The sequence below is a fragment of the Quercus lobata genome, chromosome 6 (assembly GCF_001633185.2).
Source record: "Quercus lobata isolate SW786 chromosome 6, ValleyOak3.0 Primary Assembly, whole genome shotgun sequence".
NCBI lineage: Eukaryota > Viridiplantae > Streptophyta > Magnoliopsida > Fagales > Fagaceae > Quercus > Quercus lobata.
This window is the reverse complement of record NC_044909.1, coordinates 6,639,612-6,783,790: the sequence shown is the minus strand read 5'-3', so window position 1 is coordinate 6,783,790 and position 144,179 is coordinate 6,639,612. Positions and strand designations below refer to the sequence as shown.

The following is a 144,179-nucleotide window of genomic DNA, read 5'->3' as shown; positions in this document are numbered from 1 at the left end:
GGATTTGACTTTGGCGGCCACATTGCTGAGGCTACATTTTCATGATTGTTTTTTTAGGGTAATTCATGCATGCCTTTCTATATATATATATATATATATATATATATATATATATATATATATATCATACTCTACTATTAACATTACACATGCATCTCTTCAATTTTTTCCTCCAATTATCACTATTCAATCCACTTAACGTAAACAAAAATGGAATATAATATTTTACAATATCACACTCACGACATATGGGTCCAACCCACCTATAAGACCCACACACTGTAAGTGTGACACTACTTGTGAATTTGTAACATTAGATATTGCCTCCCTTTAAACTATCAGCATTACATTTACTTTCAACTTTTTAATGTTTTGTTATTTGTGCAATGTTAGGAATACAACTTTTTTTAATAGTCTATTTCACAATTTAATAGAGTGATAAGCTATTATTGTTATAATATCACTTTTATATAGACTCATCACTAATATCATTTTTACTATGTACTAATTGTAACATACCCTCTCAAATTCTCAATTATTACTGTGAAAAAGGTTGTTGAAATTTTATGCCAATATCTGCTCTTTTATCACTTAATCCTCTTTTCCTGTCAAGAAATCATCACATGTGATGGACATGCGAACAATAATTTGTTTAAAAAAAAAAAAAAAAAGAAGAAAGTGATCTCGCAAATTTTCTTAATTAATTTTACAAAAGCCTATCGAATGTATATATATTTGACCTTGAAAGTCAAAATGTGTAGAATCCTTCCTATATATCACATTTATTTAAACCATGATACTTAATTTGATAGTATTTCTAAGCATATATGTCTTTTGAATTATATGTTAGGGTTGTGATGCCTCAGTATTGCTTGACTCTACGACACAAAATACAGCTAAAAAGGATGCACTTCCAAATCAAACCCTGCAAAAAAAAAGTATTCAACATGGTAGACGATATCAAAGCTGAAGTAGAGAAGAAATGCCTTGGAATTGTCTCATGTGCTGATATCGTGGCCTTAGCTGCTAGAGACTCAGTTTCATTCCAAGTAAGCAAGGAGAAAATTGGCCTTTGTCCCTTTCGCGCAAAAAATCTAGCATTTTACCCTCTTTCCCAAACTAATTAGAGAAATACTTCTGTTTTGAAACTCGATTTTCTCAAAATCGAGTTTCAGCGTCACTATAGGCTCCTTAAAACGCCACTATAAGTTAAAAAATAAAAATAAAAATAAAAAACTTGCATGGAACTTGAGTTCATGGAGCTCGAGTTCCAAAACGCCATTATAGATCCTTAAAACGTCACTATAGGGCTCCTAAAAACGCCACTATAGGGCTCCAAATTGTTTTTTTTTTTTTTTAATTTTCAGTTTTTTATAACTCGATTATCCAAAAATCAAGTTTTAAATTGAAACTCGATTTTTAGAAAATCGAGTTTCAAAACAGGAGCATTTTCCTAATTAGTTTGAGAAAGAGGACAAAATGCTAGATTTTTTTTAAAAAAAAGGGCAAAAGTTCATTTTCTCCAAGTAAGCTTTGGAAAATTATTTAGTAATCTGGATCAATATTTGGACACAGTTCCATTTTTATTTATGTACAGCGAAATTATTAAGCTTAATAATAATGTTCTATGGATATAATCACTGCAGTATAAGAGATCATTGAGGGAAGTGCCACTGGGAAGAAGAGATGGAACCATATCACATGCTTCGGAAGCCATTGCCAACGTCCCTCCACTAACTTCCAATTTTGGTCAACTCAAACAAAATTTTGCTACCAAAGGCCTCGACGTTCTCAATCTTGTAGTTTTATCAGGTAGAACATAGAAAGAAAGAAAGAAAAGTTTAAATTAAATATTTGATTATCAAACCTTTGTTTCAAATTGTCTTTATGCTTTAAAATATCTTATTTTAGTCCAAGGAGAGAACCAAGATTTTAAGCTAGGGACTGGAGTACAATAAAAAAACAAACAAACAAAAAACTTCAAATAAGCATCTATATAATATTAACAAACTATCAATCAAGATAAATACACATAATTATTATTTCTTAATACATTTAGATATAATCATTTATCAACAAAGACAAAAAACACAAAACACCATTATTTTTTAATATATTATAGTGCAATCATCTATAAAATCTTGATTTATAGATTTTACTAGTTTTCAATTTATAAATATATCTAATTTACAAATATTAGTTATAGCTGCATGAGTTAACAATATGGGCTAACGGGTTGGGCTGATAATCTTGGAGGGGAGAGGTCCAACTATAAAAATGAAAAGATTATACCTAAAAAAATAATATATATAGGTCAAGTGGGGCCCGGCCCCTATGCCCACCCCACCCCTAGGTCCATCCCTGCTTCAGTCCGTAATTACTTTCAAAATAGTTTTTCTTTTTTTTTCTTTTTTTTTTTATAAACTATTTTCAAAATAGTTTCAAAACTGTCTCTATTGTCATTTTAAATGGAAAATACTAATCGTCACAAGCAAAATTTATACCGCATCATCAAAGAGACTTCGATTTTATAAATTCTATGTAAGTATTTTTCATCCATCAAATTATAATAATAACTTAAAAGGCCTCAAGTTAATGTTGAAGATCAAATATGTTACTTTAGCCACACCCAAACAAAAAAAAAAAAAAAAAAAAAAAAAAGTAATAGAAAACTAGAACATCTATTTTTGTATAACTTTTATGAGATTCATATAGGTTTAATTTTTTAACATAAAAGTAGCCTAATTAAGTGCCATGTGTTTGAAAGAAATTTATGAGAATTTCAATCGACCTAAGCTCTAACAGAAAAACGATCATCTTCATTTAAATTGAATTCATTTATAATTTAAATTAAAAAAATTAAATATAAGTCTATAACATTATTTAAAATTTTGAATGACATAACAATCTATAAAATTTTAGGTTTAAGAAATAAATTCTAACTATAAAATGGACTCTCGCCTTTTCAAATGAAATATCATGTTCTGACGCTAACTTATTAAAGCCGAAATATTAAATAGAGTTACCAAGTTTCATTTAGCCCATCTACTCGGCTATCGACTATACCATTATTACTATAATCTTTTTTATTCTTCTTTTTTGTGCTTCTTTTTTTTTTCTTTTTTCTTTTTCCTCTCATCTTAATTTAGCCCAAAACTAAAAATTTATCTATTGTTAGGTGCACACACCATTGGAGTTTCTCATTGCCCTTCTCTAAATTCATCGTATGCCGATTACTTGAAAACCAAAAGCAAGAATCTCTCAGACAATACAACTACAGTACCAATGGACCCTACAATCTCTGAATTTTTTTATACCCGTTGCTACAAAATTTTGCTAGAAAATGAAGGTCTTTTTCAATCAGATGCTGCACTTCTAACTGACGATGGTTCTTTAGAAGAAGTCAAAAAATTGCTTTCCTTCGAGCATTTCTTAGAGAAGTTTGCTCACTCTATGAAGAAGATGGGAGAAATCCAAGTGCTTACAGGAACTGAGGGACAGAGAAAAAAAAGTGTAGGGTGGTGAACTGAATTCTTGAAAGTTGTTTGATTTAATAACGTGAGAATATGTGTTTTATTTATATGAAGGTTTCTGTTTTCATTTTATCAAATTGTGATGAAGAATTTGTGATCTATTTGAGCACAATGTGAGGCTATAGATTTGTGAGAATAATAATCAAGAGGCTCAATGTTTGTAAGTGTGATTTGAAAAATAAAATTTTTCTTATTCTTAAGAATATGTTCGAGAATATAATTTCGTTTTATAAATTTTTGCAAAAGTATTCAATAAAATTTATAATTCAAGTAATACGATGGCTACAAATATCATACAAACATCAAGTTATTTAAATTCCTCTTTCATGTAAAAGTAATGTCACTTTTACTTAGACTCACTGCTTTTTTACATCACTCACAATCAATCACATCAGATAGTTGTTATCAAGAAAAAAAATCACATAAGATAGTTGTGAAAATAGGTGTGGTTTCATGTAAAAGTAATGTCATTTTTACATGGACTCACTACTTTTTTACATCACTCACAATCAATCACATCAAATAATTGTTATAAAGAAAAAAAAAAATCATATCAGATAGTTATGAAAATAGGTGTGGTTTCATGTAAAAGTAATGTCACTTTTACATGGACTAACTGCTTTTTTACATCACTCACAATCAATCACATCAGATAGTTGTTATTAAAAAAAAAAAATCACATCAGATAGTTGTGAAAATAGGTGTGGAACAGGTTATGATCTTAAAATTTTGAGAAATACTACATCTACAAAATTTTCACAATAATTTTATAACAAATCCTAAATAGTAAATTACTACTGGTCTCAATTTGAACTCACCAACAAAATTACTAATTTATCCACCAGTAACTCCTAATAATAATTGGTCACGTAAAATTTTTTGTAAAAATATTATAAACATCATAGCATTTCTCTACAATTTTTCATCCCAAAAAAAAAAAAATTGTTTATTTTCCGACCCAACATTATCGGCACCCTTGTGAATGATTCGCTTCTCTATAACGGTAAAACTGCCCAAAAAATCAATAAATTCCTAAATTACCCTTCTCGTTTAGAGCGGTCTCTTTGAACTTTTTCAATTACCATGCATTAGTTTTCTTCTCTATTTCTAACAGTTCCGATGGGAAAGAAAAAGAAAAAAGACGAAGTACCCGATAAGGTTTCTTAAATTATATTTATCATAATATCACCCCTTTTTTTTTTTGGGAATTTCTATTAAGAATCAAAGTGACAGAATTACATTTTCTTAATTATTTTTCAATGTTTTAGGTTGTTGTTGTCGAATACAAAGTGTCAATGTATTGTAATGCATGTGAAAGAACCGTTGCCAAAGCCATCTCCAAATGTAAAGGTACTCTTTTCTTTAAAACCCATAATTTTTTTTTTTTTTTTGGGTTTTTTTGTTTATGGTATTATTTATTTGTGTGTTTGTTAATTTTATATTTTTGTAAGGGGTGGAGAAATTTACGACAGACATGAAGAAACACAGGGTTGTGGTGACAGGTCGGATTGATCCACAAAAGATTCTGAAGAAATTAAAGAAGAAAACAGGCAAGAAAGTAGAGATTATAGTTAAGAAGGAAGGTGCATCAAAAGAATCTAATGAGGGGGTTTCAAAACTTGATTCTAACCCACCAATTTTGTTTGATTGTTGCAAAGATGACGAATGGTTAATGATGTTTAGCGATGAGAACCCAAATGCATGTTCCATCATGTAGATTAGATATACACGTTTATTACAGGTGTATTGTTTTTTTTTTATATATATAGTATCACTTAATATACAATTTAAATATATTTTTTTATTCATTTTCTCATTAGAGTAATGTGAAAATAATGAACCAAAGATTTGATTTGTCTAGAATTTTTCCAGGATATGTCCTCTCTTTTTGCATTGCTTTCCACTTAATTTTGTTTTCTCTGTTGTGCACCCTATTCCATTTCTTTTTAGAATTATTCCATTAAAAAGGGTTATTTTTAATTAATGGCATTCCATGACTGTAATTATAAAAATAAAAAATAAAAAACAATATTCTGAAATTGTATATTAACTATTTTATTATTTTTTAAGGAGGGGATTTGATTCGAACCAAGTTCTCCTCCAATAAAAAATTAGGTTATACCATAGAATTAGGAAAAAATTCTATATGCTTAATTTATAAAGTAAATTATGCCACATGTTATATTAGACAAAATAGGCCATATGCAGTATGTGAGGTGGACAATAATTTTCTTTTTCTTTTTTAATAATTTAATAGTCATAGTGGAGTTTGAGATTTGAAAACTGAATATCTTAATTATAAACATAGAAAATATCAACCAGTTGAGTTACAAAGTTTTTAACAATCGATTCTCCAATCATACATTCCAATAGAAAATGCTAAAACAACTTCCAATTTTAAAGTACTTATAAATTGTAATACACAGAAAATTCACTATATTTGCAAGACACCAGGCATAATTTATAATTTTAAAAATAAATGGAAAGTTTTCATAAAATCACTCAAAAAAATTTCCTGTAGCATATTTAATTGAACTCTTTTTTTTTTTTTTTTTTTGGTGAGCATCTTGTCAAATCCGCATCAACACTTTACTGATGTCAAATGCTAAGTAAACCACAAATCATCGTTAGTCTTCTTTTGGTTATGGAAAAGTAAGGCAAGGAAAAGTCAATAATATCTTACTTAGGCTTTTTTCCAACCAAAAAAAATGAATAAAAACATAGCTCAAATCGTTAAGGTCACTTTACCAAAGAGTTCTTCCCATCCTCTATAATTTGAAAAAAATTAAGATAGACTAAGCTACAGCTAGCACTCAAGTAAGAGTTTCTTAAAAATTTTATCAAATTTCACCAAATAACTTAGCATATGCTCCACTTGGTAGTCACAAATCCAAAATTACAATTGAGAAGTTAACAAGTTAAACCTCATATTCAAGCAGCACAAGCAAAAACCCTAAGAAAAAAGCATAATTACAAAAAGAAATGCAAAGTCCCTAAAACATCAAAACTAGTCAAAGCTAATAGATCTATTTTGCAAAGAATCAATCAAATACCTTGAATCGGAGAGAGCCTCCTGAACCATTGAAAACAAAGCTAGGGTCTCTCTCTCTATTTGTTTAGATTTTCAGCTCCAACCAAACCATTTATACATTTTGGTTTGCTTGATTTAAAATTTATTATTTATTCTAATTATTTTGATTATATATTAAAATTTTATTTTCAATATAGTAAAAATTACACACCATACACCATGGTTACACCAAATGACTGATTTTATCTTTGTGTTACACATTATGATTTTTTTTTTTTTTTTTTTTATCATGTGACTTGTCAAAATTGTTTAATTTACTAATTATTAATATAATTTCTATTTATTTATATATAATATTTAGGATAAATTACATATTTGGTCTCTATCCTATATACCATATTTCAATTTGATCCCTAACTTTTTAATTGTATCAATTTAGTCTCTAACTTTTTAGTACCATGTCAATTTATTCACTGCCGTTATCTTTTAGATGAAAATTAACGACGTGACTAATGGCCAAAATAAAAAATTAGCTTTTGTTGACGTGACAATAAACTAAAATTTTATTTTGAGCGTTTGCTATGTCAACAATTTTCATTCAAAATATAACAGTAAAGACTAAATTGACACGACACTTAAATGGTATGGACCAAATTGTCACAATTAAAATGTTAGAGACCAAATTGAAATATAGTGTAAAGGATAAGAACCAAATATGTAGTTTACCTCAATTTTTAATTAAACTATGCATTACATTGGAAATTGCAACTTAGGACTTTACTTTTTTATTTTTTATTTTTGGAAATGTTAACGGATGCTTTAAGGGCATTTGTTAGTGAACAATTTTAGGAAAGTTTTTATGGAAAAAGAGAAAAAACAATTAATGTTTTGACATCTTACCTTTTTCTCAACAAAAAAATTTAATGTTTTGACAATTTTTTCAATTTTCCATAAAAATTGTATAAAAACTTTTATAAAAATGATTTATTAACAATTGTCCTAATAGCATCCATTAACATAACCATTTATTATATATATATATATATATATATATATATAATAGGGCTTAGGTGACTAATGCAGTTTTGTCACCATATGTCTTTGTTAACGAAATAAAGACATATTGTGAGGAAAGGTTTCGTCACCATAACCTACTTTTGTTGTAGGGACATAATTTTGGACTTGAAACTTCCCACATACTTTCCAATGGAGAGAGATGGAGAGAACCATATAGGCCAATCCATAACCATTTTTAATTTATCACTGCCTCATCTCCAAAATAAATTATTGCAGCCATGTAACGCTGCAATAATTTATTTTGGAGATGAGGCAGTGATAAATTAAAGGGCATATAATAAGAAGTAAATGAAATCACGTGATCACATTTCAAATTTGTCTGAAAATTCTGAAGAGTTTTCCACTTTGGAAATCGAGTTTCAGCCATCCTTATTGGTTTCTCTTTCTGTCACTCGAAAATCGAAATGGTGTTTCAACCGATATAAATTTGGGATTTTCGTATAAGACGCAATTGCTATGGATAAGGTTCAATCTCCAAAACATTGAGACTCAGTACTCACAAGAGGCCATACCTTTATTTTTTTTGGCTTAATGTGGTAGCAAATCAATTGCTCGTGTTTGCCAACAAGATCTTCTTGCAAAATAGTTTTGGATTTTTGCTCCTTTTCTATTGACAATGTCAGTACTACTGGTAGGAAGATTCTTCCACCTTATGAATTCCCTCAAGAAGCTAGAAAGTTTGATAGATAAAAGATGCTACCATTTGTCTCTTCTTCTTTTTTCATAATTATTGATGTACTAATACATTATAATTGGAATAACGTCAATTCACATGGGTCTAATCCTAAAACAATTTTTATTAGCATTAGACAATCACAAATTCAAAATATATCATAATTATCATGAAAAAAGAAAATCACAATTTATTATATCATTAATGTAAAAACGATTGTAAAGAATTTTGTGTCCTAACTCCTCCAAGACCCCAATTCTAGAATAAATTCGACTGTCTATCTCATAATTAAGGCTGATATGTGAGTCATGATGATAGATATATCATAATCAAGGCTAATATGATATATTAGCCTCTCTTTTTTTTTAATACCTTTATAATAGATTTGATCATGATACATCTATCATCAGGAAAATTATTAGGTACTCTCGGAGTACCATAAATGCGTTTTTCCCCTTTCACATGAATGGTGGGTCCTACCATAAATTTAATTAGTAGGACCCACCATTCATGTGAGAGGAGGGAGTATACATTTATGGTACTTCTGGAGTACACAATAATTTCTCCTATCATCTTCTCCCACTATTTTCATTTTTGTTTTTGTTTTTGTTTTTGATAAAATCATCTCCCACTCACTAATAAACACGTCGTTATTGGAATGGAAAAGGTCCGCTAATTATGTGACACCTTATTTTGTTGGCACTTAGGCTTAAAGATACATGACATGACAATTGACAATGGCCATTGTTTCAACTTTCAATTTCATGACCGTCCCTCCACTCTTTTGTTGCTAACTTGCGATATGTGTGTGTATGTGTCAATGAAAGGATATATCCATGCATGAATGAAATTTGATTTGCATCTAGCCAACCTATCTTGAAATGACCTTTCACTGTCTAAGCAATAAGCAAACACTATCCCTCTATGTCCATATTCATCTAATCCCACCAAAATAGATGGTGGGGTTGGGAGACTCCATATATTGTTGAGGATTACGAACCTTTCAAATCAAAAGTTCTTTTAAATTGAGAACACGTAGTTCCACAAATTTACCATACGTGGCAAATTTGTTAGGTGAATAAAAAATAGTTAATCGAGCAGTCTAATACATCAAAGTTATGACAAAAAAAAAAATGTAATTCTAAAAACTACTATTTAAATTTGGTCATATAAGTGTATGTTTCAATGTGATTTTTTGCTAAAAGCTTTTCTTTTTAATAAAAAAATAATAATCAAAATGTGTATTTATTTATTAGTTGAAAGTTGGTTAAAGGATAATTTTATGTCTACAAACAATGAAAGTTTAAAAATTGTATAATAAACAAATAAGCTAAAAACTTAAAAGAAAACGTTATTAACAAATAGACACTTATACAGGAATATCAAGCTTCCATCTATAAAAATAAATAAAATAAAAAGGCAACAACAACAACCAGCCCCATAAAGCAGTCTTCACATATGGGATCCACACATTTGTGAATCTCTCATGCTATGAGAAGATGGTCTTATGAAACCGCTCCATGAAACACCTCCTTGCAAGTAATGCATTATAAAGTTTCCATTGATCATATAGTACCTCTTTTTGTTGGTTAAGGATCCCAACTCTCCCAGAATCATGTGTAAGACTGTTGCCAATCTCTAAGCAGCAGAGGTATATGACAGTTGCAAAACACCCAACAGAACTAGTGCACAGAATGCACAAGCTCAAAGACTTAGCTAGCTGTTTGACAAAGATTTCAAATGATTTTTTTCATGTCTTGTTCTAGGTGAGAATTGTCTAGAGCCTATAAGAGAAAATATACGCCTGTTGTATTTGGTGAATACTTTTAAACTTTCTCTCTGTTTTCACTCTAAGCTCTGGCTCTAAATAGAAATTAACCAAATCTTATTAATGCAGTAAGAAAGAATACAAGAAAATAATACATCAACTATACTCTGTTGCATGTATTATGTATACAAGAGTAGAGCTCTGTAACAAACTAAGAAACTGAATCCTAACTAACTACCAATTGCACAGTAGAAATGGTTTACACTACAGTTATGGCTTGTTAGGTTCTAAAAGTTTAGAACAATTGATAAATCGTGAACACAAACTTGTCTAGATATAGATCCTAGAGTCTATAGATATTATTAGACAATTCTTAAGGTGATACAAGTCAAGATTCAAGAATATACAAATTGCAAAAAGAAGAGTTCAGAAAATGTCTGGTTCGACCAATCAAAATATGGGTCTGCAAAATTTTAAGTTTGGCCCAACAGCAGTTCAAGCCCAAAAAGGATTAGGGTTTCAAATCTATTTCTCCTAGTATATAAAGGAAATCCTAAGCACGTTTTTATGAGACTTTTCAAAGAGAGACGAGTGTATCTATTTTGTATCTAGGGTTTTGTACCCAAAAAGCTCTCTCATATCTTCTACTGGTGTTATTCATTAAAAAATCTCAAGATCAAGTATTGTAGAAGTTGTTGCCTTCTCTAGTCATCAAAGGTGCTGATGATCTAAACTTTCAACGGTGGTCTTGGAGTCAAAAACAGGAGAGTTTGTGTTGTTAAACCTTTAGAGTCTTAAAGTCACAAGTGTGGGTGTTTGTGTTGCAAAGGCCTAATAGATAAAGAGTCTGTGGATTCGGAGCTTACATGTGGTCATGTAAATAAGTTCTACATGTGATAGGAATAGGATGTTAGTGGTCTAAATCTTATTGTAAACTATGATTCTCTATAGTAGATTTGTTTTTTACCTTGAGGATAGTTAGGTTAAATCATTCCCAGGTTTTTTACCGATTTGGTTTTCCTGGATCATCATATCGTTGTGTTATTTACTTTTCCGCTACTTTGCATGATATGATTATTTTGTTTTAACCTAGATCTGAATAATAAACTTAAGTATTCATTTATTTAATTAATTATATTAAACAATCTAGTTTACAGAGATCTAAAAACCTAACATGGCTAATTACAGATAGAATTAAAGCTTGATTAACATGCGCACAGATCCCATTGGCTCAACTAATTAAGTTGATTACGGTTATCGTAGGATTGCTAAATCAAAATGACTTCGTGTTGGAACTTTGAGGCATCTGCCGCTCAGATGAGTCATTTGAATGTGAATGTATGGCAATGCAAATATTTGCAATCCACAATTATGAAGCAGTATTTATCAAAGACTTTACTCTTCCAAAATTGACATGACTTTTACCATAGAACACAGAACTAGATTGCCAAACATTTTGTACCTAATTAATTAATTGACCATGCAACAGGCTTCAATTAGCTATGTTTCACACCTTTGATGCTTTTCCAATTAGAGTACCCTGGTTGTTCATAACAAGCGGATGCTGTTATTTGATGTACTGGATTGGATAGGTCCAGTATAGGTTACATTTATAAGTTGACACTACTTTACAAAAAATGATAGAAGAACGTTACATTACAGCTTTAATTTGTACATTGTTGGAAGTGTAAAACCAGGACCTCTTTTAAAGTTTTCTTTTAAGACATGATCTCCAGTGCCTCTCTTGTTTGTCCAATTATATTGAACACTGTTGCTGCAATATGATATGGTGTAAGGCCCGCGTCAGTCAATTGATCAGCGGGTGATCCATGGTCAATGTACCGATCAGGCAGAACCAGAGGTCTCCACTGCAAAGGTGGCACAAAGTGAGTTATCATAAGCTGAGTTCACCACTAGTGTGTTCATAGAAATATCACACTTTAGTGTTTCAGTTCAATTTCTAAAATTGCCAAAATTCTGCAACAATATTTAGATTCATACCTTTACTTCACCATCAAGAAGGCCATCAAGGGCCAGGAACTGAGCAACATGAGACCCAAATCCCCCAATTGATCCTTCTTCGACTGTAATTAAGTACTCATGTGATTTTGCTAAGCTGCGAATAAGGGCACGATCCAATGGTTTGCAAAAGCGTGCATCTGCAACTGTGACTCTTAAGTCACGGGATTCCACTAAAGATGCTGCAGCCAAACAGCTCTGAACTGCTGTTCCATAGCCCAAAAGTGCCACTCTTTCACCCTCTATCAGTATCCTGCCTTTTCCAACCTGTAAGAAAATGACAATCCATTTCCAATTTGTTTAGAAGTACATTAAAATATTTCTTGACTATTGGGACAGATAGCAGACTCTCAGATGAAAGTTACCTCAAGGGGAATGCCTTTATTCCCAGGTGGTAGCTGAACACCAACCCCATTCCCTCTTGGGTATCGGAAACAACTGGGCCGGTCATCTATTGCAGCGGCAGTGGCAACCATGTGAAAGAGCTCTGCCTCGTCAGAAGGAGCCATAACCACCATGTTGGGGAGGCAGGCCATAAAGGTGACATCAAAAGCCCCACAATGTGTGGGACCATCTGCTCCAACCAGTCCAGCTCTGTCCATTGCAAATCTCACCGGCAATTTCTGCAAATCCACATCATGTACTACCTGTGTATGAACCAATATCAGTACTATAATTACCATTACAGAATATCATTTTAGAAAGTTCTCAATTGAACAATGATAAGGAGAAAGTTAGAGAACCATTCGGACTTGCCTGGTCATAAGCCCTTTGCATGAAAGATGAATAAATTGCACAGAAAGGTTTAACACCTTCACATGCCAGACCTGCAGCAAAAGTAACTGCATGTTGTTCTGCTATCCCAACATCAAAGCATCTTGTTGGGAAACGGCGTAGAAATTGATTCAAGCCTGTTCCACCTCCCATTGCAGCATGGATTGCAACAATATCTTTGTCAATTTCTGCTTCTGCAATCAAAGCCTCTGCAAAATATGTTGTGAAAGACTGTGTAGGTGCCTTGGTTTTGAATTGCTTTCCAGTTGCTGGATCAAATTTGGCCACTCCTGCAAAAGCAAGACCAAGTGTGTTCATCACTAAGCAAGAAAAAAGAAATATAACACACTCTTGTCTGACTATATACATCATATATCTTTTACAAAGCAAATTAAGGAGGACAATTTTTCTTTGCATAGAATTTCAAACAAACAACATTGTTTTAATAGTCTTTTTAGATCTAGTGAGACCTAATAGTGACAAGTTTGTGCACTCAAATGCTAAGAAGATCCCAAGTAAAGAGAAAAACTAAGAAAAATAAAACCAAAATATATCAATCCCATGTAAAGTCAAAATCCTCACCCAACCACCTTTTTCATTTTTCTTTTAAATCATTAAAAAAAAATTTAATGGTAATGGTCCTGTATTTACCATGATACTTGTCTGCTGCTTTCTCTGCATATGGGTATCCCCGGCCTTTCTCAGTAACAACATGGATCAGAACTGGACCCGTTGTTTTGGTACTTTTAACCTCTTTGAGAATGGAAATAAGATCATCTATGTTGTGACCATCAACAGGACCTATATAATAGAGTCCAAGCTCTTCAAAAAGGGTTGATCCGGAACCACTGATCATCCCACGGGCATATTCATCAACTTTAGCAGCCAGTTCATGCATGGGACCACCAATTTGTTTAGTAACTCCCTGTAACAATCTCAGTCAGAATAAAAGTAATCCCAGTTTCAATTTCTTTGTAATCACTCAAGTCCATTGTTTCATACCTTGGCAACCTCTCTTAGTTCTCTGAGAGGCCTGTTAGATTGCAACCTACTGAGAGCACTGCTTAAAGCTCCTACAGGTGGTATTGGCCCATCTAGAGTAGCAGTAGGTAAAGAAACCTGTTTATTGTCATTAAGAATAACAATCATGTCTGAGTCAAGGTACCCAGCGTTGTTCATGGCTTCATATGCTTGCCCTGCAGTCATGGCACCGTCACCTATAACAGCAACTACATTATTCCTCCTTCCTTTTAGATCCCTCCCCACAGCCATTCCTGTTTGCACAACAACATACCAAAGGTTAAAACCAAGAAGAGAATCAAACTTTATGCACTATGAATTTTAATTGTGATAGAGAGATCAGCCAGTCATTGATAATCAATCGATTGTATTTCCAAGGAACAGTTAGCATGTTATATCATGAAGAATCTGCATGATATACAACTTCTGAGTTATTTAAATCTATCAGCATCCCGCAAATAACCATATGAACAAATAATAGAGGAGGCCACTTTCTTTAACTTTGAAGAAACATAAATCTTTGGAAGATGGAGAATAAGTTAACCATGGAATTGTTGTCAAAATTGAATTATGTATCATCTTATGCTGTAAATGCAATTCTTAAAAGAGGTTTTAGTCTAACAATAAGATAAACAGCTGCATATACTGGAACATATTGAATTTAATGTGTCCTGAAACTGAAATTGAAGCATAACAGATAAGTACCCAGTCCAGCTGAGATGGTGGTAGAACTGTGACCAGTGCCAAAGCAATCATATTCACTCTCCGAGCGCTTTGTGAACCCTGCTAACCCATTTGTCTGCCTGATAGTGTGCATCTTACCTCTTCTCCCAGTCAAGATCTTGTGTGGGTAAGACTGCAAAATCAGTAAAAGTAACAATCAAATTAAGAACAATTGTCCTATTGATATTTTCTTTTTTGAGCTAGATTAAACAAGTTTGAACATTAAAGCTTTATCAAAGGAGAACTTAAGGAAGGTGAGATTGGAACCTGATGACCAACATCCCATAATATCCTATCTTGAGGGGCATTAAAGACATAATGGAGAGCGACAGTGAGCTCAACAACACCAAGGCTTGAGCCAAGGTGACCTCCAGTTTTAGAAACATTAAAGATAACATCAGACCGCAGTTCATCTGAGAGTTGCTTCAGCTCCTGTATCAAGGTTTTGAATGATGTTATTACTTATTTTTATAACTGTCATACAACCATGATAGGCTCCTCTTGAAATGAAATTGTAATAGCCATATATATGTTTGTAGTTTTGTACCTTCACAGATAGATTTTTCATGTGAATTGGATAGTTTATGGTATCCAATAACGGAGTTGGCGGCCTCTGTGAGTGATACTCATCTTTTTCTGAAAGTGATGCACAAATCCCACCTGGCCTTTTCCTGACCTGTATCTAATCAGAACAAAACACAACCATTTCTTTCAATAAGTTTATGCTTCTTTGGACATTTAAAATAGCAGAAATTTAAAAATCAAACCCAAAAAAGACACACACACACCCCTCCCCCACAAAACATAATTCAAGTTCAACAAAAGTTTAAAATGACAAGAAGATAATAATTAAAGATAATGACAAAATGAAAAAGACCCAGTTTTCCTTTGTCAGTTCAGCCACATGGGTATTCCTTCATACATGTAATAAGTGTGTTTGTTTGATAAACAAACAACAAATATATATGAACATAACTCAAACCTGATTGAGCTTGTGCTGAAATTGGCACTGTAGATCTGTTCCCAAGGTAAAGTGAGATGAAAATGAAGCAACTTTTTGAGGATCTGAAGCAGCTGCCCTGCTCACATGGGCAGGAAAAGAAAATGCACAAAGAGCCATTGCTAACTGCTAACCAAGTAACAACAGCAATAACGAAGTACACAGAAGAAAACCCAATGAACTTAAAGACTAATACTTTAGCTCAAAGCATGAAGAACCCAGAAAAGAAAACAAGATAAGCAAGGATTGGTGCTACTGTTTCCCCACTAATAAATGCTGGTTGTTAGTGGTGGTGGAGTTGAATAAATAAGAAAGAGAATGTGTTTTTATTAAGTGCTGAAGAAAGAGTGTGTGGTCTGAAAGTAGCGGAAGTGAAAGACACTGCTTCAGACACCGAATTCTGTTCTGCCAAATCCTAACTGGTATAAACTTTTGTAACTTTTGCTCCTATATATGGGAAAAATTGTAGGCCCAGCGCCATTTCAAGGACCCCTATGGCTGGCCAATTCTCATTGGACCACGTCACCAAAAATCACAAACAGATAGATTGAAAGATAGAAAGATGGGGCTGGGGCTGGGGGTGATTGTAAATAGCAATGTTTCCGAGACAATAATTTTTGTAATATTTTTATTCATAATTTTTAATGATTATTATTTTCATTCATAGTTTTTTTTTTTTTTGAGAATCAATTTTTTTTTATTCATAGTTAATATCACTTTTTAGCTATTATAAAAAAAATTTAAATTTTTTTTGTCTTTATATGTATATGTTTGAAAAATGATTATTTCTTTGTTTCCTTTTCATTTTTATTTTAAATTATTTAACTTTTAAATTTTAAAAAATAAACTAATTTTTTAACTTTTTGTTCCGGATAAACAAGTTATCAAAATAAACAATTCTTAAATATAGTATATGAAGTTTTTATTACTTTATTTTGATGAGACAGTCCACTCCTTTAACTAATGGTAGATTTGACTTGCATGTGTATTGTTATTAAAGTGCCTAACAGAGTGGACATTGGCATTGCACGAGAGTTTGTGCTTCTTCTTTTTTTAATACCATAGAATTTTTTTTTAGGGGAAACATAATTTATTTAATTAAGAAAAACTAGCGATGTCAGTTTGGACAATAGAAAGAAAAAATGGTGAAATATCCTCCATTCATACAACAAAATTCAAAATATATAAAACATGTCGAGTCAAGTTATGAGCAACCTTATTACCTTCTCTCTTTACATGAGAGTAATGTAAGTTAGTAATGATGATGCCAAAAATCGTTAGTGAGTCACACGGTCCTCACATACTCTAAACAGAACCTATGAAACAGAAACAAAGAAGACCTTAAAAAGAGTACCGATGTGATACCGGCCAAATACCCTCTGAAAGTTAAATTCAAGAGAATTTCTACAATTCTAGAGTGCCAGAACTGGGAAAATTACGCATCTCTTGATTTGTGAGGGTTTTTGGGTTTTTATAGTAGTGTAGAGCTGACTTTCGTTTTTTGGTGGAGAAAGCATTTCCTTGTAGAGAAAATTGTCATTAATACTCGTGTTTTACGAGATCCTTTCCTTGTAGATATTCCCCTGATTAGGGTTGGGCATAAAATACAAGATATTTCTATGTATAGACATTCGTGGGGACCAAGCCAGGTCACGCTGGGATCGTCAGTTTACTAGACCCGTCAGTCTTGTGGTCCGTTGTTGCTTTGCTTCCCGTGAATGCGAGGCAGACGAGCCTTGTCATCGTCCACCTAGTAGGTGTCGTCGGCCTATCAAAGGTCCCCCGTCACCTTAAAGCTAACGACCATAAAAATAAAATAAATAAATAAAACCCCGTCTACCTTGCATGTTGAAAACGTCCCCATTGGCTACCCCCTACTCAATGGCTCAATCGATTCCAGTTAACGGGTCATGAAGTATAATCATTAACTACAATTTTTTATATTATTATTTATCTTTTTGAAAGGGGTGTCATTAATTGTTCTTGAGCAGTGTTAGTACATATGTGAATCATGTTAGGAACATATGTCATTTAAAATTGGCTAATCCTATAACAAAACACATTTTACTTGTAATTGGGTAGATCTAGGATGTGTTTAATACTTCAAGAAACAAGAGTTCAAGTCCAAATGTTGAAACCATGCAAATCTATCCAAGAAGCAAGTGAAGAAGTGCTGGATTTTAAAACTCGGCAGCTAGCTCAACAGATAGCATCTATCGAAGTTTAAAAGGCTTGTTTAGCCCGATGCTCAACAGCTGCTCAATAGATAACCTATCTATTGAGATTTACGAAAATCAGTTTTTCAGCTTGATTTCACACTAATCCGTATATACATGTTTAGGCTTTCTTTTCTCACAACCCTAAACATATATAAGGATTATTTTAAAAGCCATCACAGCTGATGCAAGTGAGTATAACTTGATGCAAAGGTTTTTTACAGGCATATTGTGACCAGAGACATATGCCATAGTTCATCTTTCTCTTGATGAAGTTGCTGCATTTGTACGTCATAGGGTTTTGTAACCAAAGAGTTTCGTGATCATCATCGTGTTGATAAACTGAAGAACTTTGCAACCAGCGTCCTTCTCAAGTTGGTGGTTAGTCACGTACTTGGATTCGTGCATCAATTGGTTAGTCACATACTGGGAGCCATGCATTAAAAATGAGAGATTGTCACTACAGAACAAGTCCAATTGGGAATTAGGGTAAGAGTTCAACTGTAGGTTGGTATAAGGTACTGGGATTCCTTTACTTGTAACCGCTTGTTGTGATAATTGTGGATTCTCAGGAGTGGTGACCTTAAAATCACCTGGTGGGGTTTTGCCTTGGAGGTTTTCCCCATTCGTAAACAAATTACCATGTCAACTTTATTTTCCGCTACATATTAACTTAATTGGTGATTTGTTTGTGCTAACATGCGCATTGCATGTTAATGGAATTAATTAATTAACTTGGCTAATTAATTGATTATTTTATCACAATGGGCCAATACATTCTTGACCTATCAAGTAGCCTTTATTAAATGCTAGAAGACACGTGGCGTTAGTCGGTTGGCCTTGTTTCTAATCAAAAGCGTCGCTTCATATGTCGTGCTTCTTCGTCCTATAAATTGTCCTTTACCTCCTCCCATTTTTCCTTATTTCATCTTTGAAAGCCTTAAGAGAAGTAGAGTTGTCATACCGCCATCCAAGCTATCCGGCACTTGCTGCCCCTCGACCTTCGGAGGGATCATCGCTTTTGATCCGTCCATTTTTTCTTGTAAGTTCTCTTCACTTTTATTTATACTTTTGCAACCCGTCGCCTTTTATGTTTTGAGACTCGTCAAGATAGGTTCTTAGAAAAATATCTTTGTTTCTTGTAGGTGGATAGATGTCAGATAGGGAAGCGACGAGTGAACTATCATCATCAATCTGTGAAGGTGCAAGCTACGATAAGGTCTTTCCATCAGGGCACGAGCCTAAGGAAGATTTCCCTCGGTCCCTAGAAAGGGAGCCATCTACCCAATCCTTGAGTGATGAAAATGAGGAAGAGGATGAAGGAGACGTCGAGGGCAATGATTATGATGAGGGAGAAAGGAATGAAGAGGATGAGGACAATGAGGAGGACAATGTGGACGACGAGGGGACCTAATCTAAGGGAGGAGATTCAAAGGGTTAGGAGGACGATGGTGCCCGTCCCTTCATTCTTCCTTTGATATGGACAATTAATGACTTTTACTCGACAATGTCCAGCAAGGTGTTCAACACCCTTCGTGATCGTTACCAAATCCCCGAGAAAATCCCAATCTTTTTTCCTAGAAAGTTCGAACAGTGCTATTCTGGGAAGACTGCGAACATTGGCATGTATGATGCTATGTTTGCTGCAGGATTGAGACTGCCACTGATGAAATTACATCATCAGTTGGCCAACTACTTGGGCTTATCCATCAGCCAAAAAGCTCTTAATGCTTGGAGAATATTCATTGGAGTTAAAATAATTTTGGGTCAGCTTAATGGTGGGAACCGTCGTCTTACCCTCAACGAGTTCTTCAATTACTACAGACCCCAGCACATCTCCTTGTCCCAAGGAATCTATCACTTCCTAGCGAGGAAAACGTCGCTCAGGCTAGTGTCGAACATGCCTGATTCAAATAGAAATTGGAAGAATAGATATTTTTTTGTCCAAGGGACGGACTGGGTGTGCAAACGGGAGGAATGGGACAGTATGCCTCACGAGTTTGATAATACATGGGGTATTGTAAGGGATTCAGGTGTGACGTCATTCGCCTTTTTTTTTTTTATCCTTGCTTTATTTGTTTTGTTATGTGTTTAACATCGTCTATTTTTCCTCTTCTTTCAACTCAGGTCCGTCCGCAGATTACCGATGAGCAGAAGGCTTTCATTCATCATGTGCTAGAGATCCCTTTGAGCCAAAGGAAGTTGGAAAGACCTCGTCACTCTAAACACCCTCCAGGCCTATTGCAATGGTACTGAACCATCCCCTACAGTCCGCAGATTAAACGACTACTCCTGTCAACATAAGTTTTGATTTCCTTGCCCACTTCCTGTCGTCTGTCTTTTACTTTCTCTAACGTCTATTCTTTTTCTTAGCAAAGATGGAAGTAGGGAGGCAAAGGGCACTGGTGAGGCAATCTGCTACAGCATGCAAGCAGCGACAAAAGGAAAAGTCCTCGGCGTCTACCTCCAAGGTCGTCGCTAAGGGGACATTGAAACGAAAGAACAAAGGCAAAGATGACCATCCGCAAAAGAAGGGGGCAGGCACCCTCGTCGGTGACAAGCAGCTGAAATAGTCATCACCTCCCAAACATAGCCATGGGGTTGGCAAAGGGCTGATGATGGGGAAAGGTCTCGTCGCTTAGGGCGTCGTCCGCCGGCTGCTTACGCATAAGGAACATGCCGTCGAGATGGTTGATTCAATCATCAAAGAGACAGACTTGGACTCTTACGCTGATCAGACCACGGAGGACTTAGGGGCGTTAGGCCTCTTCGACTTGTCTAAGGTATGTTCCTCTCAAGCTATGTTTTTATGCGCTACTTGTCCATTCTTTTTCTAACAGATGTCTTGATTTAGGCATTGGTGTGTATGAGGGCGCTTCAAGACAAGTACGTTACCAGTGATGAGGTGATTCGTCGGTACCGAAAGCATCAGAAGATCAAGAATAAGGAACAAGACCAGTATAAGAAGGCCATCTGTATCCTCAACGAGGAGTTGACGGCTAAAACTGCTAAACTGAAGGAAGAGCCTCGTCTCTAAGAAGAAGCGGAGAAGGCGAAGGCAAGTTTGACAACGGGATTGATGACCCTCCGTGAACAGATGGATAAGGCCAAGGCCGACGCCGTGGCGGAATTCAGAGCTTCCCAACCCTTTATCGATGCTTGCAGTATCTACTATGGTGACGGATTTTACGACTGCTTATAGCAAGTTGGATCCGTCTACCCCAACCTTGACCTATCTAAGATCACCCTTGATGACGTGATACTGACGACTCTAAGGGGTGGTGATACCGTAAACGAAGAATCTAATAATTTCTCTCACACAGAGAATATCCCGTAAGTAATACTTAGGCTATTTCTAAGGACCGGGTACCCGTCGATATCCATGGTCGTCTACCTACCCCATAGGTAAGACTTAGAATATTTTGGGGTATGCATGGGCCATCCACCTAAGGAATTACATAACCCACTTATATGAACTTTAAGTTATCTCTTGGGATTTCCTTGTATCCGTCCACTTAAGGACTTGTATGCATTTCAAGGTATCCCTTGAGATGTATCCATCCACTTAAGGGCTAGTATATGTTTCTAAGGATGTGTCCATCCACTTAAGGACATATATATACTTCAAGGTATCCCTTGGGATTTCCTTGTATCCGTCCACTCAAGGACTTAGTCGTAGATACGTTTTTTGTAGAAATGTATGTATGCGCATGATATATCTGAATAACTCCTCTTATTATGGTAAACAGGTGCATAAGCCAAAAAAATGTTCTAAAAAAAATAAAAAGCCGCCCTTTAAGCTAAAAGTACTGTAGACAATAAAATAACTAGAATGAAATAAACTGGAAGTGAGGAGTGGTGGCATATATGCTACTGTCTACTGGTAATATTTCTCTAGGTGTTCGGTGTTCGGTGTTCCATGGATGATGCAACTTCTGACCGTTGAGTGTTTCTAGGTGGTAGGTGCCCTTCCTTTGCCATGAGGTGATTCTGTAGGGTCCTTCCCAGTTGGGTCCTAGCTTTCCTTGGGAGGGATCTTTTGTGGCGTTTGACACTTTCCTTAGGACAAAATCTCCAACCTGGAAGTCCTTGTGCCTAACTCTAGAGTTGTAGTGCTTGGTCATGAGGTTCTGTTATCGTGCTAACCTTTGTTCAGTTGTTGCTCTGACCTCGTTCACTAGGTCCAGTTGTAGGCGCATAGCCTTGTCATTCCTGCTCTCATCATGATTCTCCACTTTAAAGCTTGTGAGTCCGATCTCAGCAGGGATAACAGCCTTGCTCCTGTATGCTAGTCAGAAGGGTGTTTCTCTTATGGGTGTTTTGGCTTTCGTCCTATACGCCCCCAGTACACTTGGCAACTCATCTAGCCATATACCCTTTACCCCCTCAAGCTGAGTCTTGATGATTTTAAGCAAGGATCGGTTTATGACCTCAACTTATCCGTTGGCCTAAAGGTGAGTGGGTGAGAAGTAATGATTCTTGATTCCCCAATTGTGAGCAAAAATCCCTGAATGACTCGTTATTAAACTTCTTTCCGTTGTCCGAGACCAAGACGGTAGGGATTTCGTACCTGCAAATGATGTTTCTCCAGACAAAGCTTCGCACGTTTTTCTCTATGATGGTGGCCAGGGCTTTAGGTTCCACCCATTTTGTAAAGTAATCTATACCGCCCAGTAGGAACTTTAGTTGTCTTACTGCTATTGGGAATGGGCCCATGATGTCCAACCCCTATTGAGCAAAAGGCCACGGGGCCGTCATCTGAGTAAGCTCTTCTATTAGCTGCCTAATGATGTTGCTAAATCTTTGACACTTGTCGTAGGTTTTGGCATAAGTTTAGGCATCCTTCTATATGGTAGGCCAATAATATCCTGCTCAAATCAGCTTATGCACTAACGACCGTGATCCCAAATGGTTCCCGCAAATTCCTTCGTGAACTTCACTCATGACATAATCTACTTCCTCAGTGGTTAGGCATCTTAGGTATAGTCGGGAGAATCCTCTCTTATACAGGATGTTTTTTATTAGGACAAATCATGCCGCTTGGACCTTCAACTTCCTTGCGGCCTCTTTACCATCGGGTAGCATGCCGTCTCTCAAATATGAAACTATTGGTGTGGTCCAATTGTCTTCCGAGTCTATTTCCTGTACACCCATGCCATCTATCAAGGGCGAAATCTAAACAAAAGAAAGTACCTTACTTGAGATGAGCATGTGTTCTGCTAATGCGACCTTGGCAAGACGGTCTGCTTGCTTGTTCTCTTCCCTTGGGATTTAAACAAACTTGGCCTGAAGGTTGCCTACCTGCTTCCTTACTTGCTCCAGGTATTTCTTCATTCGTTCACCTTTGCATTCGTAGTCATCGTTCACCTACCTTATGATCACCTAAGAATCGCAACAAACAACCATACTTGTGGCTCTTGCTGCTATGGCGAGATCTAGTCCTGCCACTAAGGCTTCATACTCCACTTTATTGTTGGTCGTAGGGAAACCAAGATGAACCATGCACTCGATCTCGTCCCCTTCTAGAGAGTGGATCACTATTCCTGCTTCATCAGCCTACCTATTAGACGATCTGTCCATATGAATACACCATTGAGGAATTCCATGATGAAGTCAACAACCACCTGTCCCTTCACTGCAATGCGCGAGCAGTATTTAATGTCAAATTTGCTCAACTTGATTGCCCATAGCACCATCCGTCAAACAGCTTTAAGATTACTCTTTGCTCTCCGTAGGGGCTTGTCTGTCAGGACGACCATTGTATGGGCTTAGAAATAGGGCTTAAGTTTGCGAGCTGCGGTAATTAGGGCAAAGGCTAGATTCTCCATTAGGGGGTACCTTTCCTCTATGCCTCAGAGCTTTCGGTTAGTGTATTACACAGGCTTCTGCACTTTTTTCTCATCTTTGACCAAGGCTGCACTGATCGCAACTGAGGAGACGGGTAGGTAGAGAAATAGCTCCTCCCTAGGTTTGGAAGGACTTAGCAATAGCAGGGAAGAGAGGTATGCTTTTAGGTCCTCGAATACTTGTTGGCATTCGGCCGTCCACTCGAAGGACTTCTTCAATGTGTGGAAGAAAGGTAGGCATTTGTCTATTGCCCTTGACACGAACCTATTCAACACCGCTACTTTGCCGTTGAGACTTTGCACTTCTTTTACATTCCTAGGTGGTGCCATCTCCATTATGGTCCGGATCTTGTTTTGGTTGACTTTAATGCCTCTCTGAGACATCATGAACCTTAGGAATTTCCCAGCCGTTACCCCAAATGCGCACTTGCTTGGATTGAGCTTCATGTTATAGGAATAGAGGGTGTCGAAGGTCTCCTTGAGGTCCTCCAAATGATGATCTTCCCGTTGGCTTTTCACTAGCATGTCGCCTACGTAGACTTGGACATTCCTTCAATTTTTATTGTGCAAACATCTTGTTCATGAGCCTCTAATACGTTGCTCATGCGTTCTTGAGACTAAACGACATCACTTTATAACGCCTTGGCTGGTGATGAATGAAGTTTTCTCTTGGTCAGCCTTGTCCAGACTGATCTAGTTGTAACCAGAGAACGCATCCATGAAGCTCAATAACTGGTGTCTTGCCGTTGAATCCACCAGGATGTCAATCCATGGGAGTGGGTACGTGAAGTCTACACACATCCTTCACTTTCCGCTGGCCTTCTTAACCATCACCATGTTATCTAGCCAATCAGGATAGTATACTTTCCTTATGAACTCTGCATCCTGTAACTTGCGAACCTCTTCCGCTATAGCTTTGTCTCATTCTTAGGCAAACACCCTCTTTTTCTGATGGCCAAGGGAAAAAGAGGGTGATACGTTCAACCTATGAACCATAATTGAGGGGTCAATCTCGTGCATGTCTTCATGGCTCTAGGCAAAAACATCCTGGGTCTCTCTTAAGAAGGTCATAAGCACTTGGCAAATGGGTGGACTGGCGAGGGTGCTGATCCTAGTCGTCCGCTCAGGTCTGGAATGATCAAGAAGTATCTCCTCCAACCCCTCAACGGGCTTTGCAACTGTCCGCTGCTCCTCTATGCTAAGTGTCTGTAAGTGGTCGTCCATCTCCAACATCACTATGTAACACTCGCGTGCTGCCACTTGGTCTCCCAGTACCTTTCCTACACCGTACTCGGTGGGAACCTAATCATCAGGTGATAGATTGAAGTCACGACTTTCCACAAGTTGAGGGTAGGTTGGCTCAATATGGCGTTGTAAGCGAATGAGCAATCGACGACAAGGAAAGTCACATTCTTGGTGATCTATTAAGGTTAATCTCCGAACGTCACAGGTAGTGTAACTGCCCCTATGGGGTATACTTTTGTGCCTCCAAAACCAACAAGTGGTGCATTAGTCGGTACAAGCCGTTCTTTCCCGATTCTCATCTGTTGGAATGCCAGGTAAAAGAGAAAATCAGCAGAGCTTCCATTATCGACTAGGACCTAATGGGTGTTGTAGTCTCTCATTTGTATGCTAACAACGAGAGCGTCATCGCAGGGGTGGTGGAGACATTGGGCATCTTCCTCCGAAAACCCAACTATGGGGTTGTCCACCTAAGCCATCTTTGGGATGAACCCCGTCAATTGGACGCTCTAGACCATCCTAAGGTAGGTTTTTCGTGCCTTCCTGGATGAGCCAAATGTTGTGGTGCCCCCTACTATCATCCTTATGTCCCCCAAGGGGGGCCTGGGGCGCTCGTCATCCCTCTTACTAGCCTGCTCCTGTGGCAAGTTGCTATATGTTCTCTCTTTGCTGACGAACCGTTGTAACTTTCCCTGCCTAATGAGGGCCTCAATCTGTTGCTTTAAGTCATAGCATTCAGATGTGTCGTGACTGTGATCACGATGAAAACGGTAATACTTGTCTCTGGACCTCTTACTAGGGTCTCCCTTTAACTTGCCAAGCCACGTCAAGGTCGTATCGTCCTTGATCTGCATTAGGACCTGATTGATCGGGGTGGTTAACGGGATGAAATTCGTAAACCTTCCAGTGGGCGGTTTGGAGTGCCTATCCTCCCGTCAGTCTCTGGTTCTAGTCGTTTTTCGTCCTCTATCCTGCCAAGTATCTTCCTGCCTATCCCTCTTCTTGGGTTTTTCCTCTCGAGTCAGCAATGCGTCTTCTGCATTCATGTACTTAGTGGCTCAATAGAGTACATTTGACATGGTTTTTGGGTCGTTTTTGTATAAGAAAAGAAAAGAAAAAAAAAAACTTCCCTTTCAGCAAGCCTTTGGTAAAAGCAGTGACACGTATCTTGTCATCAGCTTCATCTATCGAAAGGGCTTCTTTGTTGAAGCGCATTATGTAGGATCTCATTGTCTCGTACTCCCATTGCTTGATGCTCATCAGGCAAACAGTGGACTCCTTATACCTCTGCCCCTCGATAAAGTGCGACACAAACTGCACACTTAACTCTTTGAAGGTACTAATGGAGTTGGGTGTCAATCTACTGAACCATACCCTTGCGAAACCTATCAACGTAGTTAGGAAAGCTCGGCATATAATCTTGTCCGGAACACCTTGTAAGTGCATGAGGGTTTTGAACGACTCCAATTGATCCAAGGGATCCTTAGGCCCGTCAGGCTTCTATTTGTGGCATACGGAACTTTGACAGAAGGGGGAACTTCTATTTGGTGGACCAGCTCGTTAAGGTCGTTTGGCACCCGTCCCTTGAGGGCGTTCATCATGAAGTTCATCCTCTCCTTCGTCATGCATCTCTGCAACCATTTGCAGTGGTGCCGTATCTGCGATAAACGGACGGCTGGTGTCTTGTCGCTCTTGTCTGCTTAGGGCATTACTGCCCTCTGGTCCTTCTCGGTCCCCTCTTTCAGCAGTGTGTTGAGGGCTGGTTCCCTTTTGATCTTCTCCTTGATTATTGGGCCCAGCGTTCCTCTGGCGCAGCTATTCTTCTAGGTCGTGGTTTTGCTTAGTGAGGCATTCCACAGCCACGGCTAGGGTCTGTACCTGCCTTTCGAGGGCAGTAATGCGTGGTTCCTCTCCTTGATTGTTGTTGGTTGCCATTGAGCGAGTGAGTACCATACAACTCTTTGTCTGAGAAGTGGTAATATGGCCACTATCGTTCTTTCCCATAGACAGTGCCAACTGATGATGCCAAAAATTGCTAGTGAGTCGCACAATCCTCACGTGCTCTAGATAGAACCTGTGAAACAGAAACGAAGAAGACCTTACAAAGAGTACAGGTGTGGTACCGACCAAATACCCTCCGAAGGTTAAATTCGACAGAATTTCTATAATTTTAGAGTGCCAGAGTTGGGAAAATTACGCATCCCTTGATTTGTGAGGGCTTTTGGGTTTTTATAGTAGTGTAAAGCTGACCTTCATTTCATGGTGGAGAAGGCATTTCCTTGTAGAGAAGATTGTCATTAATACTCGTGTTTTACGGGATCCTTTCCTTGTAGAGATTCCTTTGATTAATGTTGGGCATAGAATACAAGATATTTCCATGTATGGACATTCGCGGGGACCAAGCCAAGTCACATTGGGACTGTCGGTTTACTTGACCCGTCAGTCTTGTGGTCCGTCATTGCTTTGCTTCCCATGAATGTGAGGCAAACGAGCCTCATCGTCATCCACCTGGTAGGTGCCGTCGGCCTATCAAAGGTCCCCCGTCACCTTAAAGCTGACGACCATTAAAAAAAAAAAAAAAAAAAAAAAACCGTCTGCCTTGCATGTTGAAAACGTCCCCATCAAGTAAAAAAATCTAGCGCTAAAACGTACATTATCAGTAAGCAAACCATCAAAGGACAAAAACTTACAGTCATCAACCAAAGCTGTCATAAGACCACAATTAATTCCACCCTCAATTTTTCAATTATACAACATTTTAGTCCGTTTTACATGTAAAAAAAAAGGGAAAAAAATTAATTAAAAGCAATAGCAACAGAGTCTTCAATCACATTTAGCAAGACATGGTTTGTGCTCTTTAATGTAAATGGATGATGTTATCACTCACCAAGTAACAACAGCAATAACAAGTACACCGAAGAAAACCCAATGAACTTAATACTTTAGCTCAAAGCATAAAGAACCCGGAAAAGAAAACAAGATAAGCAAGGATTGGTGCTACTGTTTCACCACTAATAAGTTCTGGTTGATAGTGGTGGTGGAGTTGAATAAATAAGAAAGAGAATGTGTTTTCATTAAGTACTGAAGAAAGAGTGTGTGGTCTGAAAGTAGAGGAAGCAAAAGAGACTGCTTCAAACACCGAATTCTGGTGTGCCAAATCCTAACTCGTACAAACTTTTTTACTTTTGCTCCTATATATAGGAAAAATTGTAGGACCAGCGCCATTTCAAGGACCTCTATGGCTGGCCAATTCTCATTGGACCAAGTCACCAAAAATTCACAAACAGATAAATTGAAAGATATGAAAGGTTGGGGTGGGGGAGGAGAAATTATACTGTTCTTATGTAGCCCACATCACTTGTCTATCATTCCACTAAAAATCTTCTACTTGTTTAAAATTACTGAATTAGTAATTAATTTCTGTTTAAAAAAATTTTCTGACTCAACAATTTTAAACAAATAAAAGTCTTTCAGTGGAATAGTGAACTACGTCACTTATCCACAATAAGAACCTTATAATTTCTCGTAGGGGAGATTGTAAATAGCAATGTTTCCGAGACAATAATTTTTTATTATAGTTGAATTGACAAAATTTTAATGATTATTATTTTTATTTTAATACCACTTTTTAGCTATTATAAAAAAAAATGTAATTTTTTTTTTGTCTTTATATGTATATGTTTGAAAAATGATTATTTTTAGTCTCATATTACTTTCAGTTTCATTTTTATTTTAAATTATTTAACTTTTAAATTTTTAAAAATAAACTAATTTTATAATTTTTTGTTTCAAGTAAATAATTTATCAAAAATAAACAATTCTCGAATACAGTACATGTAGCTTGTGTTACTTTATTTTGATGAGATAGTCCACCCCTTCAGGGCCGGCTCAATAGGTGATGCAATTTATGCAATCACCTAAGATCCCCAAATAAAAGAAGATCCTCACTTGTAAAAAAAAATTATATATAATATATTTATCTATATATTTTAATTAAAAAAAATTTAAGCACTTTTATTGGTCAATAAAATGCATTAAAAAGACTTCATTGTATCCTAAAATGCAAAAAATTAAAAATTAAAAAAAAATAAAAATAGTCAAACTTCAGCTAACAAAATTAAATTTTAGGAGACAAATTTATTAACTCATTCTTGAAATATACTAAAATCAAAATTAATACCATACAAACTCACTAATAATACAACGTAATTATCTTAAAATATGCTAAAATAGAGATTATAAATTTCAAAAACAAAAGAAAAAATCTCTTATCTCTCTAACCCTCCATCTATATTCTTATCTTTCTTTTCTTCATCTTCATCTTCATCTTGATCCTTGATCTTTTTCCATAAACTTTTCCCCTCTCTGTCTTTCCGAAAATGAAGACTTAGAGTCATTTATTTATTTATTTAACTTAAATTATATATATTTTTAGTTTATTTTATTGATGGGAGTCCCACCATGGGACACATTTTTTTGCTAGCACCCTTTTCTACTTAGGACACGTTTTTTGCTTTAAAACTTAGCCATAAGATGATATTACAGGCCCGCCTGCTGGCCTGCTCACATGAGTGACATCTGCACTACATAGTTGCATAGTGCACAACTGTGCAGTGCAGCCCATACTCCATAGTTATTACTTAACACGGTTTCTCACTTTTTTTTTTTTTAATGAACACGATTTCTCACTTTATCTATTATTATAATTTTTTTTTTTTTTTGATGGGTATAGGGTGAAAGACCAGGGAGCCCATACCTATGTATATGTTGGGCCAAGGGCCCAGTTCGAGGAAGAACTCATCCTCGGCCAGGCAAGGCTGAGGACAAGGGGAACGTTCTGCCGCTGAGAATGACACTCCGGACCATTCTATGGAAGAGGATAAGTATTAAGAAATAACAGGACAAAGGAAGGCATGGAAATATCTAAGAGAAAGCTGCTACTGTTGCATTAAATGCTCTGCAACTAACTAAACCATACTTTTCAACCTTTACAACCACTCCCAAAGACTTTGGGGAGGGGCTAATGGGACAAGTATCAGCACTATCAATCTAAATCTACATGTGGACGGTGGAAATGAGAGGAAGATAGTATAAAATAGAGGAGAAAGGAAAAAAAAGGGGGGAACAAAATCTGAAGACCAGACTTGTAACAAAGTATTACCAACAACATTTAAGAATCAACCTCCTTGGGTAAAATCCGAGGACGTCTCTCCCTAGTAAACCTATGTTGTCTTTCTTTCTTTATCATCAAGACCTATAGGTCGATCATCTGATTCGCTAAGGTCCAAGTTTCCAACCCATTCTATACAAATTCATTGTATTGGGCTCATTAGACCAAGACTCCATACATTTTGGGTTTGGGCCCTAAATTGTGACCCTACAATTGGTGCCGTCTGTGGAAACCTGGTGTTTTAGCGAGTTGAACGCTCAATATACCGAGGCGATGCAGCGATATATTGACCATTAATGGAAGAGACCATTTTGGCCGTGGCGCATGCTACGCAGAGGATAGCTCCATACAGAACTATATTGGGGGCTTTTAATATCAAATATATACCTCATGCCTCCGTCAAGGGCGAGGTTCTCACGGACCTGGTGGTCGAGATCACTGAACCCTCGCCAGATGAAATGACAGAAGCACAGCACATAAATGCAAAATTAGTTGATCCGGTCTCGCTGCATAGGATCCTAGCTCCGTACGGAACTATATTAGGGGCTTTTAATATCAAATACATACCCCATGCCTCCGTCAAGGGCCAGGTTCTCACGGACCTGGTAACTGAGATCGTTGAACCCTCGCCAGATGAAATGACAGAAGCACAGCACATAAATGGAAAATTAGTTGACACGGTCTTGCTACGTGGGATCCTTTGTCCATAATGGTACATGTTGATGGCACTACAAATCAAAGTTGATTCGAAGTGGGGCTAGTTAGGCCATCTCTTTAAAATGCTTAAACAGAACCTAAAGCATGCCTGAGTTCTCGGACTAGATGTTTGGGGGAAATTAACACTAGGCCATCTCTTTAAAGTGCTTAAACAGAACCTAAGGCATGCCTGAGTCCTCAGACCAGATGCTTGGAGGAAATTAACACTAGGTCATCTCTTTAAAGTGCTTAAACAGAACCTAACGCATGCCTGAGGACCAGATGCTTGAGGGAAATTAACACTAGGCCATCTCTTTAAAGTGCTTAAACAGAAGTCCTCAGACTAGATGCTTGGGGGAAATTAACACTAGGTCATCTCTTTAAAGTGCTTAAACAGAACCTAATGCATGCCTGAGTCCTCGTATCAGATACTTGGGGGAAATTAACACTAGACCATCTCTTTAAAGTGCTTAAACAGAACCTAACGCATGCCTAAGTCCTCAGAGTAGATGCTTGGGAAAATTAACACTAGGCCATCTCTTTAAAGTGCTTAAACAGAATCTAAGGCATGCTAGAGTCCTCGGACCAAATGCTTGAGGGAAATTAATACTAGGCCATCTCTTTAAAGTGCTTAAACAGAACCTAACGCATGCCTGAGTCCTCAGACCAGATGCTTGGGGGAAATTAACACTGGGTCATCTCTTTAAAGTGCTTAAACAGAACCAAAGGCATGCCTGAGTCCTCGGACCAAACGTTTAGGGTAAATTAACGCTATGAAATCATCATAAATGTTGAATAGAACCTTAGTACACGATGGTCCCCTCGGATCACTTACTTTAAATTCCACATTTTTTTTATGGTTGCACTGTTTGCAAAATAGAGCACACGATTATTTTCCTGATTATTTCTACATAGTTAACTTATTTAAAGTTAGCGATCGGGTGCCACTGTCGGTTTTGATAAAGTCAGGGAAAAAAAATTTTGTTACCATCAACAGTATCAATTCTAAGTCCTATTTGAGGGAAAAATACCAACACACCCATTCATGAAATAATTATTGCAGAAAAGGAAAGATTCATAAAGTAAAAGTGCAGTCCTTTTTTTATTATTATTAAATAAAGGAAAAGTACATTATACAAAGTGGCTTAGGCAGGCTTGATTCAAAAGCTAGCTATAAAAGAGAAATCTCATAGGAATGGTAGATCCACAATCTTGTTCTAGCAGCAATCAAGCCAGTATGGATGGTACCGGCGATGAGAAAGAAGAAGAAGCGGAAACGCTTGATCCACAATCTTATTCTAGCAACAATCGAGCCAGTATGGATGGTACCGGCGATGAGAAAGAGGAAGAGGCGGAAACGCTTGATCGACCCCTCTTCTCCTAACTACAAGATGTTCTACTATCAAGGCTGAGAAACAGGAAACCTGTCTATCCTTGTCCTTGTTGATTCACCTGATCAACCTTGGGTCGTTTTCACATCTGTGCACATATGGTATATGTCGCCAGGTGAGACCCAGACTTTGTCACACCAAAAATCTGATGCAATCTACACCTGCTTTAGGTCTTGGCTGAAGGATGAGGGACTTCTTTCTTGCTCGATTGAAAGGAAGGAACGTCTTTGGCCTCTGCTTCCCTTGCCTTAACTGCGTCATCCTGGATCTTGGCGGCATCCTTGGTTTCTGAGGAGGGCTTGGTTTCCTTGCCCTCACCCTTATCCTTAACCACCTCATTCCCTAGACTTTGATCACCATCTTGGCGGGGTCCCTGGGAATGCCTAAAGGGTTAAGAACTTGATATTCCTGCAGAACTCAAGGATCTGTAAATGAGGAAGAACAATTCCCCCAAAGGTGTCTTATATAGAAGGCAAAATCTAGTGGAAATTAATTCGCCCGAATTTCAAAGAAAGAGTTACGAGCGAGATAAATCCCACTCAATTTCCAAAGAAATCCTCAACCGTTGGATCTACGTCACTTCGTAAAGACATTAATGAAGGCGCCGCCTCGTGTACCGAAAACGTCAAGAACGCGACTTGGATAGACTAAAAGATATCTTGCAATCAGAAGCGGTGTAAAATGGGCGCAAAGGGGCTACTATCACATCGAGATCCTTCTTTCCTCCCATGGAGAAGAAAAGGAGAATCCCGAGGGGCTATTGTGGGGGTGAAAGACCTGGGAGCCCATACCTATGTATATGTTGGGTCAAGGGCCTAGTCCGAGGAAGAACTCCTCCTCGGCCAGGCAAGGCCGAGGACAAGGGGAACGGTCTGCAGTTGAGAATGACACTCCGGACCATTCAATGGAAGAGGATAAGTATTAAGAAAGAACAGGACAAAAGAAGGCATGGAAATATCTAAGAGAAAGCTGCTACTATTGCATTAAATACTCTGCAACTAACTGAACCATGTTTTTCAGCCTTTACAACCATTCCCAAAGACTTTGGGGAGGGGCTGATGGGACAAATATCAGCGCTATCAATCTAAATCTACACGTGGACGGTGGAAATGAGAGGAAGATAGTATAAAATAGAGGAGAAAGGAAAAAGAAAAGGGGGAACAAAATCTGGAGACCAGACTTGTAACAAAGTATTACCAACAACATTTAAGAATCAACCTCCTCAAGTAAAATCTGAGGACGTCTCTCCCTAGTAAACCTATGTTGTCCTTTTTTTATCATCAAGACCTATTGGTCGATCATCTAATTCGCTAAGGTCCAAGTTTCTAACCCATTCTCTACAAATTCATTGTATTGGGCTCATTGAACCAAGACTCCATACATTTTGGGCTTGGACCCCAAATTGTGACCCTACAATGGGTATTATTATAAATTATTATACCAATTAATAATTTAATGTGTATCATTTCAACTTATTTGTATTATAGTATACTAATTTATTGAACCATGTATTAAATTAATTTTTATTTGTGCAGGTTTAAACTTTAAAGTGGTCACAGCTTTAGCAAAAATTACAATAACCAGGTTCTATTATTCTACTATGTCACAAGAAAGATTAAGTGGATTAGCTATATTATCAATTGAAAAAGAAATGTTAGAGAAACTTAAATACAAAAATTTAATTAGTAATTTTGTATCTTAAAGAGAAAAAAAAAATTAAATAAAAAATTAAATATATATATTATTTAATTAATATTTAAATATAAAATAGCCTCACGACAAATTTTCGCCTAAACCCAAAATTGTTAAGTCTGCCCTGCACCCCTTTAAATAATGGTAGATTTGACGTGCTTGTGTGTTATTATTAAAGTGCCTAACAAAGTGGACATTGGCATTGCGTGAGAGTTTGTGCTTGTTCTTTTTTTTTTTTTTTTCTTAGAGCAACATAATTCATTTAATTAAGAAAAATTGGCAATACCAACTTGGACAATAATAAGAAAAGGTGATGAAACGTCCTTTATTCATACAATAAAATTCAAAATACATAAAGCATGTCAAGTTAAGTTATAAACTCTGTCTTATTATCTTCTCTCTTTATATGAGAGTAACGTAATACAATAAAAAATCTAGCACTAAAATATACATCATCAATAAGCAAACCTTCGGAGGATAAAAACTTACCGTCATTGACCAAAGCTGTCACAAGACCACAATTAATTCTACCCTCAATTTTTCAATTATACAACATTCTAGTCCGTTTTACATGTAAAAAACAAAAAGGAAAAAAAAAATTAATTAAAAGCAATAGCAACAGAGTCTTCAATCACAGTTAGCAAGACATGGTTTGTGCTCTTTAATGTAAATGGATGATGTTACCACTCACCATTTATTTCAATAAAAAAATATTTTAAAAAATAAAATAAAGACTTATAATTCGATTTTCCAGGGACCTTTATGGCTGGCCAATTCTCATAGGACCACGTCACCAGAAATCACAAACGGATAGATTGATAAGAAATATAGATATGTAATATCAATATGACATGATAATATTACACTTTTTCTTTTTTCTTTTTTCTCTATTTCTCTTGGTGGAGAGAGAGAAAATGTCTATTTCTTCTTTTTTCTTTTTTTCTTTTTGTGTTCAATGTTAAAAATATGTTGCGGGTCGGAGTAAGGTTATTGACATAATAATTTTTGTAATATTTTTCAAAATAGTTGAACTTATGAGATTTTATTGGTTTTCACCTTAACACACTTCTCATACCACTTTTTAATTATTTATAACAATTTATCATCTTAACAGTCATTAACTTTTTTATAAAATTTTTTGTTTCTTAAACATATTGTGTGGCTTGTGTTACTTAATTTTATGATCCACCCATGTAAAAAGAAGAGACTAACAGTTTCATTTTTGTTTTTATTGGTTGGTTGGAATCAAGAGAGAAGGAATAGATTAGGCAGCAAATGGGTGTAAAAATGGAAAGGGGGGAGTGAGTGATGATATGGGTTCCTACTTTTATTTTTGGGTAAATTCCACAAACCTACCCTGAGGTTTGTGGAAATACAAATGAGGTCCACAACATTCTAAAACCTACCAATTTAGTCCTTAAAAGACAATTTTATCCCTACCCTTCAGTGATAATACCAATCTTCCTCATCTTGCTTCTCTCTCTCTCCGTTCCTCTCCCCTTCTCTCTTCTCTCTTCTTTCTCAGATCTCTCTCAAAACCCACCGCCCAACAAACCCATATCACCCACAGCCACTAGAAAAGTCACTGACCACCACACTCATACCATCTTCTCCGGCAATAATTTCGGCATCGTTGACCAGGAACGAAAGGCTACTCCGGCAAATCGAGCCGTACAGTCTCTCAGCGTCAAGAGGAACGATGTTCTGAATCAAAACATGCTGAAACTTATCCTCAAGCCGAGACATCGCATGCTGAATCGCCGAATAAGCTCGATCCATAATCTCCGAATCGGACCTCACCGAATAGAAAGAGAAGTTTTTTTTTTTTTTTTTTTTGTCTGAGCTGACATAAATAAATCTTACAATTTTATGGATGATTGTTCAGTAATTTTATCATGTGTATATGTATTGGTTTCTTGAAAAGTTAGTGGATGTTTCTGGGTTTGATTTAAAAATGGGTTCTTGGTGGTGAATGTTTTGTTTAAATGTGTTGATTTCTGTTGGTTTGTAGAGTAGGTTTCTGGGTTTGATTAAAAATGAGTTTTTGGTGGTGAATGGTTTGTGTAAATGTGTTGAATTTTGTTGGTTTTATAGGGTATGTTTCTGGGTTAGATTAGAGATGGGGTTTTGGTGTTGAATAATTTTGTGTTGGTTTTAACTATTGGAAAGGAGCCAAACAGTGATTTTTGAGAGAGAGATCTGAGAGATAGAGAAAGAGAAGAGAGAAGGGGAGAGGAACGGAGACAAATTAGAGAAAGAGAAAGAAAGTTAGGACAAAATTGTCTTTTAAGGACTAAATTGGTAGGTTTTAGAATGTCATGGACCTCATTGGTATTTCCACAAACCTCAGGGTAGGTTTGTGGAATTTACCCTTTATTTTTTTATGAAGATATGGGTTCGTACTTTGTTTTCACCTGGAAGGCATGCATTGGCTTTTGGTTTTAATGAACCTATTTATTAGAATATGTTTTCTTTTCTGTTTGTGCTGATTTATAAATACTAGATACAAAATACAAAATCGGTAAGACTTATGGAAAGTACTTAGGTACTGTTCATTAAGTTCCTTTTTTAAAATTTTGCTATGTAAATTTTTTTTCATGGGATGAAACCTTATTTTTTATTTAAGTATCCATATGACAGAATCTTAAAAGAAGAATCTAAGGAATTGGTACCTAAGTTTTGTCTATACAAAATATGTCCCTAAGTCTTCCAAATTAAGAGTTAAAATTTAGAGAAGTGTTACACAGTTACGTCTATAATATTTTCACAACAAATCTTAGGTGGTAAGTTCTTACTGGTTCTAATTTGAACCCATCATTTAAATTACTTTTTTGTCCATTAATAGCAACCAATAACAACTTACCATTTAGGATTTGTTATGAAAATGTTTTGAAAATATTATGAACAAAGCATTTCTCTAAGACTTAACCATAAGCTCTAATATTTGAGAGGTACTGTTTATGTTACCAATTTATTGCTCTTATTTTTTATTTATTTTTTTAATAATCTTTTCAATTGTTAGAATACATAAATTTTTCTAGCCTTTATATTTCTCTCTCATACATATATAACTAGTCATTTTTTATGCATATAACGTATGACTAAGAAAAATTTATAATCATCACCGCACACTCTTAGTGTAATAGTTGCTCCACAAGTATTAGTTCTTATGGGTAGGAGAGTAAGGGCCGAGGTTCAAGTCTCTAGAAAAGAACTCCATACATATTTACACTTGGAGTAGGCTAGAATGGATTTCTATCTCATATTAAAAAAAATTATAATCCCCAAATAAACATGTAAATAAAAAAATTAAAAAAAAAAAACATTGAACTATTAAATATATTTATACTTATATTTATTATATAATGACATATAGACCAATGAATATAAAAACATATCACTTCTTTTGTACTTCCTTTACTAACCAAACAAAAAATATTAAATCTATCAAATATATTCATAAGGGCATAAATATCAAAAACAATTACTTACCTTTCTTTTGTTTTGCATATCAAAGAAGTAAAAAATGATTTCTCTTTTGATTTTTTCTCTTTTTCTCTTTGCATCCAAAAACTTATTCCTCATTCAGGAATAAAGACTTCCTGAGTTGGATTTGAAATAAGATCACATTTAAGATTCTATATGTTTATCTTGTTATTTAAATTCTTTATACGTATTTAAAATTTTAACTGTACACATGAGAAAGGTTTTACTCTAAACCTTCTTTAATTTTTTTGTCACTAAAATAAAAATCCAACTAGCCTCTAAACACATGCTGCTCTTTCTTTATTTATATAAAATAATATATTTGTATTTTTATAGAAATAGTTCCACTCCATTAATTAATGTTAATTTGCTCTTCTAGTCTTCTCCCATCTTTGTCCATTGCTTGTCTTCAACTTTTATATTATTCTTATCCATGCCCTTAAGGCCTTAACATTGGTGTGGAAGTTGCTTGATGGTTACATCATTACATTCTCAAGAACACCCAAAAACAAATAATAAAGATGCATGAAAATTTGACTGAGCATATTGGATTATAAAACATAAATGCTACTTTATCAATGAAGATAAAATTTTGTACAAATCTATAGGCCAAAAGAAAAATGTAAAGATTCAAATGTGGCAACAAAAATATTCAAAGGAAAAGGTAATAAATAAAAACAGAATTTATTAAGGCAAGAAGATAAAATACATGGCGATAGCAGGGGAGAAGCCAAGAAGATAAAACTATGTTCGATGGTTATGTGATTGAGTCCTCAAGAACACCCTACAACAAATAATAAAGATACATGAATTTGATTGAGCATACCTAATTATAAAACAGAAAAATGTTACTTTATTAGACAAACTTTTGTAAAGATCCAAATGTGGCACAAAAAAATTCAGAGGAAAAGGTTATTAATGAAAACAGAATTTTAGACAGTCAAATATTTATACTCGGCAATCAGTAATCACCCTACATGAGTTTGGCATAGGTTAGACAAAGTATTTTTCTTCCCTAAGAAAAGGATATAATAGGGATGCCCCAATTGGCATTGCTAATTTCTAAAATTACCTGAAATATTGTAGCACATACTCTTTTATTGGACACTTGCATGTGCAAATTTGAAAATTAAATGCTTTTCACATGTGATGGTCAAATTTGCTAATCAGGCCAAAATTATCCACAAGTTTGCTTTGGTTTTGAGATATTAAGCTATTATTGATGCAAAATATGTGAAAGATGTTTGGTAAAAAGATTAAAGGCTTGAGCCTTCCACCAATGTTGCAGCAGAACTATGGGCTTTGCGAGATGGAATAAATATGTGTATTGATTTAAATATTCCAACTGTGGAAATAGAGTTGGATGCGAAGCTTGTTGTGGATCTTTTAAAGAAAGTAGATAGGAACTTGAATGGCAATGATGTTATTGTGGCAAACTGTAAAGAAGAACTCAGGAAAGTTCTAAGATTCATAATCAAACACTCCTTTAGAAAAGCTAACCAATATGTTGATGCGTTTGCTAGAAGAGAAGCTTTACTTTTCCAAGACTTTATTGGTCAATGAAAATTCATTTTCTACCCAAAAAAAAAAAAAAGACTTGAGACTAGAGCTATAAGCTATTGATTATGAAAAATATTTTTTTATGCTGTTATGAAAATTCAATAACAGATAACTTTTCTTTTAACTCTTTTTATTTTATAGATACAATAAATTTTCAAGTACTACATATGCTGATAATGATTAACATCCACTTATTTATTTTTTGACACAATAATGAAGAACTTGCTAACCTCAAAGGTAAACCAAGTTAACCAACTACTCTGCTTTTGTTTTTTTCCCCCTTTAAATAAGAATAGGTGTGAGGTTTTTTGTTTTTTTTTTCAATTTTTAGTGTGTGTTTGGCTCCAAATTAAAAAACCATCTTATTTTACTATTCGGCTTATTTTTTCTACCATTTAGAACCCTACCACATTTTTTAGTACTATTTATGGGTCTTATTGTACTATTTCAGCTAACTTTTACCTTCATTTACAGTACTTTCAGCAAAAAAATTTTAATTTCAGTAAAATAAGCGAATCCTAAACAGAACCTTAAAGAATCTTCTTTCATTTCATTGAGATGGACCACCCTTAAGTCAGCCTAGATCTAAGGCTTAAACAAAGGACAATGATTCACAATGCAATAATTTTAGCTTTTTAAAATAAAATAAAATAAAATAAAATTTTTTGTCGTTAACTATTTTAACTAATAAAGTCAATGTGACTTATAATGAGTTCAATTAATAAAGTATTTTGTCATTAAATAAGGAATCTAAATTTATATTCTTCATCAAAATTATCTAATCTCTTAACATGATAATAAAAGACAATAGATCATATGATAAATAACTCACCCTCTATGCTTCTCACTAAAATGTAAAACGCACCCTTTATATATATTTCACTAAAATTTATTTCAATCCTCTTACTTTTCTTTTGTTCATTTCAATCCTCTAACTTTCAATTTTATTTAATTAAGGTTTTTTTATCAACTTTTGTTATATGTTGTGTTTAATTTTTCAATTTTTTAAATTTTTCTTCAAATTTTTTAATTAAAAAAAAAATCAATTAATGATTGAAAATTATTTTCTAGATTTGTTTTTTCAAAAAAAATTAATAAAAGTTGATGGAAATGTCTTAATTAAATAAATCTGAAACTTAAAGAACTAAAATGAACAAAAGTAAAATTAAATGACTAAAATAAATTATGAAGAAACTTAGAAGAAGGGTTTTACATTTTAGCCTAATAATAAAAAATTAAAATCTTTTAGTTTATATTAAATATTTAGTATTTACAGTCAAGTTTGACTTCCCCGAGCCTAGGAACACACAATGAAGGATTAAATTATATTAGTTTCATGCATGCGCTATGCATTATGCATGCATGCTAACAGATTTTAACACTTTTTGTTCACAATAAACAACTATATGGAACTTGGAAGTAAAATAGTTTTGAATGATATGTTAGTTATAACTATGGATAAAATGAGGGGCAAAGAGTTAGATATATTTAAGATATTTTATCAATTTAACTATTTTATCTTTTTTTTATATATATATATATATAATTATATTCCATTTTGTCCTTTAATCATTTGTGAAAATAGTTTTTTCTCCTTAATTCTATTTTTTGGAAAATTAATATGAACTAAACAATAAGGGTCATTTTGTAGATAGTGGAAGTAGACACCAAAGAGCCATATTCCCTTCTTTTTTTTTTCAGTCAAACCTTTAAGAGTTACATTTATAGATAATTATTCTTATTTTTAAATGTGTACGTGCCTACGTGAAGGATTATACATATGTAGAGGTTTAAAAACTAGTAAAGGGGTCTCACCATCATACCATGAAAGCAATTTGTAATTTTCACATTAAAAGAGGGAATTCAATTTGCAGTGGTTGGTCTTCGTAGCACTGAAATTTGACCAATAAAATAGTCATGCAAGCAATAAAGAGGAATATTTTACTTTTTTATATATATATATATATATATATATATTGGTGTCATATCTTATCTAGTCAATTTCATTCCCATCCCACATAAGAGTGAAAACCATATACAAATAATAATAATCTCTTCTATACAGGAACGGAACTAGGATTTTATCTTTAGGAAGGTCAAATTATACACTTTTTTTTTTCTTAAATGTAAACTATATTTATATAGTATTAACAAAATATCAACTAGGAAAATGCTAAAGCTACAACTAATTATACTAAAAACTTACAAACTAATGTAATAAAGAATTATACGTGATTAGTGCTACATCAATAATATAATAAATAAATTCCTTAATTACCTTTTTTTTGTGTTTTAAAGATTGATACATACTCTTTCCATCCCAATTTGTTTGTTATGTTTCAAAAATTAACTTTTTAAGAGAATATCATTTATTGTCTTGTCTGAATAAAAATGTATTAGTTTTCAAAATTACCCTTAACTAAATTTATCAAAAATGATTTTGGAAATAAAATAGGGGCATAATAGAACTATTAGTAAATTAATGATTTTCAATTTTAAAAACATGACAATATTTTGGGATATCTTAAAATGGAATAGAAGACAAAAAAATTAGGATGGAGAGAGTACATTTGTAAAGCTTGTATAGTAAAATATACTAGTTGTGTCATCATTCTAATTAAATAATCAATTAAATAAAAGATACAAAATATTTGTTTTTATATTATTTTCATTCTTCTTTTTAAAAATCTATGTATAATTATGATTATTTTTAAATATGAGCGATGCCTACGTAAAGGATTACATATGTAGAGGGTTAAAAACTAATAATGGATCTCATACCATGAAAAAAAATTGTAATTCATGTAAGCATTAATATAGAAGAATATTTTACTTGAATGTACCAACTACTTTCTCCACGAGTAATGTTCACCATCACATACAAGGAGTGTGGAATAATCCACTAGATAGACTTAACATATAATGATCTTATCCATAACAGAAATAAGTTTAAACCATCCAAACATATCCCTTACATGATACATCTCCATCTAGTAATTTACTAAGACATGCAAGGTTTTGTATTACTGCATTTTTCAATATATATGACCTTATCCACTTCTGAATTCATATTTATGGTGATTGTATTGATAGATACATGCAACACGTACATAACCAAAGAAGGTCTTACTTTGCCTCAGGTCCTGCACTGACTTGGGTTTGAATTTTTAAATCATTGTGAGGACTCAATTAATTGTTGTTGAAAATATAGGCTCATACTGTCATACGTGACTGTCATGAAAGGAAAACTGAGCCGGTTTGATTTTTGGTATATGGGATATATATAGGAATCTATGATGGGCCTGAATCATGTTTTTTTTTTAGAAGGCCTGAATCATGTTTTTTCATGTTTTTTTCTTAGAAGGCCTGAATCATGTTTTTACGTTTTGAGTCTTTAGTCATACAAATGAAACTGATTGAATTGAACACGACAACTCGAAAACAGGAGAAATCTAAACAGTGTAAGGTCAGTGGCGGCGCCACCTTATGGCCAGGGACCAAACCTGAAAAATATATATATATATATATATATATATATATAATAATTTAAAATTTTATATTTATTTACCTTTAAAACAAAATTTGGAACTACCCTGAATTTTTTTTATGCCAATAAAATTAAATTTTGTTCTATAATTTGAGCAACTTAACAATATATTGGGGTCTTTCAAGCAAAAAGGAAAAACTCAAAAAATAAAAAAATTGAACTAAAATCTGGAAAAAAAAAATTATAATAATACTACTACAGGCTAAGCAGTAGCTTAATTCCTTCAACTAAGTATATTGTCCAATATAACACAATTTTCAACCTTTTATTATTTTTTATTATAGTATTATTTTTCCTCATCAGACATATATTACTTACTTTTCATTTTTAATTATTTTTTTCTTTTTTATTCTTAACAACACACGTCTTATGTCTTCTCAATTTTTATCCTTCATACTTTTAAATTTTATCACATATTTATATACACTTTTACATCTACGTTTTGCCTTCCTCCTTATTCGTAACTTTTGTGTCTTCTACCAGTACTAGTGCAGTAGTGCCTCTTCTCAAGTTGAGTCTCAAATTTCTCAATACGATTTTTTTTTAGCTGTACAGGTACCTTTGTTTATTTCTTTTCTTTTCATTTTTTTTCCTTTTGAGGTTTTTTGGTTTACAGAATGCAAATTTGTTTTGGTTTTAAGAACAATTTTTTTTTTTTTTTTAAGCACAAACTTCATGCCTGCCAAATCTTGAATTTCGACCAGTATTTACCAAAACACCCTAAAACACCCGAAATAGATCAGAATGACCCGAAATTTTTTCCTAAGTGGAATAGGATGGGTTACTGTTACAGTTTGTTTACTGGCACAGTATTTTTTGGCCGTTACAGCCGGAACGGAATGGAATTAATAACATTGAATCAAACCTAATTACTTAAAGGCTAAAAAGAAATAAGATTGTGTAATTTATGCTTTCTAAGGAACACCCTGAACAAAATTCCTGAAGTTGTCGTTGTGTAAGGTTTTAGATTAATTTCATCCAATAAAAACTAATGAATACTCAAGTCGTACATGATGATCCCAATGTTCTTTGTCACCATTCTAACAATTAATAAAACCATCACACAAAGTCGTGACTAATTAATACTATACCTTCAATAATTCACAAAGTAGGGCCAAGTTGTTGATAAATATTGCATGTGGGAGTAGTAACCGAAGAGTACGATTGATTAGTTGAATGTAAAGAACTCTTAGAGGGTATTTAATTAGCTGGCCGTGATGTTACATTATACTGTAACATTAAATTATGAAAAGTATGAGATTAAGATGATGTGATATATTTTGTAATTTTAAATTATGGTAATGCTAGAAAAAATAAAATAAATCAAAAATCTTAATGTCACATCATTGTAATATGCATTACATCAAGGACACGTTACAGTGAAACAAACGCTCTCTCAATAAGTTCAGTGAGAAAAAATCAGCATTACGTCTGAGTTTTAGTATGTGAACACAAAAGCTTGAACTAGGATTACTGCTGCGATAGCAACAGATTTTGAGACCTTCAAACACGAACTGCACTATTACATCAATTCAAGCTGGACAACTCAAATTTGTATACAGAATCTGCCAGACTTCTGTTGTTAACTACGACTCTTCCATGCAAATCTCATTAAGTTCAGTGAGAAAAAATCAGCATTGAGTCTGAGTTTTAGTATAATAGTATGTGAACACAAAAGCTTGAACTAGGATTGCTGCTGCGATAGCAACAGATTTTGAGACCTTCAAACACGAACGGCACTATTACATCAATTCAAGCTGGACTCCTCAAATTTGTATACAGAATCTGCCAGACTTCTGTTGTTAACTACGACTCTTCCATGCAAATGATGTTTACATCATCCATTGAAAATTTTTCCAGGAACATGAAGCCTTTTCTAACATTGTATCTGACTCGGATAATCCGAGTTATGCTTTATCTTTTCCAATATAATGAAGAGAGAGTGTGTGTGTGTAAGGAACTAATGTGATTCGACCTTAGCGTCCTAAATCTACAAAGAAAAGTCCTTAATGGTTACATTCTTTGATTATATGCTCTATATGTTTTACAATGAATCCATTGAAAATTTACAATGTTTGCACTGCAATTTAGATTATGATTATTTTGCTTTCATCACTCCAAGTAAGATTAGATACAATAAACCCAGACTAAATTTGTATAACAGAGTTATGCCTTGAATAAGATTAGACCTTGATGTCTTTAATAGATTAATAAAAATTATTTATAATTTTGATTGTCTTATGTGAAATGAGCTTTAAAATGAAGCTCAAAGGTTGATTGTCTTATGTGGTGTGCGAGGGAAGTGGTGCATAGTCAAATTTCAATGTATAGTTGAAGTCTTGGGTTCAATTAAAATGTTTTCCAGGAATCTAGCCAAAGTTATCCTCCTTTTTCTTTTTGTTTTGTCAAAAAGCATTCCTAGAAAAGAACTGGTAACTAGTACTGTAACATTTAACCCTCTTTACATTAACTGTAATCGGATATTAAAAATCTAATTAGTAATTAGCGAAGGATTAAAAATGTTACATGGTTTGGTTGTAATATCCTCGCTGTTAGAAGTCACCAGTGGTCTACTGTTTTGCCTAGAGTTCTTTGCGCAATTTCCAGCGGCCCAAACCAACCTCACCTTCTCCGTTGTAGAAGTGGCATTAACATGGTCACACCCAACAATAGTGAAATTTGTAAAGAGAAAATTGGGCACAAATAGAGTGAGGAAGGTTGTAAAAATGCATAGTAATGAAAGGGTGTCATTGAAATACTAATATCCATTGCAAATCAACTTAATTCCTTATTTCCTGACCGATTTTGAATGGAATTCATATTTGTGCTTAATTCCCTCATTTCTGCAAGGGATTGAACATTGTTGGCTTTTTTTTAAAAAAAATTATTCATTTACGAAACTATTGGTTTTCAGTTCCAAACGAAAGTCAAAGAACAAACTCACTTATTTTGAGTGGATCATTATTGTGGAAGCAAATGTCGAATTAATAGTTTATTTGCTCAATCACACTGTTAGTTAACAATCTTGTGGTGGAACCTCTTCTCACTTGTTACAAGAGCCTCTTGAGGACCTTCCCCAACTTAGCTACTGAACATATCTTTTGGGAAGCCTACTAATGTGAAATGCCTTAGCTAAATTAGGTGCTACAAATCTGCTAAGTGAGCATTTGGATTGTGTTTATCTGCCCCACGTCTACGTTTGGCATTTTAAATTGAGGGACCCATGGCTACAGTGCTCTCCAAGATAAACACCCACGACTTTAGAACAAACGCAGAAATTTTTGGTTGAACACACCATTTCTATAAAACTGGGCATGCTAAAAATTCTAAACTTATGATTTTTTTAAAAATAAAATAAAATAATTAATTTAATTTCCTTTTCTTTTTATTATTTTTTTTTTTTTTTTGGAAGAACTTGTTCTTCGTGTTCTTCATGCTCTTCCCAAAAAATGACTATTCATGTTCTTCCCAGAAAATGACTATTCATGTTCTTGAAACCCAACAAACCCATCAAAACAGTGAAACCAAAACCAAGACAGAAGCTACCAATCTAAGATTAAACCAATCGAACCCATACGAAAAAAAAAAAAAAAAAAAAAAAAAATCAAAACCTATCAACCCATTGTTAGGGTACTCTTCTTCTTCTTTTTTTACACCAAATTTTATTTGAGTACCACCTATTTATTTTCAAACACCACTAATAAGTTATTGGATTTTTTCAAATATTTTTTGCTCTATTATTATATTAATCACAAATGTTTCATATCTCATTATCTAAATTGGGTTATGATTTAAAATATCACAAAAAAACCCAAAAACTCATATTTTATCCAATTCTATTATCATTATTTAGCTAAACCCAAAACCGACCCTTTGAACCCAATAAACACATCCTATTCTATTTAAAGCTCAAGAATACTTATATTTGGCAATATTTGATTCCAACTCTTTACGACAGTCAAAAGTCCATTTAAGATGACTCTTTTTGGATCCAACCCAAACCATAAAGCCACGAAAAACAAACTAGAGATGCCGGGTTAGTTCAGGCCGGGTCAAGTTAGTCGGGTTGGTGGTTGAATATACATAGCCCTAACAAAAATAAATTGTCTAAAGAATGTAATTGTAACACAAGTCCAAAATGCGAGAATTCACAAAGTAACATAGTGCAACCTTGTGAATACAGAAGCAGCCCACCTATGTCAAGTATAAACCACAACGTATTCAGTTAGTTAGCAATTAAATTCATGAAGATTATCACTATTTAAAACCAAGGACTGTCTTTGAAATCACCATCAAAAGATAACACAAATGACATTGAGAGAGGGAGAGAGGGGTTTGAGGGAACATATACTGCAGATTAGCATCAACAACAACAATTGTCATACTTATTTAGCCCACTTTAATTCACGTATTGTCTACCCAAAAATAAGTAAAAATAAAAACAAAAAAGGAAGATTGGTCCAACATAGTATATGAGAATGCATACACCTGCCACACTATGGGCCTCTCACTTCATTTTTGCTTCCTTAAACAGAACGTGACGATTCACTCGAGGGTCAAATTTCCGAAACTCCAGCTTCTCAGTCATCTTAGTTGGCTTCCTCTTAACGTAAAAGAACCCAGTCCCAGCAGTTGAGACAAGACGAATGAAGGTTGCCGCAGCCTTCTTCTTGTTACCCATTCCTAACTACACTAGAGAAAACCAATGAAATAAGTATCAAAAAATACATATTCATAAGAGGTAACAACAACAACGAAAAAGCCTTAGTCCCAAATTTTGGGATTGGCTATGGATCCTCAACAAGATTAGTTAGGGCCAACCACATGTATTCTTTTTCCCCATTCTATTCTATCCGAAGTCATAGCCTCTATTACTTCCTTAATTGACATGTTATGTTTAACTACTAATACTAAAGTAGGTGCAACTCCCATGTATCTATGTAAATATGTAATCATTACATGCAAATTACTATTTCACCACACCTGGTTTTGGGCAAAAATAGTCAAATACCACATTTTGGGGAAATTATTGGCAATCTAGCACTGTTTATGAAATATATAGGAATGTACCGCTTTTTTGGTACTCGAGTTTCACAAACTCGAGTTCCTAGGGGTTTTGCCACCGTGGCATAAGCTGAGCTGGACTGGGGGATTAAAAAATGCCAGATGGTACTCGAGTTTCTGGGACTCGAGTACTGTGTTAGAAGTACCCGAGGCCCCTAAACTCGAGTCTGGCACGGGTTGCATGGTAATAAAAACACAAAAGATTGAACCAGTCCAGTACTTGAGTTTAGCGGACTCAAGTACTGTGCTAGACCGTACAATGATGTCTTTAAAGCCAATCCATCATTTTAAACGGTCCATGCAAGATTGAATACTGTGGACAGAAAACTCGGACTTAAAACAGCTCAGGTAAACAAGCAGGCTTCAGAACATGGCCTGAATTGGTGAATAGCCAGTTGAAACTTGAAACTACTGGAATCAACAAGTGAACAATTTACATATTAATATATACCAAGAAAACCAGAGAGCACAAAATAGACCTTTATGTGGTAAAGGCTTATAATCAAATATTCAAAATCAAGAGGGTCATAACATCACATTCACATTTTCTGTTTTTATTTTCCTCAGCAATGCAAATAATATATGTTGTATAAAATTGGAAAAAGTTATGTGCAACAGATAAGAATCACAGATATCACAAGAGTGAATTGTCTATGGAATGAAATTACAATTTTTTTTTCAACCACACAATAATCACCTATGACCTATCAAATAATCCAGCCACATCTTTCATGGTCAAACTTAAGAAAACATAAAAATCTAAGACTATACTCAAAAACCCACCTAATAAAAACGCACTTTTTAATAGACAACACCATGTATCATATCATATCATACAAGTTACCAACAAAATGTTATGGTAAATCACAATTTATTATTACCCAATCAGGGAAAAATCATAGTGAAAAATTACCCTGGTAAATCATAAATCTTTAAACATTTTGCTCCTGTAGCTTAGGAAAAAACTCCAACATAGAAAAGACAGAAAAAGAATTACACAAACATGGTTACATATGCATATGCCCCCCCCCCCCCAAACAAGATATTAAAATCAAAGCAAGTGACATGCAATATCCAGAGGAAGGAACCAAATGCCACATTGCCTAAATTGTATAACTGAGAAACTTGAAATGATTCTTGAACAGTACTCGAGTCCACTAAACTTGAGTACGGGTCTGGTTCAATCTTTTGTGTTTTTATTACCATGCAACCCGAGCCAAACTCAAGTTTAGGGGCCTCGGGTACTTCTAACACAGTACTCAAATCCCAGAAACTCGAGTACCATCTGGCATTTTTTAATCCCACACAGTCCAACTCAGCCTGTGCCACGGTGGCAAAACCCCTAGAAACTCGAGTTCATTGAACTCAAGTAGCAAACTCGAGTACCAAAAAAGTGGTACATTCTTATATATTTCATAAACAGTGCTAGATTGCCAATAATTTCCCTAAAACATGGTATTTGGCTATTTTTGCCCCTGGCTTTGACATATAAGTTTAACAAAATATTCCTCCTCCCAAAACTTTGTCCACTCTAACAAAAAGCTCAATGGAACACATTGTGCAAACAAAACCATTTTAAACTTCACAAAGTTAACAATTTTTTTAGGTCTGAAATCATTAATAATCAAAAAAAGCTTTGAAACATAGGTTTGATAAGTGATGCAGAAAGAGAGAAAATCTTCCCAAAAAAAACAAAATTAAAGATATGCTCCAAAAGCAAGAAATCCAATAGGAAGTCAAAGATATAGGCATGTGACCAACAAAGCTCTCTTCACCAAAAAGATTCAGTTCACTTCTCTTTTTTCTAAGCATCATCATGTTTGTGTTTTGGATCAGTGGACTGAGAAAACTTAAAGAAATTGAAGGAAATCAGCCGGTGAGGTTTCTGGTACTGCTTGTAAATTTGTAGAGAAGAAAAAAGAAGCAAGAACTATACAGGATACAATAAAAATAGAGATAAGCGCTTAGAGTAGAATTTTTCTTTTTTTTAAATTCTTCTTTGATGAGTATTGGAGGTTTGCTTGAGAATAGTACTCCACAGCAAATCGAAGAACTAGAAAAATCACTTTGAGTGGGTCAGCATTATTAAAACAAACTTCATCTCTTTTTTTCATGAAATCGTAAAATAAATAATAAATAAATAAACCCTTTTACTATTATATAAATCAATGTCATAACCTTCAAATCAGATTTCGCACAGTTCAGCATCCTACAAGAATTTGATTATCCCGCATTGCATTTTTAGGTAGAACTAGGCAGAATATAGGCCATTACCAATTGCCAACCACCTAAATTAGAGATTTTGAAGATGTTAACAGGAGACTTCAAACAATCTGCATCTTTTTTTAGTAATGCCTCTCATTTTGCTAGTAACCCGTAATCTCTAATGCTAGTTACGTAACGCTAACCAAGCCTTAGTCCCCAACTTTGGGGTCTGCTACGGATTCTCAACAATCTAATCAAGATCAGCCACATATATTCTTTTTCGCCATTCTATTCTATCCAAAATTGACACATCCTTTTTATTTTAGGCCCTCATTTTCCTTTTCATTTTTCTTAATAAGCAAAAATCGTGATCACTGCACCATCAAAGCAAAATCTCGATTGACAAACAATGGAACTCAATCTGAATTCAAAATATGAATAGATAATTTCCACTTGACACTCCCAATTCAAGTTGCTGAAGCAGAAGCAGAAGCAAAAGCAGATTTTTACATTACTTAATAAATCAAACAAAACTCAGTTGAAGTTTTAGGAGCTTCCTTTTTCAGCTTTCGGATTCAAAAAGCAATAACTTGATTAACAGTCGAATCGCAAAGTGAAATTCATCAATTTTTTTTTTTTTTTATAGCTTGAGTTTAGGAGCTTCAATCTGCACAAATTTTTTTCAATTTTCATATATATTCAAAAAATTGAAGAGAGAATGAGAAATTTCGTAAACGTACCTTGTAAATCTTCGTGAAATTTTGAAAACCCAGCAAAAACCCTAGTGAGAGAAATTAGGCTGCTAGAGCTAAATACTCCACTCAGCCTCTTTTTTTTTTTTTTTTTTTTTCAAATAAATAAAACAAAAGGAACTAAAAATGGTGAAATGACAAAAATGACCTCAAGAGGTGAGCCTATTACCCAAAGTGCCCCTAAGGTTCATTCATTTTTGTATCATAGTCCAAGGTGTTTGTTTTCTCAAAGTGAAAACCGGATCAGTTTTTGAGTGAAAGAAGTCGGTACCCCTAATTCTTCGCTTTTTTTTTTTTTATTGAAATTATTCTGATTTTATAGTGGTTTATAAGCTCACAAGTTCATTTCTTATTTTTTGTTAAATTTGTGAATTTGGAATAGGGCGAGAGAAATTGGAATTGGAATTGGGGATTTTGGGGATGGCGAGTGTGAGTCCGAGTAGCGCGGCGGATCCGAGCGGGGAGCCGATCCCGACATCGGCGGTGCTGATGGCGGCGTCGAAGCACATAGGGTTGAGATGCGAAGCGGAGAACTTGGATTTCCTCAGGTGCAAGAAGAAGGATCCTAACCCTGAGAAATGCCTCGACAAAGGCCAACAAGTCACTCGCTGCGTTCTTGGCCTGTACGTCTCTCTCTCTCTCTAACTCTCATTGCCTTTTATTCTTCTTATGTCATTTCAATTTGTGCTTTTTTTTTTCTTTGTTTGGGTGCTGAGACTGAGAGAAATGTTGAAGATGATGAAGAAATTAATATGAGTAATTGAAAGAGTGTAGGAATTTTTTTTTTTTTTTTAATTTAAATTTTGGGTTTTTTGAGCTAGACTGTACTTGGAGGATAACAATGTGGGTAAAACTGACTTGATTTTGAAATACTGTTTGTTTCGGCAATAATGTTTTCTAGAAAATGAGTATTTTTTAACAAGTATTTTCTGTAAAACTTGATAGTAACCTTAAATAAGTAGAAAAACAATAAATGTGAGATAGAGATATTTTCAAATACTGGAAAACACGAAAAAACTATTTTTACACAAAGTTTTCCATTGTTTGTATCGAAACAAACAGAACGTCAAGTCGAGGTACGCAATTAACTTGATTTGAGGTGGACTTGACTTGATTTTGAAATTTGAGGGACTTTGATTTTGTGTTAAAATTGAAGAACGGAATAAAGTGAGAAAATGTGCTAGCATTACTGAGTATTAAAAAAACTAAAGTGTCAATGAGCTCTAGCTCAAATGATATCTCCTTTGCTTGTAAAAGCAAGGTCCATGAAACCAAAGACCTTACCATCCACCTTGTGAAGTTTCTTTGAACCTTTTTTTATTCTTTCATCTATCTTTCGTGTCCTTCATTTTTAAAAATATTATATCTATCTATCAATAAAAAAATAATAATAATAATATATATATAGAGGTGGAAACAGGGTTTTCAGTCTCTAAATCTTATTCTAAAGTTTTGTTGTAATTGTTTGTGTTTCCTTTTGAATTAAAGTTCTTTGGTCTATATTGTTAACGACATCCCAATGCAAACCATTCATTATTAAATGAGTGGTTTTGGTTTTCTTATGCCTTCAGCCTTTAATCAAAACAGTGTCTAACACTAATTTTGGCATCAATATAAGCCATTGATAATGTGGTGAGAGATAAACTGCAATTCAATTTGAATGTATACATTCTCTTATGGTTGGAAACAAGAAAAGGCAAGGGAAGGTATCATTATATGATCATGTGACTTCTATTGTTTGTGATTCCTTGTGTTTTGTTGTGTGCAAGTATGCAACCCTTAACTTAGTGTCTCTTTAACTACATCCATGAAGGAAGAATGTTATGTTGGTATGCAGGCTTTATCTTGGGTATAAGTCAAATTTTACAATGTTTCTTCTTGAATAATATGATTAAATGATAAGGCTGTCTCTCTTTTTGGTGTCCTGAGACTAAATATCCTTAGGAATTGCAAAAACATTTTGCACGTAGCTTCCCTTTGCTAAATTTGACTGCAGATAATCCCCTATAGACCCTTCACAAGGTGAATTTTCAATCTATATTGATATTCAGAACTTATTGTTGTTTAACCTCATGTTTCAATTCTATCTTCTTCTTCTTCTTTTTTCTACTCAACATTTAATCTTTGATCTTCAACCTTTTTCCGTGTACTATCAATCATATAATGCATAGCATTGTAGGCAGAGTTCTTTCTTAACATTATACTCTTCTGGAAAACCTCCACACCTATTGGGGAGGATAACATTTTAGGGAGACTCCAATTGAGTAGTTAATGTAATATATAGGGTCACCACTTTACCCAAAACCTTAAAGACTGGTTTTGGGTCCAATTATGTTATATTAACAACTCATTCTTCTCAATAGTATCCAATGTGGGACTTCACTACTCAACTAACCACACTATTCACACATGAATATTCTAACACCACCAAAATAAACTCTAGAATATCTTTGTTTGTTAGTTTTTGGGATGGAGATTTTGTAATGTTGAAATCTTAACAACCAATATTTTGAATGAGAAACCCAGATAACATATTTGCAATAGCTGTGTTATTAGTAATAAAACATCACAATCTAGACTATGATCAAGTAGAACTTGATCATGATGACATGACTTGATTAAGGTCAGCTGCCCTGCTTTTCTGAATAAATAGCTGTGGCTTTACTTTGCAACCACATGCCCATGCTTTTGATTCAGTTAATGCTTGTTGTAGCTCATTGTTGGAAATTCTTGTGGCTTGAAATGAAATTGTACAATGGTCACTACGTTCAAATGAGCCTCCGTTAAGCCTAGTAGGATATTTCAAATGGTCAACCCCTTTGCAATAGTATGTTGAAACTGTAGATGATATTTCTTGAATTAATAATCTTCAAGTTTCTTTTTAAGCTGGACTAGTATGTTTAAATTATTCCCATTCATTAGAACATGACATTGGACAACTCAACTGTTCAAATGAGCCTCCGTTAAGCCTAGTAGGATATGCTTTCAGGTGTAATTTTATTTGCAAGCAACTACTTGTTAGTTTTTTTGGACATTCATTTTCATGTACTCCATATAATTCACACAAATTACATAATTCATTCTTGAGGCCACATTATTTTTTTATGGTTCTGTTATAATTTATGGAACTTCTATGTAGTATTCTATCAAACTATTTGCATGGAACTTTTTAAGATTTTGCATCAAACATGCACAGTGGTATGCTTGTTGCATTTTTAATGATGGGATTGTTGGCCTTTGCAGGCTGAAAGATCTTCACCAGAGGTGCACAAAAGAGATGGATGGTTATGTTGGATGTTTGTACTACTATACAAATGAGTTTGATTTATGTCGCAAAGAGCAGCAAGAATTTGAGAAAGCATGCCCTTTGGAATGAGAAAATAAGCCTAATCCCATGCGCACAATAATATAGGCATATTGCATTGAGCAAGTGCTGTTGTTGCACACAGTTTTAATGGAACTTGTCTGTCGACATGGATATTTGTCACCCATTTTGTATGTTCAGTGTTCAGATTTTTCATTGGAAATGTTTCCAATCTCGACAATGTTGCATCTTTTCAAGCATAATTATCAATGACTACTTCTCAAGAATTCAATCATTGATGACTGCTTTTGGTAACAGCCCCCCTCTTTTGTTTCTGTTATTCAGGGTGAGGCTTGTTTGCCTGTGTAGTTTGTTTTCTCTCTTAATAAAATTTATGGTTCATCAAAAAAAAAAAGGTAAGCATATTTGATTGGTATTGTGCTTGAGAATGGCTTACAAGGACTGGAGCACCAGAACTGCATCAGAATGTAGCCTAATGCCTACTGTTTCACAATATTAAGATCTTATTCTTATGCTTCCATAATATGATCATATTGGAGCATTCTAAGACTGTTCTTTAGCGGTAGAAGCAATGGGAACGTGGCAGGTTACAGGTGATATAGCATGACATCATTGCTACCTCGTAGAGAAATCAACCGTTTGTTGTTTCTACGTCCAATGTTGGAATGTCACTTCAGGTCAAGTAGACAGCTACCTCACATTTCAACAATAGCCAACTCATGCAGCTATAACTCCTGCGAGCCATAAATCTCATCGTGTCTCAATTTGATCTTAAGGACCACCAGGGCAGAGCCATCTCGTCCAACCTTTTGTTCTGTTCTGTTAATTTGGGCCAATTTCAGACTGCATTATAATCTGAGGTGTTATTATGTGTATCAATACATAGAAAATTCCTCTCGCATGAGGGTAGGCACCACATTAATGGGATCTACTCTCGTAATAGAGGTCACATGTAACATGTTACACAATATGAAAATAAGAACTCCATTAAATGTTAAATGGGGTAGCTTGATTCATCCGATCGTATACGATCTAATAGGAAGAACATTCTTTGGGCTGGCAGTGGCAGGAGCTGTATCATGCTAATATACAGCAGTTTAGCACAATTTTTGGGTCTTCAAAAGAAAAATGCTACACATTATTTTTTTGCCTGGACATTTTTCCCAGCCTGCTTATGTACAACTTTTTTAATCTCTGCTTTTCTTGGTACAATTATACTTCCTCAACTTATTTTTAAGCACAAAAAACCAATGAAAATAAACTCTCCGTAGTCCCCACCATATGAACGATGAAAGGCAACAAAGGCACCAATGATATACAAAATTACTAAGTGTGCGTTTGGCAAAGGCGTTTTGCGCTTCTCACATTTGCATCTGCGGTTTTTTTTTTTTTTTTTCAAGCCATGATTGTTGACTTTTCCCGTGAATAGTGTACACTATTCACGAGACCAATAAACTTCACATTTCAGCAACTTTTCCATTAAAAATGAGTCCCACAGTACTTTTCACACATTTACAAATTATTTTACTACAATATTTTCAGTTTTCAATTGTACCCAAATGGACCCTAAGTAGCGAAATAGACCTATGCATATCAAAAGTACATGCTTCTACGGTAAGGCCTTTTACCACAGATGAAATTTTGGCATGAACATATAAACGTTTATGCATCACCTGGAACCTAGTAGTTTCATCTAGGACACCCATGTAACTAGAAAATGAACCACCACAGCCAAAGATCAAACCATGAGGATGGGCACAGCGCCAATCACCACATATATAAGGGATAAATCATTAATTAATTCAAAAACATTTATGCGAAAATAAATTTTAAAACTAAAAACTACAAGTTGCAATTTGTACAATAAATAAACCATTCCCACAAAGTTGCTAATGGTGACTTACGGTCAAATGGAAATTACTTTGCACCCCAAATAAGGTAATGGTTTTCAAAAACCAAAGCAACCATAGTAATGCTCCTTCAGAAATTACAAGCACCCATTTGACTAACAAATGAAAGGGTTAAATCTGACAAAACACAACAACAGGATAACAACAGTCATAATATTACCAATGTGCATGCCCTTCCAAATACGAAACTAATTCTTCTTCTCGCCAAACTAATGTTCCAAATTTGCTTTGAACCAGTGAAAACACAACATGAGAGCAGCATGCGACAACCATCAGCGAGGACTGCACATAAAAAATAAAGAAACAGTCACCTTTCTTTAATGAACCATTGCAGATTTGATAAAGAAAAATTATCTTTAGATCTTCAATTAGGGAACAACAACAGATACTGTCCGTGCAAATGGAACCTCAAGAGATCCATATGTAGAGCCATTTTTTTCAAAATAATTTAGATCTAGAAACTGACACGAAGGCAAAACTTTCTAGCCCTAAACGGCAATCATAACCCCAATGAATAAGACCTACCTTATTGAATTTATTTAAAGATTCAAACATAGATTACCAAATATGACAACATAAAGACCAGATATAATGATGATACAGAGTGTATAAAAGATGTGCATTAGAGAGAAGACTATCATTAATAGAATCTGAAAAAAATATAAAAGGCTTCCTACCTGTAGGATCGTGACCGAGACAGACTGCGATTATTGCCCCTTGGACTTAATGACCTACTCGGTGCAAAATCCCTCTCATCTTGGGGACTCCGACCATTTTCTCTTGGACTTGGGGACCTCCTGTACTCCCTCTCATCACGTGGAGGAGGTGATCGTGAAAATGACCTAGTTCGCACGGGAGAACGATAATCATCCCTAGCCACATGGTCCCTGTCTCAGTGGCAAGAGGCATAGATTAATTTATAAAATAAGAATAAAAAAGGATAAGAAGGAAAACCAAAGCTGATAAATCAGCACATAGAACAAAACTACATATATCCATACTGAATAAATCACACCAACGAGAATCATCTCTACTTTTCACAAGCAGAAACCTGTCCAAATTGTCATATCCATAAAGCTTCATCAACAAAATTAACTTCACACAGTCAATGAGATTAAAAATGGGTTTTTGTTTTATCACTTACATCCTCTTCAAAATCTAATTGATCAAAATATGGCCTTTACCTGCACCTTTCCAGGATTTCGGAACAAAAATATGACACTTGATCCAAACAGTGAAAGTTAGGCTCTATAATGATGCAGTGGATGATCAGCATCTGATAACTTCATAGCTTTCTTGGCACCAACTTTCTAAAACCTCAAACTATCTTTTTCTTGGACAATGTCCTCATATCTCTATCAGTAAAAACTTTGAATTGCTTCCCTTCTTTGAAGAAGATTTCTTTCTTTGGCCAAATATATGCTCTATTGTTTCTTTCTTAACTGGATGGTATATGCAAAACAAGATATCAAACTTAACAAAGTTCTTATGAAAAAAATATAACTTGAAAAGTTTCAATAAGAAGGAAAGTATAAAGTACTCTCATGATTCGAATCATCTCTTCTTCTTTTTTTATAATCATGATTCGAATCATCTCTTGAACCAAATTTATCTTAGTCAAGTTCATTCAAGAGTAGCCAGCCTCACAAACCAAAAGTAGGACAGGAAAGCCCATGCAAGTTGTAGAAAATAGCTGGGGAATGGGAGATTATAGATAATACTTATGGAGAAACTTTGATAGAAATGTAAGCAAGTTGCCCATCACTTTATGCTCTCTTTTCTTGTTAATCTTTTTTAACCCAGAAGTCTTTAAAGTCTCCCCTTTCACTTTAATATCTGCATAAACAATGCCACTGGCAGATATTATTCATTGGAACACATGTGACATTACCTCTAAGATAACAACCTCCGTACATCAAAAAGTCACAACAAAGGATGGTCATCAAGGTTAAAGGACCGGATATTAGTTTTTAACTTTCCAAGACATCAAGCAGTAAACCTGCAATATTTTCTCAATCTCACACCAAAAACCAAAAGGAAAAGAACTGCAATACTTGGTTGTTAAAATTTCTTATATAAACAATTTTGCAACATCAGAAGATAAGCTCACTATTATACAGAAGCTTATTAATCCTGATATACTAATGTCCAATGAAACCCAAAAGACATATGTCAGAAATTGTTCATGTCAAATGTAAACTTTCCTTCAAAAGTATAACAAAGCCATACAATTTCACCAAGAAACAAAAACAAACAACAAAGAAAAACATAACAGGTAACAATCTACCAGAATTCATGCAAAGGCATACAGAAACAGTGTTCAGATAGCAAAATATAAACTAACAACAATTTTGACTCATAAGTGCTACCAATGAAAATATTAAGTTAAGTATATAAGTTTTAAATTCAAGCTGTATATACTGATTCTCCACCTGTGCCACTTAAATTTATTGGCTACACAAATCAACATCAGATAAAAATAAATATAATGAATTCACATCCATGAAAATTGAGATCTAGCAGATATTCACATACCACCCTTTTTCTTACTTAATGAAATCAGTATTACAAAATCAGATGAACATTTAGATTATAATCTCACAATACAACTAAGTATAATCTATTTAAATTCTCAAAGAAATCGAATTGGTCAAACATTACACAGCCAATCCCAAGCATAGGAGAGTGTAAGGGTTATATTGAGTAGACAACCAAAGGAACACAGATGGTCAAATGGAAGGTTTTGTTGAGTTCAATTAATTATATTACATTAGCTATAACAAAACGATCGTATTGAAACGCTATTATTCACAATATTCTGAGCTTCTTGTTCAAGTTTTATAGGCAATCTCCCATTACTACTTGATATATAGCAGAAGCATAGCCATTTCTCCATGACTCTACGGAGCAATTTAAGGTTTTTTTTTTTTTTTTTAATTCAATTCAATTGTTACACTAAGTGGGGGAAGGGGAATTAGAACCTTGGTTCTCCTCATGGACTCTATTTCCTGGACCCGACAACATATGAAATAAACAATGCCACATATGCATACCCATTGAGTTATAACAAATAAGATGATGTGCATACCTCACCTCAAGGAACATTTAAAAAAGAACTATGATCCAGACACACTGGACTAAAGTAATAAGAGGAGAAATGATAACATTTTAAATTCCTAATTATAGTGAAAACTCTTCTAACAGATAGAATGCAAACCTTGAGTCACGCCTAACTGGAGTTGGAGACCTTGAGTCAGCTGTGAGGGGAAAAAGGAAGAATCAGGATAATTTAGTAGAGATTTTAAAGGTAACTTCATAATCTCATTTCACAAAGAGCTACAAATATACTTTTACAACTTTATAAATGTATAAAAATTAAATGCACAAGTGAAAGGTCAAACTGACAGCGGTATCGACGTCGAGGGGACCGTGGTGGAGTTCTCCTTCTACGGCTACCTCCATATCGATCACTACTTTATTATGGAGAGAAGAGAGGAAGAAATGAAAAACAGGGTCAACAGGTGATTGATTAAGTATAGTTTTTTTTTTTTGATAAGTAATAAGTTTATTGATATCAAATAAGGAACACCCTAGTACATAGTGAGTGTACAAGGGGTCAAACAGTAATAATAATATTCTTATTGATGCATAACGGAAGTGAACCGAATGTTGTAATACCTTACGCGGGTAGTTGTACGCATTTCTTGAGGAGTTTTTCTGTTCTCTTCAGCAAACACAATTCTTATCTCCCGTCCACCAATAATTGTATGATTCAGTTGTTGTTTTGCTTCCAAAGCATCTTCAGCATAACGGTACTTCACAAATCCAAAGCCTCGTGGCTCCCTAAAATTACAAAAGAACACAATTCAACATCATGATTTTAAATTATGATAATAATGGAAGCAAAAATTCAGCAAATTAGCAAGTAAATGAATATCAATTTCATAGAAGTATTTCCTCAATGAATTCTACTTCTTTCAACACACATAAACATCAACAGTAAGAAATTAAAGGACTTCTAACATTGAACTAATATATAATTTTACCAAATTCCATACTTGTAACCAATATCTTAATATGAGACATGTTTTTTACTCTGGACATGTAGAATTAAAAATACATAGCTGCAGTATTCATTCTTGATTAATATTAAGCATAAAATCTATCTTTTATAACTAATATTAAGTGTAAAATCTACACAAAAGTAATAAATAGGTTGCTGTTTTACAATCCAAAACATGAGGATAGCATCTCAATACAATCTATTCTAGGCGTATGCACGTACTTTCTCTCACACAGTTTCACAGCTCCCATGAAGAATTATAATACAGATATAACTAAGCTCACAATCAACACAGCAAAGGATTCAATTTCTCATGACCTTAGCGCAACGGCAAGTGCCTACCACCAAGCAATGTGTCACAAGTTGAAGTCTGGGAGTAAGGCTGACTACCAACCACCCAAGTAAGGAGCTCGTACACTGAATTCAACCCTTTTTTCTTAAGCTACACACACCCAATGAGCCTTAAACCATGACCTCGGGTACGAGGTGCCAATTGAGCTAGAGCTCATTGGCAATTCAAGTCAGGGAATCAGCCTCTCCAAAAAGGTTAAGTCTGACTACTGACCACCTCTCTCAAAACTCAGAGAAACTGACTTTTTTTTAAAGTTTCACACGCACCCAGTGGGTCAACTTCAGGTAGGAGGTGCCAATTGAGCAGAGCTCATTGGCAATTCAAGTCGAGGAATCAGCATCTCCAAAAGTTTGAGGTAAGGCAGACTACCAACCACCCCTCTCAAACCTCAGAGAAGCAGGAGCCTCGTGCACTGAATTCAACCTTTTTTTTAAGTTACACACGCGTCCAATGGGCCTTAAACCATAACTTCAGGTAGTAGGTGCCAATCAAGCTAGAACTCATTGACAATTCAATTTCCCATTTTCTAACATATAAAGTCCATTGAAGCAACCAGTTTTGACATGCAACACACACACACACAACGAAACTCGAAAATAAAAAAATCAACCATGTGGACATGTATAGTAACAAAAATCAAGCATACCCAGTATAGTAATTCTTCGGAAGATACACATCCTTCACCTGACCAAACCGCTCGAATGGACCCCTCAGATCTTCAGGCCTGAAGTAAACACCATAATTTAAACCCTAAATATTCCAACTTTTTTCTAATAATCCAGAACCAATTCATCAAATTAGAATTAGTATTAAAAAAAATTGAACATAAACACAAACCAATTAAGAAATTCATGAAACTATTAAAAAAAAATTAAAATTATTGAAGGAGTAGAAAAGACCTAGCGTCAAGGGGGAGATTGCGAACGAGCAAGCCAGAAGGAGCAGGAGAGCGACGCTGGTCTCTGTACGACCTGCTGTCACGGTAGCGATCGCGAGGCTCGTCGTCGTAGTATCGCTTGCGGCCACGCGGCGGGGTTCTGCTACGGCGGCGAGGGCTGTAGCTTCGGCTTCGGCTTCTGTACCTCGCCATTTTTTTGCTTTGCTTTTTTTGGGGGGGAACCCTAGAAGGAGGAGAAGAGCAGAGAAAGCAAAAACCCTAACCCTAGAGGAAGAAAGAGAATAGTGAATTTGTTGCGTCGTGTGGGTTTCGAAAGTTTTGGAGGGAGAGAGGGATAAGGGTTAGCAGACACTCGGTACGCTTTCTTGCTAGTTAAGAGTCTGTTTGAGGCTTTTAAAGTCTTTTTTTTACTTTGATTTTTTTTTTTTTAAGATTTTCAATATGCGCTAGTAATGATAATTTTTTATTATTAAACCAAGACATCAATAAGTATTTAGTATAGACGGGAGTTGAACCTCAAATCTCTTATACAATCATTAGAAACTTTATCAGTTGAGCTAATTTGAACCACTCTTTAATATTTGTTTGATTGATTAAGTTAGAGCATTTGCATTGAGATTATTAGAGCTCCGAACGTGTCGAGTGGAGTTGAGATGAATATTAAAAGTTTAAATTTGTTCGTTTTTTTTTAACCTAAACTCATTACCAAACAATATTACATGTTAAAATTTGATTCATTTTATTGTCAAACAAACTTAAACATGTTAATAAGTTAATTAATTTATTCTTTTTCAATATATAGGGTCCGTTTGGATACCGCTTATTTTGCTGAAAACTGAAAACACTGTAGCAAAATAATTTTTAAATGTGTGAATAGTACCGTATGACCCATTTTTAATGAAAAAGTTGATGAAAAAAAAGGTTTGTGTGTCCCGTGAACAATGCACGGGACCCATTGAATAGTGCCATTTCAGTGGAGGTGGAAGCTTGTCAAAGAGGTAGTGAGTCCCATGCACAGTGCACGGGACCCACTGACAAGAGACATCCCACGTTCACGTGCTTCTCAATTAAAAAAAAAAAAAAGGAGGAAAACGCAGACGCTTGGGATTTCATTGCTATCCAAACGTATACATAGTAAAACTAATACTATAATTTACTCCCTTCACAAATTTATAAATTTTTTCCTATGAACAGACTATTTAAATTATCGATAAATATAAACATATTTATATATGTGTATATATATATATATATATGTAGAGAGAGAGAGAGAGAGAGATTAATTGAGTCTCGCGTTCACAAATCTATATCTATATATCTATATATAAATTTAAAAGCTGAAAAGTTATTGTTATTATTCTCTTGTTGAGCTATATTAGCATAGAAATTTAGTCTACCTCGATCCATTTCAATTGTCTTCGGTCCATTTCTGTACATTCGATCTACTTTGGTCCATTTCGGTCTATGCGGTCCATTTTGGTCCATTATGCTCCCTCTCTTTCATTCTTTCTCGCAACTCTACTTTAGGTTGATTAATTTGTATGTTTTTTAAATATTTTTCTACTTTGAATTGCTTAGGTGTTGTGTTTCCAAACTCCTAAGTTTCTCATCACAAGTCCTCTTTCTCCCCTTATAGCTTGGTTTTTTTGAAAACCCCTTATAGCTTGGTTTGATTTTTGTTTAAGTTAATCATTAGTTTGGAAGTGAGAATTTGAGTTTATATTAAAACAAAATCTACATGGTTATATATTTGAATGTGCCTATCAATTTTGAGTAACATCAATTATCATGATAATTTTTCTAAGAGAATGAGAAATTAGAAACTTACCAAAAGAAATTTGGAAAATATAATGCATAATCTAACAATAATTAGAATTATATGGACCACTTTAAAAAATAATAATATAAATAAAATATCAAAATAATAAAGTTTTACATTTGTAAAATTAGAGAGATAGAATTTTTTTTTTTTAAATTGTATAATTTTAGGGAGAATAAACTATTGTTGAGATCCAAAATATTACAAGTATTGAAATCCAAAACTAATGGGCCCTTAAAGATAGGAAAGGCCCAATCCGTGAGCCAAAGCCCATTTAAAAATAGAAAGAGGGAAGCTCAAGCTCATGAAGGAGCGAGCCTTGGGCCGTAGGGAAGAAAGAAAAGGCAAAGGAAGTTTGGCCCAGCCTCTGTGAGAAAAGTTCCCAATAAACCTAGAAAGGGACTGGACCAAGATACTTAAGAGCTGCTAGAACCAAGGAAGAGGATCCTTGGGAAGTGCAGGAAAGAATCAGCTGGGAGTTGGACAGCTCAGGGAAGCATGCTCATGGACACAAGGAACGAGGATAAACATGTCCCAGCAATCGCCTATGACTAAGAAAAAAGTTGGTGACTTAGGAATCAACACTTGGTAAATCTGTCTGGGGATCAAACCCTCAATAAAAGGCATTCAGCATCAGTTAATCAAAGTAAAAAGAAGCATTAGAAAGAGTGATTAAACCTCATAAAATAGAGAAAAGAGAGAAACGTTGTGAGAGATCGTGTGATAAATGTTTGGGGATACACTTGGATTTAAGGGAATTCAAACTTCACAAGTCTTGGAAGCCTACAAAGAGCTATCTAAATTTGTGACTTTTGAACTTATTTGAACCTCGTGGCATATACCAGCAAAAATAAGGACTAATGTATTAAAATACTTGATATAATGACATACCACTTTACTTTATGAGGATCCCTAACGTCCTTACTTATTTTTTCTTTATTTCTCTACTGTTCCTTAGCCATTTAATTTACAATATGTATATATTTGCATGTATGAATGTGTATGTGTTGTCGGACCCATGTTTTGTGCACAACTTGGTTCGCAATCAGCCCAATATAACTGTAGTGAACTAAGCCCAATCCACCAAACAACAAGTATAGAACTCTTTGGGGGCCCAGGATCCTTGTTTCCACTTGGGCCTAGGTACTATCCAAAATAAAAACCCACAACTATCTACAAAAACATTTAGAGAGTAAATTTTATATACCACATCTCAAAATAATTATATATTCTCACACGATGCGTGAGTCAACGACTAGTACATTATTATGTTCAAGTTTGACTTATTTAATAGTTGAGCTTGAACTTTGGATTGAGCTTAACTTGTTTACTAAACTAACAAACATAAACAAGAATTTTTCCGAGCCAAGCTTCAGTTACTTATAAACAATTAGGTTCATTTATAGCCCTATAGATCAGCAAGCAAAAGAAAAAACACAAAAAACCACTCACATATCATCATGCATCAGTGTTCAAAAAATTGCAAAAGCTATGATTCTCTTATAAGTATATAAGTGAATTGTAGCTTTTCTGTTTTTTTGTTTTGTTTTTTTTTTTTTATTTTTTTTTTATTTTATTCACTCCATTGTCTCCATTTGAGACAATTCTCAAAACTTAGGTAATAAAAATTCAGCCAAATAAACAATTTTAATAAATTATTTTTCATAAAGTACGCTATTTTAATATGCAATTAGGTATATCCATTTGCCGCAAAGAAAACATAATTATTTGGTGTAATAATGACTTCTAGAACCAAACGTTTATTATATAGTATTTTTAAAGTATACAAAACAAATACATACTATTAGGTTTAAACTTGGAAAATTCCATTCAAATGTAATTGTTAAATTTGTTTGTAATCAATTCATTACAGTACATTGAAGTTGAAGAGCATCTGCACATGAAGCAGTTCAAGAAAAGCAAGTTTGTAAAGATTCGACTGCTCTTCGATCAATCGAGAATCAAGATTATTGACTTGTTTTAAATTCAGAAAGTCGGTTGTGCCGAGGTTTCCATACCCTACTGACATTAAGTACAACACAAGCACTGTTACAATCAATTGGAAAAAGGGATAGAGATTGTATTGATGTGAACCCTGGAGAGATATCATCCAAGCCAAACGCCATAAACTTAGAGAATCAAATTGAGAGATATTCAAGATGGTGTTGGTGCAGTCAAGTGACTAAGCTGAAATCACAAGATCCCAGTTGTTCATGGGGCCAATCAAGTACTGTATTCAAGAGGTAATTGGAGTCAACCATAAGTTCCAATAGTGAAACAAGTGTGTGTCATCCTGGAACATCCATAGAATTGAATAGTTTAGTAGTTCTAAAGTTGTATAAGGTTTTTGCAATAAGTTCATGTACTAAGAGCATCTCCAATAAATGAGCAAAAACTAAAATCCTTTCTAAAATAGATAGTAAAACCCGAAAGCACAATTTCAACTTCCTCTCCAAAGTGCAATAAGTTTTTTGTTAATGAACCATCACTCTCTTGATCTAGAGTGTTAGTACTATTCATTATCAAAAGAATTTTTTAAAAATGTACCCCAATTGAATAAAAAAGTCAGCCTCATCTTCTTCTTTCTCTCTCTCTCTCATGTAAAGAAGTTGAAACAAATACATTAAAAAATAAATGAAAGTGATTATTTTAAATGAGACAGATAAATGACAAAAAGTAAAAATTACTGTTTACTCTCCAAATAGTAAATGAAAGTGATTATTTTAAATGAGACAGATAAATGACAAAAAGTAAAAATTACTGTTTACTCTCCAAATAGTAAAAAAATTGTAGGGACAAGAGTTTTGTATTGGATTTGTAAATTTCTCTTATTACATTAATTAAATTACTTATGTGCTTGTCTAGGATAAGTTACCCCTTTCATTGGTTTTTTTGTTGGAAATGTTTTCCTTGATTTTTCTCGTGTACATATATATATATACTTGTCTTATATTTTGTTTATCTGTTCATGCACGCACTACTTTAAGAATCTAATTGAGATCAACTTATTTAGTTTTTTCGTGAAAAGTATACTAAAGTATATTGTGATTTGAAAAAAAAAAAAAAAAAAAAAACGTGAGAGATATGGAAACAAACAAAAAGCCTCGAAAGTCTTCAGTTTCCTTGTGTATAAAGCGAATATCATGCAGCATGAATCATGGTGTCTCCCAATGTCCTCCATTATTAAAGGAAATGCATGTATTTTTAATATCATACAATAGCACATGCGTATTTCATATCCATATATATATATATATATATATATATATTTTATAATATAAGTTAACAATTTACAAGTTGCTTTTTTTTTTAAAAGCGAATTCGTGAATAGGGAAATGCACTAGATAGAAGCCGTTGAATGCAGAATAATAACAATCAGGTAAAAGGGAAATACTGTCTTTTCAATCCACAATGAGCGATTGAGGGCATCTTCTTCGTTTCTCCGTGTCTCTCACTACCTTTCACTGCACGCAGTCACAATATGTCAATATGATTGCTAGTTTGAAGAATCTGTAATGAGATAGATGGGTTCGATTAAAGTGATCTTGTGTGGTGGAGGTGTAGCTAGTATATCACATGATGAGTAGCGTTTTCATTTATTTATTTGTCTTAAAGGGAATAACCGAAATTGTGAAGCTAACGAATTCGGCTCATAAAAACACATGGTTTGTAATAAATGTTACTTTTATCCCAACTACTTTGTTCCTATGTTTAAGTAGGGACAAAATTAAAAGTTAATTCAATAAAAATATAATTTTAACTTCCATTTAACTTCTATTAAAATATAGTCTAAAAAATAGGACCATCCTCTTATTGATTCTTAAATTGTTTTATTCACGTATAATTTTTTTTTTTTAAAAAGTCTTATCGCATGTGCAAAGTGCATGTGATGAGGCTAGTAAATGTTACTCTTATCCTAAATGTATGTGTGCAAGTGTTTGCACGTGTGTGTGCACGCATGTAATAAATACTAGCATGTTTTGTTATTCTGTGAACTTATGCTTTATTTGTTTTGATGTAAAATATTTTTCATAATTTTTTTAATCTTTTTTAGGTGTTTGTTTGTAGGTAAAACATTGTCAAATTTGTAAAATATTTGTTATTGACCCTAAAATTGTTTATAAAAAGTTGTAAAATGTTTTGCCTTTAAAACTTTGGTAAAACATTTTCAAAAGATAGAAAATGGCTTTGCCTCTTCCATTTGGTTACTAGGTCATCGGTCAAGTGGTCGAAGGCACTGCTCTTGCGACTAGTGCCGACAGTTCGATGGCTAAAGACACTCCTCTTGTGACAAGTGCCAGTAGTCTAGTGTTCAGAGACTTTGTTTTGGCGACTGGTGCCAATGATCCAATGTTCGGAGACTCCACTCCACGACTGGTGCCAGCGGTCTGGTGTTCAAAGACTCTACCCTGTGATCGGTGTTGGTGGCCTAGTTGGCAATTTGGTGTCTAAAGACGTTGCATCGCAACCAGTACTGAAGGTATGATAACTGAAGATACTTGTTTTGTCGACCGGTGTTGGCAGTCCAATCATCAAAGACACTACTTTGACGTTGCTCAGGGCCAATCCCATCACTAGAGTCATCGCTTTAACTGCCTGTTCTACCGGTCCAATCATTGGACCTCCAGTACTAGCGACTTTAGTGTTGAGCCCTCAAATTTGGTGGTTTGCTTGAAAAATTTTACTTGTCATATCAAACATTTAAAAATATTTTACTAGCAGAATATTTTACATGTAAACTATTTTACATGCAAAATATTTTACATATAGAATATTTTACATTTAAAAATAATTTATTTTGAAACAAACGAAGTGTTAAATTCTAACTTTATTACTGGTTCATGTAAAATTGGCATTGTATTAATCATAAGTTATTAGTTTAGCAAATTAAAATTAGTTTTGCACCATATGAAGAGGTTAGAACTTAAAAGCTACCGGCTCAAGTTTTACAAATCTTGAAGTGGATGGGGCATAGATGAGTTTCATAAATAAAATAAACTGAAATAATTGGAAATGAATCGGAGAAGTAAATATAAAGATTCATACTTTTGCTAAATTTTAACAATTTTTTTTTTTTCTTCCCTGAGTTTACAGAAATTAAGAAATAGAAACAAAAAAAAAAAAAAAATAGTGATCATGAAATGAACTGTATGCCTATTAAGATTATCAATTGTAATATGAAATTATTTTTAGTTCTTTTATCTTCAAAAGCATTTTGATAGAGGCTGTTTGTCCTTTTGCTATATATGTTTTTTTTTTTGGGGCTGAATATGTATTTTAATTTTTAAAGCATCTTTTTTGACGGTATCAGGAATATCTCAAACTTTCCTATGCATTTTCACCAACGAATTTCTATGAGTCTTGTATTCTATATACTTTCTTCTCACAAAAAAGGTCCATCATCTCATAGAATATGGACTTTAAAAAAAGTCGGGGGAGAAAAAGTAAAAACTTAAAAAAGGAATCTGGACAAAGACAAGACAACTATTAAAATCTGTTATTTATTTTTGGTGGCACAGCTGATCTTCCAAGTTCAATCAACTGTGTCAGACTTGAAAGACTCGCAAAATTAAAATAATAAATAAAAAGATCCGGTATGATTGGAGCCACGTCATCACCCTAGGTTTTATTTGACAACGAGGTTTCACCTTCCAATCTCACTTCTCCACGTTCTCTCACCAAAAACGCAACCACCACAAACAACCCCGCGAAACAAAACCCAACCGGCCTAATATTAGGCGCGTGGGTCTCACCACCCTTTATGAACAATCATACAGATAAATTGATACAACGATTTTGATTAAGGTATATACCAAAGTGCACCCCCCAAAACGACTAATTGAGTTTTGTTCAATTCAGCCAAAAAATAAAAAAACTTCTTCAATTTTTACTTTTTATTTTCCATAAAAAAAGTAACGAAAACTAATGAACTTATATTCCTTTAATTAGTGGGTTCCAGTTAGTTCAACTGGTAAAGTCTCTGATGGTTGTATAAGAGATCTGGGGGTTCGATCCCTGCCTACACCAAAAACTGATTGGTGTCTTAGTCTGATGATAAAAAACAATCATCAGGAGCGTATGTCATAGGTTGAAACTCTCTAAAAAAAAAAAATTCCTTTAACTAAATGTTATATGACAAAAAAAAAAAAGTTGATTGATTGTAATAAAAAACACGGCCTTCACTAATGCACTTCATCGCACACATTAACACTAACATATATTCTTTTAACCATCTATAATGATAATAAGATGTTAATACATTGTTTATTGTAAAGAGAACCATAGCATTTGCATCATACTTAACAACCTACTATCCACAACAATAAAGAAGATTATGACTTTGTGCACTAACACACTTCTGCATCTGTGCATTCAAGCCTTAGCCTTGTATATTAGCCTTTGGATTATTATTTGTGTAGAAAATATTCTCTTTACTACTATAATGAAAGAAGGGCTCAAGGGCATCGAAATCCACTCCCTTACCATTAGAACTGCTAGTTGACCTTCTCTTCCTACTTGACACACTTACTCAAGCACATTTATAAACTATTTGCCTTCCTGGCTTATAGCACTAACGAAAGGCCAACGTAACACATTGCCCAACCATTCCTGCTTGATTTCGTTTTCCTACTAAGCATGCTATTCATTTTCATATTAGGCATACTTTTTATGTTTTGACTTCATTTTCATATTAGACGTGCTATTCTTTTTTTTGTAGTAATATGACCGCGTCACCATATTACTAGACGACAAACCAATATGAAAAGTATAACATAAGCTCGATGCCAATCGTTAATTATCATTATTTCAAGACACTAATCAATTTATAATATTGATTATAAGAGATCTTACAAAATCACAAAACCTTATTACAAGTATACAACCGCTTCAAACAAGCCTCAAACAAAAAACCCAAACGCGCGTGGTCCTCACAACCTACCTGAAACAACCATAGTACTGGGCCATGCAATAATTTAAAAGAATGTCGCCACAATTACCTCATCTCATTTTCTCAATTTTTTTCTAACAAAACTACAAAACCCTCTGAGCCTCAAGTAGCAGCGACTCTTCGTCGATCGTCTCTCGTGCTTCACCAACCAACCAACCAACAAACTCAACCACCGCCTCCGATCGTCTAGGGTTTCGTTCGGTCCCCGACATGGAGCCGCCACGTGTAATGGAGGTGCACCCGGCGATGACCGAAGAAGACCCAACCTCAGCTCTGTGGGACTTCGGAGACCTCCTCGACTTCACCGTTGACGATCATTTCTCTATGTCCCTAGATCCCGATCAACTTCCCTCGCCGCCGCCGATTATCGACCAGAGTCTCGATTTTTCGCAGGAGGATTCGCAGGTGGATACGGGTCCTCCGGGCCCGAGTTCCGGGAAGATCCGGAAACGGGATCCGAGGCTGACGTGTACCAATTACTTGGCGGGTCGGATCCCTTGTGCGTGTCCGGAGATGGACGAGAAGCTCGAGATGGAAGGGAGCCTCCGGGGGAAGAAGCGGTCCAGGATAGTTCGGGCCTCGACCCGAACCGCCCGGTGCCAAGTACCCGGGTGCGAGGCCGATATCAGTGAGCTCAAAGGTTATCATCGAAGGCATAGGGTTTGTTTGCGCTGCGCTAATGCGAGTGAGGTTTTTCTTGACGGTGATACCAAGAGATATTGCCAGCAGTGTGGAAAGTAAGCTCCAAATTGCAATTTCTTCTTTTTCTTTTTCTTTTTTGATTATAATAGGATTTGAAAGCGAATGAGTTTCTTTTTTGTGCATGGGGATTCGATCCAAGTATCTTATATAATAACTGATAGATTTTACTGAGTTAACTGAAACTTATGATTTAAATTTTTGTATGCTTTATGATCTTCCGGATTCTATCACTAGCTGAAATTACATATCACTTGATTAGCAATGTGAAATGCAACCACAAGGGCGGTTTTGAAGTGAATATTTGATTGTATACTAGTTTGTTGTTATACTTCTATGGATACTTGATAAATGTTTGTAGTTTGGTTCTTACTTCTTGTATATTGTGTGAGCTTGTCCATTTCATCTATACAACCAATGATGAAGGGCTTAGTTTAAAGTGAATTGCTTTAGTTGCTTATACTTGTGTTGGGATGCTGGTAAATGGTTGTTAATTTGAGGAAATGGATGTGTGATTTAGGTTGAATTGGTGAAACTTGCGTAGATTGGTTCGGTGTATGCTTTTTTTTTTTTTTTTTAAGCTATTGGTTTCTACTTATGTGCAATATGCTTGACAGGTTTCACATCTTATCGGATTTTGATGAGGGTAAACGGAGTTGTCGAAGAAAATTGGAACGCCACAACAATAGACGGCGGAGAAAGCCTGCCGATTCTGGAATTGCAGATGAGAAGGAACCTCAAGGGTCCTTGCAGACTGAAGATGGCCCTTGTGATGATGAAACAGGAAAAGGTATTATAGATTTGATTGGTGCAACTGGTGGAGCAGAAAAGCTGCATATTCTTTCTTGATAAGACGCTTTTTGTCTATGGTGTAGATAGTTTATGCTTGAGCAGCCCCATAACTGAAACGGAAGCATTCTTGGAGTCTGAAGATGGACAAGTTACTACCCTCTGCTCAGCTCTCGATTCTCAGAATATCCATGGTGATGCATCTTTTACAGCTTCTGGTGAAACCCAAATGGATGGAGGAAAAGATAATTCCAAATGTTCTCTGTCTCAGTTGTATGACAACAAGAATGACTACTCATCTATGGTGGGTCTATGCTAAATGCTATGGTAGATGCATTGCCATTTTTTACTTATTAAAAAAAAAAAGGTTTTTCGAGGAGCTATCCTGGAGATATACTGATTCAATATATGATTGTAGTGTCCAACAGGTCGAATCTCATTCAAGCTGTATGATTGGAACCCGGCAGAATTCCCTAGAAGACTCCGGCACCAAGTATTTAAAGGATTATTATTACAGTTTATTATTTAATATAGAACAGATCTTTTTGTAGTCAGAGATGCGAGGAATGGATTAACGTGTGTTTAAATGTATTTGCAGATATTCCAATGGTTGGCCAATATGCCCGTTGAGTTGGAGGGGTATATCCGCCCTGGATGTACAATATTAACTGTGTTCATTACAATGCCAAAGTTTATGTGGGCGAAGGTAATGGTTTAACTGGATGTTTTCTTTTTAATTCTTGTAGGGTCATGATGAAATATCATTGTTAACTAGATAGATGTCTGTCTAATGATGCATGCTTCATATGTGCATATATGTACTCATTAGTTTGTGTTCATGTAGTTCCTGGATAAATTGATTTGTGTGGACATGGTGATTGTGAGGCCTTTGGAAACTGTCTTAACTGTTGTTTATATACACACCCAGATACCCATGACATATCCTTTCACAGTTGTGCAGTTTTAAAAAGTTTCAATTCACTTTCTCTCTCTCTTCCCCCCCCCCCCCCCCAAAAAAAAAAAAACCTTCACATTTGAGGCTCCATCATTTCTTAAGTTTCTTGATTGCCATTGGGGAATGACTCATGGTCTAGTTTGCTTCTTAAACTAAATGTGCTGCTACTATTGTTCTAATGAGCTTGACCAGTAAAATAAGGCTTGATTTTATCGTGTAAAATTCTATAATGTTTCTTTCATTGTTATTTGATAGAACAATATGATGTGTGGTGTATTCATCCATATATACAAATTCACATGCAACACAAAAGAACTTTTTCGGGTTCCTTTTTCATACATTGCGGGGCAATATTTTTCTTTTCATCATTTCACATGTGAAACTAAATTCATCGTGCTACCTGGATAAAAAATTTGTATATCATGCAACTGTCTATAGTATTGAGTTTTATGTGACCAATAAAATGTGCAGTTGGCAATCCTTATCAAGTATACTAAGTAATAAGACAGTTGTAGTCAGTTTGTCACTAATTATATCTACTTGATCATATTATTCTGTTCCTTTTCCATTAGACTTTCCAGTTATCAGCAGAATTTGTAAGATTAAACTTTAAGTTCTTTAATGCATCAACAGTTATTTGAAGATCCTGCATCATATCTACTTGACTTTGTTGCCCCTGGAAGGATGCTATCTGGAAAAGGCACTATCCTTGTTTTTATGAATGACATGATTTTCCGGGTAATGAAAGGTAAGTTGGTGCCCATATTTGTTGCTACATTTGTATCATTATAGTTATGGAGTGGTGTGACAGCGCATGAAGGTAGATCGGGTGTAACTTAAACCTAACCTTATATATATATATATATATATCAAGGTTATCGATTCCGTACCGTACCGGCTAGCAATCCGGTACGCTCGACCCCCCTATTTCGTACCGGAAAAAATACCGGCCATACCGGCCAGTTTTGGGCAATACCAGCCGATACCGGGCGTATCGGCCTGTACAGAAAAAAGTTTTTTTTTTTTTTTTTTTTTTTTTTTTTTTTTAGTTTTGTAATTTTTGAATTTTTGTTATGACAAAATAGTAACTTATTTGCATTAACTTATTAGTATTATTTGTTTTCTTAGTATGCAATGGTAACTTTTAAGCTTTCTATTTTATTTTTTTATTTTTTTTCCCCTTTTAATTGATACTAAAGTCTAAAACCATGAATAATTAGTTCTGAATTGAGGAAATGTTTTATGGTAAACTTTTATATTTATTATAATATATATATATATACACAGACACATACATACATACATACATATATTTATTTATTTATAAATATAAAAAATAGCGGTAAACCCGAAACGGTACACCGGTATTGATCGGTATCCGAAATATATCGTACTGGTGGCCAAACCGGTACGGCCTCCGGTACGGTATTAACATCCTTGATATATATATATATATATATATATATAATTGTATGGACAAAACTTGTGTGTAGTACTTTAGGTGCTGTTCCTTAGGTTCCTCCCTTAAAATTTTACTATGTGGCTACTTAACAAAAAAACACACTTCCATCCTATGAGAAAAATGCTACATGGCAAAATCTTAAGAGAACCTAAGGAACAACATCTAAATATTGTACCTAAGTTTTGTCCTAATTATATAATGAGATGCTTATGAGTTTCCAAAATTATTTTTGGGGTTTTGACCCATATCTATGCAATTATCCTATATAAATGATTTTTAATTTGATTTTTTTTAAAAATGATTATTATTTTTTGAATTTTTAAAATTTTAGCATTTACTACATAATCAGCCCATTTAAACTCATACATGTAACTATATTAAATAAGATTTTAAATATAAGATACTCTTGTTTGCCCTCAAGATTCATATTGTTTGGTCTTTAGAATTCATTTAGCCCGAATGCCACCTTAATAATTTAGCTCTTTAGATTTCCTATATAATACTTGGGTCAATTTTGGTTTAATAATTTAGTTGAGATAATTTTAGATCTTAAATTCTCTAGATATTTGTGTTATCTTATATTAAAAATAAGACTTTGTCTATTGCAACCTGATCCTAAGATTCTTTTCAAGAACTGTATTCTTCAGTTTCTCTATGGATTGCTATGTTAGAGTTTTTTTTATATGTTTTCAATCTTTTTTAACATGATTTGAGCATTTAATGGGTGCAGGTGGAACTTCTGTGATGAAACTTAAGGTGGAGGTGCAAGCCCCAAGGCTTCACTATGTTCATCCTATATGTTTTGAGGCTGGAAAGCCTATGGAGTTCATTGCTTGTGGAAGTAATTTGATACAGTCTAAGTTTCGGTATGATATTGACAGCATAGGACTTATGTTTTATCATAAAAATTTATTTGCTGAATATTCATTGCTATGTTAGTTAATGCATGATTAATATGTATGAATATTCTCATTTGGGGACTGGGATGTGGGATGTTTTGATCTACTCTCTGTGTGGCAACTTTCCTCCCTTCCCTACCAATAGTAATTGAACAATCCACTTTTGGAGGTCAAATGCATATCTTTCTCCATTTTTGGCGGTATCTTTCAATACATGCATAAATCCCTTTATGTCTAATAGTTGCATCCTACTAAAACGAGACCATAATGAGTGGCCAGTTGCCAAATTCACAAATTATAAACTTTTAACATAACCTTCCAAATTTGCCTATTAAAAGTAATCAACACTTAAATTGAGGCACACACTTTTCTTTATATAAAAGGTATTATAGGAAAATTATGTTTTGGTTTTTGGAATTGACACACATTATGGGACATGAAATATTGGCAACCAAGCCACTCATTATGGGACGGAGGGAGTATCAATCTAATATTTGATGCATTAAATGTAATTGGAGTGGAGGGCAGATTTCCCTGATTTCACTTTTGGTGGGGCATATTGATACAAGCTATATGATCCTTCTGAGAATCCAATTTCTTTTGCAGTTGTTTAGAAGCATTCAAGCACTCCTTGTGTCAGGTTGCATGAGTGACATGGGATAGACCATAACCATAGAGCTCTGCCATTGAATGATCGAATCCCATATATTTAGATTCAACATCAGCTTTTCCTCTGCCTAGTGGTAACGGCTATGTTAATTGACCCCAATCACCAAATATATGAGTTTCAGACTAGAGTTCTCTAGAACAACTGCACCAGAATTAGTGTAGGAAAACTCCCTGATGGGTTTCGACATGCTCCAATACACTAGTGTTTGACATGGAACACATTTTCATAGATCACGGGCAAGAAAAGTTCAACCACTTGATGGACTCTCTTTCAATTGCCCTACATAGGCTCTGTACATATGTTAAATCAGTGACCACTCACCACTCATCTATTGGACATTACAATTGACATACTAAGTTCTCTCTGCCGCTGCTCTTGAGTTGTAACACTTGCCAGCAAAAGCTTTATAGACAAGGAGAAAGTGCTTCAAATGATTCCCTTGGTGAATAGGTGTGATAGTTCAGCTAGAAAAGACTTATTTATCAATCAAATGAACAAAAATAAATAAATAAGAATAAAAATGGGCAGTGTTGATTTGGCTTCTTGTATTTTCTTGATGCAAATACCTTTTAGAGTTGAATACATTTATGGAAACACCTGACTTTTAATTATGAAAAAAAAAAAAAAGAGTTGAATACATTTATGATTGAAACAAGCATGGTCGTGCAGAATAATTGGATGCTTGAGTTTTGCTCAGGCACATCTGAAAAAGTCTAAACTTGGCTTGAATCTGAGTCAAGACTAAAAGTTTTTAGCTTGGCTTGTAGGGGGGTTGATCTGCTTGTAAGCTGTTTAGTCTCATCTCAATCAATCTTGAAACTTCCACCTGTGTAACCTCTAATTTTGTTCATTAATTTTTTTTTTCAAGGAAAAATCAAATGATATTACTAATCAACATCTCTTGAGTAGCAAAAGATGAATCAACTAGCATCTCTTAAATATATCAGGCCTATGACATGTTTCTTACTATGTACTTTTATATTTTTAATTTGGTTATTGCTAGTGTTCCTATGAATAAGACATAGGAACTAGGATGCACAGACATAGACACGTGTACGGGTACGGGTACAATACGGAGACACAAGCAATTTTTGAAAAATTATAACATGATACAGTAGATAGGATACTGTTACGATATGGATATGATCCAAATATGGCACCCCAAATGAAGTGTCCGTGCAACCTAGTTTTCATGTTCTCCCACATATTTAAATGACACAAGATTTACTGCATGAATGTCAAGACTTGTCAACATGCATGGGTACGACACGGCACCCCAAATGAAGTGTCCGTGCAACCTAGCATGGAACCCTTCCACTACTGCCTCTAAACTTGTGCTAGGCTATGGAGTGAATAAGTTTAGAGGCAGTAGTGGAAGGGTTCCATGCTAGGTTGCATGGACACTTCATCTTGTGCTAGGCTAAGGAGTGAATAAGTTTAGCCTAAGATAGTTTCACCTTGGGCTCATTTAAGAAAACGATCTTGAGCCTGGGTTGTTTTGATTAGTCACAACTGTGATATGTCAAGCTCAGTTTGAGATTGAGTTAAAACCACAACTTTTTCAATATTAGTGAGCCATACAAGTCTCCTACCCCAGAGCTGCTTTTAGCATATCTGAGGCTTTTAGTACAATTGGAAGAACATAATAAGCGATTCTCTTCGGACAATATTATTTGTGTCCTTGTATATATACTAGGTACATTGAATTTTAACTTGCCATGATCATGTATATATTTTGTTGTCAAGTTTTCTTATACTAGGGTGATATTCTTGTTTAACTGCCAATGAGCTCTGGCTCAAATTGCACTTACTCTTCCCACAATAGTGGATAGAGGGTGAACTTATCAAAAAAAGAAAAGAAAATAGTGGATAGAGGGTGAGGTTGTGGGTTCAAGACCCATTTGGTGCATGTGTAACATACCAATAAAAGAAGTTTTTGTATTTACATGTTAGGATGGTTTTGTTCCAGGTTTCTTGTATCTTTTGCTGGAAAGTATCTTGCACATGATTATAGTGTTGCATCTAAGCATGGTCAGACTGATGGTGATACTGCTTCTAGTTTTAACCATCAGTTGTACAAGATATGTATCCCTCGAACTGAACCAGATCTTTGTGGTCCTGCATTTGTTGAGGTAGGTATTCTGGATAACTTTTAGATTATGCTGGATTTTTTCTATCATTTTATACAGGATGTTTCTTGTCCATACTAACATACTTTCATAAAAGGCATATTTGATGTGTCATTCAAATTGGTAAAAAATAAAAAATAAAAGTGGGTTGGTTATTCTTTCTGGAACATTGCAACTGTTTCTAGTTCCTGTCTGCATACTTCTGTTGCATTTCCTATTTCTTGGGTATGTTTAACTTTGGAAAATGTTTTTGTTTATGCGGGGTGATGTTTTCGTATGTTGTTTAATTTGGTTATGGAATATGGAGCTTTTTTAGAGTACACACGAAGTTCACTAGAAAATCAGTTTTATCATTATGGCACTATTTTGCTTAGATGCTGTGTGTTGCTTCTGTGTCTATAGTTTTTTTTCTTCATTTTTTTTTGATAATTTGATGGTTACAATGGCGGAGGGGGGATTTGAACACTAGATGTCTCAATTGGAAACACTAGGAAGTGCCTACCAGTTGAGCTACAAGACTCCTACCGCTTCTGCGTCTATAGTTAATACAGTGGTGAGGATTATTATTTTCTTGGGACTTGGTACCAGTATCAAATATTTTGCACCATCACTTCCTAGATGTTGTGGTAGCATCAGTCTATGCTTGTTGATCATCAGGATCTGCAAATAGGTGTAGAAACAGAAAACAATGGATTTATAGTTACAAATACATTTTGTTGTCTACATTAACATTTCAAAGCATGATGGACATGGTTTTTAATTGTTAACTCTGAACATTTTTATTCTGAACAAAGTTTCTCTCCAAACTACAAACTCCTCATATATCTCTATATTGAGTGTGAATTTTGAAATTCTAACCATTAGATTGCATGTTCTTATTATATTCTTCATACATGTAAAATTTCAAGAAGATCAAAGATCAATTGCTATTTCATCAAACAAATGTTAAAATTTCAAATTTTTATGATCTCAAAATTGTGTATAAAAAATAAGTTTATTGATCAAATAGTAAATAATATCCAATTTGAACAAAATTTGATATGCATGTTAAGAACATAAGGAACATGAAATTCAACGGTCAGATTTTCAAAATTCACACAAAAAAAGAGATATATGAGAAATTTGAAAAGTTTCTCTCCAAACTAGTTTGGAGAAAAACTTTGTTCTTTTATTCTAACGTTCTTTCTCTTAATTTATTTTGTAGGTTGAGAATGAGTCTGGCTTATCTAACTTTATTCCAATACTAATTGGAGACAAAGAAATTTGTGCCGAAATGGAGATATTGCAGCAGAGATTTGATGCTTCTCCTTTTCTGAATGAATCAGAGTCTGCAGCTATTGGTCCTATGTCTGACTTGCGTGAGGTTTCTGCATTGAGACAATCGACATTTTCTGAATTTGTTTTAGATGTAGCATGGCTAATTAAGGAGCCTGCATCAGAAAATTTTCAGCAGTTTATCACTGCTTCACAGATTCAAAGATTTAATAGTCTTTTGAGCTTTCTGATGTGTAATGACTCGACCACCATTTTGGAGAAACTGTTACAGAAACTGAAGATTGTGATAAGCAACATGGAATTTAACAGTGTGGCTAAAGGCACTTTTGATGCTGATTTGAGTTTACTACAGAAATACCTTGACAATGCGAGAGCTATTCTTTGCAAAAAACATAAGAAAAGTGAAAGTTCAATGCAATCGGGAGCTGTGCCAAAAGGTGATCATTTTTCTGAAAGCCGCTTTCAAGAAAATGTGCTCTTGGTTCCAATCAACAGGAAGGTGAGGACTTAGAATTTTAAAGTTTCTGCTTTTGCTGATTGTGAATCCAGATTTAGAGTTGAAGATTTAAGAGCTGATGAATTGCTGCATTTCTCTTTTCTTCATACTAGCTAACAATACGAATTTATCTGGGGATTGGATTTATGACTTTCTTAATATATATATCTCAGCAGCATGGCCAGTGACCTGCTCAATGGCACTTCAGCTCTTTGTAAAAACAAGATGGAGGATGCATAATTAGCAATAGTAAAAAAAAAAAAAAGCTGGTCACAATTGTGTCTGGACATGTGAATTTAGCATTTCTGAAATCTGGAAAGAAAGGATAAAGCATGGTCAATGTGAACTTGGAGCTTATAAGGTTTTAAAAATTGTCACAATTTTGTATGTTATATGTCAACATAAATAAGCTGTCCGATTCTGTTTTTGCAATACACCTCAAAGGGTTGAAGTCAAGCAATTAATGCTAATGCTTTAGCTACTTGTTAAAGCCTTTTTTGGGACCCCCCCTCCCCCCTACTTAGGGTGGGGGTGGAAATCAGTTCTTTTTAGTCTATCTAATTTGAAATTAACAAAAAAGTTTTTTTTTTTTTTAACTAAAAAAACAAAAAGTATTTAACATGTAATATTTTAACCATCCAGTTCTTGATTAATTCTTTGTTATGAATTTGCTATAGCGAATATTTTAAATCTCTTCTTATTGACCATAGGTTTGCACTGCTTTTTTGATATGCTACTGGTGTTATATGTTAAGAGCGGTCTTGTTATCTAATTGATGATATCTGAAAACTTGAGAGACATATCCATGATACTTGCCTTTCCAACTGGCATTTATATCTTCGTTCAGTTGATTAGTTGGTGCTTTATTTGCAGGATATGGAGATAATCACAAATGATAAGTTGGGGGTAGAGACATGTTCAGCTTCTACTTGTAAAAGTGAGACTGTTCCCCTGTTGAATAGAGAGGTTATCATGAATGTTAACCCTGCATGGCCAAGAAAGTCATGTGGTCGCATTTTTTCTGGGGCAATCTTGGGCTCTCGTCCTGGTATATTTGTAATTGGCTTTGCTGCTGTTTGTTTAGGGATGTGTGCCGTTCTACTTCACCCTCACAAGGTTAGCGAATTTGCAGTTTCTATTCGCAGGTGTCTGTTTGATAGAATCTAGAGAAATATTGAATGTTAAAGTCTGTTTCAACCAAAATAGGGCTGACTTCCATCTGTAAATATCAATTGTAAACCAACACTAACTAAACTGTTCAAAGCTTTGACATGTGAATGTGCTCATTGCGTTGGAAGCTTGATATCTAAAGTTCAAATTGTCACATCTGCATCAGTCGAACGTTTTTGTTCGTTTGCAGGTTGAGAGTGGGGGCACTATTAGCTTGGGAATAATGTAATTCTATGTATTTTCCTCTTAATTTTGAAAAAAAATTCGATTTTTCTTTTTGCTGTAAGTCTGTAACATTGAGTATTTTTGGTATCAATTCATTATTTTAATATATTTTTATTGCTAATCTATTTTACATATGATATTTATGTTTAAGTTTAATTGCTTTAACAACAATTGAAACAAAAACCAGAAAAACACGAATGTAAATTAAAATAAAGTGCACAACATTTTATTTTTGCGGTTGTCCGCGACATGCTGTACTAACATCAATGATCAATTATCAAACGAGTTGCAGTTTATAGTGACAGTCACGCAGTTGAGTTAGTTTTATCTGTTGGATTGGATTGTTAGCTGTTAGGACTCAGGGATTTGTTAGAGAATCAGTTCTGGTTTATAGTTAGAACTAAGCCCTGATTAATTAGTAGATATTTTCCGATTTGAGCTTTACCTTCCTCATACTTGTACAGATTCTATAATAATGAGAACATAATAATTCTCTCTCTTTAATTCTAATTCTTGCTCTTGCTTCTGTAATTTCTTCAACCTCACATTTTATATAAAGAAAATAAAATAATTATTAAATAATTAAATTCTCCATTTTTTTAACCCATTTACGTTTTTTGAGACAAACAGTAATTTATCTGTATCATATTTTCTCATTTTCAATCATGAATATTCAGGGAGCAGATATGGAGGTAAAAAGTCTGGCTGGATCTCAGCCGCTCATTATATTTGTGCAGATGGACTATCAACCAACCATTTGATAGGGATGGCAGTTCTTATTCCTTGCTGATAATTTAAAAATCAGATCCTTGACAATGGGAAATTCAGTTGTATCAAGATTTAAAAGCAATAATAAATTCCATGACATAAGATTAAACAATTAAAATTGTTGCCCCTTTGGACAATTGTTTAGATTTGGATCACAAATGGGGATAGACGAAACTTGCAATATCGTTTTCACAAATCAGACATTGCTCGTTGTCCTTATATCGTCACTATTTATTTCCACGAAATTGTCTAACTTTCCGAAAAAATCAAATCAAGTTGTCCTTATATCGTCACCATTTATTTCCACGAAATTGTCCAACTTTCCGAAAAAATCAATGTCAATATCGGCTTTGGTGCAATTCAAGTACTCCTATTTGTTTGGACTCCCTTTCCCTGTAAGAGCCTTTCTCTGTTATAGAGTTTGTTATTGGATCCTAAAATTTTATTCATCCATTTTAAATGAGTGGTCCAATTCGAGGCTTATGAATCGGTTTTTTTTTTTTTGGGAAAAGAAGGTAGAAAAGTATATGGATAAGATTTTAGAAATTATATATATATATATATATATATTTTTTTGGAGAGAGAGACATTTTAGAAATTACATCAAAACTCTATATGATCTTATCTATTTATACCTAACTACTTAATGATTTCTTCATACTAATTGGGCGGGCTATTGAGTATGGTGTTAAATTATCCATTCAAGCTAATACATTTTAGGTTAAGTTGCATATTTGGTTCTCAATCTTTGACATTTGTTCCCAAATCGTTCTTATTTTTTAAGATGTTTCAAAAAGTTTCTTATAATAATCTTATATATGGAAATTCTAATGTAGTAAATTTAATTCTAGAAATCAAGGTCACACTAATGACGTGGAGTCTAGTCTATGATATGACATGATGTATGCATGCCATATCAACATTTTCCAATTATTAGCTGATGATAAGGATATTTTGATACAAAATTTTGAAAGTATAAGAACTATAGGGAAACATTTTAAGTATAAGAATGATTTCTAAACAATGATAAAAGGTTGAAGACCAAAAAACTATACAAATTACTGTTCATAGTTATACCATTCATTTTAATTTGCCAAATGCTCCAAATGACTAAAAGTTTTTCAGCCAAATCTACATGGGTTGTTTGGTTTGTTTTAGGTGTTTTAAGGGGCTTAAACCTTATTTAGTTGAAATGCTTTGTAGTGTTTTGAGTTTTTGTCAAATTATAGTGAATAGTATTTTAAAGTTATGAATTTATACCGTATGAATAGTGAATGTCCAACTTTCCAAAAAAAAAATTAATGTCATTATCGGCTTTGGGGCGATTCAAGCATACGTTTGGACTTGGAGTTTGGACTCCCTTTATCTATTTAGAGTTTGTTACTTGTTCCTAAAACTTTTATTCATCCATTTTAAAAGAGCAAGTTGCCCAAAAAAATCAACGTCGTTGTCAGCTTTGGGAGAAATTATACCGTCCTCATGGTGGACTACGTTATTTGTCCACCATTTCAGTAAAAGATTTTCACCTATTTAAAATTGCTGAGTCAGTATTTAGTTTTTATTTAAAACTCCACAATTTTAAACAAGTAAGAGTCTTTTACTGGAATGGTAGATCATATCACTTGTCTACCATGAGGACTTTATAATTTCTCCAGCTTTAGGGCAATTCAAGCATTCATTTGGACTCCCTTCTTTGTCATTGGTTCCTAAAAATTTATTCATCAATTTTAAATGAGTGGGTTTAATATTTTCACCTCATCAATTAATACCATATTTATTTAGATTATTGATTGCTTGAACAAATCCGCTTTAAAGTGTATGAATAGGATTTTTTTTTTTTTGGGTTGTAAAGAAGGTAGAAAAGTGTATGAATAAAAATTTAGAAATTACTTTTCTTTTTTAGAGGGAGATTTTAGAAATTACTTGAAAACTCTAGATGATATTATTCATTTATACCTAATTACTAAATGAACTCTTCTAATGGGCGGATATATATATATATATATATATATATATGCGCGAATCAATATGACCTTGGTTAAATACTTAAATTGTATATTTGGTTCTCAATCTTTGACATTTGTTCTCAAACCATTGCTATCTTTAAAATATTTCAAAAGTTTCTTATAGTAATATTATATAAGGAAAAATACTAACATAGTAAATTTAATTAAGGAAACCGAGACCAAATATTAATGACGTGGAGTCTATGATGTGGCATGATATTTGCATGTCACATCAACATTTTTCATCTATGATCTATCAAATGAATAATAATATTATATAAGGAAGAATACTAACATAGTAAATTTAATTCAGGAAACTGAGACCAAATGTTAATGACGTGAAGTCTATGATGTGACATGATGTTTGCATGTCACATCAACATATTTCATCTATCAAATGATGATAAGAACATTTTGATACAATATTTTGAAAGTATATTGACTAAAGAGAAACATTTTAAGTGTAATAAAGATGATTTCTAAACAAATCAAAGGTTGTAGACCAAAAAGCTCTACAAATTACTGTTCATACTTTATAAATCCAAAGTTTAAAAATACCATTCATTTTATTTTGCCAAATGCTCCAAACACTAAAAAGTTTTTCAGTTAAATCTACATGAGAATCTTTGGTTTTGTAGGGGTAAGACTAAAGAAGCTTGAAAAACTTTGTAGAGAGTTTTTGTCAAATTATAGTGAATAGTGCTTTAAAATTATGAATTTATAGAATACAAATAATGAATTTTAGAGCTTTTCATAAAAGCTCAAAATTTGAGCTTTACTCTTAAATCTGCTTCAAATTCTAAGAGCTTTTAAGGGGTGTCCTTAAGAGTTCTGGCATGGATTCTGGTCAATTTCATAAATGGTGGTGCATGCCTACAGGCTACAAGGTCAGAGGTGCCGGCTGCAAGAAATTGCTGACAGCAAATATGTATGGGAAAATAAGATTTTGAACTTGCAGACGATGATCAATAAGATTTTGAACTTGCAAAAACAAAAGATTTTGGCTTCTTGGACTTAATAATAATAATAATAATAATAATAATAATAACCATGAAAAAGTGATAGATTTGAAAAATAAAAAGTATACCATATATTAAATAGATATTAAGCAATCGATAATTGTTTTTGTTTTTCTTTGTTTTGTTTTTTTTTGTTTTCCCTTCCTGAGGAAGACTAGGAAGTCAACCTCACCTCACCTCACCTCAAAAGAGAGATCTCTGATTGCTCTTGTTTTACATTCTTGTTTGGTAGCCAATTGTCTAGATTTATTAAGTTAACAAAAAATTCTTGCGGTGCTCAGGGCCCCTAGCGTATAGATTTATCAAGTTTTAGATCAGGTAACATTCACAATCAACTCTCTAAAGTTCTAATAAAAGTTAGGGCTAGTATGTTATTGGCAAGGCCGCTGAACAATGGATGCAATTGATACAATCGATTAAGGCCCCCAAATAAAAGAAGACCCCCACTTGTAAAAAAAAAATATATATATATATATAATATATTTATTTATACATTTTAATTACAAAAATAAATTTTTTTAATCCTTTTATTAGTCAATAAAATGTATTAAAAATGCTCATTTTATCCTAAATTGAAAAGGAAAAAAACAATGCACAGTCTCACTGTCACACTCTACAGTAACAGTGCACACTACACACAACTTGATACTTGATACTTTATAGGATAATAGCCTGATGGGACTCAACTATTGACTATATAATATTTTATAATCTAAAAAATTTGAAATCAATTTCATAGCTACTGTCCCATCAAAAGAAAAAAAAATTTTCATAGCTACTGTGCAAGTGAAAGAGATCTCCGCATATAGCTATTAGCTTGCCCCCACCCATACGGCTACACTACGTACTCACTCACTAACCCAGTAACCCACCCATACGGGCCACACCCACACCCACACCCACACCCAATGTATACCCACTCAAATTAATATATATATATATATATATTTTATATATATATATATATATATATATTGTGCAAGCTTTTACTTTATGGATTATTATAATCATCACACTAACTAATAATTTGATGTATATCATATCAACTCAATTGTATTATAGTGATGCTAATTTATTAAACTATATAATAAATTAATTTTTATTTGTGCATATTTAAACTTTAAAGTATAAAGTGATCACGACTTTAAAAAATTTGAAATAACCAATTAGTAATTTTGCATCTTAAAAAGTAAGAAAAATAGATTTTAAATAAAAAATTTTCATAAAAATTATTTAATGAATATTTAAATATAAAAAAGATCTCACTTAAAATTTTCGCCTAAAACGCCCAAAGTTGTTGAATCGGCCCTGGTTATTAGTTGTTTAAACAACATATTTCAATGTTTAAATAACATTACATATATTTTCATTTTTCATCCACACGTATTTTCAAAAAATAAAAATAACTATACTAGAAATTTCTTACCAAACAAACCCTTAATTTTGCTAGAAACCCAATTTTCAACATGATATCTACTTCGGCGTGAACCTTTCTCCACCCTTTATGTGGGTTATTTTCTGTCTCTTTTTTTTTTTTGGTGGTGGGCCTTTGCCATCCTTTGTAGTGGTTTTCATTGTCCCCTACATAGGTCTTGAGTTAGTCTTATATGGTTGTCTCTTTCGTTGGTAGGCAGTCATACCCTCAAATGCTTTTAGGGTGGCATCGGTGGCACTGATTGGTCTGGATCTAAACTTGCTTTGCTCCTAATGGTTGGATCTCAAAGCTAGAGTTCTACCACTAGGGTCGTTGCCTAAGTATACTTTTTAAATACATCTTTCACCAAGCTCACTGTTTTTCTTCTTCTATATACCCATGCCAAAATCTACAAATCAACTTAATATATAGTTTATACCAATACCCTCCCATACGGATACGGCCATTCCCAAACCACCGGGTCACCATTAAGCCAACTAGCCAAGACACATGTGGTACCCTAATATATAATACTATTTTTAACGCATGCATGCTAGCTGTGATACAATTTGGCTGCTATACTATTAACCTAATAATAAATTAATAATAACCTTCACTAGTGACCACATTAGACCTAATTTAGCGTGAGAAAAATGTTCACGTTTTCTGCGTTATTACTATCATAATTGCATTAACAAACATATACACAGCTATACATAATTCTTTCAATGATTTAATCTTTCTTTTTGTATAATGTTTTGGTTAGGTGAACAAGTTGTTGCTTATTTATAGAAAGAAAGAAAAAAAAGGGTTCACATGATGAGACATGACACACACACGTTCATATATTTATTAGTGATGGGGTTTTATGATAAGCTTTACTTAAGTCTGCATGTCGTTAGGCTTTTGGTTCAAAGTTTGGCTGTACATGTATGTTGTAAGTAGACAAATAATTGATTGGTTGGGGTCCTAAGGTTGGATGAAATTAGAGGAAACATTTGTCATTTGTGATTTTTTTTCGCTGGATCCACATCAGACTGACGTTAGAGATTAAATATCTTCATTGTATCTACTCATCATGTTGGGTCCAATGACAGCTAACACTGTCCCAAATCAAGATGATATAAGCATCAAACTAATAGTTTTTTTATTTTTTATTTTAATGATTCAATAGTTTCAAGTTTCAACAAGGGAATGAAAAATTTAGATTTTAAATGTTTTTGTTGGAAATATCTAAAAAAAGTGTTACCTAGTTGAATTATAAAATTTTTGACAACAAAAAAACTAACACTTAATTTATTAAATATCTTTCCAAAAAAAGAAGAAGCTCTTTTTTACGTTAAATAAAAAATCTATATTTAAATCGATCCATATCTGGATTATTTGGTAAAAAAAATTATTATGAAAATTATTATAAGTTTTAAATCTTATAGTTAAAGATATATATTTTAAAATTGTTATCCTAGATTATTTGAATTCAACTAGTTATTTAACGTGGGTTCCGGTTAATTTAATTAGTAAAAATTTTTATTGTTGAATAAAAGATGCAAGATAAAATTTTGCCTACGTCAAGAGTCTAGCTTGGAGCTGAACTGGTTTGTATTTTTTGGTATTTCCAATGGAGAAATTTATGATTCAAATCCTTCTACACTGTTGTTATTATCAAATTATCAAAAAAATCAAGATATTAATAGAGATGATATCTAATATATTGTGTAATCAACATGGGGGTGAAAGAACGAGCCATCATTAAAAAAAAAAAAAAATTATAAAAAAGAGAATATTATGATAATTTTTCCTTTCCCAGAAAATGTCAGTGCGGGATGAGTAACAAACAGCTTGTGCAGTTGTGCCTAGTTGTTGTTTACTTTTATAATAGTTGTTATTTTTTTATTGAATACCTTTGACTAAATAATTTGTCTTTTGTCCGTAACGTTGGCTGCATAATATTACTACCAATGAAAATATCATAAGTATACCTTTAGGATATTTCAAATATGTTAATAGATTATTTTAAGAAAATTTTAATATTACTTTTCTAGAAAATATAAAAGTTGTAAGAAAAAGTGAATTAAATTTTTTTTTTTTGATAAAAAATTTCTTAAAATAGTTCTTAAACCAATGCTTTCAGGAGATCCGTTAACTTTTCCCAAATACCATTTATAAAACAAAAACCAAAAAACAAAAAAATCATTGGTATATATTTCAAATGATAAGCTTCTAAAATAATGGAAAGAAATGGTGTGAAGCCAAGTTGCTGAAAGATACAAATGTTTTGTCTGTGGGAGTATTGGAGGATTTTCAAATGATGATAAGCTTCTAAAATAATGGAAAGAAATGGCGTGAAGCCAACTTGCTCAAGGATATAAATGTTTTGTTTGTGGGAGTAATAGTATTCGAGGATTTCAAATGATAAGATTCTAATTACTTTAAAGAAAAGAAAAGAAATGGTGTGACTTTTGAAGCAAATTGCTCAAAGATATGATGTTTTACTTTTATTTGTGGGCGTAAGTGGCAGAGCCACTTGATGACCAAATTTTTGAAAAAAATAATTTTTTTTTGAAAATATCTTAAAATTTTTTAAATAATCTTATCATTTTGGTTTTAAGAAAGTCTAAAGATAAACTTAATTTTCATTTAAATAAAGTACAATCTATAAATACATATATCAACAAATTACAATAATTAAACATTCACCATCTTTAAAATGAACACATAAGTATTTTAACAATTATCTCAACAAATAAAAGGGAAAAATTTGAGTTATAAAATATTGTAAATTACTATTTTACATTTCACACACACACACAAATTTATATATGACCCCCCAAAAATAAATTCCTAGTTCCGCCACTTGTGGGCGTCTTTGTTTTCCATCAATCAAGCTTCCAAAATAGTGGAAACTGGGAAGTAACGGTTTGAACTTGCTCAAAGATATGATGTTTTGTGGGCTTCTTCTAGATAGGCTGGTCTCTTTGGGAGGATGAATGTGGGGCCGACTTTGGTAGGCATTTCCTTTTCTATGATTTTTTTGAGTCTAAAGACTAAAGCTGTTCCATTATTTATTTATGCCCAATAGCACTTATTTTATGGCTAATATTTGTTTCACACTGGTTGTTGCATACAATCGTAACACACAATTTTTGCATTAAACAATTTCATTTCAAAATTTTATGAACTGAAAAGTCACAATTTTAGTGCAAAAATTGTATATATATAATTGTGCAACAATTTTTTATTTATTAAATTTTTAGAAACAACTAGCATGCACCAGTATTTTCGTACCCTTTTTTTAAAGTACTGTATTAAAACAAATGGGTAAAAAAAGTGGGTTTGTAGCTCTTATTAAGACAATGTAATCATATCAGCTAAGACTATAGACTAAGAATCTAAGATGTGGAATCCTCCATCCACATCGAAAAACTGCTAACATGTTTAGCAATGTTGTGAACTACGGAGTTCTTCTATCTACAAGTATGTGAAAAACTAACACTAGCAAAAGAACCTATTAAAATTTTTGTCTCCTCAATCAGATGACCATAGAAGGCAAAAGATTCTTTATTGCTTCTCAAAGGTTTAATGATTATCTCTAAATCACCCAGTGGCGGCTCCAAAAATATTTTTGAGGGTGATCATTACGAAACTTAAATTATGCAAAATATAATAAAAAACAACTTTATATATTGACAACACACACACACATGCAAACACATAAAGTTTTATAATTTCCTTCTACGAAATTTCTTATTTTGAAATCATCATATGATAGTCTTATTATTAATGTTGTAAGCTACATCTCTTTTAAAAATTTTCTTAGATTTTTTTTATGTAAGGACCTAATATATTGTTAAGGAGACTAAAGTTTAAGGACAAAATTTGGATACAAACTAAGTTGTAGCACAAGGCTACAACTCTCACTAAACAAATTAACATTGCTACATATTTTGCAAATCTAACTATTGAATTGCATGTTCTCTATATTCTTTAAACACATGTCAAGTTTTATGTCAATAGGATGTTATTTACTATTTGATCATAACCTTATTTTTTATGTATAATTTTAGACTACAAAAACTCGAAATTTAAACATTTGATTGATGACATAGCTATTGATCTTTGATCTTCTTTAAATTTTGCAAGTATAGAGGATATAAGAATAAAATGTAATTAAGTAATGGATTTGTTAAAATTCATAATCAATAAAAAAAATATTAAATGGAGTTGTAGCCTTAGTTTACAACCAAGTTTGTTGTCAAATTTTGTTCAAAAGTTTAGTTACGTTGGGCCTAAAAAAAATTTAGGTTTGTCACTAAGTTTTTTTAAAGATAAACAAATCATAAATTTTTAAAATTTATACATAATAATAATTTTTTCTAGCCTAGGGTGGTCACAAGACCACCCTGAACTCTATGTAGAGCCACCAATGAAATCACCCTTAAGAATGAAAGAAGAAATGCTGATATCTTGAGCAAAAGGCAAAGCTTCAACATCATCAATTGATCAAGGGAGAACAATCCTTTCAAACATAGAACCTATGACCAACCCCAGTTCTGGAATGAGGAAGATTGTGGTGAAGAACTTGTTAATATAATAATATTATTATAATAAACCTTTACTTACTATATTGGGGCATGAAAGTATATTAATAGAGATTACATTTTCCTTCCTCTTATTTTTCTTTCCAACCAAACAAAAGAGCTGTTCATCCTCCAAACCAAACACACATTGTGGGTCCGGGAAGTTTACAATACGACCCAAACTCTGTCTGGGCCCAGGGCCCGTGCCGAGGAGGTCGTGTGCCGAGGACGAATGATCGAAGGCTGAGGTGTCAAGGGGAACGGCTGAGGACTACCCTGTCCTCGGCACTCCAGGACTTCGATGGGAAGATCAGCGCCTTGGTAAAGGCTATCCCCAAACAGCCCCCTGAAGGGGATGTGAGTGGAATAGGGCCCACATGGAGGTATGGTGCGAAATAGGTTCGAGGAAAATACGTTCCCTCCACATTAAATGCACCGGCAACCGTCCTGATCATGTTAATGAGAAAAGACGCTTGGACGGTGTAACTTCGATCCTCGCGACTAAACAGAAAAGTAAGAGGGGACAGCTGATGGGACAGGTACAGAAGTAAGCACCTGCCTGACCAACAAATGGAGGGATAGGATCAACCAAAAAGGACTATATAATGTAAAAGTTAGTGCACCAAAAGGGGGCTGGGAAAAATGGCCAAAAACCAGAGCCTCCCAACCCGCCTCTAGGAGAAAGACTCTAGGGGCGAAGACAACTTAACCATGTATGGATATCACGAAAAACCCACCGCCTGGTGACTGAGGCCTAGCCTTTCAAACCCACGCTCTACAAATGATATTGTTTGGGCCTTTTTACGTGCGAACCCAACGCGGTTACGGTTCGTTACAAATCGTGTCCTTACAATTGGCGCCGTCTGTGGGGAAGGCTTGTGTGTTGGCATAGGCGGTAGGTCGAGAGAGTTCCTTTGTCATTTCTAACAGACGGTTATAGAGTTCTAGTGTTAAGTTCCGCTAGGGGCTATGATTCCTGACTAGGGGCTACGCTTGGTAGCATCAACCACATGGATGGTTCTAGGGGCTTGGTCGAGGAGCTAATTCCCCTAAACCCAAGGTCCCACGCGAGAAAACTGAGTTTTGGACAGAACCAAGGTATTGTATGGTCCTCAGACTCAAACCTTTGGGGAAACCAACTACTCGGATGAGAAAACTGAGTTTTGGACAGAACCAAGGTATTGTATGGTCCTCGGACTCAAACCTATGGGGAAACCAACTACTCGGATGAGAAAACTGAGTTTTGGACAGAACCAAGGTATTGTATGGTCCTCGGACTCAAACCTATGGGGAAACAAACTACTTGGATAAGAAAACTGAGTTTTGGACAGAACTAAGGTATTGTATGGTCCTCGGACTCAAACCTATGGGGAAACCAACTACTTGGATGAGAAAAATGAGTTTTGGACAGAACCAAGGTATTGTATGGTCCTCGGACTCAAACCTATGGGGAAACCAACTACTTGGATGAGAAAACTGAGTTTTGGACAGAACCAAGGTATTGCATGGTCCTCGGACCATGCACTATTCGTACATGGGGAAACCAACTACTTGGATGAGAAAACTGAGTTTTGGACAGAACCAAGGTATTGCATGGTCCTCGGACCATGCACTATTCGTACATGGGGAAACCAACCACTTTCAGGAAACCAACCACTTTCAAGAAACCTGGGCACTAAGCAGGACTTAGCAGCTACACGTGATATCTAAAATGATACCTATATCTTAGTTGAATGAGGGTTAGAAATGAGTCTCAAAGCTCTGCGGGTGCAAATAAGCTAGGGTTTGAAACATGATGTTAAATGTATCGCATGCACAAATATTCATACATATTAAGATGAATTAGTGTAGGATTCATAAACAATATTAAGTATCAGCGAGGACAATTAACAAGTAACCAAAAGGAAAAAGGAAGAAAAAGATTTCATATATACATGTACAAACGGTTTCAAATTATTAACAGATTAGAAAGTTTTCAAAATAAAAAAAAACAAGTTGATCGTTAAACTAAAAACAAATACAAAAGCCTAGCCAAGATTTCTACTTTTTTAGTTTTGCGTCGGCCACGTCCTGGGAAGAAGGAACGGGATTAGCTTCGACGCCTTGGAGGATAGTCCCTTCTGGGGAAGGCTGAACAAGGTCAGTATCGGTACTCTAGGGGACTACAGCAAGGGGGATTGCCTGTGGCGGCTGGGCAAGTGTGGCTGGCTCCTCAGTACTAGACACCTGAATGCCAACCACGGGCTCAGTAACCTCTTTAGGTGCCTCAGGGTCCGTATGCTGAGATATTTCTATCACATCCTGAAGTTCTCCCTCTTTGAGCATCTTGCCAGAAGAGCCGCTGACCTGTAAGTCTTCCGACTGAGCAACCCCTTCCTCGGGTTGGTCACCCATAGTCACAGAGCTGGTGGAAGTGGCCTCGCAGATGGCAGTAGGGTAGAATATGTTCTCCGCCTTCCACAAATCAGATGAAGCATCCACCCCAGCTCGCTTCAATGCCTCTTCCCAAACCTGGGAGCAATAAAACCTGCACATTCCAGGAATCTGGGCTTTAAGGATGGCTTGGGTTTCGGTCACCCCCGCATTGTAACCATCATCCTCGGCCGTTTCCTTGACAACCTCTGCCTCATTTCGGGTAAACTCGGCCTCCTGCTTGACCCTTAGGGCTTCATCACGGGCATATTCCGCCACCCCTTTGTCATGCTCGGCCGCGGCCAGCTTCTTATTTAAACCCCCGATCAGATCTTTGGCTATTCGCAACTGATCCTCGGCTTCAAGTACACGCTTGGTTTGGTCCTCGGCCTGTTTTTGGGCGCTAGCTAGGCCCGCCGAGACGCTATCCCTCTCACGGATAGCTATTGTTAAGTCAGCCTTGGCCTTGGCAAGTTCATCCTCAGAGGCTTGGAGAGTCTTCGAGGCCGTTATGCGCTTGTTGCGTTCGTTCTCGGCCGCCTTACTCTTGTTATTCACCTCTTCCTCCATCCTATAGGTTGCCTGGAGAGCCTGGCAAAGGAGATGAGCATGTAGTTAGTAACAAACCAGTGGCAAGAGTTAATAAAGTTTTAGGTTTCAAGAAATCTTACCATGCCCAAGTACCTCTTAGTACTGAGGAAGACCTCCTGCATCCTCATTTTCCTCAGTCCATCCATGTCAGTAGGGAGCAACATGGTTCTCCCTAATGCGTCTGCCACGTAGCCACCCTCGCCATCTCCAAGGTCCCTCATGGATGCAGTTTCCAGTAGTGGACCCCCGTGAAGCATTAGGGCAGGAAGCCAGGCACTCGGTAAGGACTGGGCCTCAATCCCCTTTCTCTTGCCTTGAGAAGATGGGACTTCAGTTTCTTTGCCCTTACCCTGATGTCCAATCTTCAGTTGTTTAGTGTGCGGAGCCTCATCCTTCTCTTTAGAAGGTTGGGATTTTCCCCCGTCCGTGACTTCCTTGCCCTTGGGGCTCCTCTTTCTCTTTGAATCAGCGCCTTCAGGTCGAGGAGGCCGAACTGGTTAGGAGGAAGCAGGAAGTTCGGGGTGGGGGGATTGTGGCTGTGACTTGGTGGAAGATGACCTGGTCTAGATAATAGGAGGTCGAGGTGGTGGGGAAGGAGCATTGGGTTGTGGCGTTCCCTGTGTATCCTTCCCAGGTTGGCCCTCGAGGAGTTGGAGAAGGGGCGTCAGGGGTTTTCTCTTGAGTCCCATTTCGGCTTGAGAAGAGGTGCCTATTGACGACAATTCCGCCTCGGACAAGGCTGGGTCACCTATATCACCCGAAGGATCCTCAGATTGGTAGACTAAGTCAAAAACCCCAAATCCTTCCTCGGGCTGGTCTAGCTCGCCTTCGTCCTCTGCTACTAGATGAGACGAGGAGGGGCCCACCGGTGGGATGTTCACAGGAATAGATGGTTCCTGGGAAATAAGGAATCCTGTCTCAACCACGGTAATTTTTGGAAGCCAAGGACGGCTGGCACTGATCAAGTGCCTTGCGTCCGCAAATGACTTCTGAACAAGGGGGTACCCTAATATCTTGTGAGCAGCTCGGACTTGACCATCTCCGTCATTTACAAAAACTGCTGCTTGCAAGACAGTCTCCAGATCCGCCCGGTTGACTAAGTGAAAATGTCGTGTGTAGACATGTGGATCTACAAAAAGACAAACACGTATGCATGGTTAGTTATCGAACAACATTAGATTAGAATGGCGTAAAGTGTCATCCCCCTTCCATTCCCAGTACCCCACCTGGTTCTCCTTCTACTATGGGGCACGGATCGCCATCGTGCCATTCACCAGAGACGATAAGGAAATCCTTGTTCAGTCCCTTGTTGGAGTCAGGGAAGCACTGGATTAACCGAACCCTTTCGTCCCTCGACTTCATGTAGTAGGTTTTCCCCTTCAATTTTTAGAGGTTATAGCACCAGTTCACGTCATGGTGGGTCAATCTTAACCCCATCTTCTCGTTTAAAGCGTCCACGCAACCCAGAATCCTAAAAACGTTGCCGGCGCACTGGATGGGGGCTAAACAGAAGTGCCTGAGGTAACCCCTCGTCACTGGCCCCATAGGGATTCTCATACCCCCCTCTACAAAGGCGAAGACGGGAATTACTATCGCGCCCGTTTCCCTCTTATAATGCCATTCCCCCATCTTACAGTGCTTCAGGCTTACGTTGGGGGGAATCCTATAATCAACGATGAACTTATTCATCACCTTTTCAGTATCGACTAATTTCCTCAGTCTCAATTTAGTCATCTCTGTGATTTACTAAACAAACCCAACCCGCGACGGGAGAAGAAAGTGAGCCAAAGAGAAATAAACCCAGAAAAGAAAAAGCACGAGTTAATGGAGGTAAGGAACTTACATAAGAGAAGAATTACGCTTCGGACAGGCTTTATGTGCTTGAGATAGACTTGAATTTGGGCGAAAGTTCAGATGAACCCAGAATATACGCGCTAGAACTCTTAAGTGCAGAACTGAAGAGACGGATCCATCCCAAAAAATCTTTTATACTTTCTAGGGTAACTGCACACCTTTTCCCGCCCATAAAGACCAAGGGATCACCACACCTTTCGATTTCCATCATACCGTAGAACGTGGGGAACACAAAACCGCCCGTATTTAATGAGGCCACGTTTCGCCTTCCAAGGGCTCTAGGAACGTGTCTCGGGCAGATGAAAAATCTCGGGAACCGATAGGTGACAAAGATTGACAGGCATTGGCAGATATTTGATGTCATCAAAACCCTCCTATCTATCCGAGGAGACGGATAGCAGGATTTTGAGGGGCTATTGTGGGTCCGAGAAGTTTACAATCCGGCCCAAACTCTGTCTGGGCCCAGGACCCGTGCCGAGGAGGTCGTGTGCCGAGGACGAATGATCGAAGGCCGAGGTGTCAAGGGGAACGGCTGAGGACTACCCTGTCCTCGGCACTCCAGGACTTCTTTGAGAAGATCAGCGTCTTGGTAAAAGCTATCCCCAAACAGCCCCCTGAAGGGGATGTGAGTGGAATAGGGCCCACATGGAGGTACGGTGCGAAATAGGTTCGAGGAAAATACGTCCCCTCCACATTAAATGCACCGGCCAACATCCTGATCATGTTAATGAGAAAAGACGCTTGGACGGTGTAACTTCGATCTTTGCGACTAAACAGAAAAGTAAGAGGGGACAGCTGATGGGACAGGTATAGAAGTAAGCCCCTGCCTGACCAACAAATGGAGGGATAGGATCAACCAAGAAGGACTATATAATGTAAAAGTTAGTGCACCAAAAGGGGGCTGGGAAAAATGGCCAAAAACCAGAGCCTCCCAGCCCGCCTCTAGGAGAAAGAGTCCAGGGGCGAAGACAACTTAACCATGTATGGATATCACGAAAAACCCACCGCCTGGTGACTGAGGCCTAGCCTTTCAAACCCACGCTCTACAAATGATATTGTTTGGGCATTTTTACGTGCGAACCCAACGCGGTTACGGTTCGTTACGAATCGTGTCCTTACACACATAAATGGAAAATAAAATATTTTCTATCCTCCCAGTTTTTCTTTTTCTCAATATTTTCCGCTCACACTTTTTTACACTCTCAATATTTTTCATCCTTAGGGTCCATTTTGTTGGAAAGATGAAAAAGTAAGAGGATAAAAAATGAGGAGAGAATGGATAGAAGAGATTTTTATGTTTGGTAATAGTTTTTGTTTTCTATTTTTAAAAACTTGTTTTTAGAAATATAAAGAAAAAAAATTTTCTTATATTTTTGAAATACAAAACATGTTTGGTTAGTTAAAATTAAAAAGATAGTTTTTGAAGAAAAAATTGAAAGTACTAAAATACGTTGTTACTAGGATTTGAACTCTAGTGCTAACTTATTAAATGAGACAAATTCATTAAATTAAATGTTTTTTTTCATTGAATTTTAAAAATTAGAAACTGGAAATAGCCTTTTGCATGTTTTCAATTTCCTTCACAAATTGAGTTTTGAGAACAATTTTTGTTTTCTGTTCATTTTGAGTTGCCAAACAAGTTTTTTAGTCTCAAAAATAGAATTTTTTTTTTTGGAAATAAAAAAATAAAGGGAAAAAACGGTTACCAAACATACCCTGATAGTTCCTGGGTGAAAAATACAAATAAGAAGTAATAGATAAAAATTTGTTCAAAGTGGAAGGGTAATTTCGTCCAAAATGTCGAGGAGCTTTTGCTCCTCATTTTCACTCTCATTTTTTTTGGAGATAAAGTTTTGATGGACCTCGAGAGAAAACAGCCAGATCCTACCAATTTTCTCCCCTCTCCTCCTCCCAACCAAGCACCATTCCCGATAATTTTCTCTCATATTTATCACTCACATTTTTTCATCCTTCCAAAAATCACACGCCAACTAGACATGTTCTTAAATTAAACATAGTGATAGTGTTAGGCCGAAAGCAATAATATATTTTTGACAATTTTCTTTATCTGGCCGGTAAATGTGGACATGAGAAAAATCAAATCATGCATCCAATTTTTTTAGATGAACAATATCCTACTGACGATTATTTTATTTTGTAACATACCAAATGGAAGACATCAATAGTTTGAATGTGTGATTTCTGCTTTGTTCATTAATAATGACAACTACAAGCGATTTTTACGCGTCATATATAGTCATTGATATTGAGAGTTTTGGTTTGGACTTTGAAGTTTGGGTACAGGGGCAGAGTCACAGAAGTAGCAATTTAATTTTTTTTTTAAAATTCTTATCCCCTTATAAAATTTAGAATATTGGCACAAGGAACTAAACAAAACAAAAATTTATCATCTGTCCCATTTCTTTATTTTTTCTTTACTTTGCATTACTACACTGTGAGATCGTGCATGTGATTGTTATTTTTGAATCTTTATGAATTTCAAAACATGCTTGTTAATTTTTTTAATAAAAAAAATTAAAAAGATTGCACGTTTTAAGTTGTTTGGATTTGATTGTTTGTTATTGCAAAAAAAAATCATTTTTTTTTTGTTTTTTTGTTTTTTGTTGAGAATACTAAGTATTTAATACACATACGGGGAGAAGGGAGAATGTCTTAAAGAAATTAATAGTGATGTATATCCAAAAAGGGCTAACTATTGGATACACAACACATGCTTTTAATGAGCGTGATTAAGCCGTACTTGAGGGTTTATCATATTATAGTGTGATAATCCCATAGACTTGCAACAATGTTGTTTAGTTGTACCTAACAGATTTTCTTGGTTGAGGCTTTAGCTGCTTGTCGAGCGGTTGTTTTTGCGTAGGAATTGTGCCTAGCTAACGTTCTAGTTGAGGGAGATTGTCTAAGGGTGGTCTTGGCTTTAAGGGATCTAGTTGGCTGTCACACTTTGTATGGGCATATTGTTGAGGATACTCACCATTTGGCGAGTCATTTTCAGTCTTATAATTTTAGTCATGTGCGAAGGCGTGGGAATTTGTTAGCTCACGCCCTTGCAAGAAGAGCAGTTTCATCTGCAGATTTCGATGTTTGGGTAGAACTACCACCTGCGGAGTTGGAAAGTGTATTCCAAACTGATTTAATTTAATATTATGATCTTACATTTTTCTAAAAAAAAGAAAAAAGACAAAAGGAAAAAAGATTTGCTTGGGTGTTTTTGTTCCCATATTTTACTTGGCAACATTAACTAATTTTTAACTTGGAAAAAATTTATAGATATGAATTTATTTTATCAGTAGATTTGGGAAAACCAATTACATTAATTTTTTAACTTGGAAAAAATTTATAGATATGATTTATTTTATCAGTAGATTTGGGAAAACCAATTACATTATTTTATTTTTTGTAAAAGTAAAAATGTAAATAGGTTGAAAACATTTGTTGACTTTCTGTAAGTACTAAAATATATGTAAATTATTTGTTTAAAGTTTAAACTAATAGAGAAAGAAGGTAGTAGGTGTGAAAAAAATTAAGTACTCCGTATAAGAAAATAAGCAAATAAGCCTATACAATCAACAATTGAAAATTTTTACTAAATATTCGGTTTTTGAATTTTATTAAGTTACAACCTTACAAAGCCTCTATTGTAACTTATTTAGTTACTAGTCGTATGCTCGAAAGCTCTTTTATTTTTTTATTTTTTTAGATAGAGGTTAATAATTTGCATTTATTATAATCTATAATTTAGAAATATTTTTATTTTTATTTTTTAAACAAATAAAAAGTACAAACTTTAGACATAAGTAATAACTATAATTTCTTTTTTGAACATGAAGGGGAAAAAATATAAATTTTAGAAATTCTTTTTTTGAATTCAAAATGAAATTTGTTAGTTGACATTTATAACCTTATTTCTAAATAAAATTACCATTCATTAATGAAGGCATTTTTGAACCATATAAAAGTTCAGTTGAAAGAACTAAAGAAGGGAATTCTCTTATATATAATATAGATATAGGTGTTTTTGTTTGGAGGTAAAACAAGGTGGATGAAAAACTTTGGAAAAAAATAGAAAGGAAAACTTTTTTAAAGTGTGTTTGGTTGGGTAGAGAGGAAGGAAAATAAATGGTGGGACCCATGTGTTTTCTCTCCGGGCCCATCAAAATGTTTTCTCCCCAAAATAGAGAGAAAACTGAGTGGGGATAAATTTTTTCTTAATTGACAAAAATGCCCATATGCATATAGGGGTGACAATTCATGTTTGTGTATCGGGTTCGTGTCGTGTCAATTCATGTGTATTCGACGATATAGGTCAACACTAACCCGACATGTTTATTAAACGGGTCAAGATTCTTCAACCCTAATATGACCCATTTATTAAACGAGTCAGTCATATCGACTTGATTATCAAATTTTATCAAAATGAAAAAAAAAAATTATGAAAAAACAAACAAATAAATATTTTTAATATAAAATTCAGAACTAACGAGTAATTGTATCATAAATAATCATTTAAAACTAAAGTATATCACAAATAATCAATCACAATATGTCAAAGAAAATAAATCACAACAACTAATAAGTTTATATACCTAGAGTTTGAAGGGTATATGTAGGGCCCAATAATTCGTGGGGCAGACCCATTTACTCGTTGGGGTCCAAAGGTCCAAGTCGAGGAAGGTGATGTCCCGGGCTCGACAATACAAGTACGAAATAACCTTGGGACACAGCCGAGGATGATTTAGTCCTCGGCATGTCCGAGATCTCACAAAAAGGAAGGGCAAAAACGGTATAGGACCAACTTGGAAGAAAATCTAAAATATCTATGTCAGTAGGGAAGGACACCCTGGATAGTTTAACGACCAGGGAAAGCTGCCCTTACTGCCATTTAATACTCTGCACCTGACAGAGCCATACTCTCTAGCTTTTACATCCACCCCCAACCACTCTGGGTATGGGCTGATGGGATAAGTATCAGTCTTGGAATGTCGATCCTACACGTGGACGAAGGACAAGGAACACAGGCTAGTATAAAAGGAAAAATAAGCAATCTAGAGAGGGGGCTGGGAAAAATGGCAAAAAACCAGAGCCTCCCAGCCCGTCTCTAGGAGAAAGATTCCAGGGGCGAAGACAACTTAACCATGTATGGATAATACGAAAAACCCACCGCCTGGTGACTGAGGCCTAACCTTTCAAACCCACGCTCTGCAAATGATATTGTTTGGGCCTTTTTACGTGCGAACCCAACACGGTTACGGTTCGTTACGAATCGTATCCTTACAGTATATATATATATATATATATATTTTTTTTTTTTTTTTCCATTGGGCAGTAGTAGTGCCGTTGCCCTTTTTTGTTTTGTTTGTTTTGTTTGTTTTTGTTTTTGTTTTTTCTATTCTTTTTGTTTCTTTTGATTTTCAGTACTGTTTCCCTTCTTTTTCTTTTTTATTCTCTTTTTTTTTTTCTTTTGATTTTCTAGGGCCTGGCGTGCCTTTTTTTTTTTTTTTTTTTCTCCTGGCAGTAATATTGGCTCTTTTTTTTTTGGGATATTATTTTTATTTTTTAATAAATTTAGGTGATTGCTCTTTTTTTTGTGTGTGATTATTTTTCATTTTTTTGTTTTGTTTTAATTAAGCATCATTTTTTAATAAGAGTATATGAGTAAATTTATTTAAACCCATTTTTTCCATTATTCCACTTTTCCACTTCTAACCAAACAAAAAGGAAAGAAAATAAAATATTTTCTATTCTCCTACTTTTTCATCCTCCAACTATTTTATATCCTTCCACTTTTCCATATCTCCAACTAAACGGACTCATAGTCTTTTTTTGGAACTTGATTTTCTAAAAATTTAGCTCCAATGTGAAACTTGATTTCATCAAAGTCAAGTTTTATACAATTCAAAGGAACATGGAACTCTAATTTGAGAAAATTGAGTTTCACATTTGCCACGTATAATTCAATTGCATAGAGCTTGATTTTGACGAAATCAAATTCTACTTAATTTGAACTCAATTTTGAGAAAATTGAGGTGAAAAAAGCTACTATCTTTGTCTTAATTTGTTTGTCTTGTTTAAAGGGCAAAATTTAGGTACAATACTTATGTGTTTTTCCTTAGGTTTCATTCCTAAGATTCAGTTATGTGACTGTACTTAACTAAAAATACACTTTCATCTTATGAGGAAAAAAAATCACATGGTTGAATTTAAAGAAGAAAATCTAAAGAATAGCATCTAACTACTGTACTTAAGTTTTGTCATTGTTTAAAAAACTCAACTTTTTAAGGGAACATTATTTATTATCTTATTTGTTATATAAAAATTTATAAATTTCCAAAATTACCCTCATTCATTTAAACTATAGAAAAAGGAATGGCATTGACTTTTTAAATAAAGAAAATGGTAAGATATAAATTTTACTTATTGATTTTAAAAAGAGTACATTTAGAAGAGGCTTTATAACAAAATAATTTTAAAACCGAATATTTTACCCAAAAAAAAACACTCAACACTTGCTTCCATAACGTTTGACTGTCTTCTATAAAGAAAAGAATACAAGCCAAGAGCGACAAAGTGCTAGCTCCTTCGATTCAAAAGCAAAAAAAAAAAAATTTAAAAGGAGTTTCATAAACTTCCCTCATGCTTCATGCTTGACAATTGACATCAATCATAATATGTTAGTGCATCCTTTGGTTCTATTGACTTCTCCACGTTGCTTTGGTGTGGGTTTTACTTAACTTAACTAGTAAAGTTTTTAATAATTGAATAAGAGATTTGATGTTCAATTTTTGCCTACCTCGAGAACTAATTGGTGTCTTGTTCTGATGATAAATAGTACAATTATCAGAAGCGGACGTAATAGGTTAAAACTCTATAATTTAAATAAATAAAAAATGTGCGAGGAAAGCATAAAAGAAGTCAAAAAAAAAAAAAAAATTCACCAAGCACTATTATGACTTTCCTATGATCTTTTTAGCAAAGATAATTATAGACCATTTCAGCTTCCTAATAGGACCTCATCAAGAATTTTCTTTTCATTGCTCCAGTTGGGACATTAGCAAGAAAAATGGTCCTAATAATGATACTAACTTTTCTTTTTTACTCGTCAACTAATTAATAGTCTCTAATTAACCTTTTGCACTGTGTGAAAAAAGTTGACAATTGGCCAACATGGAAAATTGGCAATGTCCCAAAAATCATTGCATTGCCGCCCATTATATTAATAGAAAATTTTAAGCACAGATAAACTTTGTAGGCTCTATTTATAAAGAGTTGTTCCAAGACCATAAATTATTTAATGATTTTTTTACCGCAACTTTGACATGACAGATTGTAAGTGATTAACCATCACTTACACGTGAACTTACTATTTTTATGTATGAACCCACCATTTTTTTTTTTTTACCATTAATCACACTTTGTCCCGTTGCTTGAAGGTGTGAAAAATTTAGTGGTCTTAGATTTTTTCTTTTACTGTGCGTTTAAATACAACTTATTTTGTTGAAAACTGAAAATACTGTAGCAAAATAATTTTTAAATGTGTAAAAAATTACTGTTCACTTTTTTTTTACTGTTCATATGCTTTGTTGACAGTGCATCAGGCGCTGGTCTTTAAAAAAAAAAAAAGAAAAAAAAAGAAAGAGCTGAAAATGCGCAAGGAGAACAAACGTGGACGTGAATGTGCTATCCAAACCAACCTTTATTATTAAAAAAACAAAAAAAAACGTACCCATCAGTCCAAGTAAGAACCACGTAAGCAGAGATAAACAATCAGAAGTAATCATGCATTCTAGACAAAAAAAAAAAAAAAAAAAAAAAAAAAAAAATTCACATGCAAATTGGCAAAGTGCTTGCCTAGTTTCATCAGATCTCTGATTCCCTATCCATTTTCAACAGTCTGAATATTGGTTGTATGTATCTTGTTTAATTACCACGTCAGTGCCAGCCATATCCCACAAGCAATTGTATTCTATGTTTCTTTTACATCTTTCTAATTGTTAACCAAATTTTTTGTTTATCAATCGGTGCTATCAGACAAAATCTAAAAAAAATCTAGTTGTTTACTACACGTATAAATACCTCAGAACAAATCCATATCTTTGCTCACAACAAGTCCTAGTCCTCGACTCCTTAGTCCTTTCCCACTTTATTTTTTTTCATACTATTGAGGTGTTCTGTTTGGAGAGAGAGAGAGATATGGCAATTGGACAAGTTAAGGATGCTGAGAATAGTGATGAAATAAATGGCCTTGAAGATTTGGAACAGCCATTCATCCAGCAAGATAATATTGTTTCCCATAAAGATGATAAAAATGTTGAAGGTGGATCCATTGGAATGGTTTTGCTCAGTACATGTGTTGCTGTTTGTGGCTCTTTTGAATTTGGATCATGTGTAAGTATATTTCACTTCTCTCTTATACGTGTCCAACAAAAAGCAGCTTAGGAGTTTAGGAAAAATGTTGTTCTTTTTTCCAAAATGTAATGGCATTCCTGGCTTAAGAGAGTTTCTGGGGTTACTAAATCTGTTTCTTTTTTCGTTTTTTCTTTTGGTTAGGAACCAAAAAAGAAAAGAAAAAAAAAACAAAAAGAATAAAAAAAGATATCAGGTTTGTTTAGCTTAAGTTATTATTTTGGCAGGTGGGCTATTCAGCACCCACTCAACCTGCAATCACAGAAGAACTTAATCTTTCTGTAGCTGAGGTAGGGCTTCTTTTCCTCTCTCTTTTAAGATATAGTATCAAAATTATATGAATTGCTACTAATTTATTGAATGTCATATGACAGTACTCCATGTTTGGCTCCATATTAACAATTGGAGCAATGTTTGGTGCCATCACAAGTGGTAAAATTGCAGACTTTGTTGGTCGAAAACGGGTATGTTAAACTTGAAACTGATTAGCTAGTGCTCAACTTTTTCATCTCTATTGTACTTCATACATTTTACAAAGTGATGTGTCACACCAAAGAAATTTATTTATTATTTTTGTTTTGTTTTGTTTTGTTTTTTTTTTTTTTTTTCTTCATGTTTGAGATAGAAATGTACTTTAGTCTAATCTAAGTGTGTACATGTGTGATGCTCCCTCTAGGAGATTTAAACTCCAGCTCTTTCCCCCTACACCCACACCCACACCCTCACAAGCACTTATACATATGGAGTAGCAATCACGTTAAAGGTGCGCGGTAGTATTTATTATTGTTGTTGATCTGGCACTATAATCACATTTATTGTCATATCATTTTGTAAGATTTTTGTAGTGAAATTGGTATTAGTTTTATCTTTTTCATTGTACTAAACTTTCTGGATATTTAATGGGAGCAGGCAATGAGGATGTCAGGTATTTTCTGCATTGCAGGATGGCTTGCTGTATATTTCTCTAAGGTATGCACTGTCATCTTGCTGAAATTACTAGCTGTTATGGTTTTTTTTTAATTATTATTTATTTTTGCACGGCTTTAATATAGGGAGCTATTTCACTTGACATGGGAAGGTTGTTCACAGGATATGGAATTGGAGTTTTTTCTTATGTGGTAATTATTTAATATCTATATCCCTTTATTATTTTGTCACCTTGTAATGATAAAATTTCGAAATTTTAACAAAATTTAACGAAGTGGATTAACAGGTGCCAATATTTATTGCTGAAATTGCTCCAAAGAATCTGCGTGGAGGGCTTACAACGTTGAATCAGGTGGGAGAATTAATCATGAAGATTATATTCTTTATGAGTCTTGCTAACTGATTGAAGATAAATTGGTCAATATCTTAGTTCTTTCCCTTTTCTTTTGCTTGTTCTGCAGCTCATGATTGTCACTGGATCATCAGTTGCATTCTTAATAGGATCAGTCATAACATGGAGAGCACTTGCTTTGACTGGTAAATTCTAAAATTTAAGTATTTTACTCTATATGGATACAGAAGTGTGTGTGTTGAAAAGAAAATTCTTAAACTTTACTAAATGAAGTGTTGGCTTTGATTTGAAGGGCTTGTTCCATGCATATTCCTTCTTGTGGGTCTATGTTTCGTTCCGGAGTCTCCCAGATGGCTGGTGAGTATTTAAAAAAAAATGTAAGCAATTTTGTTTTCAAATTAGATTTGAGATTGAACAAGAAGTGAGACCAAAAGAATGTTATTCTTTGCAGGCAAAGGTTGGCCGTGAGAAAGAATTTCAAGTTGCGCTACGAAAACTTCGTGGCAAAGATGCTGATATTACTTTTGAAGCTGCTGAAATTAAAGTACTTCCCTTCCTAACACCCATGTAAAGCTTGCTAATGTAAATTTGTATATCTGAGGAACTGACTCCTTATGTTTCTTGGCAGGATTATTTTGAAACTCTTAAGACACTTCCAAAGGCTAAAATGCTGGATTTGTTGCAAAGCAGACATATTCGCTCCATGATTGTACGTGTCTTTTTTATATCTATAGAAATGTGCATTTGGATTAGCTTATTGTTGAAAACTTATATGCTTATTTACTGGAAGTTAATAAAATTTCAGTTGTACATAGAAGAAGTGAGACTTCAATAAATTGTACATATGCAAATAAGTAGAAAAATTAAAAGAAAAAAGCTGATCCAAACTTACTGAAGTATGTTTAGGCTGGTTATCTGAGAGGCCTTTTATGTTGTACTAATACTTGCTGTTTAGTGACTATTTTCAGATTGGAGTAGGAATAATGATATGTCAACAATTCACAGGAATAAATGGAATAGTTTTCTATGCAAGTGAAACCTTTGCAGAAGCTGGTAATTCTGTGTTTCTATACACTTCATTCCTTATGCCCTTTTTTTTAACGCGTCTTTTCTCTTGAAACTTATTTCTAATCCTTTCATATCACTTCCTTTCTTTGGAACTTATTTTTTAATTGAATTATCTAAACTGCAGGGGCTTCTCTGGCCAAAATTGGAATCATAGCTTATGCCTGTATTCAGGTATAATTTCTACCACTGTCCTCAAAGTCACATCATTAATTCTTAATCCAAACTCAGATTATCTGATATTGATTCACAGGTTCCAATAACTATAGTGGGCGCAATGATGATTGACAAATCTGGAAGAAAGCCACTTATTTTGGTAGATAATGTTATAGCATTTATTTTTTGAAACTTATGAAAATTATCTCAGAGGGAGAGTAGTATTTTGATGCCTACTGAGTAATGAAAATTGTTTTTGTGTATGAAGATTTCTGCAACTGGGACATTTCTGGGCTGCTTTGTAACGGGCACTTCTTTCTTTCTCAAGGTAAGCCATCAAAATTATCCCTGTGTATTAAAAAGTACTCTTTTATTTAGTTGTTTCTTTTACATTTTAGTCTGAACTTTATTTTTTGATCATTATGAATCAGGTCCACAACTTGTTGCCTGAGTGGGCACCAATATTAACTTTTGTTGGATTGCTGGTAAATTAACCATTATAACTGCAAATTTGTGTAGAACATGATCACCTTTTTGCCACTCCAAAATAAATATGGATTTTTGTTTTATTGATTTTATTTTATTTTTTCATTTAAATCAGTTTTTCATAGCATTTTTCTCTATTGGAATGGGAGCAGTCCCTTGGCTGATTATGTCTGAGGTAACTTTCTACATTTTCAAAGTGAATTTGTATGTTTGTTTAACAAATTAGCCTTCGGTAACTTGATAATTTCATTGAGCTTATCTGAAACCTATTGTTTTGCAGATTTTTCCAATTGAATTGAAGGGGGCTGCTGGGAGCTTGGTGGTGCTAGTGAACTGGTTGGGTGCTTGGTTAATTTCGTATACATTCAACTTTCTTTTTACCTGGAGTTCCTCAGGTAAAGAAAAACAATAAGTCTAATGACAACATTTTTCATAATAACTGAGATGACAGGTTGTGATCAGTGGTAATCCCATGTGAAAGTGATGTTGTGCTAATGATAACCTGCCACCTTAAGAAATTGTGAAAAAAATTTGTGGATTTCTTTTGTCTTTAGCATTGTTAGCACCAAACAAGTGCATTGTAAGTTTGCATTCTTGAATAACTGACACTTCTATGTTTGATTTTTCTTTTCCAGGCACTTTTTTCCTCTACTCCGCATTCTCTTTGATGGCTGTTCTATTTGTGGCAAAGGTAGTTCCAGAAACCAAAGGAAAAACACTAGAAGAAATTCAACAATGCATAAACTCCTAGAGAGGGAGAAGGCTACAAAATAAGAGAACGAACAATAGCTGGAGAAGCTCCTTGACAGTTTGAGTTGATTGTGGCTCAAGAAGTATCATCTTTATTTGGTGCTGAAAATCCAAGTTCAAATGCGGCAAGAAGATACTAAACATTTTATTAACAAATTGTTTGGGCACCAAGTGATGCGGGAGACGTAAGAAGATTTTTATTTAGTATTATTTATGTTTGCAAGTCAATTGTAATTTTTATGTTTTAGGTTCTAGTAGTTTATTAGGCTATTAATATTTTAATTTCGAAGTAAGGTTATTTTTGTAATAAGACAATTAGGGTTTCCTAGCCAATTAGAATTAGGGTTTAGTTATCCTTTATAAGCAACCTGTTGTACTCCTTGAGGAGATTGTTGATATTTTGATGAATGAAAAAAAAATGGTTGTTTGGTCTTTCTTTGGTCTGGTGCTGACTCCAAGTCTACCCTAGGTGTTGACTTCTAGTGGTTTTCCCGTTTGGTACTGACTCCAAGTAAAGTCTAGGTGCTGACTCCTAGGTCATGTCCTTTTATTGTTGTTTTTGTTTTATTCTGGTTGTCCTACGTCATATTTGGTATCAAAGCAAACATCGATCTGTTGAAGCATCACCGCAGGAAAGAACCATAAAATATCACCCAAAAAAAAAAAAATTTAAAACTTTCATTGCCTTGTTTCTCATCCCATCAAACTACAATACCCACACAAAAGCCAACCATCGTAAAGGAAACCAAATCCAGAAAACCCATAACCCACTCCACCAGAAAAGTATCGCAAGAATTCGTTAATACCGATCTCACCCCGTCGTTCCAAAGCCATTGCCCACAACTATCACAAGCTGCCAAAAGGGTCAGCCACCACAACCACAACATTGTCGGAAGGCTCAGCCTCGCACGCCGCTGGTTCTATTGCAATGCCAAACCTGCATCTATCCTATCTCATGAGGTAACCTACTGGCCTGTCTAAATTCCCCTAGTCCCCTTCTTTAGCCATTTACATGACATACCTGATCTGATTAACCTTATACTCATCTGACCAAGCTTTTTGTTATTATTATTATTTAAAAAAAAAAAAAAAAAAAAAAAACTAGCGCATTTGTCTCTCAAAATTCTACCTAACCCATTAGCCACTCAGACACAATTTTACCCAGCCCAAAAAAACAACCCAACATAGCCCATTATAAATTTAGCTTAATCCAATAGACCAACACCCAATTAAAAAAAAGAAAAAAGAAAAAAATGTCATCCTATTGCAAAACTCACAGCCCGATCCTTTAGGAAATTCATTCTCATTTTTTATGATTTTTCTAACAGATAAAGGTAAATAGAAAAAAATCTTCGAAGTGCATTGCTTGCTTTGAACCACGAAAAGATATACTTCCGAGTTGTATATTCATATGAGAGAAAAAGAAATATAACACAATAAAAGAAAATGAAAGAGTTAAAGTATAACGTACTCATAAGACATTATTAAAGATATTTAATTGATTGAAAAATTTCCTATTTCACTATCATTACATTATTTGAATAAGGCTTTATAGTAAAAATTGCATTTTGATAATAATAGAGAAAAATTCATATTCGGATTAAAAAAAAAAAAAAAAAAAAAAAACACCAGAACATCAGTTTCAACTTTCGATTTCTGTGTTTTGTGCCCCTAAGTTTGAGCTAAAAAAAAAAAAATGACTTCCTTTTATAGTGAACTGTAGAAGCAGCTTAAGGAGGCTGGGAATAGACTCCTTAACCTTCCTTCCTCCATTGATGACCTCCTTACTCTTCTTGATGAAGTTGAAAATTTGTTAGTATATGTGGAGCAAGTACCATCCAAATCAGTGCAAGGTGCATTTTTTCCCTCAGTAAAGGCTCTAATCAATAATAAACTTTTGAGATATGCTGAAATGGATGTGAAGATTTCAGTTGTACCTTGCATTATCGAGATTACAAGAATAACAACACCAGATGCCCCATATAAGGATGAGCAAATGAAGGAAATATTTCAGTTGATTGTGACAGCATTTTAAAATATGTCTCGTGTGTCTACTCGCTCTTATAAGAAGGTGACTTCAATTCTTGATACCATTGCGAAGGTCAAGTTATGCTTGGTGATGTTGGATCTTGAGTGTGATGCATTGGTTGTTGAGATGTTTCAAAGTTTCTTGAAGATAGTTAGGTCCAACCATCCACCTACTGTACTTTCAGCCATAGAAACAATTATGAATCTAGTTATAGATGAAAGTGAAGACATTTCCTTGGATCTTCTCAGTTCACTTTTTGCTATGGTAAGAAAGCAAATTAGAATGTTTCACCTATTTCGTGGACAATGGGGGAGCAAATAATCACTAGGATTAATGCCTAGCTAGAAAAGATAATGGCACCCAGTCAAAAACTACCCAGCAAGTTTGAGGGTGCACATGATGTTTTAATCAACCCTCCACCTTCCTTGAAGATCTACATCTTGGTGAAGTTGAAGAGGTTAAAACCACAGTGCTTTCTATGGTTCATAAGGTTCAAGACGAGTTTATACTGATTCCACACATTGATTTTGTTATTCCAAATGAGTTTGATGTGGTGGAATTCAAGGTTTTTCTTTTCCCTGTGCTCCTTAAGGTGATTCTAGACTTGAAGCAAGTGTTACTTGTCAGCATCATAATCCTTCAATGTTTTAAAACTCGAGGTCGAGTTTTCTTCAACTAGAGGAGAATGATGCGTGAGACGCAAAAAGATTTTTATTTAGTATTATTTATGTTTGCAAGTCAATTGTATTTTTTTTATATTTTAGGTCCTAGTAGTTTATTAGGATATTAATATTTTAATTTGGAAGCAATGTTATTTTTGTAATAAGGCAATTAGGGTTTCCTAGCCAATTGGAATTAGGGTTTAGCATTCTTTTATAAGCAACCTATTGTACTCCTTGAGGAGATAGTTGATATTTTGATGAATGAAAAAAAATGATCGTTTGGTCTTTCTTTGGTTTGGTGCTAACTCCAGGTCTACCCTAAATACTAACTCCTAGTGGTTTCCCCGCTTGGTGCTGATTCCAAGTAAAGCCTAGGTGCTGACTCCTAGGTCATATCCTTTTACTTTATTATTGTTTCAGTTTTGTTCTAGTTGTCCTGCGTCACTAAGTAGATGAAATTTATAGGCAAAAAAAAGAAGGAAAGATAGATGTAATGGAAATTATGGGTTGGACAAAAGTCAGTAGAGCCTATCAATTGTAAGAAAGATACATGAGAATGCTTCAATGCTTGTACTCGTGTAAAAGAAAGCAAAGGTTGTTACTATTTTTATCCAATATATTTATGAAGAGAGTTTTCAGTTATTTGCTCAGTAATCCAAGTAAAATAATTTACTGAATGCTATAACTACCTGATGCATGAGTTGTTGGTACGAATGTTCAATTGAAAGTTGAAACTAAAAAGAAAATAAATTAAACAATAATGATGAGTTTTGGTCATGGCAATGTACCAAACCAGTTCTATTTTTCAAGAACTCAAATAGTTCAGAGGTTGATTGAGGGATGAGGCTTTGAAAAAGAACTAGATGTCTCAAGTTCAGATTTCATTCTTTTTGGTTGTTGATACACCTAATTTGTGGGTGATTATATGTATAATAATTAATAAGATTACCCAAAAAAATAAAAATGTTCTTATTTTTCAAGTCCCCTTTTAGTTCTTGAGCACAAGTCAATGCAATTGACCTGTGTAAATAACCGTAATAATGTACCCTACTTGCCAAAAGATAAAAAGGTCAAATCACACACCCTTTACGACTTGTATTATAGCTTTGTGCTAGTGGTGGGCTAAGCTAAGCCAGGCTGTTAACTTTTGAACATTTTGAACTCGATCCATATTTTATCACAAGTTTCAATGCTTAAACAAATATTGATTCTCAAAATATCATTAACAGAATCTTGAATAGTACTTGTCGACACAACAAGACAATAATAAATACGGTATATATCATTCTACCGATGCAAACAATAATACCTTTTGCAAAAGGACATCCCACTATATAAAAAGAACATTTTACCAAGCAAAATGGCGCATCATTCCACCGATACAAATAATAAACACATTAAAATAATATTGCATCTCAATTCATAAAAATTCATTCCAACTCATTCCAAAATCACAACTTTTTACATTGTGCAAATTCTAAAAAAAGGATCAGGCCGAAGCCGGCCCATCTAGCATGTTACACATATTAGCCTAAGCCCAAGTGGGCCTAAACAATTACAGATCCTGACAGACAGAATTCACATTTATACAATCCAACACGTTTCACTCTAATTTCCCACACAAAAAAAGAAAAAGAAAAAAAGATTAATTCATTTTTTAATACAAAGTGCCTTTTTTTTTTTTTTTTTTTTTAAATTACTATTTTTAACTCTCACACAGAGTTCAAATACGCAACAGAACTACCATTTATATATATATATATATATATATAAAGAATCTGAAATCATTTTCAAACTCAGTCTGATGTTTCTCTTTTTGTTGCTGGATTTCCGGTGTTGTATGTGTTTTGTTAAGCTAGAGATGAATTGGTGGTAATAGAAGAATGCATTTCATCAAATGTAATTATGAACTGTTCAATTCTTAATATACTGGACAAAAGTGTTTGGAGTTGTACCTGTATAATTATTTTCCATTTTTTTATATTACAGGGAAGCCACATTAGGATGTATAATGTGAACAAGGGGTGGAAAGTTCAGAAGGACATTCTAGCGAAAAGCTTGAGATGGACCATTACGGATACATAACTATCACCAGATCAGCAATACCTTGTAAGTTTTTCAGTGATTATTAAAATAGAAAGCACTTGGTATAATATTGTTAGGATGGAAAATTAATTCACCTGTGCAAGTTTAAATGTCAAAACTTAGTAATGTTAGGTTGTTTGGGTTGGATGGAGGTTTGCCTTTTCTTCTATTAATTCGGCAGAGAAACTTTCTGTGAACTCTTAGCTGATCAAGTATGATGCAAATGGGAAATAGTCTTATTTCATTTAGGTGTTCATATCTGGTATAAATTGAACTAATTTTTTTTCATTTCAAGCAAGGCCCAACTTAAAATTTTGTTTCTGGTATAATATAGATTACATTGATGAATTTTACTGGATTTGTGGTTTGGCTGTTTTATCTACATTCTACACTTTTGATTTTGTTATTTATTTTCTTCCCGGTCTTCTAGATCTAATAATATATTGTAAGATATTGACAGTTTTAGGATCATGTTTATTTTATTCGTCCTCATAATTTATTTGTTGTGTAGTGTTAATCTGATCCTTTTTTACTTTGTTTTTAATGGAAAAACTGCAGGTCTATGCTAGTATGTCACCAATGGTTACATATTGTTGATGTTGGATCTGCTACAACCAATTCTTCTGTTCTTTTTTAAGTGCCCTCTGAATTTACCTCTATTTTTTTCTAAGAGAATTGGAGTTATTAGAACGCCTAATAAAGTAGCCTTTTAGTACTTGTATGGATTATTGTCTCTCATCTAAATGCACCCTTTAATTTGCAGGAAATTCATGATGGTTTGGATTTTTCTGTTGATGACAATATTGACGAATTTGGGATTTTCTCTGTAAAATATGCAAATGATGGGCGAGAGCTTGTAGCTGCAAGTAGCAATAATTCAATATATGTTTGTTTAGGGATGTGTGCCGTTCTATTTCACCCTCACAAGGTTAGCGAATTTGCAGTTTCTATTCGCAGTTGTCTGTTTGATAGAATCTAGAGAAATATTGGATGTTAAAGTGACGCTGACACGAGATACAAGCCATTAATTACATGCACTTATAGAAGGAAAAGCAAAAACAAGACGGTTCAACCTGTGGCCTTATGGATAGATCCTATTAATTATTGGACTTGAGATTAAGCAAACCCGAACATTTAATAATTAAGATTTCTTGATGCATTTTTATTATTAGCTATTTAAGCACTTTTTTTAATTATTGTAAGACAGCTTTTGAGAATTATTAAAAAAATGTGTGTTTTCTTTTCATTGGTGCCGACTCTAGTTTTGCTTGGTGCTGACTCTAAGCAAACCTTAGGTGCTGACTCCTAAGATTTATCTTTTGTTCTATTGTTAGTGTGGTTGTAGGGCTGACTTCCATCTGTAAATATCAATTGTAAACCAACACTAACTAAGCTGTTCAAAGTTTTGACATGTGAATGTGCTCTTTGCGCTGGAAGCTTGATATCTAAGTTCAAATTGTCACATCTGCATCAGTCGAACGTTTTTGTTCATTTGCAGGTTGAGAGTGGGGGCACTATTAGCTTGGGAATAATGTAATTCTATGTATTTTCCTCTTAATTTTGAAAAAAAAAAAATCGATTTTTCTTTTTGCTGTAAGTCTGTAACATTGAGTTTTTTTTGGTATCAATTCATTATTCTAATATATTTTTATTGCTAATCTATTTTATATATGATATTTATGTTTAAGTTTAATTGCTTTAACAACAATTGAAACAAAAACCAGAAAAACACGAAAGTAAATTAAAATAAAGTGCACAACATTTTATTTTTGCGACTGTCCGCGACATGCTGTACTAACATCAATGATCAATTATCAAACGAGTTGCAGTTTATAGTGACAGTCACGCAGTTGAGTTAGTTTTATCTGTTGGATTGGATTGTTAGCTGTTAGGACTCAGGGATTTGTTAGAGAATCAGTTCTGGTTTATAGTTAGAACTAAGCCCTGATTAATTAGTAGATATTTTCCGATTTGAGCTTTACCTTCCTCATACTTGTACAGATTCTATAATAATGAGAACATAATAATTCTCTCTCTTTAATTCTAATTCTTGCTCTTGCTTCTGTAATTTCTTCAACCTCACATTTTATATAAAGAAAATAAAATAATTATTAAATAATTAAATTCTCCATTTTTTTAACCCATTTACGTTTTTTGAGACAAACAGTAATTTATCTGTATCATATTTTCTCATTTTCAATCATGAATATTCAGGGAGCAGATATGGAGGTAAAAAGTCTGGCTGGATCTCAGCCGCTCATTATATTTGTGCAGATGGACTATCAACCAACCATTTGATAGGGATGGCAGTTCTTATTCCTTGCTGATAATTTAAAAATCAGATCCTTGACAATGGGAAATTCAGTTGTATCAAGATTTAAAAGCAATAATAAATTCCATGACATAAGATTAAACAATTAAAATTGTTGCCCCTTTGGACAATTGTTTAGATTTGGATCACAAATGGGGATAGACGAAACTTGCAATATCGTTTTCACAAATCAGACATTGCTCGTTGTCCTTATATCGTCACTATTTATTTCCACGAAATTGTCCAACTTTCCGAAAAAATCAAATCAAGTTGTCCTTATATCGTCACCATTTATTTCCACGAAATTGTCCAACTTTCCGAAAAAATCAATGTCAATATCGGCTTTGGTGCAATTCAAGTACTCCTATTTGTTTGGACTCCCTTTCCCTGTAAGAGCCTTTCTCTGTTATAGAGTTTGTTATTGGATCCTAAAATTTTATTCATCCATTTTAAATGAGTGGTCCAATTCGAGGCTTATGAATCGGTTTTTTTTTTTTTGGGAAAAGAAGGTAGAAAAGTATATGGATAAGATTTTAGAAATTATATATATATATATATATATATTTTTTTGGAGAGAGAGACATTTTAGAAATTACATCAAAACTCTATATGATCTTATCTATTTATACCTAACTACTTAATGATTTCTTCATACTAATTGGGCGGGCTATTGAGTATGGTGTTAAATTATCCATTCAAGCTAATACATTTTAGGTTAAGTTGCATATTTGGTTCTCAATCTTTGACATTTGTTCCCAAATCGTTCTTATTTTTTAAGATGTTTCAAAAAGTTTCTTATAATAATCTTATATATGGAAATTCTAATGTAGTAAATTTAATTCTAGAAATCAAGGTCACACTAATGACGTGGAGTCTAGTCTATGATATGACATGATGTATGCATGCCATATCAACATTTTCCAATTATTAGCTGATGATAAGGATATTTTGATACAAAATTTTGAAAGTATAAGAACTATAGGGAAACATTTTAAGTATAAGAATGATTTCTAAACAATGATAAAAGGTTGAAGACCAAAAAACTATACAAATTACTGTTCATAGTTATACCATTCATTTTAATTTGCCAAATGCTCCAAATGACTAAAAGTTTTTCAGCCAAATCTACATGGGTTGTTTGGTTTGTTTTAGGTGTTTTAAGGGGCTTAAACCTTATTTAGTTGAAATGCTTTGTAGTGTTTTGAGTTTTTGTCAAATTATAGTGAATAGTATTTTAAAGTTATGAATTTATACCGTATGAATAGTGAATGTCCAACTTTCCAAAAAAAAAATTAATGTCATTATCGGCTTTGGGGCGATTCAAGCATACGTTTGGACTTGGAGTTTGGACTCCCTTTATCTATTTAGAGTTTGTTACTTGTTCCTAAAACTTTTATTCATCCATTTTAAAAGAGCAAGTTGCCCAAAAAAATCAACGTCGTTGTCAGCTTTGGGAGAAATTATACCGTCCTCATGGTGGACTACGTTATTTGTCCACCATTTCAGTAAAAGATTTTCACCTATTTAAAATTGCTGAGTCAGTATTTAGTTTTTATTTAAAACTCCACAATTTTAAACAAGTAAGAGTCTTTTACTGGAATGGTAGATCATATCACTTGTCTACCATGAGGACTTTATAATTTCTCCAGCTTTAGGGCAATTCAAGCATTCATTTGGACTCCCTTCTTTGTCATTGGTTCCTAAAAATTTATTCATCAATTTTAAATGAGTGGGTTTAATATTTTCACCTCATCAATTAATACCATATTTATTTAGATTATTGATTGCTTGAACAAATCCGCTTTAAAGTGTATGAATAGGATTTTTTTTTTTTTGGGTTGTAAAGAAGGTAGAAAAGTGTATGAATAAAAATTTAGAAATTACTTTTCTTTTTTAGAGGGAGATTTTAGAAATTACTTGAAAACTCTAGATGATATTATTCATTTATACCTAATTACTAAATGAACTCTTCTAATGGGCGGATATATATATATATATATATATATATATGCGCGAATCAATATGACCTTGGTTAAATACTTAAATTGTATATTTGGTTCTCAATCTTTGACATTTGTTCTCAAACCATTGCTATCTTTAAAATATTTCAAAAGTTTCTTATAGTAATATTATATAAGGAAAAATACTAACATAGTAAATTTAATTAAGGAAACCGAGACCAAATATTAATGACGTGGAGTCTATGATGTGGCATGATATTTGCATGTCACATCAACATTTTTCATCTATGATCTATCAAATGAATAATAATATTATATAAGGAAGAATACTAACATAGTAAATTTAATTCAGGAAACTGAGACCAAATGTTAATGACGTGAAGTCTATGATGTGACATGATGTTTGCATGTCACATCAACATATTTCATCTATCAAATGATGATAAGAACATTTTGATACAATATTTTGAAAGTATATTGACTAAAGAGAAACATTTTAAGTGTAATAAAGATGATTTCTAAACAAATCAAAGGTTGTAGACCAAAAAGCTCTACAAATTACTGTTCATACTTTATAAATCCAAAGTTTAAAAATACCATTCATTTTATTTTGCCAAATGCTCCAAACACTAAAAAGTTTTTCAGTTAAATCTACATGAGAATCTTTGGTTTTGTAGGGGTAAGACTAAAGAAGCTTGAAAAACTTTGTAGAGAGTTTTTGTCAAATTATAGTGAATAGTGCTTTAAAATTATGAATTTATAGAATACAAATAATGAATTTTAGAGCTTTTCATAAAAGCTCAAAATTTGAGCTTTACTCTTAAATCTGCTTCAAATTCTAAGAGCTTTTAAGGGGTGTCCTTAAGAGTTCTGGCATGGATTCTGGTCAATTTCATAAATGGTGGTGCATGCCTACAGGCTACAAGGTCAGAGGTGCCGGCTGCAAGAAATTGCTGACAGCAAATATGTATGGGAAAATAAGATTTTGAACTTGCAGACGATGATCAATAAGATTTTGAACTTAAAAAAAAAAAAAAGATTTTGGCTTCTTGGACTTATTAATAATAATAATAATAATAACCATGAAAAAGTGATAGATTTGAAAAATAAAAAGTATACCATATATTAAATAGATATTAAGCAATCGATAATTGTTTTTGTTTTTCTTTGTTTTGTTTTTTTTGTTTTCCCTTCCTGAGGAAGACTAGGAAGTCAAACCTCACCTCAAAAGAGAGATCTCTGATTGCTCTTGTTTTACATTCTTGTTTGGTAGCCAATTGTCTAGATTTATTAAGTTAACAAAAAAATTCTTGCGGTGCTCAGGGCCCCTGGCGTATAGATTTATCAAGTTTTAGATCAGGTAACATTCACAATCAACTCTCTAAAGTTCTAATAAAAGTTAAGGCTAGTATGTTATTGGCAGGGTCGCTAAACAATGGATGCAATTGATGCAATCGATTGAGGCCTCCAAATAAAAGATGGCCCCTACTTGTGAAAAAAAAAAAAAAAATATATATATATATATATATATATAGATATAATATTTATCTATACATTTTAATTACAAAAATAAATTTTTTTAACCCTTTTATTAGTCAATAAAATGTATTAAAAATGCTCCATTTTATACTAAATTGCAGAGGATTAGAAAGGAAAAAAACAATGCACAGTGTCACTGTCACACTCCACAGTGACAGTGCTGCACTACACACACAACTTGATACTCTATAGAATAATAGCCTGATAGGACTCAACTATTATTTTATAATCTAAAAAATTTGAAATCAATTTCATGGCTACTTTGCAAGTGCAAGAGATGTCCGCATATAGCTATTAGCTTGCCCCCACCTACACGGCTACACTACCTACTCAAGGGCACTGTGGATCAAATATGGTGATAGGAATACTAGGTTTTTTCATGCAACAGCGAACAATAGACGGAGAAAGAATAAAATTGAAGGAATACTTGATTCGGAGGGGAGATGGAGAGAAAACAATGAGGAAGTTGAAGAAATTATTTTGGAGTATTTCAAGAAGATTTATAGTTCTACTTTCCCTACTGAGTTTGGTGCGTGTCTGGGGGCAGTGGGCAGAAGGGTAACAGAGGATATGAATGAAGACCTGTTAAGGGAATTTAAGGAGGAAGAAGTATGGCAAGCCCTAATGCAAATGCATCCCACAAAATCTCCGGGACCGGATGGTATGTCCCCAATATTTTTCCAAAAGTATTGGGATGTGGTCGGGCCTCAAGTAGTCCAAAGTGTTATCCATACCCTTAGAACCGGTGTTTTGCCAATGGGAGTCAATGAGACGTATATTTGTTTGATTCCTAAAGTAAAATGCCCCCAAAAAATTACAGAATATCGCCCAATCAGCTTATGCAATGTGATATATAAATTGGTTTCCAAAGTTCTTGCTAATAGGTTGAAAGTGGTACTCCCGGATGTCGTGGACGAAGCTCAAAGTGCTTTCGTTCTGGGTAGGCAAATCACGGATAATGTTCTTGTTGCATTTGAGGTTATGCACTGCATTAATCAAAGGAGGAAGGGGAAGGAAGGGCTGATGGCAATTAAGCTCGATATGAGCAAGGCTTACGATCGGGTTGAATGGGGGTATCTAGAGGCGATAATGCGAAGAATGGGGTTTAGGGAACGTTGGATATCCCTAATGATGATGTGCGTGACTACTGTTTCTTTCTCGGTTTTAATTAATGGAGAGCCAAGGGGAAGGATTGTCCCTACTAGAGGTCTTAGGCAAGGAGATCCTATCTCTCCTTACCTTTTCCTTCTATGTGCGGAGGGTCTCTCGGCCATGTTGCGAAGAAATGAGAACGGGGAGGCCGTGAGTGGGGTACAAATTTGTAGAAGGGCGCCAAGGATCTCTCATTTGCTTTTTGCGGATGATTGTATAGTCTTTGGTAAGGCGTCGATGGAAGAGGGGTTAAAAGTCACTAAAATCCTTGAAGATTATGAAAGAGAGTCCGGGCAAAAACTAAATAAGGAGAAGACTTCTCTCTTCTTTAGTAAAAATACGGCGGTGGAGGTTAAAGAAGGGGTAAAGGAGCTGTTTGGGGCTGAGATTATCCACCAACACGAAAGATACTTGGGGCTGCCTCCATTGGTTGGTAGGGGTAAGAGGAAAGCTTTCAATCGTATAAAGGATCAAGTGGGGCGGAAAATAGCAAGCTGGAAAGGAAGGCTTCTGTCCACTGCAGGCCGGGAAATCTTGATAAAGGCAGTGGCGCAAGCTACCCCGACGTATACGATGAATTGTTTTCTGCTTCCCGACTCCCTGTGCAACGAGCTAAATTCCCTGGTGCGTAATTTCTGGTGGGGGCAAAGGGATAAAGAAAAAAAGCTTGCTTGGATCGCTTGGGGGAAGGTATGCACACCAAAAGCTGAGGGGGGGATGGGCTTCAAAGATTTGAAGGCCTTTAATCTGGCTTTGTTGGCGAAACAAGGGTGGCGGCTCTCCCAAAACCCGTGTTCCCTTGCTTATAGAGTCCTAAAAGCTCGGTACTTTCCAAGTAGCAATTTTATGGAGGCACAATTGGGAAACTTGCCGTCTTACACGTGGAGGAGTTTGCTGGCTGCTAGGGAGATCATTGAGAGGGGTAGGAGGTGGAACATAGGAAATGGGCAGCAGGTGTGGATTTGGGTGGATAGGTGGCTGCCAACTCCTCATTCCTTTAAGGTGATTAGTCCAAAACCTCAAGATTTTGAGGGAGAGATGGTAGAGTCTCTAATAAACCAGCAAGAGGGGGGCTGGGACAAAAACCTGGTGAGGAGAGTTTTTATTCCACACGAAGCGGAATCTATCCTAAGTATTCCAATAAGCCTTTCTTTACCTGAGGATGCGGTGTCTTGGGCTTGGACCCCAAATGGGAGGTTCACAGTAAGTAGCGCCTATAAAGTGGCATGCAGCTGGTTGTGTGAAAGAAGAAGCAAAGAGGAAGGCTGTGGGGTGTCGGATCCAGGTAAGGGTAGGCAGTTTTGGAAGTTCCTTTGGCAGCTACACTGTCCTAGTAAGGTAAAACACTTCCTGTGGAGGGCGTGTAAGAACATCCTCCCTACAAACTACTGCCTAAAGCTTAGGAAAGTTCCCATTGAGGAGGCGTGTGGGTTTTGTGGAAGGATAGAGTCATCTGGGCATGTTTTATGGGATTGTGGGGCGGCAGGGGCTGTGTGGAGAGAGTCAAAATTGAGGTTGCCCAAGCTCAGAAATGACCACCGCGACTTTATGGAGATTGTATGGAAGCTTTGGGAAGGGAGAAGGGAGTTAGATTGGGAGTGCTTTGCGACTACGGCCTGGTGTATTTGGAAGAATAGAAACTCCTTGAAGTTTGAAGGGCGGGGTAAGGCAGCAAGGGTGATTGTCAAGGAGGCGGAGTTGCTGGTTGAGGAATTCAGATCAGGGAATACTAAGGAAAAGCTTCCTGTGGAGGTGAGAATTCAAGCTTGGAGGCCGCCAAGGGAGGGATGGTATAAAGCTAATGTGGATGGAGCAGTGTTCAAGGAGACTAATAGCTGTGGAATTGGAGTTGTGATTCGAAATGATCAAGGCCAAATCATGGGGGCCATGAGTAAGAGGCTGAATCTTCCGTTGGGAGCGGTGGAAGTCGAAGCGAAAGCTTTTGAAGAGGGTTTAAGGCTGGCAGGAGACCTCGGTTTGCAGCGGGTAATTCTGGAAGGAGATGCTCTGACAGTCACTAACTCTTTGCTGGGTAAGTGCTTGCCGCCATCTTCAATCCAAAGGCTTATTGCTGGAGCTAGTAGGTGGAAGCAATGGGTCCAAGTGTGGAGTGCAAGCCATGTCCGTAGAGCTGGAAATAGGGCTGCACATGTAATGGCTCAAAATGCCAAATGTATTTCTGATTGTGTGGTGTGGGTAGAAGATACACCACCAATGATTCAATGCCAAGTGCATAGTGATGTTTGTTTGTTAAACCATGTTTCTGTTGAATGAAAGCTGTTTGTGTTGGTTATCAAAAAAAAAAAAAAAAAAAAAAAAAAAAACCCACCCATACGGGCCACACCCAATGTATATCCACTCAAATATATATATATATATATATATATATATTTTATGCAAGCTTTTACTTTATGGATTATTATAATTATCACACTAACTAATAATTTGATGTATATCATATTAACTCAATTATATTATAGTAATGATGTTTCTAAAAAAAAAAATATTATAGTAATGCATAATTTATTAAACCATGTAAAAAGTTAATTTTTATTTATGCAGGTTTAGACTTTAAAGTATAAAGTGGTCATGGTTTTAGAAAATTTGTAATAATCAATTAGTAATTTTGCATCTCAAAAAGCAAGAAAAATAGATTTTAAATAAAAAAATTTTACATAAAAATTATTTAATGAATATTTAAATATAAAAAAGATCTCACTTAAAATTTTCACCTAAAGCGCCCAAAGTTGTTGAATCGGCCCTGGTTATTAGTTGTTTAAACAACATATTTCAGTGTTTAAATAACATTACATATATTTTCATTTTTCATCCACACGTATTTTCAAAAAATAAAAATAACTATACTAAAAATTTCTTACCAAACAAACCCTTAATTTTGCTAGAAACCCAATTTTCACCATGATATCTACTTCGGCATGAGCCTTTCTCCACCCTTTATGTGGGTTATTTTCTGTCTTTTTTTTTTTTTTGGTGGTGGGCCTTTTTCCATCCTTTGTAGTGGTTTTCATTGTCCCCTACATAGGTCTTGAGTTAGTCTTATATGGTTGTCTCTTTCGTTGGTAGGCAGTCATACCCTCAAATGCTTTTAGGGTGGCATCGGTGGCACTGATTGGTCTGGATCTAAACTGCTTTGCTCCTAATGGTTGGATCTCAAGGCTAGAGTTCTACCACCAGGGTCGTTGCCTAAGAATACTTTTTAAATACATCTTTCACCAAACTCACTGTTTTTCTTCTTCTATATACCCATGCCAAAATCTACAAATCAACTTAATATATTATTTATACCAATACCCTCCCATGCGGATACGGCCATACCCAAACCACCGGGTCACCGTCAACACCTCACGCTGGAACTCATCTTGTCAAGAACTACCACTTTGCGGTGTCGCAACTCGCAAGTCCCACCACCTAGACCCTAAATCACCATTAAGCCAACTAACCAAGACAGATGTGGTACCCTAATATATAATACTATTTTTAACGCATGCATGCTAGCTGTGATACAATTTGGCTGCTATACTATTAACCTAATAATAAATTAATAATAACCTTCACTAGTGACCACATTAGACCTAATTTAGCGTGAGAAAAATGTTCACGTTTTCTGCGTTATTACTATCATAATTGCATTAACAAACATATACACAGCTATACATAATTCTTTCGATGATTTAATCTTTCTTTTTGTATAATGTTTTGGTTAGGTGAACAAGTTGTTGCTTATTTATAGAAAGAAAGAAAAAAAGGGTTCACATGATGAGACATGACACACACACGTTCATATATTTATTAGTGATGGGCTTTTATGATAAGCTTTACTTAAGTCTGCATGTCGTTAGGCTTTTGGTTCAAAGTTTGGCTGTACATGTATGTTGTAAGTAGACAAATAATTGACTGGTTGGGGTCCTAAGGTTGGATGAAATTAGAGGAAACATTTATCATTTGTGATTTTTTTTCGCTGGATCCACATCAGACTGACGTTAGAGATTAAATATCTTCATTGTATCTACTCATCATGTTGGGTCCAATGACAGCTAACACTGTCCCAAATCAAGATGATATAAGCATCAAACTAATAGTTTTTTTATTTTTTATTTTAATGATTCAATAGTTTCAAGTTTCAACAAGGGAATGAAAAATTTAGATTTTAAATGTCTTTGTTGGAAATATCTAGAAGTGTTAACTAGTTGAATTATAAAATTCTTGACAACAAAAAAACTAACACTTAATTTATTAAATATCTTTCCAAAAAAAAGAAGAAGCTCTTTTTTATGTTAAATAAAAAAATCTATATTTAAATCCATCCATATCTGGATTATTTTGTAAAAGAAAATTATTATGAAATATATTATAAGTTTTAAATCTTATAGTTAAAGATATATTTTTTAAAATTGTTATCCTAGATTATTTGAATTCAACATGTTATTTAACGTGGGTTCCAGTCAATTTAATTAGTAAAAACTTTTATTGTTGAATAAAAGATGCGAGATCAAATTTTGCCTACGTCAAGAGTTTAGCTTGGAGCTGAACTGGTTTGTATTTCTTGGTATTTTCAATGAAGAAATTTATGATTTAAATCCTTCTACACTGATGTTGTTATCAAATTATCAAAAAAATCAAGATATTAATAGAGATGATATCTAATATATTGTGTAATCAACATGGGGGTGAAAGAACGAGCCATCATTAAAAAAAAAAAAAAAATTATAAAAAAGAGAATGTTATGATAATTTTTCCTTTCCCAGAAAATGTCAGTGCGGGATGAGTAACAAACAGCTTGTGCAGTTGTGCCTAGTTGTTGTTTACTTTTAGAATAGTTGTTATTTTTTTATTGAATACCTTTGACTAAATAATTTGTCTTTTGTCCGTAACGTTGGCTGCATAATATTACTACCAATGAAAATATCATAAGTATACCTTTAGGATATTTCATATATGTTAATAGATTATTTTAAAAAAAATTTAATATTACTTCTCTAGAAAATATAAAAGTTGTAAGAAAAAGTGAATTAAAATTTTATTTTTTGATAAAAAAATTTCTTAAAATAGTTCTTAAACCAATGCTTTCAGGACATCATTTAACTTTTCCCAAATACCATTTATAAAACAAAAACCAAAAAAAAAAAAAAAAAATCATCAGTATATTTTTCAAATGATAAGCTTCTAAAATTATGGAAAGAAATGGTGTGAAGCCAAGTTGCTGAAAGATACAAATGTTTTGTCTGTGGGAGTATTGGAGGATTTTCAAATGATGATAAGCTTCTAAAATAATGGAAAGAAATGGCGTGAAGCCAACTTGCTCAAGGATATAAATGTTTTGTTTGTGGGAGTAATAGTATTCAAGGATTTTCAAATGATAAGATTCTAATTACTTCAAAGAAAAGAAAAGAAATGGTGTGACTTTTGAAGCAAATTGCACAAAGATACGATGTTTTACTTTTATTTGTGGGCCTCAGTGGCGGAGCCACTTGATGACCGGGGGGGTCTAGACCCGCCAAAATTTTTGAAAAAAACAATTTTTTTTTGAAAATATCTTAAAAATTTTGTAAATTTTTAAATAACCTTATCATTTTGATCCTTCATACCTTATAATATACATATATATTTAAGAAAGTCTAAAAATAAATTTAATTTTCATTTAAATTAAATACAATCCATAAATACATATATCAACAAATTACAATAATTAAATATTCATCATCTTTAAAATGAACACATAAGTATTTTAACAATTATCTCAACAAATAAAAGGGAAAAAATTGAGTTATAAAATATTATAAATTACTATTTTATATTTCACACACACAAAAATTTATATATGACCCCCAAAAAATAAATTCCTAATTCCGCCACTGGTGGGCGTCTTTGTTTTCCATCAATCAAGCTTCCAAAATAGTGGAAACTGGGAAGTAACGGTTTGAACTTGCTCAAAGATATGATGTTTTGTGGGCTTCTTCTAGATAGGCTGGTCTCTTTGGAAGGATGAATGTGGGGCCGACTTTTGGTAGGCATTCCCTTTTCTATGAATTTTTTGAGTCTAAAGACTAAAGTTGTTCCATTATTTATTTATGCCCAATAGCACTTAGAGCATTCATAGTAGATGTGGGATATGTGCCAAATGCTAAATATTTGGCACATATCCCACACCAAACCCAATTTAAGCCCATTTATCAGATGTTGTATATGTTAAATTTTTTACAACTTGCTACAGTAAAATCACAAATATACAACTGTACGGACCGGCTGTGGTATATTGGTTTATTATTTTTTATTTCTCTTTCAACCCTCATTTCTCTTTCATTTCTCCTTCAGCTCACCGCCTCCATCTCCATCTCCACTCTCCCATTCTTTTTCTTCTTCCCTCTTCCCCGTTGCTCCATCTCCTTCAGCTCACCATCAGTTTCGTTTCTACCATCACTGATCTAACCACATAAATCCGGTTTTTTTTTCCCCTTTTGGTTCGCTCTGTCCTCTGTTCTACTGGCGTCGGTTTGGTTCATTTGTCTCCGTTTTGGTTGTGATTGCTCGCAAATCTGAAAGGGATGTTTGTGCTTCCGCCGAAGATTCCAGCAGCACATTAATCTCGAAGGAACTTTCAGTCCAGCTGGAGCTTGATGAAAAACGACTCAAAAGTGAAACGGAGCCAAAAGGCTGCATCGTTAGGTTGATTCCAACGGAGCCAAAACGGAGCCAAAACAGAGCTTGATTCCAACGACTCGTCCACCAAGCGATGCATCGTTAGGTTGTGCCGAGTAAAATCTGCTCCGTTTTTTTCCGTTGCAGAAAAGAGATCCCCTCCCCCTACTTTCAAAAATGATGAATATGAAGTTGGTGGGGCTGCAGGTACTATGGATCGTGATTTCCGATTGTGGGTCTGGTTGTGGGTGTGATTTTATTTTCCGATTGTGATCGGCGTGGGCGTAGGCCTTTGGGTTGTGGGTCTGGTTTTTTTTTTCCCCTTTTGGTTCGCTTCCTCTTTGTTCTATCGGCGTCCTCTAGTTGTTTTTGTCTCCGTTTTGGTTGCGATTTCTGATTGTGCGTCTGGTTGTGGGTCTGGTTGTCGGTCTGCTCTTTGAATCAATTCTTGGCACAAGAACTTTGTGAGTGGACTTCCGGTTTCGTGAAAGAGGCCTTGGTGAAATCTGTGCACGAGTATTGTTTGAAGCCTAGGCAGGCAGGCCAGTTTCTTAAAAAAAAAAAAAAATTAACAGTATTGTTTGAAGCCCAGGCAGGCAGGCTGGTTTCTACCAAAAAAAAAAAAAAAATTAAGAGTTTTGTTTGAAATGTTACCGTTGGGATTTGAAAGAGAATGGAAATGTTACCGTTGGAACAAATAATAAAGAAAGGATAAAATAAGAATTAAAATATAATATTTAAATGAAGTGGTAAAAATATAAAACATCTGATAAATGAGATATTGTAAAATGATGTGGTAAAATAATAAAATAGGCTTTTGATGTGGTAAAATGGCATAATATTTACAACGGCTGCTACGGATGCTCTTATTTTATGACTAATATTTGTTTCATACTGATTGTTGCATACAATCGTAACACAATTTTTGCATTAAACAACTTCATTTCAAAATTTTATGAACTGAAAAGTCACGATTTTAGTGCAAAAATTGTATATATATAATTGTGCAACAATTTTTTATTTATTATATTTTTAGAAACAACTAGCATGCACTAGTATTTTCGTACCCTTTTTTTAAAGTATTGTATTAAAACAAATGGGTAAAAAAAGTGGGTTTATAGCTCTTATTAAGACAATGTAATCATATCAGCTAAGACTATAGACTAAGAATCTAAGATGTGGAATCCTCCATCCACATCGAAAAACTGCTAACATGTTTAGCAATGTTGTGAACTACGGAGTTCTCCTATCTACAAGTATGTGAAAAACTAACACTAGCAAAAGAACCTATTAAAATTTTTGTCTCCTCAATCAGATGACCATAGAAGGCAAAAGATTCTTTATTGCTTCTCAAAGGTTTGATGATTATCTCTAAATCACCCAGTGGCGGCTCCAAAAATATTTTTGAGGGTGGTCATTAAGAAACTTAAATTATGCAAAATATAATAAAAAGACAACTTCATATATTGACAACACACACACACACACACATAAAGTTTTATAATTTCCTTCTACGAAATTTCTTATTTTGAAATCATCATATGATAGTCTTATTATTAATGTTGTAAGCTACATCTCTTTTAAAATTTTTCTTAGATTTTTTTTATGTAAGGACCTAATATATTGTTAAGGAGACTAAAGTTTAAGGACAAAATTTGGATACAAACTAAGTTGTAGCACAAGGCTACAACTCTCACTAAACAAATTAACATTGCTACATATTTTGCAAATCTAACTATTGAATTGCATGTTCTCTATATTCTTTAAACACATGTCAAGTTTTATGTCAATAGGATGTTATTTACTATTTGATCATAACCTTATTTTTTATGTATAATTTTAGACTACAAAAACTCGAAATTTAAACATTTGATTGATGACATAGCTATTGATCTTTGATCTTCTTTAAATTTTGCAAGTATAGAGGATATAAGAATAAAATGTAATTAAGTAATGGATTTGTAAAATTCATAATCAAAAAAAAAAATATTAAAATGGAGTTGTAGCCTTAGTTTACAACCAAGTTTGTTGTCAAATTTTGTCCAAAAGTTTAGTTACGTTGGGCCCTAAAAAAATTTTAGGTTTGTCACTAAAGTTTTTTTAAAGATAAACAAATCATAAATTTTTTAAAATTTATACATAAATAATAATTTTTTCTAGGCTAGGGGTGGTCACAAGACCACCCTAAACTCTATGTGTAGAGCCACCAATGAAATCACCCTTAAGAGAATGAAAGAAGAAATGCTGATATCTTGAGCAAAAGGCAAAGCTTCAACATCATCAATTGATCAAGGGAGAACAATCCTTTCAAACATAGAACCTATGACCAACCCCAATTCTGGAAATGGAAAGATTGTGATGAAGAAACTTGTTAATAAATAATATTTATTATAATAAACCTTTTATTTACTATATTGGGGCATGAAAGTATATTAATAGAGATTACATTTTCCTTCCTCTTATTTTTCTTTCCAACCAAAAAAAGAGCTGTTTATCCTCCAAACCAAAACACATATAAATGAAAAATAAAAATATTTTCTATCCTCCCAGTTTTCTTTTTTCTCAATATTTTCCGCTCACACTTTTTTACACTCTCAGTATTTTTCATCCTTAGGGTCCATTTTGTTGGAAAGATGAAAAAGTAAGAGAATAAAAAATGAGGAGAGAATGGATAGAAGAGATTTTTATGTTTGGTAATAGTTTTTGTTTTCTATTTTTAAAAACTTGTTTTTAGAAATATAAAGAAAAAACAATTTTCTTATATTTTTGAAATACAAAACATGTTTGGTTAGTTAAAATTAAAAAGATAGTTTTTTGAAGAAAAAATTGAAAGTACTAAAATACGTTGTTACTAGGATTTGAACTCTAGTGCTAACTTATTAAATGAGACAAATTCATTAAATTAAATGCTTTTTTTCATTGAATTTTTAAAATTAGAAACTGAAAATAGCATTTTGCATGTTTTCAATTTCCTTCACAAATTGAGTTTTGAGAACAATTTTTGTTTTTTGTTCATTTTGAGTTGCCAAACAAGTTTTTTAGTCTCAAAAATAGATTTTTTTTTTTTTGGAAATAGAAAATAAAGGGAAAAAACTGTTACCAAACATACCCTGATAGTTCCTAGGTGAAAAATACAAATAAGAAGAAATAGATAAAAATTTGTTCAAAGTGGAAGGGTAATTTCGTCCAAAATGTCGAGGAGCTTTTGCTCCTCATTTTCACTCTCATTTTATTTGGAGATAAAGTTTTGATGGACCCTGAGAGAAAACAGCCAGATCCTACCAATTTTTTCCCCTCTCCTCCTCCCAACCAAGCACCATTCCCGATAATTTTCTCTCATATTTATCACTCACATTTTTTCATCCTTCCAAAAATCATATGCCAACTAGACATGTTCTTAAATCAAACATAGTGATAGTGTTAGGCCGAAAGCAATAATATATTTTTGACAATTTTCTTTATCTGGCCAGTAAATGTGGACATGAGAAAAATCAAACCATGTATCCAATTTTTTTAGATGAACAATATCCTACTGTCGATTATTTTATTTTGTAACATACCAAATGGAAGACATCAATAGTTTGAATGTGTGATTTCTGCTTTGTTCATTAATAATGACAACTACAAGCGATTTTTACGCGTCATATATATAGTCATTGATATTGAGAGTTTTGGTTTGGACTTTGAAGTTTGGGTACAGGGGTAGAGTCACAGAAGTAGCAATTTAATTTAATTTTTTTTAAATTCTTATCCCCTTATAAAATTTAGAAAATTGGCACAAGGAACTAAATAAAACAAAAATTTATCATCTGTCCCATTTCTTTATTTTTTCTTTACTTTGCATTACTACACTGTGAGATCGTGCATGTGATTGTTATTTTTGAATCTTTATGAATTTCAAAACATGCTTGTTAATTTTTTTAATAAAAAAAATTAAAAAGATTGCATGTTTTAAGTTGTTTGGATTTGATTGTTTGTTATTGCAAAAAAAAAAATCATTTTTTTTTTGTTTTTTGTTGAGAATACTAAGTATTTAATACACATACGGAGAGAAGGGAGAATGTCTTAAAGAAATTAACAGTGGTGTATATCCAAAAAGGGCTAACTCTTGGATACACAGCATATGCTTTTAATGAGTGTGATTAAGCCGTACTTGAGGGTGTATCATATTATAGTGTGATAATCCCATAGACTTGCAACAATGTTGTTTAGTTGTACCTAACAGATTTTCTTGGTTGAGGCTTTAGCTGCCTGTCGAGCGGTTGTTTTTGCGTAGGAATTGTGCCTAGCTAACGTCCTGGTTGAGGGAGATTGTCTAAGGGTGGTCTTGGCTTTAAGGGATCTAGTTGGCTGTCACACTTTGTATGGGCATATTGTTGAGGATACTCACCATTTGGCAAGTCATTTTCAGTCTTATAATTTTAGTCATGTGCGAAGGCGTGGGAATTTGTTAGCTCACGCCCTTGCAAGAAGAGTAGTTTCATCTGCAGATTTCGATGTTTGGGTAGAACTACCACCTGCGGAGTTGGAAAGTGTATTCCAAACTGATTTAATTTAATATTATGATCTTACATTTTTCTAAAAAAAAATAAAAAAGAAAAAAGAAAAAAAAGATTTGCTTGGGTGTTTTTGTTCCCATATTTTACTTGGCAACATTAACTAATTTTTTAACTTGGAAAAAATTTATAGATATGAATTTATTTTATCAGTAGATTTGGGAAAACCAATTACATTAATTTTTTAACTTGGAAAAAATTTATAGATACGAATTTATTTTATCAATAGATTTGGGAAAACCAATTACATTATTTTATTTTTTGTAAAAGTAAAAATGTAAATAGGTTGAAAATATTTGTTGACTTACTGTAAGTACTAAAATATATGTAAATTATTTGTTTAAAGTTTAAACTAATGGAGAAAGAAGGTAGTAGGTGTGAAAAAAATTAAGTACTCCGTATAAGAAAATAAGCAAATAAGCCTATACAATCAACAATTGAAAATTTTTACTAAATATTCGGTTTTTGAATTTTATTAAGTTACAACCTTACAAAGCCTCTATTGTAACTTATTTAGTTACTAGCCGTATGCTCGAAAGCTCTTTTATTTTTTTAGATAGAGGTTAATAATTTGCATTTATTATAATCTATAATTTAGAAATATTTTTATTTTTATTTTTTAAACAAATAAAAAGTACAAACTTTAGACATAAGTAATAACTATAATTTCTTTTTTGAACATGAAGGGGAAAAAATCTAAATTTTAGGAATTCTTTTTTTGAATTCAAAATGAAATTTGTTAGTTGACATTTATAACCTTATTTCTAAATAAAATTACCATTCATTAATGAAGGCATTTTTGAACCATATAAAAGTTCAGTTGAAAGAACAAAAGAAGGGAATTCTCTTATATATAGTATAGATATAGGTGTTTTTGTTTGGAGGTAAAACAAGGTGGATGAAAAACTTTGGAAAAAAATAGAAAGGAAAACTTTTTTTAAGTGTGTTTGGTTGGGTAGAGAGGAAGGAAAATAAATGATGGGACCCATGTGTTTTCTCCCCGGGCCCATCAAAATGTTTTCTCCCCAAAATAGAGAGAAAACTGAGTGGGGATAAATTTTTTCTTAATTGACAAAAATGCCCATATGCACATAGGGGTGACAATTCATGTTTGCGTATCGGGTTCGTGTCGTGTCAATTCATGTGTATTCGACGATATAGGTCAACACTAACCCGATATGTTTATTAAACGGGTCAAAATTCTTCAACCCTAACATGACCCATTTATTAAACGAGTCAGTCATATCGACTTGTTTATCAGATTTTATCAAAATGAAAAAAAAAAAATTATGAAAAAACAAACAAATAAATATTTTTAATATAAAATTCAGAACTAACGAGTAATTGTATCACAAATAATTATTTAAAACTAAAGTATATCACAAATTATCAATCACAATATGTCAAAGAAAATAAACCACAACAACTAATAAGTTTATATACCTAGAGTTTGAAGAGTATATATATATATATATATATATATATATATATATATTTTTTTTTTTCCACTGGGCAGTAGTAGTGCCATTGCCCTTTTTTGTTTTGTTTTGTTTTTTTTTTTTGTTTTTTTTTTTTTTTTTTTTTTTTTTTTTTTTTCAGTATTGTTGCCCTTCTTTTTCTTTTATTTCTTCTTTTTATTTATTTATTTTTTTTTGATTTTCTAGGGCCTGGCGTGCCTCTTTCTTTTTTTCTCCTGGCAGTAATATTGGCTTTTTTTTTTTTTGGATATTATTTTTATTTTTTAATAAATTTAGGTGATTGCTCTTTTTTTGTGTGTGATTATTTGTCATTTTTTGTTTTGTTTTAATTAAGCATCATTTTTTAACAAGAGTATATGAGTAAATTTATTTAAACCCATTTTTTTCATCATTCCACTTTTCCATTTCTAACCAAACAAAAAGGAAAGAAAATAAAATATTTTCTATTCTCCTACTTTTTCATCCTCCAACTATTTTCTATCATCTCACTTTTTCACTTCTCCAACCAAACGGACTCATAGTCTTTTTTTGGAACTTGGTTTTCTAAAAATTTAGCTCCAATGTGAAACTTGATTTCATCAAAGTCAAGTTTTATACAATTCAAAGGAACATGGAACTCTAATTTGAGAAAATTGAGTTTCACATTTGCCACGTATAATTCAATTGCATAGAGCTTGATTTTGACGAAGTCAAATTCTACTTAATTTGAACTCAATTTTGAGAAAATTGAGGTGAAAAAAGCTACTATCTCTGTCTTAATTTGTTTGTCTTGTTTAAAGGGCAAAATTTAGGTACAATACTTATGTGTTTTTCCTTAGGTTTCATTTCTGAGATTCAGTCATGTGACTGTACTTAACTAAAAATACACTTTCATTTTATGTGAAAAAAAAATCACATGGTTGAATTTAAAGAAGGAAATCTAAAGAATAGCACCTAACTACTGTACTTAAGTTTTGTCATTGTTTAAAAAACTCAACTTTTTAAGGGAACATTATTTATTATCTTATTTGTTGTATAAAAATTTATAAATTTCCAAAATTACCCTCATTCATTTAAACCATAGAAAAAGGAATGGCATTGACTTTTTAAATAAAGAAAATGGTAAGATATAAATTTTACTTATTGATTTTAAAAAGAGTACATTTAGAAGAGGCTTTATAACAAAATAATTTTAAAACCGAATATTTAACCCAAAAAAAAAAAAACACTCAACACTTGCTTCCATAACGTTTGACTGTCTTCTATAAAGAAAAGAATACAAGCCAAGAGCGACAAAGTGCTAGCTCCTTCGATTCAAAAGCAAAATAAAAAAAAAAATTTAAAAGGAGTTTCATAAACTTCCCTCATGCTTCATGCTTGACAATTGACATCAATCATAATATGTTAGTGCATCCTTTGGTTCTATTGACTTCTCCACGTTGCTTTGGTGTGGGTTTTACTTAACTTAACTAGTAAAGTTTTTAATAGTTGAATAAGAGATTTGATATTCAATTTTTGCCTACCTCGAAAACTAATTGGTGTCTTGTTCTGATGAAAAATAGTACAATTATCAGAAGCGGGCGTAATATGTTAAAACTCTATAATTTAAATAAATAAAAAATGTGCGAGGAAAGCGTAAAAGAAGTCAAAAAAAAAAAAAAAATCACCAAGCACTATTATGACTTTCCTATGATCTTTTTAGCAAAGATAATTATAGACCATTTCAGCTTCCTAATAGGACCTCATCAAGAATTTTCTTTTCATTGCTCCAGTTGGGACATTAGCAAGAAAAATGGTCCTAATAATGATACTAACTTTTCTTTTTTACTCGTCAACTAATTAATAGTCTCTAATTAACCTTTTGCACTGTGTGAAAAAAGTTGACAATTGGCCAACATGGAAAATTGGCAATGTCCCAACAATCATTGCATTGCCGCCCATTATATTAATAGAAAATTTTAAGCACAGATAAACTTTGTAAGCTCTATTTATAAAGAGTTGTTCCAAGACCATAAATTATTTAATGATTTTTTTGCCGCAATTTTGACAAGACAGATTGTAAGTGATTAACCATCACTTACACGTGAACTTACTATTTTTATGTATGAACCCACCATCATTTTTTTTTTTACCATTAATCACACTTTGTCCCGTTGCTTGAAGGTGTGAAAAATTTAGTGGTCTTAGATTTTTTCTTTTAGTGTGCGTTTAAATACAACTTATTTTGCTGAAAACAGAAAATACTGTAGCAAAATAATTTTTAAATGTATGAAAAATTACTGTTTACTTTTTTTTACTGTTCATATGCTTTGGTGACAGTGCACCAGGCGCTGGTCTTAAAAAAAAAAAAAAAAAAAAAAAAAAAAAAAAAAAAAAAAAAAAAAGCTGAAAATGCGCAAGGAGAACAAACGTGGACGTGAATGTGCTATCCAAACCAACCTTTATTATTAAAAAAACAAAAAAAAACGTACCCATCAGTCCAAGTAAGAACCACGTAAGCAGAGATAAACAATCAGAAGTAATCATGCATTCTAGACAAAAAAAAAAAAAAAAAAAAAAAAAAAATTCACATGCAAATTGGCAAAGTGCTTGCCCAGTTTCATCAGATCTCTGATTCCCTACTGCATTTTCAACAGTCTGAATATTGGTTGTATGTATCTTGTTTAATCACCACGTCAGTGCCAGCCATATCCCACATGCAATTGTATTCTATGTTTCTTTTACATCTTTCTAATTGTTAACCAAATTTTTTGTTTATCAATCGGTGCTATCAGACAAAATCTAAAAAAAATCTGGTTGTTTACTACACGTATAAATACCTCAGAACAAATCCATATCTTTGCTCACAACAAGTCCTAGTCCTCGACTCCTTAGTCCTTTCCCACTTTATTTTTTTTCATACTATTGTGGTGTTCTGTTTGGAGAGAGAGAGATATGGCAATTGGACAAGTTAAGGATGCTGAGAATAGTGATGAAATAAATGGCCTTCAATATTTGGAACAGCCATTAATCCAGCAAGATAATATTGTTTCCCATAAAGATGATAAAAATGTTGAAGGTGGATCCATTGGAATGGTTTTGCTCAGTACATGTGTTGCTGTTTGTGGCTCTTTTGAATTTGGATCATGTGTAAGTATATTTCACTTCTCTCTTATACGTGTCCAACAAAAAGCAGCTTAGGAGTTTAGGAAAAATGTTGTTCTTTTTTCCAAAATGTAATGGCATTCCTGGTTTAAGAGAGTTTCTGGGGTTACTAAATCTGTTTCTTTTTTTGTTTTTTCTTTTGGTTAGGAACCAAAAAAGAAAAGAAAAAAAAAAAAAACAAAAAGAATAAAAAAAGATATCAAGTTTGTTTAGCTTAAGTTATTATTTTGGCAGGTGGGCTATTCAGCACCCACTCAATCTGCAATCACAGAAGAACTTAATCTTTCTGTAGCTGAGGTAGGGCTTCTTTTCCTCTCTCTTTTAAGATATAGTATCAAAATTATATGAATTGCTACTAATTTATTGAATGTCATATGACAGTACTCCATGTTTGGCTCCATATTAACAATTGGAGCAATGTTTGGTGCCATCACAAGTGGTAAAATTGCAGACTTTGTTGGTCGAAAAGGGGTATGTTAAACTTGAAACTGATTAGCTAGTGCTCAACTTTTTCATCTCTATTGTACTTCATACATTTTACAAAGTGACGTGTCACACCAAAGAAATTTATTTATTATTTATTATTTTTTGTTTTTTTTTTCCTGTCTGAGATAGAAATCTACTTTAGTCTAATCTAAGAATGTATGTGTGTGATGCTCCCTCTAGGAGATTTAAACCCTAACTCTTTCCCTCTACATCCACACCTACACCCACACCCTCACAAGCATTTATGCTTGTGGAGTAGCAATCACGCTAAAGATGCGTGGTAGTATTTATTATTGTTGTTGATCTGGCACTATAATCACATTTATTGTCACATCATTTTGTAAGATTTTTGTAGTGAAATTGGTATTAGTTTTATCATTTTCATTGTACTAAACTTTCTGGAGATTTAATGGGAGCAGGCAATGAGGATGTCAGGTGTTTTCTGCATTGCAGGATGGCTTGCTGTATATTTCTCTAAGGTATGCACTGTTTGCACATGTTAATTCTTAATGTAAGAAATAAACTGTCATCTTGCTGAAATTACTAGCTGCTATGGTTTTTTTTTAATTATTATTTATTTCTGCACGGCTTTAATATAGGGAGCTATTTCACTTGACATGGGAAGGTTATTCACAGGATATGGAATTGGAGTTTTTTCTTATGTGGTAATTATTTAATATCAATATCCCTTCTTTATTTTGTCACCTTGTAATGATAAAATTTCGAAATTTTAACAAAATTTAACAAAGTGGATTAACAGGTGCCAATATTTATTGCTGAAATTGCTCCAAAGAATCTGCGTGGAGGGCTTACAACATTGAATCAGGTGGGAGAATTAATCATGAAGATTATATTCTTTATGAATCTTGCTAACTGATTGAAGATAAATTGGTCAATATCTTAGTTCTTTCCCTTTTCTTTTGCTTGTTCTGCAGCTCATGATTGTCACTGGATCATCAGTTGCATTCTTAGTAGGATCAGTCATAACATGGAGAGCACTTGCTTTGACTGGTAAATTCTAAAATTTGAGTATTTTACTCTATATGTATACAGAAGTGTGTGTTGAAAAGAAAATTCTAAAACTTTACTAAAAATGAAGTGTTGGCTTTGATTTGAAGGGCTTGTTCCATGCATATTCCTTCTTGTGGGTCTATGTTTTGTTCCGGAGTCTCCCAGATGGCTGGTGAGTATTTAAAAAAAAAATGTAAGCAATTTTGTTTTCAAATTAGATATGAGATTGAACAAGAAATGAGACCAAAAGAATGTCATTCTTTGCAGGCAAAGGTTGGCCGTGAGAAAGAATTTCAAGTTGCGCTACGAAAACTTCGTGGCAAAGATGCTGATATTACTTTTGAAGCTGCTGAAATTAAAGTACTTCCCTTCCTAACACCCACATAAAGCTTGCTAATGTAAATTTGTATGTCTGAGGAACTGACTCCTTATGTTTCTTGGCAGGATTATTTTGAAACTCTTAAGACACTTCCAAAGGCTAAAATGCTGGATTTGTTCCAAAGCAGACATATTCGCTCCTTGATTGTACGTGTCTTTTTATATCTATAGAAATGTACATTTGGATTAGCTTATTGTTGAAAACTTATATGCTTATTTACTGGAAGTTAATAAAATTTCAGTTGTACGTAGAAGAAGTGAGACTTCAATAAATTGTACAATTGCAAATAAGTAGAAAAATTAAAAGAAAAAAGCTGATCCAAACTTACTGAAGTATGTTTAGGCTGGTTATCTGAGAGGCCTTTTATGTTGTACTAATACTTGCTGTTTAGTGACTATTTTCAGATTGGAGTAGGAATAATGATATGTCAACAATTCACAGGAATAAATGGAATAGGTTTCTATGCAAGTGAAATCTTTGCAGAAGCTGGTAATTCTGTGTTTCTATACACTTCATTCCTTATGCCCTTTTTTTTAACGCGTCTTTTCTCTTGAAACTTATTTCTAATCCTTTCATATCACTTCATTTCTTTGGAACTTATTTTTTAATTGAATTATCTAAACTGCAGGGGCTTCTCTGGCCAAAATTGGAACCATAGCTTATGCCTGTATCCAGGTATAATTTCTACCACTGTCCTCAAAGTCACATCATTAATTCTTAATCCAAACTCAGATTATCTGATATTGATTCACAGGTTCCAATAACTATAGTGGGCGCAATGATGATTGACAAATCTGGAAGAAAGCCACTTATTTTGGTAGATAATGTCATAGCATTTATTTTTTGAAACTTATGAAAATTATATCAGAGGGAGAGTAGTATTTTGATGCCTACTGAGTAATGAAAATTGTTTTTGTGTATGAAGATTTCTGCAACTGGGACATTTCTGGGCTGCTTTGTAACGGGCACTTCTTTCTTTCTCAAGGTAAGCCATCAAAATTATCCCTGTGTATTAAAAAGTACTCTTTTATCTAGTTGTTTCTTTTACATTTTAGTCTGAACTTTATTTTTTGATCATTATGAATCAGGGCCACAACTTGTTGCCTGAGTGGGCACCAATATTAACTTTTGTTGGAGTGCTGGTAAATTAACCATTATAACTGCAAATTTGTGTAGAACATGATCACCTTTTTGCCACTCCAAAATAAATATGGATTTTTATTTTATTGATTTTATTTTATTTTTTCATTTAAATCAGTTTTTCATAGCATTTTTCTCTATTGGAATGGGAGCAGTCCCTTGGCTGATTATGTCTGAGGTAACTTTCTACATTTTCAAAGTGAATTTGTATGTTTGTTTAACAAATTAGCATTCGGTAACATGATAATTTCATTGAGCTTATCTGAAACCTATTGTTTTGCAGATTTTTCCAATTGAATTGAAGGGGGCTGCTGGGAGCTTGGTGGTGCTAGTGAACTGGTTGGGTGCTTGGTTAATTTCATATACATTCAACTTTCTTTTTACCTGGAGTTCCTCAGGTAAAGAAAAACAATAAGTCTAATGACAACATTTTTCATAATAACTGAGATGACAGGTTGTGATCAGCGGTGATCCCATGTGAAAGTGATGTTGTGCTAATTATAACCTGCCACCTCAAGAAATTGTGAAAAAAATTTGTGGATTTCTTTTGTCTGTAGCATTGTTAGCACCAAACAAGTGCATTGTAAGTTTGCATTCTTGTATAACTGACACTTCTATGTTTGATTTTTCTTTTCCAGGCACTTTTTTCCTCTACTCCGCATTCTCTTTGATGGCTGTTCTATTTGTGGCAAAGGTAGTTCCAGAAACCAAAGGAAAAACACTAGAAGAAATTCAACAATGCATAAACTCCTAGAGAGGGAGAAGGCTACAAAATAAGAGAACGAACAATAGCTGGAGAAGCTCCTTGACAATTTGAGTTGATTGTGGCTCAAGAAGTATCATCTTTATTTGGTGCTGAAAATCCAAGTTCAAATGCGGCAAGAAGATACTAAACATTTTATTAACAAATTCTTTGGGCACCAAGTGATGCGGGAGACGCAAGAAGATTTTAATTTAGTATTATTTATGTTTGCAAGTCAATTGTATTTTTTATGTTTTAGGTCCTAGTAGTTTATTAGGCTATTAATATTTTAATTTGGAAGTAAGGTTATTTTTGTAATAAAGCAATTAGGGTTTCCTAGCCAATTAGAATTAGGGTTTAGTCATCCTTTATAAGCAACCTATTGTACTCCTTGAGGAGATAGTTGATATTTTGATGAATGAAAAAAAATGGCAGTTTGGTCTTTCTTTGGTCTGGTACTGACTCCAGGTCTACCCTAGGTGCTGACCTCTAGTGGTTTCCCTGTTTGGTGCTGACTCCAAGTAAGGCCTAGGTGCTGACTCCTAGGTCATGTCCCTTTATTGTTGTTTTAGTTTTATTCTGGTTTTCCTACGTCATATTTGGTATCAAAGCAAACATCGATCTGTTGAAGCATCACTGCAGGAAAGAACCAAAAAATATCACCCAAAAAAAAAAAAAATTAAAACTTTCATTGCCTTGTTTCTCATCCCATCAAACCACAAGACCCACACAAAAGCCAACCACCATAAAGGAAAACAAATCCAGAAAACCCATAACCCACTCCACCAGAACAATATCACAAGAATTCGTTAATACCGATCTCACCTCGTTGTTCCAAAGCCATTGCCCACAACTATCACAAGCTGCCAAAAGGGTTAGCCACCACAACCACAACACCGTCGGAAGGCTTAGCCTCGCATGCCGCTGGTTCTACTGCAATGCCAAACCTGCATCTATCCTATCTCATGAGGTAACCCACTGGCCTGTTTAAATTCCCCTAGTCCCCTTCTTTAGCCATTTACATGACATACCTGATCTGATTAACCTTATACTCATCTGACCAAGCTTTTTGTTTTTATTATTATTATTTTTTTTTAAAAAAAACTAGCGCATTTGTCTCTCAAAATTCTACCTAACCCATTAGCCACTCAGACACAATTTTACCCGGCCCAAATAAAGAACCCAACACAGCCCATTATAAATTTAGCTTAATCCAATAAACCAACACCCAATTTAAAAAAAAAAAAGTTCATCCTATTGCAAAACCCACAGCCCGATCCTTTTAACAAGCCCCAAGTCCAGCTTATACAACTCCAGTTTTCCTTTAAAAGTGGAACACTTGGCCCTCACAAAAAAAAAAAAAAAAAAAAAAAAAAAAAAAATCAGAACATCAGTTTCAACTTTCGATCTCTGTGTTTTGTGCCCCTAAGTTTGAGCTAAAAAAAAAAAATGACTTCCTTTCATAGTGAACTTTAGAAGCAGCTTAAGGAGGCTGGGAATAGACTCCTTAACCCTCCTTCCTCCATTGATGACCTCCTTACTCTTCTTGATGAAGTTGAAAATTTGTTAGTATATGTGGAGCAAGTACCATCCAAATCAGTGCGAGGTGCACTTTTTCCCTCAGTAAAGGCTCTAATCAATAATAAACTTTTGAGACATGCTGAAATGGATGTGAAGATTTCAGTTATATCTTGCATTATCGAGATTACAAGAATAACAGCACCAGATGCCCCATATAAGGATGAGCAAATGAAGGAAATATTTCAGTTGATTGTGACAGCATTTGAAAATATGTCTCGTGTGTCTACTCACTCTTATAAGAAGGCGACTTCAATTCTTGATACCATTGCGAAGGTCAAGTTATGCTTGGTGATGTTGGATCTTGAGTGTGATGCATTGGTTGTTGAGATGTTTCAAAGTTTCTTGAAGATAGTTAGGTCCAACCATCCACCTGCTGTACTTTTAGCCATAGAAACAACTATGAATCTGGTTATAGATGAAAGTGAAGACATTTCCTTGGATCTTCTTAGTTCACTTTTTGCTATGGTAAGAAAGGCAAATTAGAATGTTTCACCTATTTCGTGGACAATGGGGGAGCAAATAATCACTAGGATTAATGCCCAGCAAGAAAAGATAATGGCACCCACTCAAAAACTACCCAGCAAGTTTGAGGGTGCACATGATGTGAAAGTTGAAGTTGTTGAACGTGCTTTTGATCAACCCTCCACCTTCCTTGAAGATCTACATCTTGGTAAAGTTGAAGAGGTTAAAACCACAGTGCTTTCTATGGTTCATAAGGTTCAAGACGAGTTTATACTGATTCCACACATTGATTTTGTTATTCCAAATGAGTTTGATGTGGTGGAATTCAAGGTTTTTCTTTTCCCTGTGCTCCTTAAGGTGATTCCAGACTTGAAGCAAGTGTTACTTGTCAGCATCATAATCCTTCAATGCTTTAAAACTCGAGGTCGAGTTTTCTTCAACCAAAGGAGAATGATGTGTGAGACGTAAGAAGATTTTTATTTAGTATTATTTATGTTTGCAAGTCAATTGTATTTTTTTATATTTTAGGTCCTAGTAGTTTATTAGGCTATTAATATTTTAATTTGGAAGTAAGGTTATTTTTGTAATAAGACAATTAGGGTTTCCTAGCCAATTAGAATTAGGGTTTAGCATTCCTTTATAAGCAACTTATTATACTCCTTGAGGAGATAGTTGATATTTTGAAGAATGAAAAAAAATGGTCGTTTGGTCTTTCTTTGGTTTGGTGCTAACTCCAGGTCTACTCTAGATAGTGACTCCTAGTGGTTTCCCCGCTTGGTGTTGATTCCAAGTAAGGCCTAGGTGCTGACTCCTAGGTCATATCCCTTCACTTTATTATTGTTTCAGTTTTGTTCTGGTTGTCTTGCGTCACCAAGTAGATGAAATTTATAGGCAAAAAAAAGAAGGAAAGATAGATGCAGTGGAAATTGTGGGTTGGACAAAAGTCAGTAGAGCCTATCAATTGTAAGAAAGATACATAAGAATGCTTCAATGCTTGTACTCGTGTAAAAGAAAGCAAAGGTTGTTACTATTTTTATCCAATATATTTATGAAGAGAGTTTTAAGTTATTTGCTCAGTAATCCTAGTAAAATAATTTACTAAATGCTATAACTACCTGATGCATGAGTTGTTGGTACGAATGTTCAGTTGAAAGTTGAAACTAAAAAGAAAATCAATTAAACAGTAATGATGAGTTTTGGTCATAGCAATGTACCAAACCAGTTCTATTTTTCAAGAACTCAAATAGTTCAGAGGTTGATTGAGGGATGAGGCTTTGAAAAAGAACTAGATGTCTCAGGTTCAGATTTCATTCTTTTTGGCTGTTGATACACTTAATTTGTGGGTGATTATATGTATAATAATTAATAAGATTACCCAAAAAAATAAAAATGTTCTTATTTTTCAAGACCCCTTTTAGTTCTTGAGCACAACTCAATGCAACTGACCTGTGCAAATAACCGTAATAATATACCCTACTTGCCAAAAGATAAAAAGGTCAAATCACACACCCTTTACGACTTGTATTATAGCTTTGTGCTAGTGGTGGGCTAAGCTAAGCCAGGCTATTAACTTTTGAACATTTTGAACTCGATCCATATTTTATCACAGGTTTCAATGCTAAAACAAATATTGATTTTCAAAATATCATTAACAGAATCTTGAATAGTGCTTGTCGACACAACAAGACAATAATAAATACGGTATATACCATTCTACCGATGCAAACAATAATACCTTTTGCAAAAGGACATTCCACTATATAAAAAGAAACATACAATAATACCTTTTGCAAAAAGACATCCCACTATATAAAAAGAACATTTTACTATGCAAAATGACGCATCATTCCACCGATACAAATAATAAATGCATTAAAATAATATTGCATCTCAATTCATAAAAATTCATTCCAACTCATTTCAAAATCACAACTTTTTACATTGTGCAAATTCTAAAAAAAGGATCAGGCCGAAGCCGGCCCATCTAGCATGTTACACATATTAGCCTAAGCCCAAGTGGGCCCAAACAATTACAGATCCTGACAGACCACATGGGCCTAAAGGCCCATAAGCAATAACGAGCTTGACAGACAGACAGAATTCACATTTATACAATCCAACACGTTTCGCTCCAATTTCCCACACAAAAAAAAAAAAAAAAAGATTAATTCATTTGTTAATACAAAGTGCCCTTTTTTTTTTTTTTTTTTTTTTAATAAAATTACTATTTTTAACTCTCACACAGAGTTCAAATACGCAACAGAACTACCATTTATATATATATATATATATATATATATATATATATAAAGAATCTGAAATCATTTTCAAACTCAGTCTGATGTTTCTCTTTTTGTTGCTGGATTTCAGGTGTTGTATGTGTTTTGTTAAGCTAGAGATGAATTGGTGGTAATAGAAGAATGCATTTCATCAAATGTAATTATGAACTGTTCAATTCTTAATATACTGGACAAAAGTGTTTGGAGTTCTACCTGTATAATTATTTTCCATTTTTTTATATTACAGGGAAGCCACATTAGGATGTATAATGTGAACAAGGGATGGAAAGTTCAGAAGGACATTCTAGCGAAAAGCTTGAGATGGACCATTACGGATACATAACAACTATCACCAGAACAGCAATACCTTGTAAGTTTTCAGTGATTATTAAAATATAAAGCACTGGGTATAATATTGTTAGGATGGAAAATTTATTCACCTGTGCAAGTTTAAATGTCAAAACTTAGTAATGTTAGGTTGTTTGGGTTGGATGGAGGTTTGCCTTTTCTTCTATTAATTCGGCAGAGAAACTTTCTGTGAACTCTTAGCTGATCAAGTATGATGCAAATGGGAAATAGCCTTATTTCATTTAGGTGTTCATATCTGGTATAAATTGAACTAATTTTTTTTCATTTCAAGCAAGGCCCAACTTAACATGTTGTTTCTGGTATAATATAGATTACATTGATGAATTTTACTGGATTTGTGGTTTGGCTGTTTTATCTACATTCTACACTTGTGATTTTGTTATTTATTTTCTTCCTGGTCTTCTAGATCTAATAATATATTGTAAGATATTGACAGTTTTAGGATCATGTTTATTTTATTCGTCCTCATAATTTATTTGTTGTGTAGTGTTAATCTGATCCTTTTTTACTTTGTTTTTAATGGAAAAACTGCAGGTCTATGCTAGTATGTCACCAATGGTACATATTGTTAATGTTGGATCTGCTACAATCAATTCTTCTGTTCTTTTTTAAGTACCCTCTGAATTTACCTCTATTTTTTTCTAAGAGAATTGGAGTTATTAGAACGCCTAATAAAGTAGCCTTTTAGTACTTTTATGGATTATTGTCTCTCATCTAAATGCACCCTTTAATTTGCAGGAAATTCATGATGGTTTGGATTTTTCTGTCGATGACAATAATGATGAATTTGGGATTTTCTCTGT

General features: G+C 34.3%; 8 protein-coding genes, 1 long non-coding RNA gene and 1 pseudogene across 13 annotated transcripts; 7 read left to right on the top strand and 3 right to left on the bottom strand.

The window, feature by feature from the left end:
* LOC115949734 overlaps window positions 1-3,525 on the top strand; it is a 3,824-nt pseudogene extending 299 nt beyond the window's left edge.
* Window positions 3,526-4,635: 1,110 nt separating this feature from the next.
* Window positions 4,636-5,250, top strand: LOC115994226 (heavy metal-associated isoprenylated plant protein 19-like). The gene is made up of 3 exons (XM_031118289.1): window positions 4,636-4,691; window positions 4,802-4,883; window positions 4,985-5,250. The coding sequence occupies exons 1-3, from the start codon at window positions 4,653-4,655 to the stop codon at window positions 5,248-5,250; spliced, it is 387 nt and encodes a 128-aa protein (XP_030974149.1). The 5' UTR covers window positions 4,636-4,652.
* Window positions 5,251-11,483: 6,233 nt separating this feature from the next.
* LOC115994532 (probable 1-deoxy-D-xylulose-5-phosphate synthase, chloroplastic) lies at window positions 11,484-16,049 on the bottom strand. Of its 2 annotated transcripts, none has more exons than XM_031118731.1 (10): window positions 15,601-16,049; window positions 15,166-15,300; window positions 14,886-15,050; window positions 14,601-14,751; window positions 13,878-14,149; window positions 13,527-13,800; window positions 12,858-13,165; window positions 12,467-12,748; window positions 12,084-12,368; window positions 11,484-11,950 (listed from the first exon to the last, which is right to left on the bottom strand). In XM_031118731.1, the coding sequence occupies exons 1-10, from the start codon at window positions 15,736-15,738 to the stop codon at window positions 11,801-11,803; spliced, it is 2,160 nt and encodes a 719-aa protein (XP_030974591.1). In that variant the 5' UTR covers window positions 15,739-16,049; the 3' UTR covers window positions 11,484-11,800. The 2 variants fall into 2 exon arrangements, with proteins under 2 accessions (XP_030974591.1, XP_030974592.1); XM_031118732.1 differs by having other exon boundaries at window positions 15,166-15,294.
* A 30,656-nt stretch (window positions 16,050-46,705) lies between these two features.
* Window positions 46,706-50,567, bottom strand: LOC115995208 (50S ribosomal protein L33). 3 transcript variants are annotated; one of them, XM_031119673.1, is made up of 2 exons: window positions 50,474-50,567; window positions 46,706-47,151 (listed from the first exon to the last, which is right to left on the bottom strand). In XM_031119673.1, exon 2 carries the CDS (start codon window positions 47,143-47,145, stop codon window positions 46,972-46,974), a length of 174 nt encoding a protein of 57 aa, XP_030975533.1. In that variant the 5' UTR covers window positions 47,146-47,151; window positions 50,474-50,567; the 3' UTR covers window positions 46,706-46,971. The 3 variants fall into 3 exon arrangements, with proteins under 3 accessions (XP_030975533.1, XP_030975534.1, XP_030975535.1); XM_031119674.1 differs by having other exon boundaries at window positions 46,723-47,156; window positions 50,474-50,560; XM_031119675.1 differs by lacking the exon at window positions 50,474-50,567 and adding an exon at window positions 48,442-48,501 and having other exon boundaries at window positions 46,723-47,151.
* Window positions 50,568-50,663: 96 nt separating this feature from the next.
* LOC115995207 (NADH dehydrogenase [ubiquinone] 1 alpha subcomplex subunit 8-B) lies at window positions 50,664-54,084 on the top strand. The gene is made up of 3 exons (XM_031119672.1): window positions 50,664-50,748; window positions 50,868-51,108; window positions 53,729-54,084. The coding sequence occupies exons 2-3, from the start codon at window positions 50,906-50,908 to the stop codon at window positions 53,859-53,861; spliced, it is 336 nt and encodes a 111-aa protein (XP_030975532.1). The 5' UTR covers window positions 50,664-50,748; window positions 50,868-50,905; the 3' UTR covers window positions 53,862-54,084.
* Window positions 54,085-55,607: 1,523 nt separating this feature from the next.
* Window positions 55,608-61,409, bottom strand: LOC115994399 (serine/arginine-rich SC35-like splicing factor SCL28). 2 transcript variants are annotated; one of them, XM_031118538.1, is made up of 7 exons: window positions 61,035-61,409; window positions 60,782-60,859; window positions 59,399-59,563; window positions 59,126-59,193; window positions 58,938-58,977; window positions 56,398-56,607; window positions 55,608-56,002 (listed from the first exon to the last, which is right to left on the bottom strand). In XM_031118538.1, exons 1-7 carry the CDS (start codon window positions 61,223-61,225, stop codon window positions 55,993-55,995), a joined length of 762 nt encoding a protein of 253 aa, XP_030974398.1. In that variant the 5' UTR covers window positions 61,226-61,409; the 3' UTR covers window positions 55,608-55,992. The 2 variants fall into 2 exon arrangements, with proteins under 2 accessions (XP_030974398.1, XP_030974399.1); XM_031118539.1 differs by having other exon boundaries at window positions 59,126-59,190.
* An 8,437-nt stretch (window positions 61,410-69,846) lies between these two features.
* On the top strand, window positions 69,847-81,557 carry LOC115950777 (squamosa promoter-binding-like protein 7). Its single transcript, XM_031068017.1, has 11 exons — window positions 69,847-70,538; window positions 71,118-71,290; window positions 71,376-71,593; window positions 71,708-71,782; window positions 71,888-71,995; window positions 72,878-72,992; window positions 74,437-74,572; window positions 77,245-77,407; window positions 78,609-79,178; window positions 80,049-80,291; window positions 81,248-81,557. Exons 1-11 carry the CDS (start codon window positions 70,012-70,014, stop codon window positions 81,329-81,331), a joined length of 2,412 nt encoding a protein of 803 aa, XP_030923877.1. The 5' UTR covers window positions 69,847-70,011; the 3' UTR covers window positions 81,332-81,557.
* A 21,701-nt stretch (window positions 81,558-103,258) lies between these two features.
* On the top strand, window positions 103,259-107,636 carry LOC115993940 (sugar transporter ERD6-like 16). The gene is made up of 18 exons (XM_031117943.1): window positions 103,259-103,620; window positions 103,866-103,928; window positions 104,013-104,102; window positions 104,548-104,607; window positions 104,691-104,756; window positions 104,852-104,917; window positions 105,027-105,102; window positions 105,210-105,274; window positions 105,369-105,461; window positions 105,546-105,626; window positions 105,886-105,970; window positions 106,110-106,156; window positions 106,236-106,298; window positions 106,407-106,466; window positions 106,570-106,623; window positions 106,740-106,799; window positions 106,905-107,019; window positions 107,260-107,636. Exons 1-18 carry the CDS (start codon window positions 103,426-103,428, stop codon window positions 107,373-107,375), a joined length of 1,455 nt encoding a protein of 484 aa, XP_030973803.1. The 5' UTR covers window positions 103,259-103,425; the 3' UTR covers window positions 107,376-107,636.
* A 4,218-nt stretch (window positions 107,637-111,854) lies between these two features.
* LOC115950957 lies at window positions 111,855-114,674 on the top strand. Its single transcript, XR_004083157.1, has 4 exons — window positions 111,855-111,964; window positions 112,055-112,174; window positions 112,709-113,078; window positions 114,365-114,674. It is a non-coding gene; the product is annotated as an uncharacterized LOC115950957 (long non-coding RNA).
* A 19,820-nt stretch (window positions 114,675-134,494) lies between these two features.
* LOC115993868 (sugar transporter ERD6-like 16) lies at window positions 134,495-139,051 on the top strand. The gene is made up of 18 exons (XM_031117848.1): window positions 134,495-134,912; window positions 135,162-135,224; window positions 135,309-135,398; window positions 135,833-135,892; window positions 136,013-136,078; window positions 136,174-136,239; window positions 136,349-136,424; window positions 136,532-136,596; window positions 136,692-136,784; window positions 136,869-136,949; window positions 137,208-137,292; window positions 137,432-137,478; window positions 137,558-137,620; window positions 137,729-137,788; window positions 137,892-137,945; window positions 138,062-138,121; window positions 138,227-138,341; window positions 138,582-139,051. The coding sequence occupies exons 1-18, from the start codon at window positions 134,718-134,720 to the stop codon at window positions 138,695-138,697; spliced, it is 1,455 nt and encodes a 484-aa protein (XP_030973708.1). The 5' UTR covers window positions 134,495-134,717; the 3' UTR covers window positions 138,698-139,051.
* Window positions 139,052-144,179: the final 5,128 nt, after the last annotated feature.

Excerpts from the sequence above, each read along its gene's own strand:
- LOC115993940 (XM_031117943.1), top strand. The coding sequence starts at position 103,426 with ATGGCAATTGGACAAGTTAAGGATGCTGAGAATAGTGATGAAATAAAT. Across the intron at positions 106,299-106,406 it reads GAAGAAAGCCACTTATTTTG|ATTTCTGCAACTGGGACATT; the intron begins GTAGATAATGTT and ends TTGTGTATGAAG. Across the intron at positions 106,467-106,569 it reads GCACTTCTTTCTTTCTCAAG|GTCCACAACTTGTTGCCTGA; the intron begins GTAAGCCATCAA and ends ATTATGAATCAG.
- LOC115994399 (XM_031118538.1), bottom strand. The coding sequence starts at position 61,225 with ATGGCGAGGTACAGAAGCCGAAGCCGAAGCTACAGCCCTCGCCGCCGT. Across the intron at positions 60,860-61,034 it reads AATCTCCCCCTTGACGCTAG|GCCTGAAGATCTGAGGGGTC; the intron begins GTCTTTTCTACT and ends TGTTTACTTCAG. Across the intron at positions 59,564-60,781 it reads CCGAAGAATTACTATACTGG|GGAGCCACGAGGCTTTGGAT; the intron begins GTATGCTTGATT and ends TTGTAATTTTAG.
- LOC115994532 (XM_031118731.1), bottom strand. The coding sequence starts at position 15,738 with ATGGCTCTTTGTGCATTTTCTTTTCCTGCCCATGTGAGCAGGGCAGCT. Across the intron at positions 15,051-15,165 it reads TGAAAAATCTATCTGTGAAG|GAGCTGAAGCAACTCTCAGA; the intron begins GTACAAAACTAC and ends ACCTTGATACAG. Across the intron at positions 13,166-13,526 it reads AGCAGCAGACAAGTATCATG|GAGTGGCCAAATTTGATCCA; the intron begins GTAAATACAGGA and ends TTGCTTTTGCAG.
- LOC115995207 (XM_031119672.1), top strand. The coding sequence starts at position 50,906 with ATGGCGAGTGTGAGTCCGAGTAGCGCGGCGGATCCGAGCGGGGAGCCG. Across the intron at positions 51,109-53,728 it reads ACTCGCTGCGTTCTTGGCCT|GCTGAAAGATCTTCACCAGA; the intron begins GTACGTCTCTCT and ends TGGCCTTTGCAG.
- LOC115994226 (XM_031118289.1), top strand. The coding sequence starts at position 4,653 with ATGGGAAAGAAAAAGAAAAAAGACGAAGTACCCGATAAG. Across the intron at positions 4,692-4,801 it reads AAGACGAAGTACCCGATAAG|GTTGTTGTTGTCGAATACAA; the intron begins GTTTCTTAAATT and ends TCAATGTTTTAG. Across the intron at positions 4,884-4,984 it reads AGCCATCTCCAAATGTAAAG|GGGTGGAGAAATTTACGACA; the intron begins GTACTCTTTTCT and ends TATTTTTGTAAG.
- LOC115995208 (XM_031119673.1), bottom strand. The coding sequence starts at position 47,145 with ATGGGTAACAAGAAGAAGGCTGCGGCAACCTTCATTCGTCTTGTCTCA.
- LOC115950777 (XM_031068017.1), top strand. The coding sequence starts at position 70,012 with ATGGAGCCGCCACGTGTAATGGAGGTGCACCCGGCGATGACCGAAGAA. Across the intron at positions 71,291-71,375 it reads TGATGATGAAACAGGAAAAG|ATAGTTTATGCTTGAGCAGC; the intron begins GTATTATAGATT and ends TCTATGGTGTAG. Across the intron at positions 71,783-71,887 it reads CTAGAAGACTCCGGCACCAA|ATATTCCAATGGTTGGCCAA; the intron begins GTATTTAAAGGA and ends ATGTATTTGCAG.
- LOC115993868 (XM_031117848.1), top strand. The coding sequence starts at position 134,718 with ATGGCAATTGGACAAGTTAAGGATGCTGAGAATAGTGATGAAATAAAT. Across the intron at positions 137,789-137,891 it reads GCACTTCTTTCTTTCTCAAG|GGCCACAACTTGTTGCCTGA; the intron begins GTAAGCCATCAA and ends ATTATGAATCAG. Across the intron at positions 138,342-138,581 it reads TTTTACCTGGAGTTCCTCAG|GCACTTTTTTCCTCTACTCC; the intron begins GTAAAGAAAAAC and ends TTTCTTTTCCAG.